General features: G+C 37.2%; 8 protein-coding genes and 1 pseudogene across 12 annotated transcripts; 5 read left to right on the forward strand and 4 right to left on the reverse strand.

The window, feature by feature from the left end:
- Window positions 1-12,949: 12,949 nt before the first annotated feature.
- LOC127660042 (E3 ubiquitin-protein transferase MAEA) lies at window positions 12,950-24,324 on the forward strand. Of its 2 annotated transcripts, none has more exons than XM_052150096.1 (9): window positions 12,950-13,058; window positions 18,066-18,248; window positions 18,413-18,616; window positions 18,702-18,824; window positions 19,070-19,146; window positions 19,340-19,448; window positions 19,590-19,723; window positions 20,001-20,196; window positions 20,331-24,324. In XM_052150096.1, exons 1-9 carry the CDS (start codon window positions 12,990-12,992, stop codon window positions 20,424-20,426), a joined length of 1,191 nt encoding a protein of 396 aa, XP_052006056.1. In that variant the 5' UTR covers window positions 12,950-12,989; the 3' UTR covers window positions 20,427-24,324. The 2 variants fall into 2 exon arrangements, with proteins under 2 accessions (XP_052006056.1, XP_052006057.1); XM_052150097.1 differs by lacking the exon at window positions 12,950-13,058 and adding an exon at window positions 13,139-13,670.
- Window positions 24,325-26,184: 1,860 nt separating this feature from the next.
- On the reverse strand, window positions 26,185-31,109 carry LOC127659938 (fructose-bisphosphate aldolase B). The gene is made up of 9 exons (XM_052149939.1): window positions 30,965-31,109; window positions 30,143-30,255; window positions 28,005-28,216; window positions 27,711-27,765; window positions 27,467-27,627; window positions 27,242-27,325; window positions 26,982-27,156; window positions 26,701-26,900; window positions 26,185-26,532 (listed from the first exon to the last, which is right to left on the reverse strand). Exons 2-9 carry the CDS (start codon window positions 30,252-30,254, stop codon window positions 26,437-26,439), a joined length of 1,095 nt encoding a protein of 364 aa, XP_052005899.1. The 5' UTR covers window position 30,255; window positions 30,965-31,109; the 3' UTR covers window positions 26,185-26,436.
- A 3,936-nt stretch (window positions 31,110-35,045) lies between these two features.
- On the forward strand, window positions 35,046-52,381 carry rnf20 (ring finger protein 20, E3 ubiquitin protein ligase). Of its 2 annotated transcripts, none has more exons than XM_052149823.1 (22): window positions 35,046-35,139; window positions 36,259-36,443; window positions 38,973-39,041; window positions 39,117-39,215; window positions 39,339-39,486; window positions 39,717-39,902; window positions 42,631-42,746; window positions 42,820-42,966; window positions 43,081-43,155; window positions 43,289-43,408; window positions 43,688-43,867; window positions 45,700-45,835; window positions 45,936-46,078; window positions 46,175-46,331; window positions 47,572-47,854; window positions 47,942-48,059; window positions 48,261-48,410; window positions 48,504-48,716; window positions 50,493-50,618; window positions 50,892-51,032; window positions 51,234-51,338; window positions 51,653-52,381. In XM_052149823.1, exons 2-22 carry the CDS (start codon window positions 36,282-36,284, stop codon window positions 51,827-51,829), a joined length of 3,051 nt encoding a protein of 1,016 aa, XP_052005783.1. In that variant the 5' UTR covers window positions 35,046-35,139; window positions 36,259-36,281; the 3' UTR covers window positions 51,830-52,381. The 2 variants fall into 2 exon arrangements, with proteins under 2 accessions (XP_052005783.1, XP_052005784.1); XM_052149824.1 differs by having other exon boundaries at window positions 45,957-46,078.
- A 1,360-nt stretch (window positions 52,382-53,741) lies between these two features.
- si:dkey-74k8.3 (transmembrane protein 109) lies at window positions 53,742-60,875 on the forward strand. Of its 2 annotated transcripts, XM_052150350.1 has the most exons (4): window positions 53,742-54,753; window positions 55,567-55,626; window positions 56,891-56,993; window positions 59,671-60,875. In XM_052150350.1, exons 1-4 carry the CDS (start codon window positions 54,544-54,546, stop codon window positions 60,027-60,029), a joined length of 732 nt encoding a protein of 243 aa, XP_052006310.1. In that variant the 5' UTR covers window positions 53,742-54,543; the 3' UTR covers window positions 60,030-60,875. The 2 variants fall into 2 exon arrangements, with proteins under 2 accessions (XP_052006310.1, XP_052006311.1); XM_052150351.1 differs by lacking the exon at window positions 55,567-55,626 and having other exon boundaries at window positions 53,746-54,753.
- An 8,497-nt stretch (window positions 60,876-69,372) lies between these two features.
- On the reverse strand, window positions 69,373-105,612 carry LOC127659807 (capping protein-inhibiting regulator of actin dynamics-like). The gene is given in 16 exon segments (XM_052149758.1): window positions 69,373-70,477; window positions 74,025-74,109; window positions 74,520-74,644; window positions 76,061-76,547; window positions 76,549-77,055; window positions 77,123-77,422; window positions 77,511-77,878; window positions 78,218-78,317; window positions 80,143-80,301; window positions 83,860-83,925; window positions 85,876-86,025; window positions 87,532-87,661; window positions 90,939-91,107; window positions 95,438-95,517; window positions 102,399-102,449; window positions 105,378-105,612. Coding segments are annotated over 15 exon segments (2,934 nt in total). The 5' UTR covers window positions 102,443-102,449; window positions 105,378-105,612; the 3' UTR covers window positions 69,373-70,313.
- LOC127659971 (piggyBac transposable element-derived protein 2-like) lies at window positions 70,843-73,626 on the forward strand. Its single transcript, XM_052149988.1, has 2 exons — window positions 70,843-70,972; window positions 71,628-73,626. The coding sequence occupies exon 2, from the start codon at window positions 71,894-71,896 to the stop codon at window positions 73,202-73,204; it is 1,311 nt and encodes a 436-aa protein (XP_052005948.1). The 5' UTR covers window positions 70,843-70,972; window positions 71,628-71,893; the 3' UTR covers window positions 73,205-73,626.
- A 6,578-nt stretch (window positions 105,613-112,190) lies between the features above and the next one.
- Window positions 112,191-114,179, reverse strand: LOC127659934 (lysozyme g-like). 2 transcript variants are annotated; one of them, XM_052149934.1, is made up of 5 exons: window positions 114,094-114,179; window positions 113,855-113,938; window positions 113,558-113,760; window positions 112,849-112,987; window positions 112,191-112,651 (listed from the first exon to the last, which is right to left on the reverse strand). In XM_052149934.1, the coding sequence occupies exons 1-5, from the start codon at window positions 114,095-114,097 to the stop codon at window positions 112,518-112,520; spliced, it is 564 nt and encodes a 187-aa protein (XP_052005894.1). In that variant the 5' UTR covers window positions 114,098-114,179; the 3' UTR covers window positions 112,191-112,517. The 2 variants fall into 2 exon arrangements, with proteins under 2 accessions (XP_052005894.1, XP_052005893.1); XM_052149933.1 differs by lacking the exon at window positions 114,094-114,179 and having other exon boundaries at window positions 113,855-113,963.
- Window positions 114,180-114,827: 648 nt separating this feature from the next.
- Window positions 114,828-116,105, reverse strand: LOC127660108 (lysozyme g-like; annotated as a pseudogene).
- An 820-nt stretch (window positions 116,106-116,925) lies between these two features.
- On the forward strand, window positions 116,926-131,172 carry ids (iduronate 2-sulfatase). The gene is made up of 8 exons (XM_052150341.1): window positions 116,926-117,246; window positions 117,356-117,533; window positions 124,087-124,175; window positions 124,710-124,910; window positions 124,990-125,160; window positions 126,604-126,730; window positions 127,341-127,514; window positions 129,260-131,172. Exons 1-8 carry the CDS (start codon window positions 117,031-117,033, stop codon window positions 129,781-129,783), a joined length of 1,680 nt encoding a protein of 559 aa, XP_052006301.1. The 5' UTR covers window positions 116,926-117,030; the 3' UTR covers window positions 129,784-131,172.
- The last annotated feature ends 13,007 nt before the right edge of the window (window positions 131,173-144,179 follow it).

A 144,179-nucleotide genomic window follows, 5' to 3' on the forward strand; every position in this document is an offset into this window, starting at 1 on the left:
AAACAAGACTACTGCAAGAATCGAAAAGTGGTTTTTCTGGCCCGATTTTGTAAAAGCTGTCCTGTTTGTCAGAAGGTGTCCCTCAGACGTCCGTCAAGAGCACCACTACAACCACTTCCTATTATTGGTACTCCGTTTGAGAGGCTTGGAATGGATGTCGTTGGACCAGTGGAGAGGAGTCGTGCAGGGAACCGTTTCATGCTGGTAATAACGGACTATTCCACCAGATACCCAGAGGTATTTCCGTTAAGATCTGTGAAGGCGAAACCTGTGGCTACTTCCTTGGTCCAGTTATTTTCCAGGGTCGGATTTCCAGCAGAAATTCTAACCGACCAGGGCACCAATTTCATGTCTACCTTGTTGAAGCAGGTCTACCAGCTCTTAGGAATTAAGAGCCTGCGTACTACTCCCTACCATCCCCAAACAGATGGGTTGACTGAGCGGTTTAACCAGACTTTGAAACAGATGTTAAGAAAGTTTGTGAGCGAGACTGGCCAAGACTGGGATCAATGGTTGCCCTATCTGCTTTTTGCTTATCGGGAACTATCTCAGGCTTCCACAGGTTTTTCCCCTTTCGAGCTGTTGTATGGCCGTGATGTCAGGGGCCCGTTGGCTCTGCTCCAGGAGATGTGGGAAGGGAGTCCTGAAAAGAAAGAGCCTACCAGTGTTGTCTCTTATGTTCTACAAATGAGGGAACGTTTGCAGGAGATGACCGTTTTGGCTCAGAATCATTTGGCGGAAGCCAGAGAAAAGCAGAAGACTTGGTATGACCCTCTGGCTCGAGAAAGAGATCTGGAGGTCGGTAAGAAAGTACTTGTCATGTTGCCCAGTCGAGAGAGTAAACTGCTAGCAAAATGGCAGGGTCCTTATGACATCAAGAAACGTCTGGGTCCTACGACTTATGAAATCAGTATGCCGGGTCAAGATCGATCTAGTCGGGTATTGCACGTTAACCTGTTGAAGGAGTGGGTTCCCCGTCCTGAAAAGACACAGTCACTGATGATTCGTAGTATGGAAGAGGAAGAATCCGATGAGCAGTATCTGCCACAGCCCGTTCCGGGGGACATCGGGTTAGATCATCTAACAGATTCCCAGCGGTCACAGATACAAGTTCTCTTCACTTCAAAGGTATTTTCTGAATATCCTGGGTTTACCAACTTGATTGAGCACGGTGTAGTACTGAAACCTGATGCTGCCGTGAAACGCCAGAGTTATAGGATACCTGAGAAATTCCAGGTGACATTGCAGGAAGAGGTGGATCTTATGCTTCGTTTGGGCATCATTGAGCCTTCGAAAAGTGAGTGGTGTCACCCCATCGTCCTTGTGCCAAAGAAGGACGGGAGTATAAGGTTCTGTATTGATTTCCGATATCTGAACTCAGTATCGCAGTTTGATTCCTACCCTACCCCTCGCATAAGTGACCTAATTGATCGTTTGGGCCAATCCAAATATCTGACAACAATGGACCTTTCTAAAGGCTATTGGCAAATTCCACTGACTCCCGCCTCGAGGCCCTTGACTGCATTCAGAACGTCAAGGGGCCTTTTCCATTTCAAGGTGTTACCTTTTGGCCTTCATGGGGCCGTGGCAACCTTTCAGAGGTTAATAGACCAAGTATTACGTGGTTTATCTTTTGCTGCTGCATATCTTGACGATATTGTAATTTACAGTAACACCTGGGAGGAACATGTGCAGCATCTACGAGAAATCTTGCTGCGCCTTCAGAATGCCGGACTGACTGTCAACCCCACCAAGTGTGCTGTAGCTAAGCAAGAGACTGAATACCTGGGCTATGTCATTGGCCAGGGTGTTGTGCGACCGCAGGTGAAGAAAGTTCAAGCCTTGGAGAAGTGTGTGGTGCCCCAGATACGTAAGGCCCTACGATCTTTCTTGGGTATGGCTGGTTTTTACCATCGTTTTGTCCCCAACTTTTCCAGCAGGGCTGCTCTACTGACAGATATTGTGGGGGCACGTTGTCCGAACCAACTACAGTGGACCGAGGAGAGAGGGAGCTTTGACGACTAGGGCTGTACTACACAATCCTGACTATGGTCAACCTTTCATTGTACAGACTGATGCCTCTGAGAGGGGAGTAGGAGCCGTACTATTGCAAGGGCCACCAGAGAACCGACAGCCAGTGGCTTATATTAGTCGCAAACTGTTTCCAAGAGAAGTACGTTATTCAATGGTGGAAAAGGAGTGTTTAGCCATAAAGTGGGCGTTGGATTCCCTACGATACTATCTACTAGGCCATGAGTTTACCCTGGAGACTGATCACAAAGCATTGCAATGGTTGGAGAAAATGAAGGATTCTAATGGAAGGATTACAAGATGGTATCTCGCCATGCAGCCCTTCAGATTCAGGATACAACATGTGTCTGGTAAAGTCAACTGTACTGCTGACTATCTCTCTCGCTCTACGGGCGAGATTTCTGAAGAGGGGGGAAATGTGACGGCCCAGGTGGAGTCCGCACAAGAGCGGTAATGTTGTGTCATCGCTCCCACGCACACACATTCATTTACACAGACATTAATTTATTCATTTAAGAATCCTTAAGTTTCTTTCCTTTGTCATTCACATTTATTTGTTTAGTATAATGGGACAATAACTACACAGAACAAACAACATCCATTAATTCTTTATTGTTAAGTTTACATTTACAACACATTTTTATTTACTTTGTTACTGATTTGAAGTGCACGCAAATTAGTTACATTGTATCTGTCACTTATATTTGTCTCTATTTTGAGTTTAAGTTTACAGGGGACCTTCAGGTCCACTGCAGCCGTATCCTGGCGTGGGGAAAGCGACGGCCGTATCCTGGCGCGATGAGAATTAGAGTCCGGGCAGGAACGGAGATTTAAGGGTTATTGGTTCCGCCCGGACATACCATTGCTGGGAGTGGTCCGGGGGAGGAAGGAATGTTAATATCTTTTATTAATTGATTTCTTTAGTTGTACGTTTGTGGTATTTGACTGCATTTTGCTTGCTTAATTTTATTTATTATATATTTCTATTTTTGTCCTGATTTTGATTTATGTAAGGTTGTATGTTGAATGAGTAGTTAAAATGTTTTCCCTCTTAATTTGTAATGGGCCCATCCTTTCCTTTATAAGCTGTTGCTTTGTTCATTTCAGAGGTCAGCTTTAGTTTGTTTGGTTGTTTGTTTAATTGTTTCCTGATTTCATTTTCTGTTTGTTTATTTTATTTATTTTTGTTGTAAGAAGTTTATGAGTTGTAAAGTTGTCTTTCCTTTTTGGGTTCAAATAAACCCCATTTTTTTCATTACAAAGCTGGTGTTCCTTGTTCCTGACTTGTCGGTCCCTCACAGCTTATATGCGGCAACAATAGGCCTATACTCTTGAATTACTTTTATTTATTAAAAAAAAAAACAATAGCTTCAAGTTGATAAAACTATTGTTACTGTTCACACAAAGTCTGTTGGTCTAGGGGCAGTGTGTACAGACCTGGGTTCAATTCCCTGTGAGTACCTGCATTATAATTCAAATTGTTATAATAGCATCTTTTACTTTTCAAAAGGTTCTGTGCATGACAATGTCATATGTTTATGACTATCCATGACACTGCTGAAAGATGATTTTCAGAACAGTGCAATAGTTTTGGTGGAGAGCAAGTACTAAGGCCAAATTGACCAATGGGTAAGAATAAATGGTACTCTGAGAAAGCATGAGAAAGTTCTTCAGAAACATAAAGATTTTGTTTGTAAGGGGGGCCTGGGTTGCTCAGAAATTATTGACGCTGACTACCTCCCCTGGAGTCAGTCCCAAGTTTGAATCCAGGGTGTGCTGAGTGACTCCAGCCAGGTCTCCTAAGCAACCAAATTGTGCCGGTTGCTAGGGAGGGTAGTCACATGGGGTAACCTCCTCATGGTCGAGATTAATTGGTTCTCGCTCTCAGTGGGGTCCGTGGTAAGTTGTGCATGGACGCAGAGAGTAGCATGAGCCTCCACATGCTGCGAGTCTCCGTTGTGTCATGCACAACGAGCCATGTGATAAGATGTGCGTATTGATGGTCTCGGAAGCGGAGGCAACTGAAACATGTCCTCCGCCACCCAGATTGAGATGAGTAACCGCGCCACCACGAGTTAGGGATGCACTGAAATTTCGGCCGAAAATTGCATTTTTTGTTTTGGCCGAGAGAGAAAAAGGCCGAAAATATATGCCACGCCGCCCCTCAATTGCTCAGGTTTCACTCTCAATCGATCTAGCCATTATCACGGCGCTACCAAGCAAAGGCCGATGTCAGCTGTGTGGAAATATTTCAAAGTAGTACCGCCGCTCCCTATACACATACTACGCAGTCTGCGTAGGGCACCAACTCCCTAGGGGGGGCACCATCTTACCCTAGGAGGGTTCCAGAAAGTCCACAGGGTGCCCTCCCTAAAGCAGTTGCGGAACACAGACGATCGCTTCACGGTCATATCACGCGAACGCGACATCCTCTTGACTACTGGTACATGAACAAAGATCGCTTTCCATTGCTTGCGTGGATTGCATGCAGGTATTTATCTGCCCAAGCACCAGCACAGAGAGTGAGAGACTATTCAGTGCAGCATCTCATGTTCTTGATGAGAAAAGTGTCTCTCCTGCCAGAAAGCTGAGCAACTTTTGTTCTTGAAGAGAAACCTGACACTTTTACTTAAATAGAAAGCAGTCCAATTTGCTATGTGTATAGCAATTACATTAAAATTTGTTTAGCCCTGCAAAACTTTGTTCTTCACTTGAGGCTACATCTGTCGTTTATAGTTGAGGTTGGTTTTAGTTCTTTTACTGCTGTTTTGCACAATACTTATATATTAAAGTGGAAATACGTTTACATTAACAGAATAGAGGCCCTCTGCCGTTCTTTGTTTTACCTGTTTACCAGTGTGGCATATTTAAACTTTTTGTATTTGCAAGATGCTAGCCTAGAGCTGCTAAGTTCATTACTTGATTGCTGTTTTGCATATCATTATAGTTTCCTAGAACGTTACAATATTTGGATAATTGGTAAAAAAAAGAACTGAATAAAGAATAATATATTTAATATTGTTTTAATATATTTTCTGTCCAATTTTGGTGCGTTACTTTCAATAAAAGTGTGATCATTTTATTGGTTTGTAGTTTTTCAATTCAGATTCATTAAATTAATTAAAAAGTATAATATTAATACATTACATAGTATATATATAAAAAAAAAAGTCATTTTTGGTTTTTGGCCAAGTGCATCCCTGTTTCGGCCCAGAATTTTCATTTCGGTGCATCACTACGAGTACCTAGTAAGTAATGGGAATTGGGCATTCCAAAATGGGGAGAAAAGGGGATACAAAATTATATTAATAATACTAATTACAAATAATAAAAATGTTCAATCTAAAATCTTACAATTTCTTGACAATTTAAAAAAGCCTGTAAACTTTAGAAAATGTAGTTCACGTTTTTTTCTTCTTCTCAGTAATTCAACCATTCTATTATACTGTAATTACTGGCGGTTAGATTCAGTTGCAATTGTTTATTGATTTATTTAAAACAATATAATAAATTGTGTCTGTTACAACATTGTTTTCAATAGACCTGTTAAAAATTCATCATAATCTGCAGCAAAGCTTCAAATTTGTTCTGATTGATCAGGATTTGAACCCGTCACTATGTTAACTGCCAATGTCCCATCTATAATAGACCTTTTTCACACTGAAGTAAACATTTGCAGGGAAAACTTGAACAGCGGTGAATGGGAGTGAATGGGAAATCACAGCAAATATTATTTTCACTTTCCCATTTGCTCCAAGACCAAAAGAAAAAAATCCACTCTTACGTTTGAATGACTTTCCAGAAGAGGAAAAATAGAGAGTGGTGGATTAAGTTTACTGTCACTCTTTCAGCGGCAGTAATAGAAATCCCCTCACATCTGTGGTAATTCATTTTTTAAAACTAATTCCAGGGTAATATAACACAAGGCATTAGGGTTGCAACAGTACGATAACTGGCTCAGAAAATATCAAGGTTTCATGGTATAAAACAATTACTATTATCAGTCCTTAAAAAGTCCCTACTCATGTAAAATCATGAAACAGTTTTGTAAAAGTGATGATGCATAGTGAATAAATAGAGTGGTGGTGGTGTAGTGGCTAAAGCACAGGGCTGTTTATCAGAAGGATGCTGGTTCAAACCCCACCGTCACCACCATTGTGTCCTTGAGCAAGGCACTTAACTCCAGGTTGTTCTGGGGGATTGTCAAGGCACTTAACTCTAGGTTGTTCTGGGGGATTGTCCCTGTAATAAGTGCACTGTAAGTCGCTTTGGATAAAAGTGTGTGCCAAATGCATAAATATAAATGTAATGGAAAAAAAATAGCACAGTGTTGCTCTTTTCCTCTGCCTGCTGTTTGATGGAGATTCTACATCCGATTACATTTCTTTCTCAGTGGTCTGCACTTATATAGTACCTTTTTTAACCTTAGAGGTTACCAAAGCGCTTTACACTGTGTCACATTCACATTTGTCCCATTCATACGTTTTGAGAGGTTTGACTTGACTTCCTCCGTACTGCTTTAAACTGAAAAGTCTCACTAGAATTGAAATTGGTCGCATCAGTTTTGAGGTCTGCAGTCCACAATATCGAGGGAAGCCCGGTTGTTGGAAAGGAGATGCGCACGCACAGGTGAGATTCTTCATCCAGTTGCATTTTTCCCTCAATGGTCTGCACTTATATAGCACCTTTTTTAACCTTAGAGGTTACCAAAGCGCTTTACACTGTGAGCAACTTGGGGTTCAGCGTCCCAATGACACTTCGGCATGTAGAATTATGCATGCTGGTAATCAAACCGCCAACCCTGCGATTAGTGGCCGACCAACTCTACCACCTGAGCTAAAGCCACTCCACAACACCTACAAAGCATAATGTTATAAATTTACTTAATAAGGCCGAAATACGTCATCACACTCTGTGGAAAAGTCCATTATTAATTCACTCAGAGAAAGTTACTCAATTCATTATTCATTTTAAAGAAAAGCAATTGAAAGTATATTATTGACACATATCAGCATATGATGCTTTAGTGTTGCAAATAAAACAATTCAACAAGCGATTTACTGCTCTGACAAACTGTAATCGCCAATTCCCATTCAAACCAATGTCCCACGTTAACACAGGCAAACATGTTACCCTGTGAAACCATGTTAAAACCGCTCTTGTACTGTGTTAAATTCATTAAAACAGATATCGATGGGAAAACTCGGTTTAATAATGGTTCCAACATTTTTATAATGTGCAAAACATCTTTTCACATTAAACGAATCGGCTGAAAAGGCAAGTAAAAATATTCACGTGCACGCGCACGCGCACATCCCCAGTTAACACGATACCCAGATGATCATAACACCGCCACTGCCAAGCAAGCACACACCCAGTGCAAATAGAAAAGACAAACAATCACAAACCTTGCATCACCCCTCTTTGAAAGCTGGCAGAAGTCCACGAAAGTGCCCGCCTGCCCGGGATTTGTGTAAAACATGTAACGAAATGGCGACCAATCAGAGCCGTGTGACCTCTGAGGCAGCCAATGAAGTAAGGCTACGTTTGGATGAGAGCCAATCATATCACGGCTCACTGCTCGAGCGCACACAGAGGGGTGGGGGAGGGTCTGCTCGCTTGCTCGTGCAGGAAAAAGTAATGTGAATGCGAGGTAGGGTGAGACTGAGGGTGAAGTGGAGGGTTGAATGGGTGAGGGGGGATGGTTGATTATATAAACTTTATTTATAATAAACTACCAGTTCATAATTTGAAAAATCTGTAATTACAATGGTGACAAATGTATGTGTTTGTTCTCACACACCCACATAAAAAAACTGCTTAGAAGTAAAGTTTTTGGCCGTCTGTTTTCAGGCTTCCAAATTCTAGCTGATGCATTTTTACAAAGATCTAAACTCCAAAGTGATTCTGTTACAGAGTTTGAATGTGGTAAATTAACTATAATTTTTGGGATTTGCATAAAATTTGCGTAGTTAACAGGCTAATCCAAATGATACAATCTGTACAAAAGTAGTTTTTTTTATATTCATATTAAATGTACATTTTCTAAAAGATATATTTATATTATACAAATTATATATAAATGTATTGTTACATTTTGAATTCAAATTGAATTGATTAATTTGATCAAAGTAAACCCTATTATAATAACATGCCTCTTCTTCTGCTGTTTTGGTTGTTCATCTTTATTTCATCAACTGTATTGTGTCTATACAGTAACAGAGTAATAAATCAATTATTAAGTAAAAAAACAAAAACATGTATTCATTAAAGGAATGTTCCGGGTTCAGTACAAGTTCAGCCCAATCAGCAGCATTTGTGGCAAAAATTTATTTCGACTTGTTCCTTCTTTTCTTAAAAAAAAAGAAAAGATAAAATCGAGGTTACAGTAAGGCACTTACAATGAAATTGAATGGGGACAATTATTGGAGGGTTTAAAAACAGAAATGGGAAGCTTATAATTTTATATTGCATGCATTAAATCTTCTGTTAAAACTTGAATATTATTTGAGCTGTTAAGTTGTTTAAATTGTTATTTTTACAATCATTTTAGGGTTTGTTGGCATTACATCATCATGGTAAGTTGTAAAATTGGCTGTAACTTCACAGAAAAGGTTTGTAAGTGATTTTATCACACTAAAATCATGTTTACACGCATATCCTTTGTCTTGTGGCTATAGTATTTTAATGTTCAAAAATTGTCCCCATTATTGTAAGTGCCTCACTGTAACCTCGATTTTTGCTTTTTTTAAAGAAAAGGAGGGAGGAGTCGAAATACTTTTTTTTTGGTAATCAACATTATGACACAAATGCTGTCGATTGAGCTTAACTTTTATTGAACCCAGAATATATATTTAAAGGAACAATTCTCCCAAAAATGAACATTTGCTGATAATTTACTCACCCTCAGGCCATCCAAAATGTATCTGAGTTTCATTCTTCATCAAAAGAGAATTAACGATTTTTTAGGATTTAATTTCAGGCCTCCTCCTCTAAACAATGCAAGTGAATGTACTCCATTTTTTGACGGTCCAAAATGCATATTTAGGGTGCATCAAAATAATCTACATGACTCCAGTCGACAAATTAAGTTCTTCTGAACGCAAACAATTTATTATATTGAGAAACAAGACAATATTTCTATACTTTTTAACTACAAATGTTCTCTTCCGTACATCTCTGTGATGTGTACTCATGAGAGGGATGACGTAATCTCATTGGTAAGATCACGTGTCACATGGAGGAGGAGTCAGGAAGCGTGTCATTGTTTACAATGTTTTTTTTATTATCTGGAAATTATTTTTTATTTTATTTTATATTATATTGTTTTGAAATAGTTTTGGACTGTTTTGGTTTGTGAACAGTGCTTGGTCTGTGCTCTGTGCAAGTTTCTCTTGTAAACAATCGTTTCCTGCCACCTCTTCTCTGCCTGAGGGTGAGTAAATTATCAGCATATTTTCATGTTTTGGATGAACTATTCTTTTAAGTAAATTTTTTTTAAAGTGAAAGGAATATTCACACTAACATGGTGATAATTATTTTTATTTATTTTTTAAATCAGAAAACCATAGTATTTTTTATTATTATTACATAGATATATAAACACTAAGGTTTTTTTTCTGCTGGATAAGCCCGGCCAGAAGATTTTTACTTGCCCTGCAGGGGCGGACTGGCCTTCTGGAGAACTGGGACTTTTCCCGAAGGGCTGGCAGCGAAACGGGGCTGAATGGGCCGTGGTGGCCAAAAATTGCCGCCGCGATATGCCGAAGGAGGCAGCCTATGCCGAAATCAAGTCCTCCCCTGTTGCCCTGCCAACATTTTCCAATAAAAAGATACATTTTATTTTTAGCAATGTATTTTTGAATGTATATGTGAAGGAATAATATTTCTATTTTGCATTAAATTTTATGTTTTCTTAACATTAAACTAGTTTTGCTGGAAAACGATGTCATATGATGCAAAACATTACTGATTAATTTTTAATTTTCAACTCTTTCTTACTGATGTCTCCAAAACTATCACAAATACATTTTCCATTTTGACAAAACCTTCTCTAGCTCCAGCTAGATTTTGTTACCTTGGTGACCAGTTTAAATCAGTAGAACTTGCAACAAAAATGTTCAATACATCACAAATTCCAAACGTTTAAGTTTGCGAGGCATAAAAACACATTTAAGCGATCAATGAAAGTAACATTTAGTGATAACAAAGCATTGGCTCGAATAGGTAAGTGGAAATTCCATCAACTGGACTGAAACTATTTTATACTTGTTGTTGAGCAGTGTTGGATGTAATCTGACTACAAAGTAATTTGTTACTATAATATAATTGCTTTTGTAGTCAAAATTCAAAATGGTTGTAATAAGACTACAGTTAATGAGCGGAAAAGCAAAAACTATTCTGTGTTTTCAAAAGAAACTTAAAGTAATTTGTAATGTGATTACTTTGTCCATTAAGTAATCTAATTACCCTTACATTTTGGAGAATAAGTAATTTGTAGTGGATTACTATTTTTTTGTAAATTACCTAACACTGCTGTTGAGCTCTGCTAGGCCTTGAAGCAGAATGTAGGTAGTACCATAGTACATAAGTACGGTAATGATTCAGTACCATGTTATTACTGTCTAATAGTGTTATATCACTGTGCCACAGTACTTTTTGTAAGGGCAGTCTATTCATTAGGCAAAATGCTAAAAAAAAGACCAGGTATCTTAGAGTTGCACCCATTCAGTATTTTCCAGGATTGTTCCAGATTTTAGCCATCTGTACAGGAAAACAATATTCCATTTCAGGATGCAAAACGTCCCATATTTGTTATATTTTCTTGACACGTTCACACACATATGAGCCCTTGTTTATAAGCACACTATGCAAGGAGGAGAAACAAACATTCTTATTTGAATCATAAGAAAGATCAAATTTAGTGAACTGGTTTAATCAGATGATTGCATGTTTTGTTTTGTACTTTATACATAAACTCAGGAAAACTGCTTAGGAACAGAATAAGTAAATAATATGTTAAACCTGTACACACACACTATTTGTTTTTTTTACACATTTCATTTTCTTTAACAAAATAAAAGAAAAAGCTAAATATTTTAAGTTTTAATGAATTTTGTTCAAAAATTAAACAATTCATTTTGATGTAATTTTGTTATGAATTTGAACTGTCTCTTAAAAATAGGCTAAAATATATATTATTTGTAAAATTGTACATTTATTTGATTTCTTTTGGTTTAAATGTATAAATGATTTTTTTTTAACTTTATACAAAACATTATAGGCTACTTTCTGTATACATATTTATACATGTTCAGTGTGAACCATAAACTCAAAAAAACTGTTGACAGCATAAGTAAATAATACATTAAACTTTTACACACACACACACACACACACACACACACACACACACACACACACAATCAAACACAAACTTGTTTTTGTATATTTGTGGAGACTCTCCAGAGACATCCATGCATTTTATTGCATTTTTAAATTTTCCACAAAAAAAAAAAAAAAAAAAAACATAGTTTAGTATGTTTAATAAGTCATTTCCCTTGTGGGAAAAGCTGGCTGGGCCCCACAGGGTAGGTGATCACAGGATTTACTATCCTTGTGGGGACATTTTGTCCCCACAATGTAGTATAAACATGTACACACACACACACACACACACACACACACACACACACACACACACACAAAACACTAAATGTTTTTTTACACATTTTATTTTCTTTAACAAATAAAAGAAAAAAGCTAAATATTTTAAGTTTTATTTAATTTTGTTAAAAAAATATTTTTTATGTAATTATGTTATAAAAATTAAATTAGTCTCTTAACAATAGGCTGAAATACTGTATTGAGTGTATTGATGTTATTGTTTTATTGAATGATATGTTATATGGTAATCAGGGTTGGGAGGGTTACTTTTGAAATGTATTCCACTACAGATTACGGAATACACGCTGTAAAATGTAATTTGTAACGTATTCCGTTAGATTACTCAAGGCCAGTAACATATTCGAAATACTTGGATTACTTCTTCAGCACTGGTAGATTTTGGACTTTTTTTGACTATACAATCTCTGCCAGTACAGCAAGATAAAATACACATGTTAAAATTACATTCTCTGAAAAACCTAAATAACTTATGTAGTGTTGTTTTTAAAACAATACAAAGCAAATTGATCTTGTTTTAAGGATTTAAAAAATATTTTTACAGGAAAACAATAAAAATATTTTTTTTAATAAGAATATGATTTTTGCCCTAATATCAAAGGTCTTACTAGAGAAAAAGAAATTATGATCCAACGTGAATTTTCTTGATAAAAAATATGATCGTCCCTGGTAACGTGTGCGTATAAAATGGCTAGAAATAGCATTTTAGCTTAGAGTAAAGCTGAAAATTTACACAAGCCTTATTTCTATTTCTTCTGCTCCAAACTTACTTCAAACGTACTTCTCTGTCTGCTCGTATGAATGTAACGCATTATAAGAAAGTGTTTCACCGCTGTTCAAATGCACTTTGGATCGCATCATTTATATGTATAAATGTTTTCCATCTGAAAGGACTAAATATTAAATTAAACAAATGACAAATGATGAGTAATCAAAATACTTTTTATTCTAAATACCAATTATTTAAATTGTAACTAGTGGAATACAGTTACTTATATTTTGTATTTTACATACGAAATCTGTTACATGTATTCAGTTACTCCCCAACACTGGTGGTAATTTCCATATAAAACAAGGAGTAAACAATCATAAATATTTTTTATTTATTTTCGGCCATTGATCGATCAGGTGTCCAGGAATTTTACGGCACATTTCAAACGATTTTAGTCCCACCACACTAGGGGGCCGTAATGAGCAGTCTGATTACTTCAGCACACTGAAGGCCACTAACGAGAAGAAGATGAACTTGCGCTCCACAGTTTCCCCAATGCAAGATGGCGGTGCAGGAGACAGCGGCACAACTCTCTATGGCCCTAAAGGTGCAAGAATATCCAACTTTAAAGGTCTGTCAAGCTTTGCTATACATACTCTAAGCGTGCAACTGATCACATTTATTCTGAGCTATATGAACTTGATCATAGATGATCCAACTAACGAAAATGACCGATCAGATGGGAAGTATGTGGCTGTATTTAGACAGTTAACTGGTTAGCTCTATGGCTAGATAACTTAGCAAAACAAGTCCCAGACAAACAGATCCCACTGAAGTGAGCGCCAGCCGTCGAGCGATTCCTCGTTAACGACATCGCCTGTACAGGTATTCGGCGACAGGAGGGATATGTTGTGTAATGCCAGTCTAACCGAAGTCATCCTCGCAATTCGGGACATTCTTTAATTGATTAGAAACTATCATATTATTATACAGGGGTTCCCTTGTGTAACCAACGAGTAATGCAGTTTAAGGCAGATTAAGGGTTCATTAGCGAGGCGGATAGTGACACGAATCGGATCGGAATATATTGCTACTTCATTACCTCACCATCTATTAGATAACACTACTGCTTAGTTATATATACACTGGATTTGAACGCTGTCATCTGAAAATATGATGTCGTTAGATACTAATCGAATACCTGCTGGAGGAAATCATACATACGAGTGGTGATCATAGATCGGTAATCATGCGATTTATCCATTATACCAGGATCAGAATTCATTATGTTTTGTGGATCAGCTGTAATTTGTAGCTCAGGTGTATTCTCTCGGCTAGAGGGTTATTATTTAATGGATGGCACCTTTGTTCTCTGCGTCACAGATTTCCCCCTAATAAACACGATTGATGGCGTCGATTTGGATATATCCCTTCGTTTACCGATTGCTTTGATTATCTGATGATGAGTTGAGTGCTTTGTAATGTCATTAGTTAATGGATCTCCAGTGAAATGACGCTTGTTCATGTACACGCGTACAGAATGTCAATAATACATGGAGGTTCATTATTGTCAAGGGCATGTTGCATGTGTGCTTGCCTTGCAGCTTTGAGCATGATTTCCAGCAGCTTCGCTGGTTCTCTTGAGAGTGTGGCTTCTGGTGCTAAACCTCTAAACTTGTCATTGTCTCTTCTGTGCTAAATCATTGTTGTAGTGGTCGAGGAATAACAAAGAAAATGGATTGACCAGCTCTACTTTGAAAGCACTGATTGCGGTATTATTTAGAAGGGCCAAGGCACCTTTATTTGTACAAGCCAAAAATGTCATACTAGTGTAGTGGGAATAAATGTAATACAGTGTTAAAGCAATATATTTAATGGATTATTATTTTCAATGTTTGTAATACTGTTTGTAATTAATTCTGGCTATAGATATAAACTAGGGGTGGGTGATTTGACCAAAATCTTATATGACTATGTGAGTGAATTGTTATCACGATAACGATATATAATCACAATATAGTATGTTTTCTTCTTGAAAATCAACACAAAATATATAGTATGTTAAATATCTATGTTATAATGCTTATTTTTGGAAAATCCATTCAGTAAATGAAATAATTTATATATGAACACTCCTTACTCTTATATAATTTTCTCTATATTTTAAACTTTTTTTTTTTTCTTATTTTTTCTTTTTCTCTCCAATTTGGAATTCCTACTGCGCTTTAAGTCCTCGTGGTGGCATGGTGATTCGCCTCAATTCGGGTGGTGGAGGACGAATCTCATTTGCCTAAGCATCTGAGACCGTCAATCCAATCATGTTACCACGGAGACTTAGTGCGTGTGGAGGCTTCATGCTATTCTCCGCTCCATCCATGCACAACTCACCATACTCCACCGAGAGCGTGAACCACATTATGGCGACCACGAGGAGGTTAACCCAACTCTACCCACCCTAGCAACCAGGCCAATTGGTTGCTTAGGAAGCCTGACTGGATTCACTCAGCACACCCTGGATTTGAACTTGCGACTGCTGGTGTGGTAGTCAGCATCTTTACTTGCTGAGCTACCCAGGCCCCTCTATATTTGAAACTTGGTTTTAAATCAAGCTTACCATAATGCTTAATTTCAAGTTGTTGACCAATACTATAATTATTATAAACTTTCCTAATGAAACACAAGATTTTCTCACAGCAATGCAACAAAGAAAATAATACATGAGTTAAAAAAATACCCAACTAACAAATAACACTGCAGGTTGTTAAAAAATGTAAAAATATGTACACTTCTTGCAGAAAATGAATAGCAAATAAATAAAAACAGCGTGACAGCATGTGCAAAGCCCTTCCCACTGATAGATAGATATGTACATATAGCGATATACACAATATAGCAAAATCTCTATCGACTGACACTTTATCGTCGCCACAATATTGTCATATCGGCCAGCCCTAGTATGAACAAAAGTTTTAAGTTTTAATTTTAATAATGATCAAGGATATTGTTAGATTTAAATGTATTAAGACTGACTGATTAATCTAAATAAATTGAAATTCATGCGAGTTGCGCTCCGGAGACTGCTCAAATTTCTGCCGTGCCACGGAGTCGTAGCGGTGTGCATAACTTCATTGAAATCAAAGTTTAGAATGTACCATGCCGTCTACCAGACGCATCCGGTGTATGACCCACTTCAGTCTATCACTCAAAGCCTCATTTTCATTCTCGTCAAAAATCAAAGATGCCGCTACTGTGAATAAGGTCTATTGGTTGGCCAAACAGATTGTATCATCCCAAACTCGTGCCACTGGTTGAGCTTATTTTATAATGTTGGGATGGTCAAACAAAAAGAGCAATGTTTGGAGACTGTCACAGTGTTAATACTGTTTGAGGGAATCAAACTACGAAAATCTGTAATAACATCTTTGATTTATTTAGGATTTGTATCCATTATAAAACATCTGTATAGTGCATTGAAAATGTAGATGGTAATCAAGACTAGAATACTTGCTCTAGTTCTACGGTGGCTGATTGACTGAACAAAATGGACTTTCAGAGAAAAGATTGAAGGTGTATTTATCTCTGCTTTTTCCACAGCTGCAGTACAGCCACTCCTTCTGGCCTAATGATCATGTCCACTTCTCTGACCTTTTTTGCAAATGGATGCCTCTAATGAACACAGTGCTCTGTTGTTAGACTTAGAAAAATGCCTTACTTATGCCAATTGGAGGACAGGGATTAGGGTTAGGACAAACTAATTGGGAAATCTTTCAAAGGCAGGGAGTATAGAATCTATATATAAGAAATATAAGGCAGTAAAGGGTCAGTAGCACTAAGGTTGAATGTGGTGCATTGTAATAAATACAAGTAGGCAATTCCATAGTAGACCGTGACCATACAGTAAAGTGACAGTTTGTGCTATTTAAGAGTAAATCAATAGTAAAAAAAAAATAGAATAGAAACAAGCAACAACATAGCAGAAAAAGTGTGTATAAAGGATTGTAGCTACATCCACATAAAACATAAATAAATATGGTCAGATTTGTTCATTAAAGTAGATCAGTCTTTTGTCACTGTGTGCTTAATCCTAAAGAGAAGGATTTGTTTTAGTCTTTACTGTAGCCTCATAAAACGCTTTTATCATTTATATACTGTACTTTTCAGTAGAGATGTTCGGATACAGATACTGGAATCTAAATCTGGTCCGATACTGCATTCATGTACTTGTACTCGTACTCTTAAAAATGCTCAGATACCAAAAACCGATACCATCTGACATACGAATGCCATTACGTAAACATTCAGAACACAAATTAAAATCACGTTATGTCCTAGTGTGTTAATTTATCTGCAAAGGCTGTGATTTAGCCTAATGAGATAAATACATAGTTTCCATGTGCAGCATGCTTTAAAGTAAATCGATTTTAAGAATGTATGACTGTAAATGTGAAGCCTTGTTTGTAGCAGACGACAGCGAGCTGAGTGCTTATTCTATATATAGCGCGCAGCGCGTACAGACTTCATACTGTATTAATTTGAATGAAATCGGTTTAATAAATGCACTGGTTCACCTAGTGACTTGCTTTTATGGAGGTGAGAAGCTACTGTCAAAAATACACAAACGGATTCACTCCAAATTAAAAGCTTCTGCCAAAAAAAGAGAGCTCCATTTAAATGGAAAAAACAAAAATCAGTACTGTATATAGTTAAATAATATTCACTGTTATGCGACTACTACTACTATTAATAAGAAATCAATAATTATTATCATCTGCCATGCTCTTTTGTGCAGCACATTATTTGATAAAAATAATAAAAATAAGACCAATTTATGTTGAAAATGAAATGTTCTATTTTCATTGGATTACAGATTTTTATTTTATATAATAATAATAAAAAAATAACATGTATCCCCTTTTCTCCCAATTTGGAATGCAATTCTCACAATTCCCACTACTTAGTAGGTCCTTGTGGTGGCGCAGTTACTCAGCTCAATCCGGATGGCAGAGGATAAGTTTTATCACATCTTATCACGTGGCTCGTTGTGCATGACACTGCAGAGACTACCAGAATGTAGAGGCACATGCTACTCTCCACGAGACACGCGCCCCATTGAGAGCGAGAACCACTCATCGCGACCACGAGGAGGCTACCCCATCTGACTCTACCCTCCCTAGCAACCGGGCCAGTTTGGTTGCTTAGTAGACATGTCTGGATTCATTTACCAGGGGTGGTAGTCAGCATCAATACACGCTGGATTACAGCTGGATTACAGTTTTAATTAATTAATTTAAACTCAGTTTTTTATGATAAAATTAAATGTTTATGGCATTCAGAAAAAATAAAGCAAAAAACTAAAAAACGGGATTGTATCAGCTAATACTAAAAATGAAGTATCGATACTCGTACTCGCTTTCCAAAAAATGGAAACAGGACATCCCTACTTTTCATATGCATAACATTGAATGACGCTCTGGGGTAGGAATGATCAATATGATGGATGAGATGGTTTGTATTGTGGTAATCCCATGCTGTTAATAAGATGTTTCAAACCATCACAACAGAAAGTCTTTGTGTCGGCTACCGGAAATTGTGTTACCCAAGTAATGAAATACAAAATATTGTTTATGCACTTTTATAGGTTCCTTATGAAACCTTAAACAAGCGCTTTAGAGCGGCTCAGAAGAACATCGACCGGGAGACCAGTCACGTGACGATGGTTGTGGCAGAACTGGAGAAAACCCTCAGTAGTTTTCCAGTGGTAGATACTGTGGTCTCTCTTCTGGATGGAGTTGTTGAGAAGCTCAGCGCCCTTAAGAGAAAAGTATGCAGATAACATCACTTTTGCAATGTAGTCTCTCCGGATTTGTATGGTATAAATTATGACATTTCTATAATCGCCCCCAATTGCTATGTTTGTTGAATTCATTAAGTTTAACAATATTTCCGCTGTTTACACCAGACATTGATGGAGTTTTTATCTAATAGGCAGCAGAGTCTATACAAGCAGAGGATGAGAGCGCTAAGCTATGTAAGCGACGCATAGAGCACCTGAAGGAACATAGCAGTGACCAGCCAGCTATCGTCAATGTCTGGAAGAAGAAGCGCATGGATCGCATGATGGTGGAACACTTACTACGCTGTGGCTATTACAACACTGCAGTCAAGCTAGCCAGACAAAGTGGTATTGAGGTGCGTCTCCACTTTTCCTTTGCTGTGTGTATGTGGAAACATCAGGCTTGGGCTATTTTTCATGTGCCGTGTTTTGTTGTCCTAGGATTTGGTCAACATAGAAATGTTTCTTACTGCAAAAGAAGTTGAGGAATCACTGGAACGACAGGAAACGGCTACCTGTCTCGCTTGGTGCCATGACAACAAGTCTCGCCTACGAAAAATGAAAGTAAGACATTTGGTTCCGCAAAGTGCCCAAGTCCATTTTTTACCAACTGCTGCGTTTAAATATTTACTTGAATTTGATTTACAATTATGGAGCCAAAATAAGTAAGTATTTATATTCCTTGCCGTCTACGGAATGTTTTCATTTGTTTAACATTGCAGAGATGTTTTCTCAAATAGGCTGAAGACAAATATAATTTGAAAAGTCAAGTTTTTTTCAATTTTGTTAAAATATGTTCCTGTTCTCAGAGCTGTTTGGAGTTCAGTTTAAGGATCCAGGAATTTATTGAACTCATTCGACAAAACAAACGCATGGATGCAGTAAGGTAAGAGAATTTGCATGGGTATTTGTGTACGTTATAGATATGTGTCTGTGTTTGAAACCTGTTTTTTTGCTTTGTCGCTATAAAACAAAAAAGTTTATTTTCCCATTCCAAGTCTGCCTGAATTATTGCAATTTATGGTTCAGCATGTATATAAATCATGGCTAATGGCAAATAACATTTATTCCTTTTTCAGACATGCACGCAAACACTTCAGCCAAGCTGAAGGAGGACAGTTGGACGAGGTACGGCAGGTGATGGGTATGCTGGCTTTTCCCTCTGACACGCACATCTCACCGTATAAGGTAAATACAATATTCGTTCTGTAATATCTGAAATGTATCTTCTACTTTAAGGAATTGTTTTGAAATTAATTTATATTTATAAAGGCTGTCCAGGCTAGTAAAGTTCAATGGTCCATAACACTTTTTTAACTTCTCCCCCAGGATCTTTTGGATCCAGCTCGTTGGAAAATGCTGATCCAGCAGTTCAGATTTGACAACTACAGATTACACCAGCTGGGGAACAACTCTGTGTTTACCATTACCCTGCAGGCAGGGCTGTCTGCCATCAAAACCCCGTATCTTCTTTGCAGTAATGTTGACTACCCTTTGGGTTTTCAGGTTATGTGTCCAGCAGATCATTTATTGTACTCATGGATTTTGTATTATGCATTATGCTACGATATGCATAACATTAACTGTTTCAATATCGGTACTGGTGTAATTTTTGCAGGATGAAAATTGACACCAGGGTCATGATTTTAAATGACTATACTTTGTCCTTCAATCAAATTAAAATCTTGTTGATTTAATAATATTGCTGAAAAGTTGTGCACCTTAATTCCAAGTTTACAGGCAGTGTTATAAAGAGGATGGTACTTCCAAAAACCCAGACTGCCCTGTCTGTAGCAAGTCACTGAACAAATTGGCTCAACCTCTTCCCATGGCCCACTGTGCAAACTCACGGCTGGTGTGCAAAATATCTGGGGAAGTCATGAATGAGAATAACCCACCCATGATGCTGCCTAATGGCTATGTGTATGGTTACAGTGTGAGTAGCTGCATTCATGTTAGAGTTAGCTATGATTCTTTGAGTCTTTGTTTTAAGTGTTCAGTGCAGTTTAGAATGCATTGTTTGTGTATATATTGTCATTAACATTTCTTTCCTTTCACTCTGATCTTCAGTCTCTATTGTCCATTCGTCAAGATGACAAGGTGGTATGCCCCAGAACCAAAGAGGTTTTCAACTTTTCCCAGGCCGAGAAGGTTTATATTATGTGATGGGAGCTCCACATAAGTTTTGGAACGTAAAATTGTGGCGCCATCGAAGGTGGGGTGAATCTCAAGCTGACGCCATTTGTCCAAGGGCTTCAGTCCTCCTGCCCTTTGTTCCATGCGAACAAATCTAATTTGACAAAATGCCCTCATCCTCAACTGGCCTACAAGACCTACACTGAATGGATGGTTCAGAATGGAGTTGCCCTGCGCTAATCCGGACAGTTATGACAAGCAAAGATTGTTGTTTGTTTTTAAAAGGATTGATATTTTGGCATTTATTTACCTGGATTCTTGAGAGTAGTGTAAAACAGTGAACACGGCTCCATATCACCTTATCTCCAAATGCTTCTGCCTTGTAGTGTGTAAACAATATGAATTGTTCATTGTTGTTGTTTTTTTTTAACAAGGGCACCCATTTAGGTCATTGTTTTTTAGAAAGATTGTGAGTGGGTAGTTGTAGAGAACACACTCTGATGCGTTTGCACCTGTGAAATCTGTGACCACATACATTTATGTTGAAGTGATATTAATGTGTTTGATGGACATCCTCACATTCTGAGGTAACCTGTAAGAAAATGTTGTAGCATCAATAGCAATACTTCTCTTTATCACAACTCAGTAGATGTTTGGACTAGAAAGACATTACAGTGTTTGTTTTTGTTTTTTATTAAAGACTTACATTAGTTTACATTTTACAGTGCATACCATATGGAATTGTTATGAATACCATCATCATCCATCGTAAAATAAAATTAATTTTTTTTGTATGACCAAAGTCTGTTTAGGACAAGTGTGCAAGATTGAATTTTTTAAGATATTCCTAGTTCTCTTTTTTTTTTTTCTGACCGTGGATTGGTATTAGAAAGCTGTATAACAATGTTGTTAATGACTTCATGCTGCATTTAGTGATGTTTTGTGACTACAGGTTCAATAGTAAATTTAAATAAAGCAGTTTGGTTGGTTTTTGAATCTATAGGTAGATTCAAATCTTGCAGCTTGATTTTACAAGGACTTAAGGTCTTTACCCCCCCACACAAATCAGTTATGTATCTTTTAGAGATATAAACTTGTATTGAGCACAATTTTCAGAGCATTTTCCTGAACCCGAAAAGTCTCTGGTTTCACAGGATCAACAGCAGGTAATCATTGAGGGGGACCTACTGTACACGAGGCTCTTTTAGTTTAAACTTTAAGTACACCGACATGATCCTCCTTTTTGGTAATGACTCCCTAGATGTGTGTTTAATTGTAATTGTGGAAACTTAATTAGAAACTGTCCATGCATGTCTATGTTGGTAGGGTAGGTGGGTTCTTCATGTCCAATTGCCAATAAAGATGGATTTGATTATGGATTGCGTTGTCTTCAATAAAAGCACAGAATTGTTTAACTCCAAATGTCAAAAACAGAACATTTCTTCCAAGTTCACAATAAAGTAAAAAAAGAACAGTTAATACTTATTACGTAACTTAGTTTTTTTTTTTTTGTGGTATTGAATGTATCTTGTAGTTCTCATGACTTGTTTAAATAAAATGAATTCCATATTGAATAAGATATGCAGTGTTATTTGACCGGATGCTCCGCGTCATGACTGAGTGACACCTCGCGCAGCAAGAGCGGGAATTTTTAGATGTTCTTCCAACGGTAATTTTGCCTCAGCTCAGGTTAGCCTAATAACTACTACATCTTGGAAAATATGGAACATAAATACAGAATTTACACTGTATCGCCGTCTTGCTTACAAACTATAATGACTAATTAAACAGCATAACTTGTCTGTCATAATTAAATAATTTCTGAGTAGAAGTCTCTAGTACCGAGCTAATGAGTTGAATCAAGTGTTATTGATTAGGGAGATATCTGAAATGTGTAGTGTTGGGGCGCCTTCTGGAACAGGATATAAAGGGAACCACTAGCTGAAGCTCTTGAGTTGAATCCATTTGAGAAAGCTATTCTCTTGCAAATTAAAAATCATCTAATGCATATCCAATTAACATACTTTGATGTATAACATTATGCTTACTTTTATAGATGAGGTTGAAGTGGAACAATATGACCCGTTTCTTTATCCCCCTCACGAATGTGGGTGCTCAGATGCGAAACTGTCAGTTGTTCTACAACGTGGGCAAAGTTCTCAAGCTCAGCTGGCTTAAAAACAAGACAAACGAAGTGAGCCATTTATCTTTGTTATCTTTAATGTTATATTCTTTTATTTGAGGTTCAAGTGATATAACATCTGATGGATCTTTAAACAGGATGTTAAAGCAATATTTGCCTTGCTTTTGCCCATGCATAGAGAACAACGACTTTGTTACTCTACAGGAAATACTAGTGAGGGTAGTGATGAAAAGGCCTGTTAGCTAAAATGCCCTCTGATATAAATTTGAGAGGATTATGTTACTTTTTCATAAAACCTGTTGTTAGATGGATGCAAATGTTGGTGACTATGATGGCTATACTGCCATGCACAGAACTTGTGAAAAGAGTAAGAGCAATATGGTAAATGATTTACTGTCTAGTGGAGCAACAAGCCAACTGGAAAACCGCTTTGGTTGCACACCCTTGCACCTTGCCATAAAAAAACAAGTACGTATTTTTTAATCCCTCAAATAGTGTTTCCACAGGTTTTAAGTAATAAATCAATAAATCAACAATAAATCATGTTAATTTTTGAGTGTAAATAACTTGTATTTCATGTGCCAGGTACTTTGACCTGATTACGATTTTAAGATTAAAAAGGTGCCACTGTAGCTCTTAAGCCTATGCGAATCGGCATGGATCTTATCAAGTAAGTCTTTCAAACTTAAAATAAATGTGTACATCCATTGTAGACATTTGCACGAGGCTCTCCGTTATAATTTAGGGCAGTCCGGCCTACAGACTATCAGCTTTTGCATGCATGGTTTAGCTGGAGTGATCATGAACCAGGGTGATTATAATGGACAGACTGCTTTACATGTGGCAGTGAAGAAGTGGCATAAGAACATGGTGGCCAAATTCTTGAGTATGGAGATTCCCCACGGGTATAATAAATGTAGATGCAATTATGTATATTTTACATTTCTGTCAACATATTTTTCAAAATTAATAAAATTCTTCAGATACTGTCTGTAACATGTATAATTTGTCTTTTCCCAATCTGAAGAGGGATGTGTGGGAAAGGACAAGAGGTCGACCGATTAATCGGCCGGCCGATTAATCGGCCGATTTTTTGCATTTTTTACATAATCGGCATCGGCCAATATCCACGCATATCAAGCCGATTATTAGGCAGGCGCATCTGTGGGCAGCCTAGTGTTGTTGTGGAACACGTGTTCGACGCACACTGCCCCTAGAGTCATTTTCCAGCAGAGTGAGCAGACCTCATCCAGTGCCTAAGGAAGGAGCTAAGTTCCTTGGAGAAAACAGTAAGGGTTAAATTTGTATAACTTCTTTAGATTTAATTAAAAACTTTTGATACGTTACTGCCAACTTCAAGAAAAAACGTGACAAACGCGATAGTTGACATGACGTTCGGCTACTTTGGATATTGATAGCGTAGTTGAAGTTGCATTATCACATCAGAAGGGTTGCTATCATGTCACAATAAGCAAGCAAGAATTTTGCAATTACAGACAGTGAATCTGAGACTTTTATTTGTTCTGTTTGTGTGTCTTATATTTGAGAGGGTTGTCACTCAATGCAGATAAATAAGTAATAAAAATATACCAACGCAGTATTGAAGGACCGGCTTTGGTAAGCTCGGACGTTACCGGTTCTGCTGTCGGTACTGGAGAAATTAAGAAAATACATTCTTTATTGCTATAAAGAGAAAGTTATTTTATATCGCCAGCCATTTCTATGTATAATAATATGAAACCATTTGTCTGTGATGCAATTTAGCTATTCGCAGTCAGAGAGAGAGAGAGAGAGACTCAGCTCACGCGGTGCCACAGCGAGCACAAAAGCGAGCCCAACACGAGCCCAGCATAATGAGTAACAGAACTAAACATTCAAACATAGCCTGGTTTAGATATGTGATTATTAGTCTGATTTTATTTTAGATTTCGCCTTCCAAAGATTATAAAAAGAATATTTATACATAAGCCGCATTCTGTCTAGCACAACTTCCTTCCCTTCACAGCGGTGCACTGACATTTCTCCCTAAAACTCAAACTTAACGTCAGAATCAGCACGATCGCTGATTGTTGTAAAATGCAGTCTAGCTACTGTTGCTAAATTGCGGGACGCGTTTAATAATAAAAATCTGAACTCGGTCTTAAAGGGTAACTAAACACCTGCTCAGAGTCTGACTCCACCCACTAGAAATATTTGAAAATGCTGGAAAAGTGGGCAGACCCCGGCGGGGATAGAGGGAACGAACCGAGTGCGGGGCTGAGCGGGAGGGCACCTGAGGCGTGGTGGCGGATAATTGACAGCCTGTCAGACTCTATGTTATTATTATTCCTCACACGGTCGTAAGACGACATGTACATGAATCTGGCGTGGTGAGCTGGAACCTGCTTACGTCAGCTGTCACCGCTTACGTCACGAAGTACCGCAACAGCCAATAGGAAAATTCAACTGCAGTAGCCACCATTCAACCTGAAGAGGGCAGTACTCAGACGTTTTTACACCATATATTGTAGAATTAAAACACTTTATACACAAATGTCAAAAAAATTACTTGAATCAATGACCAGTACTAATAAAGCCCCATGCTTACAGATCATTAACTAAAAAAAGTTGGTTTAGGGTTTAGTTACCCTTTAAAGGGGAAGCTGTCTATTAAACGTGTGACGATTGAGCCACTGCGAATCAAACAACAAAAGGCAAAGAGAAAATCACTTACAGCTCTTGAATGAATTAACTTCTGCATTAATAAGGATTAATCTATCTATGATAAACTATGCAGTGTTATTTTACAATTGATTACTTTATTAGATTTCGTTTTAGACCACACCTGAACAGTAATGTTAGTAGACCTTCCTGAAATAAAATTTTATATATATATATATATATATATATATATATATATATATATATATATATATACAAAAGAACCGTTAAGAATACCGTTAAAGTACCGAATCGATAAGCAGTATCGGTAAGATAGTAATACCATTAAAACCTTAACGATAACCACCCCTAGTTATGCCTGTGCTTCTCTTGGATGCTCTGAATATAGGATTACGTGTCTGGATTGCCCCTTAATTAAAGCTGCATTTGGATCTCAACCTTCGTGTCTCGGAGCAGTTCGTAACACCTGTTTTGTTTATTTAATATATTTGTTATACATTATTTATACAATATGTTTTTACATTATACATTTGTAATTTAAGTGTACAAGTGCAGATTGGTCAAGTGTTCAATAAATGTATTTGTTGAGAAATGTTGTCTATCTTAAGTAATTATGTGTGTTACATTTTATCTTACAAACCTTTCAAATAAAAGGTTCAAATAAGAGGTTAAAAACAAGCACATATCGGCCACAATAAATCGGCAGCATTAATCGGCAATCGGCCGACCCGGATTTCAAAAGATCGGCATCGACCTGAAAAAAAACAATATCGGTCGACCTCTAGAAAGGACAGCAGCAGATGAAGCAAGGAAGTATAACCTGCATGACATTTTGGTCCTTTTCAATCCAGGTTGCCATATGCAACTCATCATTCAACAGCTCATTTCCAGCTGACGTCAAATACATAATCACAGACCATTTTGATTTTATCTTACACCAACTTACAAGTTGATCCTTAGTAAGGTGAAAAAACAAAAACAGTATAAAGAGGACATTTTATAATTTATTCCAAAATGAAAGCCATCATCCCATGAATAAAGGCTCATTCCACACTGGTGTTAGTTAAATCCGGCTGAGATACGATGATTGACATGTTTGGTCACATTAAAGTAGAAAATGAATGTACATTTTTCATTTGGATATTACACAAGTGTACACTTCAACGTAGTGTTAGGTCCTCTTCAGTATAGTTGGTATCTTTGCATGCAATTCAGCTATATGATGGGCTGTTTTGTTTAGTAGACATAGCTTGCGGTAAAGAGGGACTGTGTGGATGCTTTATCAGCCTGGCCTGAGGGTTTGTATTCACCTTTTGAAGCCAGACCATTGATCTGAAGGGAAACCATAACAAAAATCAATATATGCGGTTCCTGACTTCATTAAATATGGCTGAAACTAACACAACACAGTGATGCACAATATAATTTAAAATGTATAAGAAATGTTTGACTATGATAATTGAAATTGCCCACATGCTCCGTATATTCTAAGTTGGTTACCTTGGCACGTGTGACAAAGGCATCCTGTGCAGCCTTCTTGTTCGCTGCCTGTCCCTTCCACGCAGCAAGAGCTGAGGCCTGGAGAGCACGACCATAAGAGAAGGTCAGCTTCCAGGGTTTGTGCAAGGGAGCCTGGTTAATGGCGTTCAAATTCAGAGAGGCTTCTTCTTCACTCTGGCCACCAGAGAGGAAGCATATGCCTGAGGAGCAAAAGAGAGATGTTAGAAAAATGAGATAAATCTAAAGAGCATTTAAATGGAGACCTTCCACTGAGGACCAACCTGGTACAGCAGCTGGCACAGTGCGTCTAAGAGCAGTAACTGTTGCCATGGCAACCTCCTGTGGGGTGTACTTCTTGGTGCAGGAGTGTCCAGCAGTGACCATGTTTGGTTTGAGCAGAGTGCCCTCCAGATACACATGGTGGTCAGAGAGAGCCTTGTATACAGCCGCCAGGACCTTGGATGTGATTTTTCAGGAATTAAATTCATTGGGTAACTTGTTTTTGCTCTGCTTTTAGTATTTATTCCTGAAGAAAACATACCTTCTCAGAAACATACTGGCACCGTTGCAGATCATGATCTCCATCTGGGAGGATCTCAGGCTCTACAATAGGCACCAGGCCATTCTGAAAAAAAGATTGATCTAGTAGACTTGTATTTTTTAAACCAGAATAAAAAATAAATATCTATAGTCATGTGAAAGGTTGTTTTTGAATTATGGAAAATTAATAAGATTCCATAAACAAAGCACATTCTGTTGGATATACCTGTTGGCAAATGCTGGCATATCTGGCAAGAACATTTGCATTTTCAGCAATTGCAAGAACAGAGGGGCTGCTGTCGGAGATCTTAAGTACACAACGCCACTTGGCAAAATCACATCCATCCTTCTTGTACTGGGCACAGCGTTCAGACAGACCATCCAATCCTAGAGAATAGCAAAAAAAATGGTTTAGTATTAAAAGTTAGGCTAGATATTTCATGTTATTTAAGAAAAAAAACAAGTTTTACCCTGTGTTGTTGTCTCTCCATCCGTTCCATTCAGTCCTGCTGTGCCTTTGTCAACCTTAAGCCACAAAAGCACAATTAATCCTTTGATTCATTATCTGCGAAAACTTTTCTAGCGAGAGGACTTTGTGCTTGTATTCAGAGAGATAAGGCAACCAGGAGAACTCTGTGATTAGTTTGGTTACCAAACCATCTGTACATTTACAGCAAGCATAGAAATGTATAATCACATGAGTTTATAGCAAACACAAACGAGTTCACAACACGATTTTGTCCTCAAAACATCTGAAAACTCACCTTGATACCAACTACAATGCCCATATCCTTGATGACTTTAGGAAACAGAACCCCCTTGTCTGATTTCTGGTACAGTGTTTCATGGAAAAAGATGACACCCCCCACACTTTGAGAGATGGAAGCATCGACCGAGAAGAGAAGGTCACGAAAGCTTCGGCGGTTTTCTTCAATGTTCTCCACATTGATCTTCTGAAAACGCTTTTCCATTGTCCCTAAAATACGAAACAAACATTTAGGGATCTCTGGAAAGCAAGCTTGATATGACGTCTTAAAAAATATTTCATTATTGCTCTAGCTGTCAAGGTGACAGGGAAAATACAATAAATCCTTTAAGATAACAAAGTGACCGATTTAAAAATGTGTATGGTACTATCCAACTGTGGTTGGTATTTGTATGACATATTGCATTAATGTATTCTGATATAAACTCCGAAACTATGGAGTTATTACGTGTACCACAATTTTGCATGCACAAAATAATATTTTGAGAGCACAACAAATTTTCTGCATGCGCAAGATGATATTTTGTGTAGGGATTAACCGATACCACTTCTTCTCTTCCGATCCGATTCCAATATCAGAAATCTCAGTATTGGCAGACACCGATCCGATACCAGTGTTATTTGTTTTGCATAATCAGTTTAGAATATATTTACATTATTGTGTGGAACTAATTTGTAAACAAATGATAATACTATATTATAATAGTAATATATATTTATATATTTCAATCGTGCACCTTTTGTCACAGATCCACCAGTCTCTCTCTCTTTCTTCCTCACTGCTGTCAGCGCTCACTCTCCCCTGAGTTCTGATTACACGCACCTGCATATATACCTATATACACTTTGTCTGTTCTCATCGATAGTATCTTTGAGACTCCACACCTTTCTACTATGTCAAACATACCTGTGTCTTCATTATTGCCTGCAAGTGTCATAAGACTGTTGTGAGTTATCTGTTTTTGTGTCTACACCCAGTCTGGATATTACTCACCTGCTGTTTGCCACTGCTCAACTGGATTTACTCACAATGTTTACATTATTGTTTCAATCATTTGTTCAATAAACCCGGCAACTGAGTTCATATCTCTGCATCCATGAGTCTCTCCATTACACTTTTAACTTTGAAAAATGCTCACACTTTTATTTTGACATTCTGAACTCTCTAGGAAGTCCTGTATGTGTCTGTTTGTAGGAAAGTTCACAGTAGTTTAATTCACTTCTTATTCAAATTCTGGTAAAAATGTACCTCTGGTGCTGTTGTAAATGCCTATAAGTGAAATAAACTATTGAGCATCTACATCTAAGATGTTGTTCGCGAGTAGCGCTCAAATACAGCGCACCGCGTGATGTCTAAAAATAGCCACAGCTGTGTGTAAACAGGGCAGTGCCATTCAATAACGCACTGGAGCTGCGTGTGCATTTTATATATTATTAAACACAGCTTTTTGTGATTCACCGAGCTATTGCACCTCTTCATGTGGCTTTGAATAAAATGCACGAGTCGTGTGAACTACTTTAATTGTGTTTTTATTGTTCTTTTATGTCATTTTTTTGGGCTTGACAGTAACGAACATGACTAACACACAGTATTGGATTTGGATCGGGCTCGTCGGACCGATACCTGATTAAAAACGTCAGTATCGGAGCTGATACCGATCCAGGTATCGGTGCATCTCTCAATTTGAGCATGCAAAAAGATTTTCTGCATGCAGAGTGGGTAGGAGAATGCAAAGTGTTAGAATTCTGAACAAATTCACATTCAAATAAACTTTATCCAAGTGCAAAATTTAATTTATCTTTGCAAGAAGATGCATTGCTTTACAAAACTTTCACGTTTTCAAGCAAAATGCAAAATAATCATCTTGTGCTCAAAATATGATCTTGTGAGTGCAGAAAATTTTTTGTGCGCTCAAAATGTCATCTTGTGCATGCAAAATAACTTATTTTGTGCTCACTTTCATCTTCCACGTGCAGAAACGTTTTTGTGCACTCAAAATATCCTCTTGCGCGTGCAGAATTTTTGTTTTGGACAAAATGTCATTTTGCATGCGCAGAACATTTTGTGCGCTCAATAAATTATTTTGCGCGTGCAGAATTGTGGCACATATATAACTCCATATGAAACCACATTACCTGTGGATTCATCTGCAGCCAGGATGCCTTTTCCAGGAGCTACAATGCGCTGGGCAATTGTGGCAAGCTCCTGCTTCTGCTTCGGAGAGAGAGATGGATACTGGTGAGTCATCCTAGGAAAAAGAGGGGGGAAGAAGTAAAATAATTTAATAAGCGACAAATACCAAAAACTTTAAATTCTGTTATTTAGTTCTCTGGGTTCTTCAACAGTATCTGTAAATATTTGGCCAAACAGCTGAACTTTAGTCCTGAGAAAGATAGTCTGGCTCCTCCCACTGAACAAACAAGACCAGGGTTCAGTTCGAGCTGTAGATTTTGTGCCAGCAAGTCTCATGCAACAAGTTTCGCGCAATAACATTAAAAACTGTACAGCCGTGCTCATATCTGCATGTTTTAATATTATTATTATCATGTTAATTGCCTCCCTTTTTCCACAGTAAACGAAAATACAAGTTGCATGCATAAACTTCTGCATTCATCAAGCACGTGATATGCAAAATCCATTGTCTGCGATGAAATTAATTGTTTTATCTGACCAATATATAACCAAGATAGTTCTAAAAAATAATTTGCATTGTGTTACAGTAAATGTGCATTCATTAATCCAAAGCAGACTGCAGCTGCGCACGCGACATCATGCATGACACACCTCTGCTGCACAATTTCGAAGTACAAATGCACATTCACATATAAAGAGATTTATCAGTAAACAATTTCCAACAACTTCATTGACTTCTACAGTATGATATTAACAATAACTTAGTATATTAGTATATTGTGCAAGACAAATAATAAGACTAATATATAAATAACCATCCTTACTTGTTTGATCTGAAGGTGAGTAGCGCTGTATAATAAGAATAGATGAAGTTGCTTCTCCTCACTTAGGCCGCAATTTCAAAGGGTCAGGACGGAACTAATCGAACAACGTGGTATTTATTTGAGCCGAGAGGAGAGGCTGGACAAAGTACGCAGCCTCCAGTAACGCCATTGGCTGGGATATTTAAGGGGTGTGTGAGAATGTCTGCATATGTGGATTTTGACAGAAGCCTTTTAACCCCAAATGTTCCAAAATACAGATGTATCCCTAATTAGAACATCAGAACTTTCATAGTCATAGCCTACAGTTTTTTAATTACTTCACAAACGCTCAAGTAAACAATGCATTATTTAATCAATCAAGTTAAGCCCAAGGTTGCCACACATGAAATTTGAGATAACATAGAATTGCTTTTCAGGTTTCTTTAGTTTCCTAATTGTCCTGCTCAAAGTCTAGGTGCACATTGCAACCTTTATGTGTAACACACACTCTTTGTTCCCTATCTCGATATTGTAGTGTAATACACATAAGACTAGAAATGTAGTTCTTAGCAATAATCCAACCATTTAATTGAAACTGTAGGTTATTATAGATCCTGAAGATCACATCATAAAAGGTCAATTGTTATTATAAAGGCTTGTTGGCACAAGGTGTTCTATTAAAGGACAATTCCTGGTTCAATAATGTTGATTACCACACAAAATAATTTCAACTCGTCCCTCATTTTCTTTCTAAAAATAAAAAACTGAGGTGGCACTAATGCACTTACGATGGAAGTGAATGGGCCTATTTTTGAAAAGGGGTTAAAGGCAGAAATTATTAACTTTTTATTTGATAAAAGAACTTACATTAATCCCTCTGTTGAAACATATTGTAAAGTTGCTGTAAATCATTATTAACTGGGATAACAAGGGTTAAAATGTTCCGTCGTCATGTCAACAAAGTTATAAAATTGGATGTACTTTACACAGGAAACGTTAGTAAGCAATTTTATCACATTAACATCATGTTAACACACATATTGTTTACAGATTGTGTCTATACTTTTGATACGGTGACTATTTTTACTTTTACTAATCTGACCCATTAACTTCTACTGTAAGTGTCTCGCTGTAATCCAGATTTTATTTGATTTTTTAAGTAAAGGAGGGACAAATATATTTTGTAGTAATCAACATTATGCCATAAAAGCTGCAAGAGCTTAACTTGTATTGAACCCACACTGTTAAAGACTTTCTCGTCAAAAAACATTAAAGAACTGGAAGCAGGGTTGCCAGAATTTTACTGTAAAATTAACAGCGTCTTGCTGTTGCTGAAATGAACAGCTAGATACTGTTTTTACAGCTACAGTATACAATTGTAATTTAGAAGCATATAGCTGTCAAATGACATACTATCTACTGTTGTTGAAATAAACAGCTGTGTTCCCAGCATGCACTGCGGCATGAAGAAATTACTTCGGTTTTTACTATTTACTGGTTTATTTTGATGTTGTTTTTGTTGTAGTCTAAGTTACTTGTATTTTAATGTTCAGCTTTTACTTTTTTACATAAAAGCATGTTTGTTAATTGTCACCATTGCTGCGTTTTGTAGGCCGAAAGTTGATTTCTGTGTATGTCAATGGATCAATTTGGAATTATGTTGTAAGTTCATCAAACAATTTGCTGGTAATGTTTTGCTGAATTAACCTTTAGTATGTTTTATGTGTAATGCATCACTATTGCCACATCTAGTAACATTTGCAAGGTAGGATCAGATGTTCAATCTGACCTTAGATTTTGTCATCCAAGCAGCACAGTGCAACACCTCGAATTTTATTTAATGGACTGATAATAATAAAGAATAAAGAATAATAAAGATTTGATAATGATGATTAAGAAGGTCCAAGGTGCCAGTTTAAGAGAACACTAATCACCATAATGGTGACTTAAAACAAAACACAACTATTGATAACAAATCAACAACACTAAATAAACAAAGACTTCTATTAAGCCTGAATAAAAACTTTTGTATGTGCTATTTATTTATTTATTTTACATTTTTTGTGGCCCCAATGTATTGCCAAAGCATTGCATTGGGCATTATGAGTATTTCACCATTATAACCCACAATATAGCTTTCACCAGGATGATATCATTATTTTGAATGTTCATTTTCCCCTAATGCCTTGCATAGAACAGATATTTACCGTAAAACTAGTCACTTCACAGTGAGCCTGTTCTTGATCTCCCAGATTGCAACATTTGAACAGCAAACTACTGTATTTAAGAATCTATTCATTCAATTAAGAATTGCTGTAATTGTTTACAGTGCAGAATATTCCATTAACTGTGTTTGGATGTGTGACCATTAGAAGAAGGGCTTTAATTTAAGCTCAGAGGACCCTAGCCTGCAGTGAGGACTGAAAAATAGCATTCCATTTATGCTTGAAGAGTAAACTACCAATTAAATGAAATAAATATTATGACCCATAATTTTAAAACATTTCTAGTGAATTAAGAGTAACATCCTCAGTTGGCATGAAATTATGCAATTAAAATAAAACAGAGAGTTGAAAATTAGATTAAAATTCTCTAGGAATAATTCTTCTAAAACCCTGTATACCTCTCTGTGTAGGTTTGCGTGTGTCAACAAACAAACTTGTTTTACTTGAGCTGTTAAGACACCAATCACAAAATAAAGGAAGGTGGTAATCTTAAAGGGGAAATTTCACCAACAGCAGTTGATTAAATCAGTTTGGCAGACAGACAGGACAGGTTCTGAGTCAATGCATTTGGGACAGGGGAGTCAGGCCATTGATAAACACACTGCATGATGATGTAAAGAAAGACAAAGACGTGCACTGACGCACAGGCCTTTGCACAGCAAGAGAAAAAAACAGGGAGTTTCACAACATGAACTCTGTATTCAAGGCAATGGTCTGAAATTTAGTCAGGGACAGAGTCCAAATAGCACAATCTCATGCACATAACTTTAAAGTAAACCTAGCACAGACATAAAGAAAAAGCCAATATACCAGATACAAAAAGCAAGACTTATGAGTATTTCACCATTATAACATTGAAATTGTTAAACACACATCACACAACATACACAATAACTATTGTACACAAACATCTTGACATGGGTTATTTTTAAGAACTGACCTGTCCACTACTCTAGGCCTACTTTGATACTTTGCTGTGCATGTTGTGGATTATTTAAATTTTCACATTAATAGATATAATTATTCTTTAGCCATTTTTACCCTAATCATTGTATATTACTGTTTTTCCATTGTACATTAAGTGGTATATCTTATTGCACTATAGCTTTCAAAATATGTTTTTTTTTTCTTGTTCATAATCTTTTTTTATGCTAAATAGTGCCATCTGATTCATTGTGAATGCCCAAATGTTCATATTTTATATGAATAATGAATAATTAATCATATTAATGAACGAAGTTGCAATGCATTGTATTGTAACTTCGCTCAGTCACAACCTCATCTCCTGTTTATTATTATTATAAGTATATTATTAAATGATGAATAATATTAATAGTAAGTAAAAAATAATAATTAAATTACACTTGATTAATATGATTTTTTTTATTAATATTTATTTATAACGTATTTTATAGTATGGAGGCCCATTTACTCCACAAATATAAACAAATAATCATGCTTTGGTAAATGAAATGAGATAAATATCATAATTATGAGATAAAATGTCATAATTAAGAGATACAAAATCATAATAATGAGATGCTTAGTCATAATTTTGAGGTACTAAATCATAATTTTGAGATTACTTTTTATCTCATAATTATGATTTAGCATCTCATAATTTTGATTCTCATAATTAAATTTTTAATCTCATAATTATTACTTTTTAACAAATTATTTAGAATTTTTACTTTTTACATAATTGTGAATTTTCATAAAAGAATTATGACTTTGTATCTCATAATTTTGACTAACAAAAGCAGGATTTTTTTATGTGTCAAAATGGCCTTCCATAGGTATCGCACCCCTGCTATTGGTCCTACAACCGCGCGGTGGCGCTGCAGCACTGGCAGCGTATTCGGATCGGTGTGCAGAGAAGGAGTTCTGTTTCCGGGAGGTTGCTCGGCCGCTGGATGAAGCGCAACAGCAACATCCACACATTCATTTCAGAAACATAAACATCACACTTCGGTGAGAAATTAATATCAGAGCGCAAATGCTTACTTTATTATTGTGGTTTTTAAATATTACATTGATATATCAAAGACCTCTTATTGCACTGTGTAGTCACATACCAATGTTATGCTCGCAATTTCACCGGCTCGTCGTAGATTTACAGTAAATACATTTGTTTAGATTTATGTATAAGAGTATATATTCATGTGTATCTGTATAAAATGTGAATGTATTAGTTAGAGTTATGAGGGTATGCTAAAGTGCCCATTAACAAAAAGGTACTTTGAAGTATCTTGGGGTATCATGCAAATACCATAGTAGGTATGAAAATGATACAGTCAGTTGTGTAGAGTTTAGCAGATAAAACCAGGTAACCTGGCACAACAATAAGAACAGCAACAAAAAATAATTACAATGTTATTACTATTGACTCTTCTTTTGAAACGTAATGGAAACAATATAAATAATAAGCTAAATCATCCGACAAAGAAACATGCACTTCTGTCAATGTCAGGCATGTTCATATTTGGACATTGTCATAATTTAAGGGTGGATGAACTACTACATGTCCTTAATTTACACTGGTGGCCAAATGTTTGGAATAATGTACAGATTTAGCTTTTTTTAGAAGGAAATTGTTACTTTATTTCACCAAAGTGGCATTCAACTGATCACAAAATATAGTCAAGACATTACTGATGTAAAACAGCACAATTACTGTTTAAAAAAAGCAATTTAGGTAAAATCTAGACAGGCCTCATTTCCAGCAGCCATCACTCCAACACCGTATCCTTGAGCAATCATGCTAAATTGCTAATTTGATACTAGAAAATCAGCAAAGCTGTCATTGCTGCACGTGGAGGTTTTTTTGATGAGAACAAAAATTTGGAATTTCTTTCCATAAGAACAAAATATGTACATTATTCCAAACCTTTTGGAGTTCACCTGGAGTTTTTGGAATTTCCCTTCTCTACTTCTGCTACTTACAGAAAATTCCTCAAATAACATAACAAATAAGATTATGCAGTTGTTTTGCTGCTGTTTCATTGTGGCACTTCATAATCTTGGGTAGCATTGCTGTAGTTTGTAATGATGTACTGTGATGTACTGTTTGTGATAATGTGTCACCCACAGTGAAGTTCTATCGACGGTACGGGATGTCAGGTCAGAAGCGCCCGGGTGAACCCAGTGGTTCTGTGGCACTCGGTGCCCCTCCAGAGAAGAAGAAGGGAGGTGAGGACGGAGAGGGTATGAGCACTGGATCAGGGGGAAGCACTGCTGTAGAAACAGTCATCAAACTGGGAGGAGGATCCAACTTGGTGAGATTTATATGATCATATGTGCTGCCTCCTTTTTGTTTGATTTGAACATTCTGTTGTTGTTTTATTTTCATTCTGTGCTCCTGTCCTTTTTTAAATATAATTTTATATTTGTTTGATGTTACTAATATATGTCTTACCTTTTAGTACATGTTTGTTGTACATATGTTACATAGGGGTAGGAAACTCTTAGGTATCTTGTGATTCGACTTTGATTCAGTCAATTCCAAAATTATTCTTAATGCATCTAAATTTTTCAAACCAAAGGTGTGCATCACTGATTCTGCATAAGCGCCATACTACAATATGTCTGCTCTGACTGCAAATTGAACAAGTGTCTAATAACCTAGAGTGCACCACAATCAGCTCCCTAGTTCAGTAGTCAGGGCACTGATCAGTGAGCCGGCCATTTCTAGGGCTGTCACATTTGCAAAAGCATTCGTGTGATCTGAAACCTTTGCTCCCCAAAGGTTCCCAGATGAAGAGTAAAAACCAGGGAGCATTGTTGCTTACTATTGTTCCCTTACCAGAAGCTGTGTCATGTCTTCTGAAGATTATCAAGTCGTTAGGAGTCGAGCAGAAGTGTAAAACTATGAAGTCAAAGCCTTATTTTCTCTTACAGTTTTTCTCAATTGATTTTATAAATATTTCCAAACTATAGTCAACACTCTCTAAACAATTCACACAGCCGACAAAAGACACTAAATTTTGCAGTACAATTCAATTTCACAGCATAATGAAGCAATGTATTGTCTTCTGATCATGCATTTATTAAACTAAATACTTCAAATCTATAGATGTGTTCTCTATTGAATTCATAAAGCGAGCTGTAGACACACAAGTCTACTATTGAAATAACTAATTTACCATAAAACAAAACACACAATAAAGACACTTTTCCATGTGTGTTCATAAAATTTCGCAACATTTCTAGTTGTCCCTGCTCTTCCTCTGGAAAGAGGATTTGGAAGTTTACTGTAAAATAATAATAACATTTTTAAAATTAATAATACAATTCTTGCTATATTGTATGGACCTAAGAAAGCTATTGGAGCTTTTTCACTGCACTGCACGGTACGACTCGACTCTGCTCACTTTTTGGGGGTTTTCCACTTTGGATAGTACCTAGTACTTTTTTTTAGTACCACCTTGTGTGGACAGTGGAAAAGTGGAAGTGGTTCGACCAAATGGACGCTATCTAGGCCGGTGAGCAAAGGGAGGGAGAGTGTCCGGTACCAGCTACTGGAAAGCTTGCTTCTAAAACAACCAGGCCAATTTAACTGTTACACTTGTGTGAAATCACCATGCAACAACTGCTTTTTGCAGCATAATGAGCTAGTAGCTAACAGCTAGCGGTCGTGTTATTGTTTTCTGTTGCGTTTATGATGATGTCACGGCAGTAGAGGCGGTGCAACTATGATGATCAGCCTATAATCCCACCCACGTTGAGGTGGCACTAAACAGCAGTTGAAAAGCAAGCTCAGAAAAGTAAAGCGTGTAGAGTCGAGTCAAACCGTAACGTGCAGTGGAAAAGAGGGGATCACAGATGGTACAGTTATTGTGGATATTGATTGTGGAATGCAGACCAATGGCTTTCCCCTCTATTCTTTTTGTTCAGATTGAAGTCACTGTAGATCTGTTTACATTAGGCTGAACGCTTTGTTCATTTCAGAGAGACCGTGATTCATAACATGATCAATTAGAGGTACTCTCGGATTCAGTTGAGCCTCTTCTTTGCCTTATTTACACTACTCTTCAACCCTGCTGTCCTCTTTCTCTCTGCTCACCATCATTACAGCATCTCCATTTGGTCTTTCCTCAACTCTTTCAATGCTCACCCCTGAAAGAGTTGAGAAAACTTTCCACTTTTCTCATCACTTCTTCCTCCTATTTCCTCTTCCTTTCCCACTCTACCTCTACTCAGTTTGAACCTCTTCTTCATCTTGTTCTTCCTCTTCCTCATTGTTTGCTCTGAATTTTCATATTTGACCCTTTTTATAGATATAGCAAAATCATGATAGTTGTGTGAAAAATGTAGTAAATAGAATTTTCTTTGCTGTGTGCATTACTAACACAGCAGATACAAATATATAGGGATTTTACATGGTCACATGTGCGTTTGAGAACATGACTTTCATTTAGTTGTCTATGTTAACAGTTTTAAAAGCATGAATCTTGGATCAGAGAAAATTGTATGTAGTGTTTCGAGGAAATTATGAAAATCAAGACAAATGTACAATCCGTTTAGGACAATTACAAAGTGTTCTGATGGCTGTGAAAGTAGTGACCTGAGTTTGGAGAAGTTTGTAAAATCGACAGAGAAAAACTGTCAAAGAGATCTTTCATGTATAATGACCCAACCCCCCCCACCCACCACTCTTTGTTTAATTGCTTAGTATTAATGTCGTAGTCTTCAACCTGTCATGTGAATGTATGTCCACTCATTGTTCTAGAAAAATGAATTCTGAATCTGTTCAGAAGTTCAATGCCGATCAGTTTCCACTGACAGTGTTGATTTCATGCTTGCAGGAGGAGCAGGATATCAAAGCTCTGCAGATCAAAAACAGAAAGCTGGGAGAGTCACTAGACCAAAGACAGGTACTTACTGAGTTTTCACATAAGCATGCAAACACACTATACACATGTAAACATTCACTCATCTTGTTGATGTAGGTGATTGAAGATGAACTGAGAGAGAGAGTTGAGAGGTTGGAGACTCGTCAGGCGACAGATGATGCCAGTTTGTTGATTCTTAACAGATACTGGAACCAGGTAATTGTTTGCTTTTTTTAGTCCACACAGTTTGCAAAACGAACACATCTAAATAAATGAAAATTGCACTTATTTTTAATGCAACCATTTTTATATCCTGATTGTTGTTCCCATTTTTTCCAGTTTGACGAAAACGTGCGATTATTTGCACGCCGCTATGACCAATCAGGTAGTGAGCCAGTTGAAAGCCAATCTGCTGAAGGGTGGAGCTTAAAACCAGGAACACCAGAACCAGATGGAGACTCAAACCAGGAGAGGGCAAAAGACAGAGGTATAAAAAAACCCTGGTGAATTTGGATGATGAAGTGTTTTTTGTTTTTTAATGAAAGGATACTTACAGTATCATTACAATGTTAAAGTAGTAGAGTTATACTTACAATGATTGGCTTACTGGAACTACACCAATCTGTTAGATGCTTTCTTATTATTTTTTGAAGAGCTGTTTAAATATGTTAGTAAATCAGGTACCAAAAGTTTATGCAAATGTATGTTTTCCTTCAGGTCAACAGGGAGAGGGAGTAAGTTCATTTCTGGCCACACTGGCCAGTAGCAGCAGTGAGGAGATGGAGGCAGAGCTGCAGGAGAGAGTGGAGTCCAGCTGCAAACAGGCCAGCCGTGTGGTAGAAATCTATGAGAACTTAAAGAACACCGTAGATCAACTGAAGAAGGACTTGGAGTCTGGCACAGGTGAGATAAACTCTGAACAGCTCAACCTACACTCTGAACACTCCAACAACTCTATATTAAAACTGTTTGTTTAATGCCTTTGTATTGATATTTATATAAACTTGATCACAGATATTTGTCTCGTTCGTAGCCCTAGGCTCTGTATATAGCAAAAGAAACTGAGCACAGGCCAAACGTTTTTAAAGGCGGTTCAGTTATTAAGGTCAGTTATTTTGCGCAAATTAGTTTGCTGACATCGGGTATGCTGATAAGTCTTTGTGGGGCACGGATTTTGAGTGTATTTTAAGGCATGAAGGTCTAAGTCAGTGGCTAAATCTGACTGAAGTTGTTAAAAGGGCGCCTCTAGCACAAGTATTAGTGATCTTTTGACGGTTCCAAAATCTACAGACAGTTTTGTTTATGGATAATGCACATTTTCTGTCTTCAGATCATTTTCAGTTGAATTTTGAGTGAATGTTGTTTCAAATGTTTAAATTTCAGAAAGTTTATGTACATAATTTTGAGACCCAAGCTTGACTGCTGTGTGCATTTTCCATTTCCCTTTTTGATTTGTAACTAGTAGCACCTAATAATCAAGCAAAAAACAAAACAATTCTAGAGCAAATAGTTTTCCTAAAATTGTATGGCAACACATGTGTACAGCGGACTCTCTTTCCTAGCGTTAGGTACAGGGTCCGCTTCATGATAGTCCACATATATATTTTATTTGGTGCAACCCCCTTCCTGACGCAACCCCCAGTGGCTGGGGGACTCTCACTCACACACATACGGGGCAATCTAGAGTCTCCAATTCACTTAACCTGCATGTTTTTTGGACTTGTGGAGGAAAACGGAGCACCCGGAGGAAACCCACGCAAACACAGGAAGAACATGCAAACTCCACACAGAAAGGCACTAGTCGAACCCAGGACAACTTTAAATGCTCCATAAAGGTTTAAATGCTCCATAGAGTATTCTTCTATTCTGAATATTCCTCCTTATGTAATACAAAGAAACTGAAACATGCTCAGATTCTTTTTTTCTTTTTCTATTTCTTTAAACTGTGCTAAACTTGAGAATTGTAAGTGTTCTTGAGCTCCAGAAAGGCGCTATATAAATTATTATTATTATTATTTAACTAAATAATGGTGTCCTATTGTAAAATTCCTGATAAACTTACAGGACTTTCACCTGTTTGTAGGCTATTTTCAGTTCTTTTAGTGTTTGATATTGTATTTATTATTCACTGCAAAATGTGTGCTTGACATTTCACATTTTGCTTGACACTTTTTGCCTCCAGAATAATGTTGTTATAAATGCACAGACAAAAGAAAATTCTGGGTGGCGGAGGACGAATCTCAGTTGCCTCCGTGTCTGAGACCGTCAGCCCGCACATCTTATCACATGGCTTGTTGAACGTGTTACCGTGGAGACGTGTGGAGGCTTCGCGCTATTCTCTGCGGCATCCACGCACAAGTCACGCCATGTGACTCTACCCTCCCTAGCAACCAGGCTAATGTGGTTGCTTAGTTGACTCCTGGCTGGAGTCACTCAGCACACCCTGGGATTTGAACTTGTGAACTCCAGTGGTGGTAGTCAGCATCTTTTCTCAATGAGCTGCCCAGACCCCATGTTTCATTTAGTTTTGATGCACTTCTAGTTTGAATCCCACCCACACCCAGTTCTATCCGAATACAGAGACAGATACAGATAATTTTGTCATATGAACAAATACAGATAGAGATAATCGCTGCACACTCCTAAAAATGATACATAATCAATTCTGAATCTACAGTATGTACTAATTACCATTGTCACATGTCTGTCAAACATGTTGAGTGGTCCAAACATCATCTGCAGCCTGAAACTGAACTGTTGGTCGGATTTTTTGATTGAATGCACTTAGCTGCATAGAGAAATATATGATGCTCCCTTGGTTCCTATTTAGTGAATTACTTAACCTCCAGTGTGCCGTCTGTCTGCACTGGTCTCAGAACAGTTAGAAATGCACCTTATTTTCACCCTAGCTCAATAAAAAGCATCTGAAAGCAAAATATTTAGCTTTTGGATGAACCCATTGATTCTCAATGTGATAATGCACAGTGAATATAGGATCTCTAAGAAAAAAATGAGCTAAAGTGTACATTAGGGTACATTGTGTTTACCAGTTTGGCGTTTTGCAATAAATCGCTCAAATTTAAAAAACGGCATATTGGATGAAACTAGAGACTCTAATCTATTGACTCAAACAGGTTTTAATGTAAAAACGTAATTAGATGTCTTACCAGATGTAGTTTTTTTTGTCATTTCTCCCAAAGACAAAGTCTGCTGTGGTTTTGTCACATGACTCTGTATGTCAAAAGTTTAACACTTTACTGACAGCCCAGAGTCTCCAGAACTGAGATCAGTTGGTTTAAATTCATTTAAATTATGCTTTGCGTATAGCAAAGCCAAAATACAACGTCCATGCATGTGTGCGGGGTCACACGAGCTTAAACACTCAATTTATATCAGCATTAAATTGGTCATTCATCATCCTGCTATCCAGTTATTGACATTGGCATCAGCTGTTGAAAAACCTCCATAATCAGTTGATAACTAATTTAAGTATGCACAGTATGTCTTGTTTTCTATGATCAATATCATGAAGTCCAATCTAACCCATCCTGTGTTTGAGGTAAAGAGAACAGAGATCTGCATTATGTTTATTCAGTATTATTAATGTGGATGGTCGTGTGATTTTCTTCAGGTGGCAGTCTCTGGGATGTCGCTGTCCGCCTCAACACACTTCTGACCAATGAGAACGAACGTCTCCGTCAGCTGACCGATTGCCTCCAACAGAAACATAGTCTCATGACCAGTGAGGTTGGTATTGATTTGATGGCATGTTTCTTGGTAACCTGATAATATTGAGTGCTCAAATTGTATGCGTGTTTAGTCTCGTTCGTTAGGCCGTGCAGCAAATCGTGCAGATAACAGAATCAGTGAGCTGCAGGTTCTTATTGAGGAACTCCAGTGGGATATGGAGAAGATCAGACGGAGAGAAAATCGACTTAATACACACCTTGTGGAGGTGTTGGAACGGGTAAGTGTCGTTTTTTTTCTCTGCATGCACAGATATGTATAAAACGATATAAAATATTTGTTTTGCTGTCTGACAGAACTGATTTTAATGTATGTGCTCTTTCATCATAACCAGGTGAACAGTAAAGGTTATAAGGTTTGTGGGGAGGCCAGCAGTGTATGTGGAACCATCACTATCAACAAAAGAAAGGTAAAAGACTATCTGTAAACATTTGCGCTTAATATTATTTGTGGTTGGTAAACATGAAAGCATCACGCAATCAATTTTCTTTGCTGTTTAATTATGCTATATTGGGGATTCCATAAATTTTGTCTTTTGTTAGTTTGAGGAGATGAACAGTGAGTTGGAGGAGAACAGAGAGCTGGCGGAGAATCGACTGAGTGAACTCCAAAAACTCCAGCAGGACCTGCAGACTGTGTACCAGGAGAACAATAACATGAAGGTAAACATACACCTTAAACTTACTAGATTCAGCTTATTTTTGGTTGCAAGATCTCTTTGACAGGCAATACCAGATTTCATCTGATATTCAGAGTCAGTCAACTCTTGAAAGAAAGTTGTATTTACACATGCACACAGAAAGAGGTTGCTTTTTAATCACTGGATTTTCATACCTGATATAAATGAAGTTGCTAGAATCTTTCAGATTCTTCTTAAATGTGCATTTCCACACTGAATGGTTATTTAAAGTATCTGTTATTTCTCTTTCTCTCTGTCTCAGGTGGAGTTGTTGTCCAGGGCTGAGCAGGTGGCCAGAGAGAGTGCTGAGTATCGCTGTCTGCAGTCTCAGTTCTCAGTGCTCTATAATGAATCGCTGGTGTTGAAATCTCAGCTGGATGAAACCAAAGCAAGACTCAACACGACCAGGACAGCCCGTCTACGCCAGCTAGACCACATGGAGGTACTGACTAAAGCTGTTAAATTAAAAATAGAAAATCTAATTTCTTTCAATTAAAGAAAAACCAATTCACATTCGAATGCTAAAACTGCATTAAAATTTTGGATGTGTTCAAGCACTGACGATGACTTCAGAGCGATCATATTCTCACGCTAAAAAAGGCCAGATGCAATGCAACAAATACAGAACACAGGTGTCTTGAGACACGTGTTTAAAGATCGATGTTCTTTTTAAACCCAGCATCTAAAAAAAAGGAAAAGATTATAATTTGGAAATGTGTGTCAATTAAATGGAATGCTGTTTTTAGCCAGGAATGTTCTTTGCAATAATATAAAACGGTGCTACATGGTTTCTGTGTATTCATTGCACCCTTTTTTGGACTAAGGAAACAATGTCAATTTAAAAATCGACTGACTTTAAAATTTTTATATAATTCAATGCTACCCATTATTTATAGACCATTCATTCATCAGGCAGCTCGCCAATGCGTTTGTTGACTTTTGTATTGGAAAAAAATATGAATTTAATTAACATTTTGGAAATTAAACATTTAAAATGTTGTTTCTCAGCCCTAGTACTGACCATATCTGTGTGTGTTGGTAGAGTGAAAATGTCAATGAAATATAAATTATAATGAATGTTAGATGAAAAAAACTAATGTGTTTAAATTATTCAGGAAAAGCTGATGTAAAAATGTCTCGATGTTAAAATAGTCAAGTCATTTTTATTTTTAGAGCACTTTTCACAACACTGTTTCAAAGCAGCTGTACAGAACATTTCAAATATTCTCATATCCAAGCTTAATATGCTGAGAGAATTATAAATAAACTATTCAATAAGCTTTTTAAAAAGGACAAATAAATCCAAATCACACTGTTAAATGCTACCCATTATTTATAGACAATTTATTCATTATGCAGCTCGCCAATGTCTCTGTTGACGTTACTTTTGTATAGGAAAACAGTCTGTGGCTCACTAAAATATTGCTAAGAATCACACTTAACTAGATCTTAACTGTTAAAATCACCTGACGAGTGCCTTAAATGTATATATTTTCTAGATTCTTTTGAAATTTGCTTCTTCCACAAGAACTTCCTCATGCCATCCCAAATGTGTATGACTATTTCTTCTGCAGATTTTTAGAAGTACATTTCAGCTCTGTAGGTGCTTTCATTGCAAGTTACCTTTGAAGCTCCAAAAATCTCAAAAGACAACATAAATAATCCATAAGACTCCAGCGGTTAAATCTTTGTCATCAGAAGCGATATAATGGATGCGGGTGAGAAACAGATCAATATTTTAATCCATTTTCTTTTTAATGATAAATCTCCACTTTCAATGGAGATTTATAGTTAAAAATTATTTAAATATTGATGTGTTTCTCACCCAAAGTGATTGCATAGACATATATTAGACATATATTAAACTGCTGGAGTTGTATTGATTACTTTTATGCTGCCTTTTTGAGATTTTTGGAGTTTTCAAATGTTTGGCCACCTTTCATTTTCACTTGCATTGAAAGGACCTACAGAGCTGAGGGATTCTTCTAAAAATCTTTGTTTGTGTTCTGCAGAAGAAAGAAAGTCATACACATCTGGGATGACATGAGGGTGAGTAAATGATGAGAGAATTGACATTTTTCTGTGAACTATCCCTTTAATACACACATATAGATAGATAGCAGGTAGGTGAACAGATGTTTCATTTAATTGCTGTTACAATATTGTGTATTTTAGCATGGCTGGATTGCGGTATTGACTAATTAGCATCCAGGACTAAACACACTATGTGTTTGTATTTCACAGATTAGTTGTAATGATTCATGTTTGTTTCAGAATGATGAAGTATCATTGCAACGTAAAGTCCGAACTGAAGTGATTCAGCTAGAGGACACGTTAGCACAAGTGCGCAAAGAATACGAGATGCTCAGGATCGAATTTGAGCAGACACTAGCTGCAAATGAACAAGCAGGTAAGCTTCTTCCAATCTACTCATAGTTATAATTATATGGTTTTGGTTTTCTACTCATTCAGTTTGGCATTTGAACAACCTGAACTTTCTTGGTCTCTAGTTCTCTCTCAATCTTTCTTAGGCCCTATAAATCGTGAGATGCGGCATTTGATCAGTACGCTGCAGACTCATAACCAGCAGATGAAGGGAGAGGTGGTTAAATATAAACTCAGACTGAGAGAGTCTCAGCAAGAGCTCAACCAGGTGAGAGCAAAGGCTTTGCATAAGAAGTCGAATAGGATTTTTCAGTAAGAATATTGTGTATGAGGCAATAGCATAATAAGCCACTGTCTCTGATAGCTCCGTGCTGCCAAAGGCAATGCTGCTGTCCAATCTCAGTCGAGCACAGAGCTGGATGTGAAGGAAGAAACCACCTCCCCACTTACACCAGCCCCAACGAGTGACATTACTGTGAAGACCGAGCCAGAGAGCGGCTCAGCCACACCCAGCACCACTGGTACAGACTAGCTTTAATATTTCCCTATATTTATATATATATATATATATATATATATATATATATATATATATATATATATATATATATATATATATATATATATATATATATTTTTTTCCCTATCCCTTCTCTCCCAATTTGGAATGGCCAATTCCCACTACTTAGTAGGTCCTCGTGGTGGCATGGTTACTGACCTCAATCCCGAGTTGCCTCTGCTTCTGAAACAGTCAATCTGCGCATATTATCATGTGGCTCGTTGTGCATAACACTACGGAGACTCCGCATTTGGAGGCTCATGCTATTCTCCGTGATTGACGCACAACTTACCACACGCCCCACTGAGAGCTAGAACCACTAATCGCGACCACGAGGAGGTTACCCTATGTGAATCTACAGTGTGTAATCCCTATGTGTGTGTATATATATATATATATATATATATATATATATATATATATATATATATATATATATATAAATAATAATGTGAGTTTTTTTCGAAAATCTAGTGAACCATAGTCATCTTCTAAGGTAGCATCCAAACTCATAAGTGAAATCTCATAAGTGGATGATTGGAAAGCTCTAAATTTACAGTAGCTCTCCATTTGCATAATTATGGAGCCCCTTTGATGACAGAGCAGATTTTTTTTTTCCAGAAATGCATGCCCTTGCAATAAATTTTGCGTTCCCTCTCAGTAGTTTACTTTCCCTCGCAATAAGTTTTGCCTGCCCTCGCAAAAGTTTACATTCCCTCGCAATAGTTTTTAGTTCCCTTGCAAAATATGTACCATGGTTTTACTACAGTAACCATATTTTAACCATGATATTTGTAGTGAAATCATAGTGATAATACAGGAAAATGAAAACCATGGTAATAAAAATCATAATTTTGTGGTTATTATGGTTTTACTATACAAATACTGTAGACTGTAGTTTTTGGTGGAAATATTTTTTTTTATAGTAATATTGTAGTAACCATGAAATGTTAAGTAACATTGTTTTTTTGGTGGAAACCATGGTTTCAATACAGTATACTGTATCCTTATAGTAACCATGGTTTTACTATAGATTAACCATGGTAATTGTTGTGGGTACTTTGGTTTTTACTATGAATACTATGGTATATGTAGTAAAACCATAATAACCAAGGAATTATGATTTTTATAACCATAGTTTCATTTTCCTGTATGATTTCATGTGTTATGATTTGTATTAATTTACATTTCTTTCTCATTAGGTGTAACGATTAAGACAGAACCTGGAACAGAGACCGAGACTGTCGTGAAAGAGGAGGAAAAGGAGAAAGATAAGGAAAAAGATAAGGAGAAAGAAAAAGAAAAGGAACAGAGAGAAAGGATGACCCGTGGAAGTACCGGAGGAGGAGCAGTGAAGGAAGAGAGGGAGAAAGCCAGTACAAGCAGCAGCCAATCTGAAGACCTCGCAGCTGAACGCTGCGTTGTGATTGGAGCACCTAAACGGAAGGAGATGGAGCAGCTGAAAATAGTGAGAGTGGACCTAAAGTAAGTCATCCTGCATGAAATGATGTTCATAATGGTTATCATCAGTGATGGTTAAGTTTATAATAATGTTGTGATGTTATGATTCAGGAAAGCACAAGAGTCCCAGAGGGAGATGAAGCTTTTGTTGGACATGTATCGTTCAGCGCCAAAAGAGCAGAGAGACAAAGTGCAGCTGATGGCAGCGGAGAAAAAGGCAAAGTCAGAGGTACAAATTCAATAACATAATTACCCACCATGACCAGTCACAGCACCAAAAATATCATGTTTGTATGCAAGTTCAGCTATTCGTATACCTGAATGCCATTTATTTCATAAAGAATTGCATGGCTATCATTATCCTTGTGTAGATAAATAATAAAAGAAGGAAACGGATACATGTTTGCATTTTCGTAATGTGTTTGTGCAGGCCGAGGAGCTCCGTCAGCGTGTGCGAGATCTGGAAGAGAAGGAGAGGAGAGAAGGAAAGAAGATGGCAGATGAAGAAGCCCTGAGGAAGATCCGCTCAGTTGAGGAACAGATTGATATACTCAATAAGAAACTCTCCCTTGCTAAGCAGGTAGAGCTCTGATTTTACACTGAACTCCGAGACTTGGACTGAGCCTATTTTTATGCTTTTAGTGATGCCTTGGAAATTCTGAATCTGTTCCAGGAGGAGGATGCTTTGCTGAGTGAGATGGATGTTACCGGTCAGGCGTTTGAGGACATGCAGGAACAGAACATTCGTCTGATGCAGCAGCTCAGAGAGAAAGATGATGCCAACTTCAAACTCATGAGTGAACGCATCAAATCCAACCAGATCCACAAACTTCTCAAGGAGGAGAAAGAGGAACTAGCTGACCAACTGCTTACACTAAAAACACAGGTTTGGGGCTTTGAGAGTTTTTATGGTTCTTACCTTTTAACATTCAGGGGAAATCTATTTTTAGCAAATCAGCTGAATCGATACAAAGCCCCATAGAGGACAGGGTGGTAACTTTTTTCTGAAATAGATTTTCGTGTCCTCGCAATATGTTTGCATGCCCTCACAGTACATTTACCGTGGTATTACTGTAGTAATTTTAACTTTGATATTCGTAGTGAAACCACAGTAATAATACAGGAAAATGAAAACTATAATAATAAAAATCGTCATTTTGTGGTTACTATGGTTTCACTACAAATATCATGGTATTTTTAGTAAAACCATAGTAACCACAAAAATTACAATGGTTAATCTTTAGTAAAACCATGGTTACTGTGTTGATACAGTATACCAGGGGTCGGCAACCTATGGCACGCATTTCAGCATTGGCACTCGGAGGGGTAATCACTGGCACAACAGCAACGGCGAGAGAGTAGACAATTTTATTTATATAAATTCCGCTCCTGCATTCCAATCTACATCTTGATGTAATTCTTCCTCATGATCAAGCAGCATGTTTTCATGAGCTGAATGGGAGACTAAACAAAAAGTAAATATGTGGCGAGACTGCAGTATACCCAACGGACTCGTGCAGCGCGTACTAGCCATTTGTGCGTCACGGGCCCGCAGCGCTTCACTTTTGGTTAATCACGTGAGTAAACATGCCCACTTTGCTTCGGTCAGGTTGCACGGATGACAGCCTAGATTCCGTGTTTCATTTGCTTCTTTTTGCTTTCAGAACAACACGTAATATAATAAGGATAACACCATTATTCATTCTTGAGATTTTGCTACAGGTATACCCTCCTTAAACCATGGTCACATTCAAAATTGCATTAAACGATTAAAAGAGAAAACATAAACCCACATCATGGGGTTAAAAAATATTTTCAGAGTCTTTTCAAATGATAAATTAAACCTGGAAATAAAGTTTTAGGATTTTCCAGGTGCGATTCACGTGGCTTGCACACACTGAGTGATCATGAGGAAGGATTACATCAATATGTAGATTGGAATGCAGGTGCAAAAAACTTCATATAAGTAAAATAGCCTTCTTCTCTCTCACTGTTGCTTACTTGCTAGTAATTACCCCTCTGTGTGATTTAGAAAAATGTATGACATATAAGAAATATTTAAGATTCCACAAAGTTTGGTGATCAGTAATCAAATAAGCAAATCTGTGACGTTAACTGTGTTAACTCATTTTGTACAAAAGGACAGGTTTTCTTTCATTAATGCACTTTCACTTGCAGGATCATGATTTTATCATAATCATCTGGTTTTGCTAAAACATTTCACTCAGACTGTTATGCCGATGATAATATAATTTGTAATGAAAAATAATCGATTATATTAGAAAAAATTTTGGACTCAAACTTTGGAAAATCCATGCGCTTTAATGGGGAGTGACACAGCCATTGACCAGGAAAATAACAAATGGCACTCCATGTCAAAAAGGTTGCCGACCCCTGCAGTATACAGTATTAAACCAATGTTTTCCACCAAAATATCATGATGACTTACGTTTCTTAGTTAATGCAATATCACAATAGTAAAACCAAAAAACATGGTGAGCCTACAACTGTCATGGTTACTACAGTACTACTAGGAAAACCATGATGTCTGCCAAAACTATGGTTACTACATTCTACAATATTACTATAGTAAATCCATAGTTTTTACACTGCAAAATCTCTTTTGTGACTCTCTCCTAACATTTTTCTGTGTTTGTCTTAGGTGGATGCTCAACTGCAGGTTGTACGAAAACTAGAGGAGAAAGAGCGCCTCCTGCAGGGTACTATCAGCGCTGCAGAGAGGGAGCTGTCTCTTCGCACACAGGCATTGGAGATGAACAAGCGCAAGGTATGCTAAAATGTACTTGGATATATGCTAAAATGTACTTGGATGTATGCATTTACTGTACTTGTAATTGTGCAATTTCACAAGCAGAATTATGATAGAAAAACAGTAGTTCAAAAATTGAAAGTATATCTGATGTGATTTGTCACCACTATAATCACTATTTTCAAACAGATTCCAGAAAACTAATTCAATGGCACAGAACACACATCCCTCACATTATGGGATAAGAGATGCTGGAGAACTAACTTCATCATTTGTTTCTCTGTGTTTTAGGCACAGGAGTCAGTTGTGCTGTCTGAGGAGTTGCGTACTCAGCTAGAGGGTGTGCAGCAGAGGTTGGTTGCGGTCAGAGAAGAGGTGGTTGAGAACAGCATCTCCAGAGAGAAAGAGTCCTTCAATGCTCGTCGTGCACAGGTGCATACACTCTGATAAACAGCTGATTAGCTCAGAGCAAGCTGTGGCGTGCACATCTTTACATGGCATGCATAATATACGATTTAATGATGTTAAATTTAATCGATGTTATTTCTACTGTTGGTCATGTCTGGATAGAAAACGATATACGTAGTGAAAAAGGTAATTGACCATTTTGTGCAATTTTTATTTTTACATTAGGAGGACATATCCAAGCTGCGCAGGAAGATAGAAAAGGCCAAGAAACCTGCAGAGAACATTCGCAATGGGGATGAGATACTGAATGAGGAAATTAATGAATACAAGGTAATTTATGTTTCAAGGTTTAAGACATCTTGTGCATAGCTCACCATTAGCATTGCCATTAATTTTAACAGCATCTCAAGAGTCAATTTCATGCTTTTAAGAGCTCTTCAATCTCTTAAAATGAATCATCTACTGTTATATAATGAAATATGTATTATTTATTTGTTGCCTGCAAAAATTTTTAGCTACTTTTGACTGGGCGTCAATGGAGAAAAATACTTTTTTCCCCCAGAATGGTGTAGTTACAGCATCTGTCAGTAGGGGCTAACTAAGGGTAATCAAAAATAATAGTGTTTGTTTTTGTTTTTTTACAGGCTCGGCTGACGTGTCCGTGCTGCAATTCACGCGTGAAGGATGCTGTTTTGACAAAGTGCTTCCACGTTTTCTGTTTTGAGTGTGTGAAGACGCGTTATGACACTCGCCAAAGAAAGTGTCCAAAGTGCAATGCCGCTTTTGGTGCCAACGATTTCCACCGCATCTACATCGGATAAGCATACGATCCACATCTGATCCACATCATGATTTATCCAGTTTCTCAACATTGTTCTTTGGGTGGAGGTTGTCCTTTATTGTTGGGCAGACATCAGCTCAGTGCTACATTCCGTTCATAACACAACCAAAGTGGTAGATTTTTGTCAGTGCTCGTTTAACAGAACTAACCTGTCCACATGCCACAAGCCTGTCTTATTCAGCATTATTCACTCACAAAACTGTTGCTTGCTTCCAGGTGTGTCGTGAATGTTTGCAGACTGTCTTTAATCTCAAACTGCTTAGACAAGATATCCCATTCCACCTCAACTTTAAATTGACTACCCTATGATTTCTGAGCCAACGTGCACTCATCAACATAAGCGATAGTCTTTATAGGCTTGTCATTGAAAACAAGGTGCCTAGTAGAATGGGGAACCGTTCATTTGCATTGAGTTTGCATCCGGCAGATTTCCTGAACAGCTGGTATTGTCATTTTTGTACTGTTTACTTTTTCATTTTTGACTGCCTACTTGTGATTGTTGTGCAACTGCTTCATTCATTAAAATATAGACATGAACTTAATTTATTTGTGCTTCCTTATTGAAATGACCATTAATTAGTAATTCAGTTGATGCGTTTATCCAGTGTGATTTACAGTACACACTCAAGAGCAAAATGGTGAATGTTCCTGAATCAACCCTAGTGGGGTTTCAAAGTTACCAGCCCAGATCTCTAGTTTTGATTCTGCACTGTTTTTTCAGATAGCAGCAAATTTGGTTGAATCAATAGAAATGGTCATCAGCAAGATGCCCTATTTTTTGTAGCTAATTTGCATTTAAATCAATTTAATCAAATTACTTGACACTTAAAGGAACAGTCCACCCAAAAATTTTATTCTCTTATCATTTATTCACCCTTATGCAATCCTGAATGTGTATGACTTTATTTCTTTGGCAGTCCACAAATTAAGATTTTGAGAAGAATATCTCTAGTGGGCAGAACATTGAAGGTCCAAAAAGCTTATAAAGGCAACATAAAAGTAATCCATATGGCTAAAGTGGTTAAATCCATGTCTTCTTAAGTGATCTAATCACTCAGCAAAAAAAGAAACATCCTCTCACTTTTAACTGCTTTTATTTTCAGCAAATTAACGTGTAAATATTTGTATGAACATAAGACTCAACAACTAATACTGCCTGCAATGACAACAAGCTCAGTCTGATGATGCTGTGACACACCACTCCAGACCATGACAGACCCTCAACCTCCAAATCGATCCTGCTCCAGAGTACAGACCTTGGTATAATGCATATGGCACCAACAATCATCCATGCGATTATCTAATCAGCCAATCATGTGGCAGCAGTGCTGTGCATAAAATCATTCAGATACGGGTCAGGAGCTTCAGTTCATATTCACATCAACCATCACCATGGGGAAAAATGTGATCTCAGTGATTTGGACCGTGGCATGATTGTTGGTGTCAGATGGGCTGGTTTGAGTATTTCTGTAACTGCTGATCTCCTGGGATTTTCACGCATAACAGCCTCTAAAATGTACTCAGAATGGTGCCGAAAGCAAAAAAACATGCAGTGAGCGGCAGTTCTGTGGACGGAAATGGTGAAAGAGGTCAACAGAGAATGGCCAGACTGGTTTTGGGTGCGCTATTCCTGGGTGACTTAAAAATAATTAATGGAACAAATGTCCCCGGACCCCCTGTGACAGCCTCTCTCTTTTAACTCCTTTTGAATTTGCAAGACAGTATTGTTATTACTATTATATTTTACAATTCAGTTTCACCCACATTTCCTAATGTATTTTTTCTCTCCATAACCCTGTTAATTCACTACTCCATTTAACCAGTTCATGTTAAAAACACATGTCCCAGCGTGTAAACACACGTGCATTACCTTCGGTAATATTGACTGCTAGACTGTCACGTCGCTCAATTGATTGCAGTGTAGTGAAAGGGTCTCATGTGTTCTATTCTGCACAGGAATGCAAGGGGCGGACACACAACTATACTAACTGTTTTTAGTCGAACAACCGTATTTAAACGTAAGTTCTTCGTGTAGGACTACAGTATAGACGGTTCTTAAACAGACCTTTTTAAACGCATTTAACACCCGCACAGACTGGATTTAAATATCGGAAACTCTCTACAGAAACAACAAAACGACTCTCTGGAAAACTATCTATTTTTACGCGTTTCTTTAAAATGACAATCAACTCCATACTATTTTAAACTAGAACTTTTAACTAGAGTTTTTCGAAATTACTTATCTTAATCTTAGTATCTTAATTTACCCTTTGTTGTATGATACCATATACAGTCATCGACGTGCTATTTTTAAGTGCCCTTGGCAAGCGCGCGCTGGACTACTGGAGGATTGATACTCTTAACTTTGATAGTATTACTTCATTTTAAGTAAATATTAAAGTACGAATAGATATTAATCAGCTGCGTTTGCTAACTTTTTCGCATTGTTCGGTTATTGAGTTGTTTGCCCATTGTTTTCTGACACGCCTCGACTTTTAATCTGCATAGACATGAACTAGATTTAGTTCTGTCAGAAAAAAAAACTATATTTAAATCATATCTAGGTCATATCTAGTAGACAAAGCTGAAGTGCGATATTTATTCACCACGATTCCTCGATAGTTTTTTTTTATTATTATTTGCATCGTTTTCGTAACACTATTTTGTGTCGCGAGTTGATCTGTGTATTTAAGGATGTTTTTCCACAACGGTGCCACCAGTTCGAAAAAGCTGCTGGTTTGGTTTTTTTTGCTTCTGGTTCGTTCAGTTTTATGTCATGGTTTTCTTGAAGCGTCCAACTCTAGCTCTTTTAATTTGGGGTCTGTTATTCTGGAGCCTCTGGATGGACTGAGAAGATATGTGGAGTCCATTGTTGGCACCCACGTGATTGGGATTTGTGCTGAGGTAAAAAAAAAAAAAACCTGCTTTGTTATTTTGAATTATTTTATGATTTATTCAGCCTAAAAAATATTCAGCACTTCCCAAAGTAAATTTTTAGTACTCAAAGATTGCTTCTTTTTTTACTTTACCTACTTAATGGAGATCTCAGTTGTTTCATTGAAGTATCAACTTGGTCTCAGATGTTTCTCCTAAAATCAGAAGTAAAAAAATAATACAATTGCTGAATTGAGAGTACAGAGCTATACAATTCATGTGTGTAGCGCAGATAATATGGAATTGGAACAAGATTGGAACACACCTGAGCACAATTTGAAACTCTCTCTCTTTCTCTCTCTCATATATATATTTGCATACATCTCATTTGTGATTTTTCTTTATTTCTAGTTATTAACTGCAAACATTTTCTTTAATGCAACCATATTAAATTGTAAAGGAGTATTCCATGTTCAATGCATTTTAATATTTACAGGTGGGTCCCATTCACTTCCAAAGTGCCTCACTGTAACCCATTTTTAATGTTTTATTTGTTATTTTTCGTAATCAACATTATGCCACAAATGCGGTCGATTAAGCTTTACTTGTATTGAACCCAGCATATTCCTTGAACTTCTAATGGAGACCTTTCCTGCCTCTTATTCTCTATTTGTATGCATAAACTTTTAGGTGTTTGGTATTAATGGCTCTCTGTCTTTCCGCTTTTATCCCTCTTCTTGCTAATCCTCCTTTAACCCCCTCCTCTCCTCCACTCATCCTTTGCCCTAATTTCATCTGCTTATGTTCCCCTCACTCAACTCTCCCCACCTCTCTTTGACCTAGAATGCTGCGTTGTACCTTGAGTCAGTTGTTGGCCCAGAGAACCTCTATTCTTTTGCTATGGTAAGAAATAGTAAAAGGTTGAATCCTGTGTTAGAGATCATGTCATACAGATTGATTCAGACATTTGTCTTGAAAAAGAAAGCGACAACTGGTACTTTAAAAGAGTCAGAACATGTGCGCAAGTGTTTACGAAGTCTGTGGCTTATACCCAGAAGGGCAAACAATGCTGCATTTGTTCAGTGATCTGTACATATGCTCCCTTCATGAAGTCATGCACACTTTTCCTGTGTGACAAAAAGATTGTTTGCCTGCTACACACTGTTTCATTTACTAAATGTGGTGACCTTGTGTATTGTTGATCACAAGTAATGTGTGATGAGTGTGCATGTATGAGAGTGTTAAGGTTAAGGGGGATCCCCAGCTGTCACTCTGGCAGCTTGCTATTTGGTCCTCAATTGGTCGATGAAAAGGCTCCATCCTGCAAAGCTGATCTGTCAACTGTTATTTGAGAAGGTTGGAACCAGCTTGATGGAGAATATTGTTTTTCATTAGTGAAGTCCATTCCTCAAAGAATTCAGGCCATCATACATTTTTGATGATTCCATAATTATTTCCAAAAAATATGCCATTAATTAAAATAATGTAATTTAATTTGTTTGAGGGATATTTCCTAAAGCCAAAATGTTCAGCTATTAAACAAAAATTGTTTTGTGTCATATCTGTGATTTGTTTATTTGCTACGAAGTAAAAATCTGGCTGAACATCCTCCAAGTATGGTGATTCCATAATGTTTTGCCAGGGGTTTTATGTTTAATTTGACACTTAAACTAAATTATTCAATGTAGAAAATACTTAATATAGTCTGCTATATATAGTTGACCACAAAATCATTTGTTTCAGTTCACACTATTCTCATGTTTACTTGAATAATGTGTAGGTCTTGTGGCTACACCTTTGAAACTGTGTGTATTTTAATGTTTATCCTGGTGCATTTTCTTGCCCCAAAGACCTGCATTGAAAGTGCATTACTGTAAACATGCAATTTTCCTGTTAATAGACAGCATGTCACGGATGCTTTTTATAGAGCTTAAATACATGATTGAGCCCAGAACATTCCTTTATCTGTAATTACATCACACATGCATTGTGTCAAACAGTTTTGGTTAATGATTAGCAGTCGGTAGTGATCTATGAGTTCTCCAGTTCACACTGCCTTGTATAGGAAACACATGTCAACAATGCAGACCATATAGACCATATAGACGCGTCATTGAGTCTAACTGCTTTCTTTCTCCACCCTCTCTCCCATTCGTTTTTCATTCAGTTTGTTGAAATGTTGCTGAAGTTTGTCGCTGAAGGAGCTGCCAGTGGACTGAATGTCATCGCTGTCTATGTATCTGAGATTCTCCGAGCTACGGGAGTGAATGGTGAGTAAAGGTCATTTCTCAGGGTTTAGACTGTGTATATTGAAATATATGTGGTTTAACTTGCATGTGCTTGTATATTCTCAAAAATAAATGTAAATGTAAATTGTAGAATTTACTGATAGTTAAAATGTTGGCCAAATTTAAGCTCTGTTGAGCAATAACTGAGAAAGCATGCTATTGTTGCCCCTGGGGGTTGCCTCATAAATAACTTAGGTGTGAATTAGTGTGTATGGAATGCCCAAATGACAAATATTATGAGATTTTAGGGAGAAAGAAAGGTTGTATTTCATCTCAGATAAAAATGGGGCTATACAGAGAACAAGCAAGTTTACAATGCTCATGGCAAGCATCACTATTACATTCTCAGTTGTTTCATTGAAGGATCAAATTGGTCTCTTATGTTTGTCCTAATCACTCTTACTATTGTTTGTTCTGTACATAGGTTTAGTGATATGAACAAACCCCTAAACCTGAGTATTAAATTTGACATGTAACCTATTCCACACAGTTTTTGTAACAGAAATAAACAATACCTCAAATTATGCGTTTTTTGAGAAGAGGTGTCCAAGTATATTTCTAAGTGATCTGACTTACAACGTGAAAAATCCCATAGACTTACATTGATGGTGAAGTAACACCCTAGTGACCATCCAGAACAGACTAGTAACGGGCTTACAACTACTCAGAACGTTAAAGCAACCACATAGCAATTTTATAGCAACCACCCAGACCATCGTAACAACAACCCAGCAACTCCTTAGGAAGCGCATAGCAATATCCTAGCTACTGCCTAAAAACACCCTTACAACCACGCAAAAATGCCCTTGCAACCAACAAGAACACACTAGCTTCACCCTAGCAACCACAAAGAACAACTGAAGCCAAGCTTACACTACACGACTTGCAGTTGGCACCCTGTGACTTACAGTCCTGTTTTTTGTCTCACTGGTGCGAACACTTCAGCACTGAAGTGTATCAACTACATGACTCTTTGCCCCCGACTGAGGCCATGTGTACACTGGTATTATGTTTTGGGTGATCAGATCACAAATGTACAAGCAAGACATCACCGTAACACCTGGTCATCTGTTTTGACCACTTGTGTTCAGATTTCGAGGAGAGAGTCTCAGATTTCATGAGGACATGCATCAATCATTACGTCTGTGCATTACTGCATGATAATAAAGCACACAAAAGTAAAAGACGAGAAAGAAAAGTGCAAAACCGGCACACAATTTCTCTTAATATTCCCAAATATTACGTTTAGAGCTGAATTAATTATGGAAGAGTTATTTTAGTGCAGTACCTGGAACTGAGCTTCTAATGTGCTGGCTGCTCATTTCTGTGGCCCTATTGTTCATGTTCATGCATTTGTTGTTTTTTTAATTTCTGATCAAATTTACCTTTAAATCGGCATGGACCCGGCAAAAACTGGCCATTACAACTGTCTTATTTCAAACAGATTGCCAAAAAATGCATCTTAAAATTAAGATAATGAAATTCATTCACAAACTCACACAGTTTATTCTAGATAAAATGTCAACAAACATGAACAGCCTCGCCCATTTTCATGCTTTATTGACACCATTTGCAAAGGAAAAAATATTAGTAGAGTAGGGAGATATGGATGATTTTTTTATTTCAGTTTCTAATTATTTTTGTCTCTTTCAACAAACATGAAAGAATGGCTCGTGACCATTTTGCTATTTGCAAAAGGAAAACAATTATAAAAATTGAGAGCTGGTTTAACTTTACACTAGCAAATGCCTATCAACTCTCAAACAACCACATACAGTAGCAATATCCTAGTAACCACCCAGAACACCCTAACAACCACCTAAAAATGCCCTAGCAACCACTAAGAACAACTTAGCAACTACATCGAAATGGTTTAGCAACCACCCTGATCACCCAAGTGTAACGGTATCCAGCTGGTAGGTAGATGTGCAGTGTGAAAACCTCACTCCCTGGCCTCAAGAGGCGCACTAGCAACTGACGCTAGAGGCTGTAGCCTTTAGCCTCCTTGTAGCGTGCCGGACTCCCATGCCGGAGACCCTGGTTTGAATCCCACTCAGAGTGGGTCGAGCAAGACTTGCTACACTAGCAACTGCCGTAAAATGGCTTGAGCATTGACCCAGAACACCCTAACAACCACCTAGAACATTTCAAACTATTCCCTAGCAACCACACAGGATATCTCAGCAACCACAGAGCTACAGCCTAGCAACCATGAAGAACACCCTAGCAACTACTAAGAATGTTGTAGAATCCAGATAGCAACTGCCTAGCAGCAGCAACCCAGAACACCCTATCAACCAACCAGTAACTAACCGGCAACCACCCAGAACACTCTAGCAACCACCTAACAAATGCCTAACAACTCCAAACCAACCACTCAGAATATCTCAGCAACCACATAGCAACATTCTAGCAAGCAACTACCATGAACACCCTAGCAACACCATAACAACTACTTAGAACACCTAGCAACCACATAGCACCAGCCTAGCTATAACTCAGAACACCTGAGCAATGACTGAGAAAGTTGATGACATATGCAAAACAATGGAGAAAATTGTCAGGCCTACTCCAAAATTTTGAACAAGCAAGCACTATTCCCATTTTCTTCAGAAAAGTGTACAAATATAATTACCAACTGTTCTCTCTTTCTTCATAGAGACAATATCTATCCCTCATTTCACTGCTGAGGGCGTGTCTGCTGTCACCAAATGGGCAATGCTGGCTCTGACGGGTTACTGGATCTTGTGTGTCTTGCTGCGGGTCACCGTGGCATTTGTAAGGCGAGTCTTTTGGTTACTTAAAATGGTCGTAGTCATGTGGCTCTTCGCACGGATCGTCAATGACCCCAGTGCGTCAACAGATACCACCACAGTGAGACTGACACTACTTGTGCTTATCTGTGCTGTGTTTGAAGTCGCCACAAGCAACAATGTTGGGAAAGCAGCCAGTCTCGAGAGCCGAATCAGCAGCCTGGAGGGACAAGTCAAAGGGATGGAAAAAAGGAAAGTAGAGTGATAAGCAACTCAAAAAAGGAGTAATGCAGTAGAGGTGGAGCAATGATAGAAACTCATGAAAAAAGGGAGATAATGAATCAGGCCACATACATACTGCAGATAAATATGGTTGTCCCTCCACTTCTGAGTGCTTAATCAATTATATTCTGTACATGCAAAGTTTGGTTTCTTATGGGAATGACAACTACATTCTACAACTGAATTCACTGCTGAAAATTTCAGGTTATTACAACCATATTTACAATAAATCTACTTAGTGTTTACATAGCTAAACTGGACAATTAGTTCTCAATTACGTAATTAATAGCACATCTGAGACTAATAACACATCACACTTTATGGTCCAGAAAATCACAGGGTTTAAAAGCAGCAGCTCAATGAGCATAAACAAAACACTAACATAAAACACTATTTTTTTTTATTTAAATTGCGAATTAATAATGCGTCTTCAGCCGTGAATATTAGTGTTGTCAAAAATAGCTATAACCAAACAAGTTAAACTGCTGGCATACATGTTTCTTGATTACTGTGTTGTTAGATTCCAAACAATTGCTCTGGTTATAATTGTTATGAGTGATTACATATTCTATACACATGGAACAATAATTAGGGGATTCACTCTTGAAATTAAATGTCACTCTCAGAACTGCTTTAGGATTATTTTTGTCTGACTATTGCTTTATCTCTCTGTATTTCATGATAAATTATTTGGGCCAGTGAGACTAATCCTTATTTATGGTGGTATTTCACACTAGGTAGTAAAACATGTTTTCATGTTATCTATTTTTTCAAGAATGTAAAGAAAGAACAAGACAAAATCCCATCAGATAAAATAAAGTTATCTATGAATGTGTTCTGCTTCCTCAGATTCTTTCAGTGAATGTCATTGCATGCACAGTTGCACACAATGAATTATCTTAAACAGCAGTCACACCCACAACAATATGGAACAGCATTAGCAGTAAGGACTCAAAAATGAATCACAGATAAACAGACTTTGATACAGGGAACGTCTTCAAATATAATTTAAATATAATTTAATTGAAAATAAACACAACGTTTTTGAATTTTGAAAAATGTAAAACAAATAAAAATTATGACAAAGCAGCTTTGCTACTGTAGCTAAACTGGTAGAGCATGGCACTTGCAATGCCAAGGTCATGGGTTTGATTTCCAGGGAACACACTGATACAATGTATATATACATTGTAATATAGCCTACACTGTAAGTCACCTTTGGCAGATGCTTCTTACACATGCATTCAAATGAAATGTAAATGTTGTAGCATTGACCATGTTACCTACTTTGTACAAAAGGTCAGATGTCTTTGCTCTTTAGGACATTCTCAATTAGGCTGGAAAACAGGAAACATTTTTGTTAAAAATTATGGAGTATATACCAGAATTGTTTAGTTAAGTGAACAAAAAAAACATTGAAAAAGTGCAGTGCACCACTAGAGTATAATGTACCAGAACTGAGGCGCTAAAAAAGCCCACAAGAGACAGTTTAAAATTAAATTGTGTTTTGGCTACGATGCTGAGTGCTGACAAGCTAAAAGTTAAATTAAGAGTGTAAGAATGGGGTGAGTTGCAATCCTAATAATGATGTGTAGTTTAACCAGCAGATGGCGCTGCTCTCTTATGAAGAGTTGCCACTACATTCAAATACAAACACCACAGGTTATCTAGAACCACTAGATTCTAGTCTTTCATTTTCAATACATTTCCGTCCATTTATACAATTCAGACTTATTGTGTTATAAGTACGCTAAAAGTAAATTCACTTGCTTCAAAACAAAATGACTGTTTATGGTCAGTAAATTCAGAGCCAATTCACACACCATTGAACACAATCACAGCAGCGCCATCTTTGATTTTTGGCGGGAAATCGGGAATGATGACGAGGCTGTGAAGGATAGACATATGGCCTCGTCAATAGGCTGTATTGCAGTTTAAAGTGTTTTTGGGTCATTGCCTGGACAAAATATTGAAAACAAATTTTCTAAGGACGTTCAATAGACAAAAACTCCTTGCAACATGAGTTTAAATTAGATGGGATCTAGGAGCTTTTTGATGGCTTTGGGTGCCATTTGAAGAGATGGTAAGTCTATTGCTCACAGCCTCATTTTCATGGTGCAACTGTGAAAAAGATCTACTCTATACTGCCTTGACTTGGCAAGTAGGGTACCTTGCCTCATCTTTCCACTCCCTACTTGTGTGATCCGTCACTTCACTTTCTAAACATGATTAACCATTAAATGCGTAGGTGTTTCACCAAACATTTTTCAGTATAAAATGAATCTTCAAAATGCTCAGATATTGTTCGATTTCAAAACTTTTTCAAGACCATTAGAAAATAATAGAATGTTATAGAATATATATTTTGATGTTTTATTTTTTATATATCAAAGTGCAACAAATATACAAAAGGATTCATTACTTAAGCTGAAATTTTATGAGATGCAAACACCTTGAGCTACACTTAACACAATACACAAACTACACGTATGTATTTTCTCAGGCACTTTTTGAGTCTGCATAATTTACATAATTTCAGTAGTGCACACAAAGGACAGTTCTTTGTCAAATAGCAATGTCAAATGTAAATCAAGTCAATCACTGACACATCAGCGCCACCTTGAGAAGGTAATTGCATAATGTGTATGTGCACACCTTTATGGAATACTGATAATTGACCACTGTCACACATAAACCTATGGAATGATATTCCGGACATTATTCAAAAGGAATTGCAAATTGTATTTGCAATTGCGTTTTCAATTTGTGGACGCATAAAATGTGACATAATTCAAACGCAATTGCAAATCGGTCATTACGGTTTGCATTTTCGTTTAAGCGAACGCACAGTGACTGCCAGATTTCAAATGGAAAAGCAAAGTCCGTTTGCAACTGTGTTTCCCATATCTTGCGAGTTTTGGCCCTGCCATATTTAAATAGCAATTTCAATTACCATGTCTGCTTTTTCACTTTCTCAGCGTCGCGTATGTAGCCAGCCATATGCTATGGGGCGTGTTTGTCTTGGGAAGTGACATCACTCACAGTCTATCAGGATCAATAATTAGCACTGCACTTTATTCATCTATAATCTCACACTGGACTGTCAACATATTCTCCTCAATATACTACTTCATATATATATATATATATATATATATATATATATATATATATATATATATATATATATATTTTTTTTTATTTCATATACTCCTACTTATTGTATTGTATATTGTGTGTATTGTCTACTGTACATTGTATATAATTATTGTGTTGTGTAAGTATGTGTACATTTGATATGTAAATTGTGTTGTGTAAGTATGTTGTTTACTGTAATTGGTATATGTCTCGTCACTGTCATGACTGCTATGTTGCTCGGAACTGCACACAAGAATTTCACCTACTGTTGCACTTGTGTACATGGTAGTGTGACAATAAAGTGATTTGATTTGATTTGATAAACCGGCGTCTGTTCAGGGCATCACCTCTTGACCGTCGACTGTGAGTGACGTCACTTCCCAAGACAAACACGCCCCATAGCATAATCCCACCCTTGACCCTGATTGACAGGTTTCTGTGTAAGGCATCGGAAATGGAAATACTAAGGGAATTAGTATTCCATTTGAGTATTAGAAAATCAGTTATTTTGAATTCTTATAATAAAGGTGGCTTCAATTTCATTGATTTTGATTCTCTTAACAATACCTTAAAAATTAATTGGCTTAAACGTTTCCTTCACAATCAATCTTCTATTTGGAGTATAATCCCAAGATATATTTTTTCTCAATTAGGAGGTATACATTTTCTTTTAATGTGCAATTATTCAATTAGTAAACTTCCTGTCAAACTTTCCAATTATCATCAGCAGATGCTTATGGCTTGGAAACTTATTTACAAGCATAATTTCTCGCCACACAATTTTTTAATTTGGAACAACTGTAATATTCTTCATAAGAGGAAATCTTTATTTCTTGAAAACTGGTTCAATAATGGGGTGATATTAGTAAACCAGCTATTTGATAGTGAAGGTAATTTATTTAATTATTCGATTTTGTTTCAGGATACCAATTCCCAGTATCTAGTAAAGAATTTAATATAGTTTTCAAGGCCATCTCTTTGGAAATCTGTATGCTGTTTAGAAACAATAATAGTGCTACAGTGACTTCTGTTTCTCCCCTAGCCCTGAATCTACTGTGGTTGGTTCTATTTGTTTTTCAATACATAAATCCAATTATAAAATTAGGTCATTATTTTTGGACCCTGTTACTTCAATTCCTTCCTCCATTTCTTATTGGAATAACCTTTTGATGATATTAAATGGTCATATGTTTGGTCACTTCCTCAGAAATTCTTTCTAACTAATAAAGTTTAAGAAATATCCTATAAAATTATTCATAGATTTTATCCAGTTAAATACTTTTTTAAAGAAATTTAGAAATGATATTGATACTTCCTGCTCTTTTTGTGAAGCCTCCTCTGAAACTGTTGATCATTTGTTTTGGGAATGTCTTTTTACTCGGTCTTTCTGGAACAATATTGATGCTCTGATTGTCCAAAATGTTTTTTTATGTAACTTTTCTTTATCATATAGACACATTCTTTTTGGATTTTATGTTAAAGACAAGAATCTAATTAATGCATGTTTTTGTATAAACCTTCTTTTATATATTGGAAAGTTTCATATCCATAAATGTAAATATATGAAAAGTAAACCCCACTTTAGCTTTTTCAAAGAAGAACTGAAGATGTATTTAAATACAATTTCAACTTCTGTTAACAAGAAAGCAATGAAAACATCCAGAATTAGTGCCATGTTTAATATTCTCTATTAATGTTTTTTCTTTTGTGCCCTCGTCTTCTTTTTTTTTTTCTTTCTTCTCTTACTCTCTTTTCTTTTTAGACTATTGTTGAATATATTTAAATTTCTTTCACATTTCCTTTCTTAATGTATTCTGAACCATAATTTCTCTTTTGTTTTGAAAGATTGTTTATATTTCTTGTATGTATCATCTTGTTCTGTTTGTTAATATTGCAATAAAAAAAAAAAAAAAAAAAAATAGTATTCCATTTGAGTTTTGGCTGGCTACATACGCGACGCTGAGAAAGTGAAAAAGCAGACATGGTAATTGAAATTGCTATTTAAATATGACAGGGCCAAAACTCGTAAGATATGGGAAACACAGTTGCAAACGGACTTTGCTTTTCCATTTGAAATCTGGCAGTCACTGTGCGTTCGCTTAAACGAAAATGCAAACCGTAATGCGCGATTTGCAATTGCGTTTGGATTATGTCACATTTTATGCGTCCACAAATTGAAAACGCAATTGCAAATACAATTTGCAATTCCTTTTGAATAATGTCCGGAATATCATTCCATACAAACCAACGTGATGTAGTAGACATTTATATAAATATAGTACTTATTTGTCTTGTAATAAACAATTAAATATATATGATAGTTAACTTATTATTAAAGGTATTATATTAAAAAAAAATGGTTTGTGGAAGCACAAAAACAAACAAACAAACCAGACACTATTACAACTATTATCTAGATCTTTAATAACTTGTACACTTTAGGTAATAAAGCAGTTATATATATATATATATATATATATATATATATATATATATATGCAATAATTTTTTTTTTTTTTTACATGTTCTTAAAGGGATAGTTCACCCCAAAATTTAAATTCAGATATTGTTTACTCAACCCTGTTGTTCTCAACCCTATATTACTTTTTCTTTTTCTTAACACAGAGAGAGAAATTGTGAAAAAAAAATTGTTCTCAGTGATGCAATAAAATGTTACTTTATGGTGACTACCTCTTCAAGCTTCACAAGAAGGCAAAAGTATAATTCATAAGTCTCATAAATTAGTCCATGAGACTCATGATTGTTATGAAAGCATACGATAAGGTTTGGTGAGAAAGAAGCCAAAATCTAAAGATTTATTTAGTGACAATTTTCAGTGACAGTTGATTTCCTGTGGGTGTTCATGATAGGGCACGAGAGCAACAGTTGATGCAGCCTCCTTGTGACATTGGGGCGTTCAAGATATTTTTTATCTTCTAAAAACAGGTCCTCCACAGCAATAGTGACAACAGAACCTGAGGTCTGCAACCCAACCTGGGCTTGAATGGACCCGAGATCACGACAGGTTTCAGGCCGGGTTCGGATCAGTTTTTTAAGTAAGACTTGGAGTTGGGTTTGTATTTAATGAAAATAAATAAATAAATAAATAGACCAAAATAACTTTTCACGCACACACACTCACAGACGTGGGAGTTAGTGGCCATTCACACTAAATGTTTTTTTGCGGGCATCTGTTCTGTTTTCCCATTGACTTCCTATGTAAAAACATGCTGGATGAATGTCTTTGACTGTTGCACCCTGTCTCGCTGTTTCTTCGGCGTCTTGCGCAAGACTGGCTCTGTTTAAACATTGTGTCAAGGTAAAAAAGAACTTAAAATTTTCAAAACGCATGTCGAGACACCTGTGCTCTGTTTCATTCATTGAACTGCCTCTAGATTTTTTTAAGTGCAGGTGTCTCAACATGCATTTTATTTTTAAATTTGAAGTTCTTTTTAACTTAACATGGTGTTTAAACAGTGCTGGTCCTGCAGGAGATGCTGAAGAAACAGCGAGACACGGCCCAACAGTCAAATACATTTATCCAGCAAGATTCAACGTTCTAAACAAGTTCAGGCTGTAAAGAGGGGACTGCTGCATTGCTTCATATTATTCCAGATTGTTCTGCACCAAGCAAAGTTTCAGCGCATAAACAGTAAGTCAATGCTTTTTTCTTGTTCTACTCTAGTGCACCGAGGGGCTGCCGTGCATTGTTAAAACTGTATTTTTACTGTTTCAATACTGTTACGAATGTTGCCTATATGCTTACATAAAATATAGCCCATTGCAACAGTACTTGCTAGGAGAACAAATTCTAAAGATAGTGAGCGATTTCAGGCCGTCTTCAGGCTTTTAATCTGACGGTATCGTTTGTGCCGGGTAGGGTTGGTTTTCATTTTAAGGCCAGTGCAGACCTCTAAACAGAACACAATACAGCTGCACACTAAACAGAGTCAGAACTTACTAAACATGTCTGAAGAGTTTGTAGTCAAAGAATTGATGCATTTCTATGCCCAGCCTTATTTTTTTAAAGTGTTTGGACCGGAGCCAGTTCACAGTGGACAGTTACCCGCACAATGCCGAAAATTGAAAACATGATTGATAGAATGTACTGTTGCTTGTCACTGCTGGTTAGGACAGAAATATACCTTTTATCATGTGCCATTTGCTGTCAGGTTAGGAAATGGTGTGGCTGTGGCTGCCTGTAGTTTGATATCAGAGCACTCCATTAAAAAAAATAAGGCTGGGCACAGAAATGGATGAACTTTTTGACTATAAACTCTTCAGGCATGTTTAGTAAGTTCTGTTCTCCATTTGTGTGCAGCTGTGTTGTGTTTTGTTGTCGCTATCGCTATCGCTATCGCTGTGGAGAACTTGTGGAGTTTTTGCTTGAATGCCCCATGTCGTGAGGGGGCTGTGTGAACTGTTGCTCTTGTGCCCTATCATGAACACACAGGAGATCAATGGCCAGTGGACATTTGAACTAAATAGCACATTAGGTTTCGGTTTCTTTCTCACCAAACCTTATAGTAAGTAAACGCACCAATCAAAAAAGACGTCTGTGTGATGTGTGTGTGCTATCAGGGATGGTACGCACTGTGAGTACAGCTGGTATCAATGGAACCATATAGTTTATTTTCATGAATAACACTTCCCTTTTATACTAGCCTTACTAAAGCAGATGCTCCATAACTAAACGCAGCATCCGTTTTCAATTTATTAAATAAATCCTTTGCATCAGAGACTTTGTTTTAGGGAAAATATTTAATAAGGATGTCAGTTAGAAGACCAGCTCCCTATTCATGTCCATGATTTTGAATAAAATGTTCAACAAGTACATAGGGGGGTAAAGTCAGAGGCAAACCAACATTGAGTGGGGGCCCCAGGCAAAATTAATCATTGAGGCCCCTCTAAAATATTTTTTTGTAAATATATCTTTGTTACCTAGAGATATAATTATACAACATACAAAAAGTAGTCAAAACACATCTAACAGAACATAAATTGTTTATTGTTTACAACATTAAAGTACTTAAATGATATGTTGGCTTTAATTAACTTTTTTATGTCAACAGGTTCCATAAATTAACTTATAATTTTTTTGAGTGTACATAAATCTTCATATTAATAATGTATTGTCACCTTAAAAACGCTGCTTACTGAGCCTTAGCTACGGCAAATGCTGTCACTATGTCCTCCATATCCAAAGACCTTCGTGTGTTCCGTTCAATGGAAATTAGTGCCAGTGCTGAGAGCCTCTTTTGGTTCATTGTTGACCTGAGGTATGATTTAATCAGCTTTAAAGCTGAAAACTTCCGTCTAACACTTTACATGCTGTTGCTAAGTGCAACCCCCTAGCTAAACAGTTTTTCAGTAACATATTAACGTTACTTGTAATTAATCTTAAGTGAAACTAAACTGAAATTAACAACGTGGATTGTGTGATTTGTTTTGTACATTTCTTAAAATAGCTACCATTACTTAACAGTCACCTCTGATAACAGATCACTCGAGATAACTTACATGTATTTTATGTAAAGGTGCTTTAAAACGATATGTAACGTTACTACTGTGAAAAATAAATGTGAATTGAACGACGAAACGATTTGTTTGTCATTAATTATCCTTAACGTAAATGTTAAGTCAATTAAGTTAATCATCATCATCTCATTCTCCATCACTTACCGCAGTCATGTTTTCTCTTTTCCCCATCATCTTGTTTTTTTTCCGCTTCTGGCTGCCAGATGGATATGTCCTCTTCATTTTTAATACACGAATTCATGCATTTTCGGGTACAGACAGTAAAAGAAAGACAGAAACGCGAGTAAGCGCTGCGGCAGTTTGAAAAAGGCGCCAGAAGCAGCAAAAGCATACGCAGCCTTGCGAGAGAGGGGGGCCCACTAAGGGGGATGCGGAGGTGTTGCGGCGTCACTGCGTGTTATATTAATATGAACATTTCTGATTGTTTAAATGATCGGCCCTCGGGGGCCTCCTCAAAATGCGGGGCCCCAGGCAATTGCCTGCCTTGCCTGCCCTATTGCAGCGCCTCTGGGTAAAGTGTTTGTGTGTCCACATACTTTTGGTCATGTGTCTGTCTGATAGCAAAAAATGAAGCTTTTTTACTATGCATAAGAAATGGAAAATGAATGGAATGGTATCAATGAGAAGAAAAAGTGACATTTGTGTTGGTGGATGGATAAAATAAACATGGCTCCATTTTATTATAATTTTTTTGGTACTTCACATTTTATGTACAAGTCACAAAACATGCACATAAATATAAAAATAGATCAAAAATACATAAAACATACAAGAGTGAGATAAATAAATAATAACGGCACAGTTATCATGAATGGAGCCTGAAGGTGTCTTTTTAAGTTTATAGGCTATAATATAACATACCAAAGTTACTTAGTAAAGAGCCTGAATACAAATACAGCTTAGATCGTGGTTTAATAACTTTCACTTGTAGTTTTCAGATTGACCAAAAGGAGTACAGTTTTTGGTAACAACTTTTTTTCCCTCAGTTTGAAGCACTCCAATTGAATCATGAAAACATACCTGTATGACACCATAGCCTATTTATGTGTAGCCTATAATGTTTCCATTGTAAACCAAATCATGTTACAGAAAGAATGCTTTATCCATAAGCCCCAGTCCATTTCCATTTTCTTCATGATGTCGGAACAGTTCACTCATAAAATTTAAATTGTCATTTATTCACTGTCATGTTGTTCCAAACTAAAATTACATTCTTCTGTGGAACACAAAAGGAAATAGGCAGAATGTTAGCTTCAGTCACCATTGACCATCATTGCATGGAAAGAGATGCAATGAAAATGAATAGTGATGGACGTTATCATTTCGCCTAGCATGTCCTTTTGTGTTTCACAACAGACAGAAAGTCATATGGGTTTGGAACAACATGAGAGTGAGTAAATTATCACAATTTTAATTTTGGGGTGAACTATTCCTTTAATTACACCAGGGAAGGTCTGATTAAGCAAAATTAGGCTGGATAAGTTTCCTATAACTGCTTACATCCATAACTGAAGTGTAACAAAGATATAGATGAGAAAGCCACTGAAGTGTATTGGAAAAGGTTATGAAGCCCATATACCAGTTGGGCCTTTTACTGAACAATCTGGGGCATTTCACTCCAAGCTTTGGCCTTCTTCTTGGCTAAGGCCAGCCAAGGGGGCTCATCTTGTGCTAAAGGTGCAGCGGACGGGCTAGGATCTCTCTTACTCTCCTTCTCCACCATGGATGTGTTGGATATCTCAAGGGAGCAGGACACTGTTCATGCAATAATAATATTAAAAAAGTTTTAATCTTCACATATTGTAAAATATTGTGCAACCTTTAATCTTCATATATTCAACTTAAAACGTATGATGTTGCTATTTTAATTATGCATACATAAAGCATATCAGACATATAATTAATTTATGTTGATATATATATATATATATATATATATATATATATATATATATATATATATATCCCTCTATGGTACGGTGTTGCCTCCAGGCAACATAGTTTATTTTAGTTTTTTTTATAAAAACATAATAAAATGTAATTGGTCAATGCTCTCTAAGGAGGGGAACTCAAATACTAACCAATGAAAATGCAAAAGAGTGTTCATATGACCCAGAGGGGTCCATTTTGTTCCTTCTTTCAGCACACAGCACATGTCACATTGCTCCATATTTTCTCCACTGAAAAGGGCATTTTTCACTAATTTCTGTCCAGATAATCAGCTACAAAAAATCTGAGTCACCTTCATTGGTAAGTAAAGAAGTATTTTCAAAAAACTTTACATTATGTATTATCAAATATATCATAGGAAATTACATAAAACTGCATGTTGCCTCGAGGCAACATTGTACCATAATGGAATCACATAAGGCCATACCAGGCATACTAGGTTTAAATGGAAGTATATTTTATTTGTATGGAAAAGAGTTTGAATTATCTAAATGTATTTGCATTTTTGCATGATTTTGAAATGCATTTATAAGAAAAGTAATTAACATACTATATATGCACAATTATGATTGTGCAGGAGATGAATCCGCACGTTTTCTATGGCACTTCAAAAAGGTATAAAGCACTGGTAGCACTGCCAGTTGATGAGAGTGAGGATGAGGTGACATGTAGTGATGAGGAAGATGAGGTCATAGTGACAGTTCGTCAGGGAGAGAGTGAGAGCGAGAGTGAGGATGGAGATGAGGATGAGGATAAAGACGGAACTACCATAATGGTAGAAAATCAACAGGAAGAAGTTCAGAGTGAGAATGAGGAACCTGGTGATGGTGAAAATGGAGGTACAGTAGGAGGCTTGATTAGAGTAGGATGATTGGTAAATTTGGTAAAAAACATAAACATAAACAATTTGCATGTCATTTTTTTTATTTTATTTTTTTTATTATTATTTTTACAGAGGCTTGCCAGCAGCAATACACACGAGCTAAGAATTTAGAGTGGAGAAAATGCAGGACAATCCTTCCAGTACCACAATGGAGAGGCAGATTACCAAAGGCAACATATGTGAAATATCCTGCTGAATACTTTAGAGGCCTCCTCACTAGCAGCTGTATTGACAGTATAGTAGAACAAACCAACCTTTATGCCATACAGCGTGATCCTAGCAAACCACTCAAAGTCACAGCTGAGGAGATTGAGCAATTCATTGGCATTTGTTTCTTTATGTCAATCTTTGGACTTCCAGGATGCCGAATGTACTGGCAGTCAGCAACAAGGATCGACTGTGTTGCAAACACCATGGCCTTGCATCGCTGGGAGGCGATCAAACGCAATCTACACTTTGCTGACAACTTAAAGCAAGCTCCTATTGGAGAACCAACTTATGACAAGCTGTATAAGGTGCGCCCACTGCTGACATCCCTCTTGGAGCAGTTCCAAGCAATCCCAATTGATGAAAATCTTTGTGTGGATGAACAAATTGTCCCATTCAAGGGAAAACACCCCATGAAACAGTACAATCCCAAGAAGCCAAAACGCTGGGGATATAAAGTTTTTGTTCTTGCTGATAGTGGTGGCATGGTCTACAACTTTGAGGTGTACACTGGGTGTATCTCTCCTTGCAATGGGCAGCCTGACATAGGCGCTAGTGGTAACATAGTGCTTACCCTTTCAAGCATCATTCCAGACAACAGCTCCCACAAGTTGTACTTCGACAACTGGTTCTCCAGTGTTGACCTGCAGATGCTGTTGGAAAAGAGGAAGATCCACTGCATTGGCACAGTTAGAACCAATCGTCTGGCTGGATGCTGTCTCCCAACAGATCAAGACATGAAAAGGAAAGGAAGGGGGGCCTTTGAGGAAAAGGAGACCATTTATAATGGGGTTACTCTTAGGGCTGTGAAGTGGCATGATAATCGAGCAGTCACTCTCCTCTCCACCTTTGCCTCAGCAAATCCAGCAACCACTGTGACAAGATGGGACAAAAAAAGGAAGACAACAGTCCAGGTGAAATGCCCAAGCATTGTCACCAATTACAACAAAAGGATGGGAGGGGTTGATCTACTAGACTCCCTCATTGCCCTCTACAGAACAAAGATTCGATCCAAAAAGTGGTATCACCGAGTGGTCTTTCACATGTTTGATCTTGCCGTTGTTGAGGCCTGGCTCCTCTACCGGAGAGACAGCAGAGACTGTGGCATCCCCCCAAATGATGTGAGCAGCCTTGCAAAATTCAAAGCTGAAGTTGCAGGGTGTCTCTGTATGGAGAGGAAGGCCTTGAAGAGAAGAGGGAGACCATCACAGCACATTGAGGAAGAACAGCCTGAGAAGCGTCCAAAAACCCCTGTAGAACCACGACCATCAACGCTGGTTCGCTTTGATCAGACCGGTCATTGGCCTGTTTGGGTTGAAAGAAAGGGGAGATGCAAATACCCAGGTTGTTCAGGCATTGTAAAAGTGCAGTGCACAAAATGTGTTACCTACCTGTGTTTTTCTGTTGAGAGGAATTGCTTCCTCAACTTTCACAAGCAGTGAAGTGCAATTGGTGAGGAAGGAGATTTTGTGCGTATGTGCTTGTGTACATGCAGGTTCTTGTGTGTGTGTGTGTATATACATGCTTGTTAGGATAAGGTTCATTTTAGGATAAGGTCATGGTGATTGTTAATGTTTTACCTTGAAACAACACCGATTGTAATGTTTTGATATCATAACTTAAATGATGGTTTGTAGTAGCTACTTGTGTTCCACAATGGTACAATGTTGCCTGAGGGCAACAGCTGGATAATAAATGTTACTTTTTATTAAATATGAAATGTGTAATTCATTAAAAACTTGATACATCTGTTTGTTCAAGTGTTTAGTTAAAGAAACTGATGTTTTCAATAAATATATTAATTTTTTCTTCATGAAAATGTCAAATGTTTCATTTTGTCCATTGTGGTACAATGTTGCCTTGAGGAAACAAACTTTTAATTAATAAATTAATTAAAAAATAATGATAATGTTTATTGATATTGTTATAGTGTCCAATGTTAAGCAGGAAAAACATAACAAATAATTTTTTCCTCACTGATATCATATTGCGTACCATAGAGGGTTAAATATATATATATATGTCCTTTCAAAGGTTTCCAGGTAGACAGTGACAACGAATATTCACTAGGGGGCAGACATGTGTTGATTTAATTGTCCTTTTAGCTCAATGCATGAAAACTTTACCTCATGCTATTCAGTTATTAAAAACACATTTTGTGAATTTGCATGTCAATGCACTTGTCAACAGCACAAATCGAATCCATTTAACTATGCTATGTAAGGACATGGCCATGTTTGATACTAAAGAATAGATTATTACCCTTTATATTTGAACATGGCTGTGCAAGTTGCTCTTTGGCGACTGAATTAGACAAGCTGGGCAGTGAACTTCTTTTGACTTCCTCCTGGAAACAAATGGATGCAATATTAAAGCTAATGGTGAAATGTATTCAACATTTAAGACAAACATAACATTTCTATTTAGGAAAATGTATATCTAACTTTAAGGGCCAAAAGTACAAATATAGCAATGCAAGTAGCCAATATTAGAAACTACAATATTAGTAAACGTTAAGAGTACTTAACACAGTATTTAAACATGTGCAGAATCTTTACAAACAGATCACACATAGCCTTTTATGAGAGTACAATGACAACACATGCAACAACTTGATACTCCAAGCACTCCAAAATATTGGGTGAAATGTTGCATAATTAGACAGCACTATTTCCCATCAATACTTTTCAATACTGAATAAAAACAACTCCCTACAACTTTTGCACAGTAATGCATTTGTTCAAAAGCAGCACAAACCTGTAAAGGAAGTTTCTCTGGAGAGGCCTCTGGGGAGTTCTCAATGAAGTTTCTATGTTTCTGCCTGGCCATAGAGATCCAGCTTGGAGAATCTGTTTCACCAATAGATATTCTACCTACTGTTTCTGAAAATGACATAGAAAATTGAAAATAAATCAATCATTGAAATGTTTTTCAATGACTTCAAGACATGATGCAACTGAATTATTTACTTTCTTAATAAAAGTCCCTGTTCGTGTTGTGAAAAAAAATTAAATGCATTTTCTGATGATGTAACCCAGGACAAGTTGGAGGGGAAAAATAATATTAAAGGGGTCATGACATGAGAAACCAAATTTGCCTTGATCTTTTGGTATATAAGAGGTCTTTGTATCATTAAAACGTCCTGCAAGTTTAATATTTTAAGACGTCCTCCCCATTCTAAACGAATCATTTATTTAATCAAGCTCAAAATACAGCTCGTTCTGGATTCATGGTTAGAAGTGACGTCGGTTAAGTGACGTACCAGCGTTTGCATATGACCGCCTCCAGCACAAGATAACTACGCTTTAAGCGCAAGACAACTACGCTCATTTCAGTATCGCCGTGCGCCTCACAAGTGTTCAGTCGATGGACAGCGAGCTCTGACAGAGACTACTTGTGCACAGGAAAATTACGATGCCACACAGATGTGCTGTTCCTGGCTGTGGTCAAACAAAACCTCTGAATAAGCTGCCGAAAGATCCAGACGTCAGGGAAAAATGGATGCAGTTTATTTTTTGCGGACGTCCCAGTCACGGCAGTGTTAACTTAAGCGTTTGTTCTGTACATTTTAAGGATGACTGTTTTGAGAACAAATCTCAATATGATGCTGGCTTTGCCAGAAAACTGTTGCTCAAAGATAAGTCCGTGCCGACTATTCTGGGAACAACGGCGACGCAAACTGTAAGTAATCTATTTTAAACTTTAAACTACTTTTTAAAGCGCAATTTCATTCATTATGAATAATCACAGTGTTTTTACTTAGTTTACTTGCATATTGTTCTGGCTGGGGCATCAATAATTGATACATAGGCACTGACGTTAGCCAATCATAACAGTGGGCGTTAACACTGAAGTCTTAAATGGAAAACGCCCCCAAAACAGACTGTTTGAATTAGAGGATGAGAAACAGGGTGGGAAAAGGTCATAAATCACTAGATTTTAAAAGTTTTTCTTAAAAAAATATATATTAATACTATAATTGCACCTAAGAGAACATAATAATACAATAAAAAAACCCATGTCATGACCCCTTTAACCAATAACATCATAGCCTATTTTTCATGTCAAATTTCCAATCAAATCCTTATGGGTAAAATCAAAACTTATGAATCATGAATATTCTGTTTAACCTAGAATGTGTTGCAAATTCCATTTAATGTTGTCTTTTAAGCATGAAATACTGATTCTCTCAATTTATGCCCCTACATACCCTAAAAAAATACTTTCTGAATGTACTAAAAATCAGTATTATGAATGTTGCAATTGTCCTTTTTTTTTTTTTTTTAAACTGGAGATACCTGGAATTTTCTTAGCTGACATCACAGTTTCAACTAGCAGCTCTGGTTTCTTTGGCAAGATGGGCTTCTTGCTGTGCTGGTCAATGTCTGGGGTCGCCTGCGCCTCCGAAGACTCTGTTTGTGTGGGTGTCCAAGGCAATTCTCCATCTATACCATAACGCTGCAGAGCTGCAGTCTTTCTCAACCGCACTCCAAAAGGGTTCTCTGGTGTTGTCTCTTCTTGAACGTGAGACATCTCTTTCTGCTTGGGAAGAACTGGTGAACTCTGAGTTTCAGCTGGTTTGGAGGGTGGTTGTTCTTTTACAGGTGTATGGAGCTCAGATTTTTGGGGCGATTCATTTATACTTGATGAAATAGATGCTTTAGTCTCTGGTACCAAGTGCAAGATGATCTGGGGCTGCTCTTTGGCAATGCCAGTAGCCAATGACCGTTGCCATGCAGGAGCAATGGTGAACCGAGGTCGACCCTCAGGGGTGCTTTGCTGTTGTTTATTAGGCTGACTCTGGAAGTTCTTGCTGATTGGAAACAACCTCCAGCTTTTCTGAAGATACTTCTTGAGGCCTACTAGACACAACTTGCAGTTTGTTGGGCTCAGAATCTTCTTCCTTCTCTGGAGGGTACATTGACGTATTGGAGAATCGAGAAGGAAGAATTGGACTCTCCAGGACGTGAGACACAGAAGAGGAAAGGACCTCAACAGGCAGCTCTTCAGGCTCATCAGGAGTCTCTTTTGAGTTCAATGCATTGGCTCTGATTGTCTGTTCAGATGCAGCAAAGTTCTCAACATTAATTGTTTTTGAGTCTCTTTTGTCTCCAAAAGTCTTTTCTTTCTCTGACTCTAAAGGACCCGTCTGACCTCTAATGCCTTTAAATTCTCCATCCTTATCTTGTCTTTCCATTTCCACCATAATCAAGTCATTGTCTTTCTCATCTTCATCTCCACTAACTTTGGTTGCACTCTCCAATTCTGCTGTTTCCTCGACAACATCTTCATCCTTTTCTTTCACATTCACTGCAAACGCTCTTGACAAATCAGCCTTCTCGATCCACTCCTTTTTAGACTTTCCTTCTTCCTGTTTGGCATGCTGCGGCTTTGCCTGCTTCTTTCTCAATGTTGGCTTTAGGCACTTGTCGACCTACATCAGTAGACACTTTTTGTGAAAACTCTGGCACCTCTAATAGCGCATCTAATAGCTCCAAGGCCTCTTCAGTGATCTCTGAATCTGTAGTGGATTCTGAAGGCGTGTTGGGTAGAGGAACCGGTTCCTTTGCGGTCACCATAGGCTCTGAGCGATCAAGAAGATGCTTGTTGGCTTCCTCTTCAAGCTGAGCAACTATGCTCCCACTATTTATGTCTGCCACCTATAGGAATATAGCACAAGAATTACAACTTATCTATGAGACAATTGCAATTTTCATCTTCTTGAACATTTAACTGTATGTGCTGTACCTCACTCTGAAGAACCAAGTTCTCATGCTCTAGCGCTAGTCCTGACGCAAGAGGGCCATTCAGGGAGCTCAGAACTTCCTCCAGCAATGACCCCTGATTCTCAAGAGAGACCTCACATCCAGCATCCAGCAGGAAGTCATCGGCTTGAAGCTCAAGTTTTGCTGGATTCTCCCAAGGGGACTCTGGGTCCTCAGACTTGGGAATGTGATCTTTGTCAGGAACATTCTTCTCTCCTTCAGAGATGTCTCCAGCTGAGATGGAGGATGTTGGAGATGGTTTTTGACCATCCTCGTGTTCGGAAGCAAAGGAGGAAGTCTTCAAGTTGTGAATTTCATGGTCTGACCCATTACTCTGCTCCTCGGGCAAATCTAGACCAAAATGAACCACACAATCATGAAATTTACAGTCATACTATGGTTTCGAAAGTTTTAGAGATGTAATAGCAATACAACACTTACAAAAAATTATTGTGGAGGTACCATGGCATACTGAAGATATCACATGGCAATAATATAGTACAGCACAATTACTTTATTCATAGACCATGGTTTTTTGCATGGTACACCAATGCACCTCAAAGAATACCATGATTTTCCTTGGTATATGTCGTAAATCATAGGAATAACATTGTACATTTGTTAGTGTGATGGCAAAAGTAGAATACTTAAGTTTCATTAAAAGTTTCTCAATAAGCAGGGTAGACTTACAATCATTTTCCTCCTCTGTGATTCTCTTAACCAACCGTAGTTTATCTCTGAGCAGCACTTGTTCTCTGAGGTCTCTTCTCTTGTTGTCCAACATTTGCCTCTAAACATGAAGTAGCACACAATTCAGTTGAACCGCTAACTCTGCTAATCCTCTTTTTGCAAGGCATGTGTTTCCAGCTTCAAATACCATGTTAAAGAACTTTGCAAATTTTGTGTGCGTCCTACAACTGTCCATATGAAATGCCACAGTGGACATTAAGTAATTGTTGTTAACCCTTCCATACTGTTAACATTAAAGAAGCAGCATGGCTGTTACAAAAACAAATTGACAATACAATTCACAGCTAAAGTCACAATTTGCAAAAAAAATTAAAAATGTATTCTCCAACAACTGATCTTCCTCAGTAACCAAACTTTTGATATAATTTTTTAACTGTAACAAAATTCAATTTTGGTAGTTCCGATTTTAGGAAGTTTTAGGCATCTGATCGACACCAAGGTTACTATCGTTAATGAACATTATCACCAAGACAAAAAATAGCAGTGAAAAAATATGTTTGTGAACTAAAAAACAAAAGTAAAAAAACTCTGAAAACTAAATATGAACAATAATACGAACAACAATTAATCATAGAGAAAATTACTTCAGTTTTAGTATTTTAATTGTTTAAATTAATGCTTGATGATCTGATATAAATTATGTCTCATTTCTGATTAATGACGTCTGACTATAAAAATAACATGTTAAAATATTTATGCAAATAATCATGTCCACGGACAGTAATAAGGAACATTTCTAGCATCCTAGAAATTCTAGCTTGAAGTACCACCTGTGTTTTTCTATGGGGCAGTAAGTGAAAATTCAGCTGTATAGGCAATGTGCAGTTTATACAGAGAACAAACCACACTTAGAGACAGTATTTAGCACAACGCAAGGATGCATTCTTGCATTCAAACACTTGATGGAGTGCAAATTGAAATGCAGGGATCTCAAACATGTTTTTCAAAGTTTCAAACTACTTTTAACTTGACACTGCACCTTAAAAAACTGTATGTTTATGATGCGATGCAACCAATGTGAGACACTCCAAAAGCGTCCATCTGACGCGTGTACATTGACGCGTCCTTAGAAAAAACTCGGACTGATTGATGAATTCAACTGCAAAATGGATTGCTGTGGACTGTAGGCCAATGATTGGCTTATGTTCAATAATATGCAAATAAACAATACATTGGATTCCAAAGCCTTACTCGTTTGCCACAATAATTTAATGCATTTTAATTAATATTTATATTTAAATAATTACAAATATATTTTTTACTATATATATATATATATATATATATATATATATATATATATTAGTAAAAAAATATATTTGTAATTATTTAAATATAAATATTTAGAATCATTTCATCATTATGTATTTAATTATTGTTATTTGAGGAGCTTTCTCAGCATATATGCATACAATTTATGTAATTTGATACATTTTTATTGATAGATAGCCCTAAAAATGATTAAATAATTATAATCATTTATTTCCATATTATTGAACGTAAGCCTATCATTGGCCTACAGTCCACAGCAATCTATTTTGCAATTTAATTTGTTAATCGGTCCAAGATAGACTTATTATAAGGACGTGTATATGTACATGCATCAGACAGATGCTTCTGAAGCATCTCACTTTCAAAGTGTCACGTCATAAACAGTGTTTTTATGATGCTGTGTCAAGTTAAACATATTTTAAAACTTAGGAAATCAAATCTAGTCTCTAATATTTTTGACGCATACTTTAAAAAAATATATAATTAATTGCACAAGTTAAATCGACAGCCCTAATTATAATGGAGGGAAACTAAAATTCTATTGAAACTACATAGAAACAAAAAGTGTGAATGGTTAATGTGAAGAATCTTACGCTGACAGGCTTTCTCTTGGCACAGGCCTTGGCATTGACAGCGATGCGGTGACGGGCAGCTGAGCTGTCCAAGCAGGAGTAGGAGCTGACTGGCAGATTGAAGTCCACAGGGACGGACCCCTGAGGGGTGGTGGGCCTCGATGAAGCTTCATAAGACATCTTTATATGATTGAGGGAGACATGAAGTGCAGACATTAGTAGGTTTAAATTGTGCAGCATTCCATGACTAAATCAACTGAGCTATGAGCACAATGCAATTGTGTAACTTGTTTATTTAAAATTAGGCATTTCATATAAAATAGCAGTATTAACATTCTTGCAAAACCACTTCCCACCCAACCCCCCATTTGTGGTTTACAACTCCAAATAGATGGTTTTATTCAAAGCATAATTCCCTTCCGTTCCTTAAACACCAGAAAACAAGAGTGGCATCATGTTAGCAGAACCAATTTTTATTTAAAGGGACAATTCACCAAAAAATTAAAATTCTGTCATCCAAACCTGGTTTAGAACAAAAAGTGAGAAAATGATGACAGAATTTTAATTTGTGGGTAAACTATCCCTTTAAGGTCACTCATGAATACAGTGCAAGTGCATCTTGTGCACTAAACCACAAAATTCTAAGGCAAAAAACAAAAAGGGAGATATCGACCCACCTTCACCGCAACTGACAGTGCTATTTACTTTCAGAATTAAAGAAAAACAAAGATCTCCCTGTCTGAATAAACAGTAGGGTATGGTTATACACCATTACCAGTGCACAGTCCTTTAAAATCTTAGGAGGTATGTTTTTCATGATATTAATGCCAAATCTCAATATTTAATGCTGCCAATTGAAAACAACTTTTAAGTACTGTAATAGATCTCAGTATTTTCAGTAAGTATTTTTCCATTCCACTGACCCACCAAATTGAAGGTTTCATGCATTTCTTCATTTTTATGTTCAAAGCAATTCTGTGGCAACATAAGACCAGCACCCTTGTTTGTCCATTCCAACTGGTATACGTGCCTATTACAGCATTTATTTAACTTAAATGCTCTTCATAATACTTAATAGAAAACGGTATAAACTTCCAAGTTAACACTTTTTATTTGCAAGTGGAAACACATAAATGAACGTGCCTTTAAAAGGCGCAGTAGGTACCAAACGCATGTGAATTAGTTATACGTGAGATAGCAGTGTGTGTGTGCTGTGTCCAGGTTCGTCTTGGCAGCCGTTTTGAAATATCCCATTTCCAGCAGACAGCCAGGCTACTGGGGTGAACCACTGGAATGCTTTTCAGACCACACTGCTTTTTCACTCGTAACCCCTGCAGTTGACAAATCTCACAGAATCAGACAGTCCCGAGATAGACTTATTATAAGGGCTTTTTGAAAGGACGCGTATGTGCATGCATCAGACAGACACTTTTGAAGCATCTCACTTTCGATAACGCAACATAAACAGTGTTCTTATGAGGTTGTGTCAAGATAAACACATTTTGAAACTTAGGAAAACAAATCTCTTACATTGGCGTGAGAGCTTGGTATTGGTCGACCTCTATATTGTTTCAATGACTAAAATTTATTTCTAAAGAACATCATATAAGATGGATGGATGGATGGCTATGTGTGTCAATCAGCCAAACGTGCACGGTTATTGGCGAATGAACAAATATCGGTCAATTAATCAACCTGGACAATATATAGGTCTATCACTAGTTTCTTACAGCATATTGTCCACCATGGGTAGTTATAGAAACAGACTGATCTCACTGTGAATTTGTTGACAGTAGGGGTGCTTTTCATTTCTTAAATTGTGCATTCCTCATTTCCTTGCTCCTCCAGCCCGTGACCTGGAAACCGATCAAAGTTCACCATCAAGGAGGACATATCAACTGTCTAAACGCACCATGAGGAGGCGAGGATCAAGGATGGAGAAAACTTGAAGTATTCATTCTCATCCCCCTTCACATCTGACACAACAGTTTTAATTCATGTTTCACCTTTGCGGTTTAAATAAACCATAATAGTCACACAACAGTGCATTTTGAATTATTACGTTTTAATATGAAAATATAAATTAATCAAGTTTCAACAACATAATGGCAAGCGCTCTGAAGTGACGTGCGAGTGAGCAGGAAATTCAAATTTACAAAAGCATCTAGCTTTGATTCCTTCATCTTCGTTTCCTTTCCTTGAATCCTTTCCTCATATCCTAAGAGGGAGGAGCTAGGAAACAAGGAAAGGAACAAAGGAAACGAGAAGGCACAATTTCAGGAACTAAATGCACCATACTGTAGGTCGAAAGTTCTGCTGCTGAATTCGGTCTGTGCTTACCAAAATTCGAATCACTGCCCCCAGTGGCGGAAGCTGGAAGTGCTGTTGAGCATATGGGCACGTGTGAGCTGCAGTTTCCAAGTGAAATGTCCACAGAGTGGCGCCAAAAGCAAGTTGTATTTTTAGTTGTAAATTATATAATACATTCAACAATAATGTGTATTTGATTAACCCCAATCATAAACCTAACCATCAGTGGAGTAAATGTTAACTTAGAGGTAAAATGCAACCTCTGAATTACCATTGATTACTTGAATGTGGTTACTTCCTGGCTTCTATGGGACCAGAACACGTGTCTCTGAGGCACGTGTTCAGTAGCGCCACAAGAAAAGTTAAACACATTTGAATTGATGCAAAGATGTCTGATGGGCGGTGGCGCTTGTCAGTAATTTGGCAGAATGTTGTCGATTTCATGGTACCGTAACATTTGGTAGCAATATGTCAATTTCCTGTGGGATCATCTTAGAAATTAGAAATGAACTGTGTAGTCTACTACGGGATATAGTTCATCTTATAATTGGCAGAAAAGTACCAACACAAAACACATCAGAGTGCATGTTTTGCAGTGGTTTGATCATTTGGTCAAAATGTTTTGGGTAGAAGCTGGTGTCGTGCGTGAGATGTGTGTGTGTGTGTACACAGAGTCTTAGAAATGTCCTTTCTACATACACACGCATGCACACAAATGGACTTTGAAATTCAAATGTAACCCTTACTACTGGATACAGCCAGTATCCTGCTCTCTGAAGTCTGTGTGTTTGAAACAAGAAAGATGGATCTTTTTTGGCCTTAGACTGTAAAAGTACTTGTTCTGAATACACTGATATTCATCATGAATACATCCGATAGCACAACGTTTAGCTGACCCAATTCTATACTATTTGTAATATATACAGCCCAAAGCAACAGCAGACAAGGACATTCTCAGGGTAAACATACATCTCTAAAGCGCTTGACTTTAAACATTCCAAACGTTTTTAGACCAGAGTACAAACCCAAACCAGACCCAGGGATGCTCAAATGACCTGCAGTAACCCCAACATGTATTTGGACATGTAAACCACACTTAAAAAATTATAAAAGTCAATGCATTAGATTACAAAATATCAAACAAACTATGCTAGAAATGTTCTTAGAACTATCTAAGCATTACTTTAGCACAACTTTGCATTTTTGCAATTACATATAACTAACTGAGTATCAAGGTGATTTTTAGTGGACGTTTGAAGTAATTTCCCTCAAGTTAACACAGGTGTACTTGTAGAGTTACCACATGCATAGTTTATCACATTAGCTATGGATATGTTCCACTAACCACTATTTTTCACACACCATCCAAGCATTTCTGATATGTGGACTGGGAGGAGGTAAAAGAGGCATTTGTGATGCAATAGTAACCTGATCATCTTCGCTGTCTGATGCCTCCATGCTCAAGGTACTGCCCCTCTGGCTCAATTCTGCTGACTGCAGTGATAAAGGTACATATTACAATCTTAATACAATTCCCTGTTTAAATGTTTGTCAAAACGCATGTTTCTTATAAAGGGATAGTTCACCCAAAAATAAAAAAGCACTGTCATAATTTACTCACACTAAAGTTGTTCCAAACCCACATTCCTTACTTTCGTCCATAAAACACAAAAGCTGATGTTAGGCAGAATGTTAGTCACCATTCACTTATATTGTATGTAAAAAAAAATAGGCAATGACAGTGAATGGTGACTAAGACTAAATGAATGGTAACTTTGTGTTACACAGAAGACAAAAAATCCTACGGGTTTGGAATAAAATGAGGGTAAGTAAATGATGACATATTTTCATTTTTGGGTGAACTATCCCTTTAATAAATAATGCAATACCCAAACAAAACCTTTGATATTATATTATTTAGATTGTCTGGTTTAATCGTCTGGACTATTATTTTGGCAACTGATGAATTGCTTCTGCTCCTACAAGAAATGTTCTGGATTAATAAAAGGTTTTATTCTCTATTCTGCATGTGATAAGTTTAGGGCAGGTGAGGACACCGGGCTCTGCACATCTCTGAAGAGATTTCACGGGAGACAGATTTAGCAGGCATCAGAGAAGACAGGCAACACACCTAATACTGTTAGAGAACTCAGCGGGGAGCTTTCTATCTTTTCAATCATGCCCTGTGATGTCTCAGGCTCTTACACGCCATTAACAATCACTTTCTGATGCATACTTGTTCATTACAGTGTGACTGATTATTTGACTGTGTATGGTACTTGGTGGTGAAACACACATTTATATTCTTTTAAATGTTTTAGTTAAGGAGTGACAAGTGCTAGCTCCATGTTTTGCTTAAAGCAAATTAATGGTTTAAAGGTATAGTGCACCAAAAAATGTAAATTCGATCATGCCATGCCAGATAAGTATGACTTTCATTCTTCTGCTGAACACAACGATTTTAAGAAATATATCTCAGCTCTGTAAGTCTATTCTGTAAGCATATTCTGATATATGTTTCCTGTAAATCTCCACTTTCACTTTTCTTTTATTTTTGGTGATTTACATTCTACATGCATATCGCCACATACTGGACAGGCAGGAGAATTTATAGTAAAAAAGGACTTAAATATTTATATGTTTCTCACCCACACATATATCGATTTTGAAGATATAGATTTAACCACTGGATTCTTATGGATTACTTTTATGCTGCCTTTATATGCTTTTTGGACCTTCACATTTCTGGTCACCATTCGTTTGCATTGTATGGACCTACAGAGCTTCTTTGTTTGTGTTCAGCAGAAGAAATAAAGTTATACACATCTGGAATGGCACAAGGGTGAGTACAATTTGAGAGAATTTTCATTATTGGGTGAAATATCTCTTTAAATAGGGTCGACTCAACGCACTACCAAAGGTAATCCATATTTAATGTACAGTAGTCTCTGTCACATTTGTCTTTTAATTTGAGTTGAAGAAAATTTTACTAACTTCTACGATGTGACAGAGGAATTTGTACCAAAAAACCATGGATGCACGACCTTTAATATCAACAGTACAAGATATATACATATGTATAAGGCTTTTCTCTTCCTTTTTAAAAGTTGATAAGCATTTTCTGCTACTGTTACTTTACACGATTATATGGTTAAATGCATTTTCACTATTTGCATTTAGCACCACAAACCTTTTTTAGCCAGCAACACACCAGTTTAGAACCACTGGCTTAAATTATTATTTAAAATTTTAGCAGGCAAGAAAACTGAGAAAGCTGAATTTAGAATTTCTGAGTTTGTAATAATAGACTAAAGGAGAATTTAACAGCAGAATGTTTCCTATAAATCAAAGCTTTAAAAGGTATCAGTGCAAAAGTATTCTTATGAAATAATAATAAACGCATATATAAACTGATGTGAAATTACACGTTTATTATGGGAGTACCTGAGGAGGGGTGGCCAGCACAGTGTGCAGACTGGAGTATTCTGGGGGGCTGTAGGGACAACCATCATCTTCAGAGAGATTCCCAGCATCCTCACCATTTCTCCCATAGAGGAGTCCTGATGGCGAGCCCAGACCGATCGCCTGCTTCAGCTGCAGACAGAAAAGAAACATAGTGAACTGTAGTAAAACCTACTGTATTTTTAATTATTCCTAATTATGTTAAATGTTGATGGACAGTGTTAAAAGTTAACTGCATTAAGTGTAAAGTGACAACGAACATTATGACCTTTCTGGTTATTATAACAAGAGTTATAATTGACTAAATTCTAAAAAATTAGCTTGTTTGCTTGTTATTAATGTGATGCCAGCCTATATAGGTATTCTCATTGCAATATCCAGGTTGAAATATTCAGTGATAAAAGGTAATAAAACAACTAAAAACCTATATAAAATGTTTAAGATCCTGACTTTGTAAGTGGTAAATGTTCTGCACTTATATAGCGCCTTTTTAACCTTAGTGGTATATTATTTACACTGCGTCTCATTCACCCATTCACACACCAATGATGGCAGAGCTGCCATTGGGAGCAACTTGGGGTTCAGTGTCTTGCCCAAGGACACTTCAGCATGTGGAGTCGTGTGGGCCGAGATTTGTACCGCCAACCCTGCTATTACTGGACAACCCCCTCTACTTTGTATTATTCTAAGTAAGACCATTTTTTTTATATGAAATGAATCAGTTCATTCAAACTTTATATGTAAAATTCAGACTTTTGTCTGAACTTGGCTTAGAAACAGCTATTCTAAGATCTGTTTCTTTCCAACTGTGGATGAAATGCTTGTTCCTCTATTAATGGACCAACTATCATTGTTGAGCTGCTCTCATCTCTAGCCCAATGACAAAGTGCCTACCTGGAATGTTGTATGGTAATACGTTAACTACAGTAAGTAGCATTTAATCAATGCCAAGGCTGATGACACAGATGCATTCATGGGAATAGGCCATCAACTTGAGAAGATACACAGCTCATACTCATAATCATACTGTTAATGTAAATACACATGGTGTACAGCCTTTAAACGGTAGTCTTATTAAATCTATTCCAGCATGTATATCTGATTCAAAAAACAGCCAAATGTGACATTTAAAGGGAAGCACTTTAGCTCAAATTTGACTCTGTCTTGTTTTTATTCTATTCCTGATAAGTGACATTGAAATTGATCTCAGCTGTCTAGATCGGGCTGGTGGCAAAATGTCAATAGTGAAAATCTCAAACCCTCTATTTTGAGGATTAGGCAGGCTAATTTTATACCAAAGCCTAGTGAGTTGCCATCACTAATACTGATTAAAGAAAGAGGACAGGCAAAGAAACACACTGAAACACTACATCATTACAGTATGCCTTACCTGCTTTAATTATATATGTTTACACTCTTACATACATAAAGTTACACATGTCAAATTATAGTTTGATTGCACAATCTTTACATTAAATAATCTAATATATCAGTCAGATATTTTGCAAACCTAAAACAGCAATCAGAGTACTTAAAAAGTAATTTTACTGTGAAATATTCTAAATGTTATTATGTATAAAAACAAACATGATATTTCATGTATGAATAAATCAATAAATATTGATTCCTATGGAATACCTGTACAGATTTAACTTTTCCATCAATGCTGTCCTGTGATGCCTCCAAAGCCTTGTTATTCTCTGATGAGGGCGAATCAGAGACGAAGACACTGTCGTGTGACACGGCATGTGACATGTTGAGCTTGGACCTTTGAATGAAAGATACAGTGGCATAATAGTTCGAAAACAATGTTACAGTGTCTGTACAATTTTTCAGCAATAAATTAATTCAACAAAACCATGCAGATCTTATCCAAACTTATGTAATAGTATGATCTCAGAAAAAAAGAAGGCAGGCAGGCATACTCAAACCAAACCCCAATGACATCTTTTAACAAGGGCATGGACTGCTCACGCTATACACCTAAAGCAGGAAACTCATTTCAAACCCATCTTCAAGCTCAGAGTTTACACTTTGGCTCAGACAAACCCAGACAGAAAGTCAATATATTATGGTTAAGATTACGCAGAGTTTTAGCTGTTAGCTTAGGACTGTACAAATATGTGCCTTACATGGCACTACAAGCTGATATTGCTAAGTGGAATGTCTGAGAATATAAATTAGACTATTCCCTTTTGGGTGAACTATTCCTTTAAAATCTAGAAAATAGCACATTTTCTTTTTTTGGTTATATTTTAGAAATGTTTCGCCTTAGGTAAACGAATCAGAGACAGGAAATGACTGAGAGAAAAGGGGATCAGGATCAGGAAAGGACCTCAAGCTGTGACTCTAACTCAGGTTGCCTGTGATACTACTGCACCACATTTCAGAGAACTTGCCCATGAGGCTACCTACATTCATTAGAACAATATCACAATTTTAACATGTGGGATCCCCATTGTTTCCATTTATAACACTTTGCCTCACTACTCATTTATATGTAGTCTTTAAAAAGAAAGACAGCAGATTTTCAAAGAAAGTCACATCACGTGCTCTTGCTCTTGAAACTGGGTAAAAGGCTAACTACAAGGCCTGCTTGCCCTGCTTTTAATTTAATTTGCATTGGCAACCTTATTTACTCTTTTACAAACTACAGTGAGAAACTATATGTTCACAAACAAGTAGCAAAGAGAGTTGGTTTCATTATCGATATATATATATATATACATTTTTAACAACAATTTGCAATTTGTGTTCAGATTCATTTACAATTTTATGAAATACAAAACTGGTCAGTTGATATCATGTGGAATGTGAGAAAAATGGAATAGAGGTGTAATATACAAGTAAAAAAAATAATATAGTAATATATAAATATTAGGGCTGTGAATCGATCATTTTTTTTTTTAAAGGAATTAATTGACAGTTTTTATGCGATTAATCATAGTACATGGTAAATATTTCTTTTTTTTGAGAGGGGGATTTTGGGATGCCCAATTCCCAATGCACTCCAAGTCCTCGTGGTGGCGTAGTGACTCGCCTCAATCCGAGTGGTGGAGGACGAATCTCAGTTGCCTCCGCGTTTGAGACCATCAATCCATGCATCTTATCACGTGACTTGCTATAGTGCGTTACCGTGGAGACCTAACACATGTGGAGGCTTCACGCTATTCTCCGCAGCATCCACATTATAGCGACCATGAGGAGGTTAACCCAACATGACACTACCCACTCTAGCAACCGGGCCAATTGGTTGCTGAGGAAGCCTGGCTGGAGTCACTCAGCACGCCCTGGATTCGAACTTGCGACTCTAGTTGTGGTAGTCAGCATCTTTACTTGCTGAGCTACCCAGGCCCCCATAGCACATGGTATATTAAAACAAACACTAAAATATAATCATAAATATATTTACGTTATACTTTTGTGTCAAAGAAATTGGTTTGCCATAACTTAAATTATTTAAATATGTAATTTAATTAATTAATTAGACACATTTCTACAGGTCTAATCTTTGATTGGAGTGTGTTTACTTGCCATAAAATCAATGGACATGCTGTAAGTAAAAGATCTTCTGCAGAAAATCTTCTGCTGTTTTCCAGTGGACTTTATTAATAACAGGATCAAATGGGCAGTTTCAATTCATATTAAGCTTTAGTGGCAAGATAAACTTAAGTGTACATTGCCAATGCATTTTTAGACACTAAACATACAGATATAAAACAAACTGAATGCTAAAGCTTAATTTGCTGAACTTTAAAATCTCAAAACTATTATTTTCTCTTGACTGCAATTCAGTCTCTTTCTCTCGTGGGGTTTCGACTTTTAACACTGGTTTAGATGACAGTAAGGGGGCTTTCACACTGACTGTTTAGTCCAAAACAGAGCATGGTTCACATGAAAAGTTGGTAATGTGAAAGCTGTTTTGCGGACTGGGGAGCGGACCACAATACTGAACCCTGTTGTGCTACCTGTTGGAGGTGGTCTGAGCTCGATTGCAATGGAACTGTGGCATGGTTCGCATGAGTGAGAAAGCAACCTGTACTTGGGTCTGCACTTGTTCAGGAAGTAAATTGACTTGCACATGCGTTTTTGTCAATTTAAGCATGATGTCATCATCATCAGTTGCACAAAAACAAACACACGTGCATCATGAGTGTCAGGGAAATGTTGTGGGACACAGAACCGGTGAGCTGTGTTTTATATATGTGCGTGATTAAGAGTGCAACCAGCTGTGTCCTCAAAAGAGATCAGATATAGTTGCCTTCTGGAGATGTACAACAGCTGAATTACCGCATGTGACGCACAAAGACGCAAGTGTCGTTCACTCTAGTACACATCATGACACAAAATTTATAATAAACAAGCAAATATAGTGACCTGCGTCATGTTTTCCATCATGTGCACGTTTGTGATGACACAAGTTGATGACGCAAAAGCACCAGGGTTCGACCAAATCATACACAAGTCTGAAACCAGACCAATGTCAAGGGGTTCGCCGGAAACAATCATGCTCAGATTCGGACTGCAGCAAACGTGCCCAGTGTGAAAACCACCTAAGAGAGCGGTTTTCAGGTAATGCGAAGAGATACAGCAGCTTCTCCATATCTCTCCCACACCTGGTTCCCTACTAGCAGGTGAAGTCTCCATTCTCCGTACAGTAAATCTGCTCCCGTGTTTATTATGCCCGAGACATGCGTCACATGTAATGAATAAGCATGAACTGCTGCACACAATCAGTTTCTGTGCTATACTGTATATGCAGTTAAGTTGTGCACGTTCCTCCTAGAAATTTATTTATGCCAATTTTAGCCACAGAAAGTGGGGAAAAACATCAGTGAAGTTTCAGGTAGTGCAAACATCGGGTACTGCATTAATTGCGTTAATTGTTTTAAAAACTTTAAACAGTAAAATATTATTCACAGAAATTAACACGTTAAATTTCCCAGCCCTTATAATTATATATAATATAATATCTATAATAAATATTCATATATATATATAGTATAGTGATAAAAATTAAATAAATATTTATTTAATTCCCTTACCTCAGTTCATTGTTTATGATAGTGGGGGTTATAGGTGGCTCTGCGTTGTTGACGTCATAACTTGATCGACTGGCCTTTAAAACACTTTCTTCCGATGGTGGGGGACTTTCCTTTCTTTTTTTCTTTACAAAAAAATCCTTGAATGTCTGGAATTTAGACTTCTTTTTCCCTGGATCGAAAACAACACAGAAATGTACTTAAATGAGAGCCACTTGTAGAGGAATCTCAGTTGAAAATCTTGCTTGCATATGGCAAACATTGAAACATATGCATACAATTAGTCAATGTTCAGTTAACGCAATTAGTTCAACTGACAGACCATCATGTCTCTTCTCTTTAGAAGAGTCCCTCAAGTCTTGGAATTTATGTAAAAAGCATGTTTAAACAATCATGTTGTAGCTTATGAAACAAATACCATATGTTTTGGGCTCAATAAAATAAATTGATGAGTCCTACTGACCTGTGGTAATTTTCATTTCATAACAAAATAGAGTAAATTATATGCAAATGGGTGATATTTGTTTTTTTATAATGGCTGACGTTCTGGACATCAAGCACTGCAGAATGTCTGATGAATTTACATGTTGGCTGTATATCCTTTTTGGTTCTACACATCCTTAAAAAGTACTTATATAATACCCACTTCACAAACTTCTGTCATCATTATAGACTCTTGAATATTCCCACTTGGGTGCTTACATAAAGCTAATGTATCTTTAATTGCTAATGAAGGACTGATTGCATTATGAAAATGACTGTAAACTACATCCACGTGTTATTTCGGTTTTAAAAACTTGCTTAGTCTAACAAGGTTTATACTGATTCAGTTACCAAGCATTACTGCCAAGCACACAACTGAGCCCTATATCTAATGTAGCATTTGCTGATAAATCGAGTGCTCTTGACTTATTGTATGAAATAATTTTCTTGACTATGTAAGGTTTCTTATTTTCATACCATCTATCCAGCGTGACCGTGACATCACCTGCAAGCGTAGTTTCTGCATTTCGATGCCGTGTTAGTTATTTCAGCCACTTTTAACCATTAGACTACAAAAAAATTTTATCCGAAAGGTTAGTACCCAGGCCAAAACAAACAGTGAAAGGTCAGACTCGTTCTACTAGAAAAAGCCAGTGCTCTTTAACCTAGTGGTACAGCAGGATTAACAATGCTGGGACGATAACTTTTCTAGCAGGACCATTCTTTGATTTTAGCCTAAACACGATTCTCCTTGATGGCTTGTCTTGTTGTGGTTGGGGTTCTTTCTTTTAAACAACCCGTTTGACTCTGAACATCAAATACCTTATTATGCTCCCATCCATAATATAAGTTTGTCGAATGGGGCATCTACTGTCTTAAAAGCAATTTGGTATTCTTTTGCAATGTTTTCCAATTGTGTTTCTATGACATACACTAGACAGACGTCTTTGACACTTTGCTTCATCTTGCTGAGTTTTCAGCGGCTCGTACAAGAGCACCATGTTTTCTAAATGCTGTGTCAATTTAAACAGAGCCTATTTGACCGATTCATTAGAAGAATTGGGTCAAAAGAGTAATTCGTTCATGTATCAGAATCGTGGTCTCACTGAACTGTATGTTTGTTTTTGCGTGTAGCAAATGTGTTCCAAATACACTTTGGTCGCTAGTGGATTAGCAGCTCATTCCCTCTCCGATGACTCCAGATAATCAAAACGTTTCTCAACATCCGCAACTCTTGTAACATCTTCGTCAGCATTGTCGACACATTCATCAATTCAAGCCGGATTTCTTTCAGTTCACCATCCGAATTGAGTCCGGGGCTTTCGGCCTGCAGCTGAGGGGAATCAGTCTGAGCATGTAAGTGTCCCAAACATTTTGGCCACCCATTTTTATTGTGGTCCACTCAAAAGTTATTTTCTGGCTACACCACTGGCGTGTAGAAGATGCTGGCAACAGCGCTCAACACAACAACGTAACAGGAAGATGTGCTATCTATTTATTTATTTTTGGTACAAGACTTTATATCTTATCACAATCAATTCAGACTGCAAATTCACAACTCGTAATTAAATATTAAACTTTTTTTTCGATGGCATTGTTTTTATCGATACCTTTAGGTCATGTATGGCATACAGTATATGTATATGACTCCTGACAAGCCTCCCCATACTGTGCAGTCTATAAGGAGTCACGATAATGGCTTTGTGTGTTGGTGTTTTCGGCTTGCTTGCTGTCTCTCTCATTCTCGTCTTATGGAGAGTCACATGAAGGAGCTCTACTGGCAAAGCCTGCAGTCTCCAGCTGTGGCTTGTCTAAAGGGAGTAAACAACACGCAGAGAAAGAGCTCTTGGTGTCTCTTATAAACCACTCAATGCTCAGTTATTTGATTACACAATGAGGGATGCTAAATATTGCCTTCTAAGAACAGAGACTCAGTATGTTTAAATGTGACCACATTAAAGGGTAACTAAACCCTAAACCAACTTTTTTTAGTTAATGATCTGTAAGCATGGGGCTTTATTAGTACTGGTCATTGATTCAAGTAATTTTTTTGACATTTGTGTATAAAGTGTTTTAATTCTACAATATATGGTGTAAAAACGTCTGAGTGCTGCCCTCTTCAGGTTGAACGGTGGCTCCTGCAGTTGAATTTTCCTATTGGCTGTTGCGGTACTTCGTGACGTAAGCGGTGACAGCTGACGTAAGCAGGTTCCAGCTCACCACGCCAGATTCATGTACATGTCATCTTGCGACCGTGTGAGGAATAATAATAACATACGAATAACTATGAGTCTCAGGTGCCCCCCCCCCCCCCGCTCAGCCCCGCACTCGGTTCGTTCCCTCTATCCCCACCGGGGTCTGCCCACTTTTCCTGCATTTTCAAATATTTCTAGTGGGTGGAGTCAGACTCTGAGCAGGTGTTTAGTTACCCTTTAAATGCTCAGTGCTATGAGAGAGAAGTCTGTATTGTTTGTCCGTTTTTTTTAAGGATGCACAACACAATGGTTTATGTTAGTATACCACAGTAAAGGTTCAAATAAATCAGTACTTTGTCAATGCAGTGTAGCCCTAAAAATTAAATTTTAAAATGACTTTATTGCATTGAAGACATGTAATGTAAAACCTTTTTTACAGGGTCTGTGCTGGGCAACAACTACATTACTTAGCCTTGCTTTGGTCATAAATTACTCTATTTTGAAACACATCTTGTAAGTTATCGATACAATCCAATTCACTTCAATTCGCTGACTCTATTATACACTGACTGAGCACTTTATTAGGAACACCTGTGCACCTATTTGTTCATGCGATTATCTAAACAGCCAATCATGTGGCAGCAGTGCAATGCATAAAATCATGCAGATATGGGTCAGGAGCTTCAGCTAATGTTCACATCAAACATCAGAATGGGGAAAAAACGTGATCGCAGTGGTTTCGACCGTGACATGATTGTTGGTGCCAGACAGGCTGTTTGAGTATTTCTGTAACTGCTGATCTCCTGGGATTAACATGCACAACAGTCTCTAGAGTTTACTCAGAATGGTGCCAAAAACAAAAACATCCAGTGAGTGGCAGTTCTGTGGATGGAAACACCAGGTTGATGAGAGAGGTCAACTGAGAATGGCCAGACTGGTTCGAGCGGACAGAAGGGCTACAGTAACTCAGATAACCCCTCTGTACAATTGTAGTGAGCAGAGTAGCATCTCAGAATGCACAACACGTCAAACCTTGATGCGGATGGGTTACAACAGCAGGAGACCATGTAATGCACATTATTAGGACCTTAAGTGTTCCTAATAAAGTACTCAGTTGTTTGAATGAACTGATTCAAAAGATTTGAATTACTGGGAAGAATCAAAGTTCCTACTACTAGCACCTATTCGTGAATCAGCATTTAGTTGTGTTTTCTCACAATACTCCATTTGGATCGTCTCACTCATTATGTGTAAAGTGACGGCCATCAATGTAATTATAGTGACCCCGGTCATAGATCATAGATAAATTAAACATCCTGTGATAAATCTAGACATACACAAGCTTACCACACTGGCACACCTCAAAACGCACTCCAGCCATTGACCAACTCTTAATCCTAATGGATTTGGATAGACTCACAATCCGATAAGAGATTATCCTCCCTCTCCTAGTGTCTTATTTTGCAAAAATGGCTAATCCACATCACCACATACTGTAGGCCTGCCGTCTGGCCTTGTAGGATCTGACACAAGTAGTCTGGAGCTTCCTACTTCCCACACTGAACCGAAATGAAAGGTCAAATGTTGGACAGTGGAAAGCAAGCATGTATGGGAGAGAGACAAATATTGTCTTTGTCTCTGTGCTACATGATTTCCTGTTAGCGAGAACATGCATCTTGTATCTCGAGAGAGTACAGCGTGTCCTAATTATTCACATCTGATTTAATGTGGGAAAATTTTATTATTTATGGAAGTTTTTTATAGGGTACCTACTAGTAATTCATTTCACTTATGTTTAAACACTAGTTTGGACTAGAACTTTACCTGAACACTCCTCTCCTGCTTCTGATGGCTCACTAGCAGACGTAGCATCTGGGGATCCTGAGGCCATGATGTCACAATCACTGTTAAAAAAAACAGAGTTAACCTGGAGATCAAAATCCACCTGCGTAGAATGGAATTCTCATTAAATTCAATACAAATCTTCTAAACTATACAACACTTTTTAAAGAATTGTTCTCCCAATAGATCACCATCACGTTGTTCCAAACCTGTCTGTTTCTCTTTCTTCTATGGAACACAATATTAGAATCGCATTCTAATGAATGGGGAATGAGGCTATTAAACTCCAAAAAAAAAAAAAAAGAAAGAAAAAGACTCCACTAGGACTCTTGAGATGGCTATATGGTCCTTTGGTTCTTGAGATTAGTTTGGTTATTGGTCCTTGGTCAATCAGATTGGTTTCTGGGTTCTTTAACCAGCACCCAAATGAAGAAGAGAATAAACTGTTATTTATGGAATTCTAATAAATGGATCTCCTAAGGCATTGGACTGTAAAACCCTTTTTTGGTTCTATCTGGAACATTTATTTTAAGATTTAAAAAACAAATCTACTTTCTACGTTGGTTCCATGAGCTTTTGTCGCTATTCTTCTCCGTTTTATCTCAAATTACCCTTTTTTTAATTAGAGAATGATATCCTCGATAAATTTCAATCAAGCCGGTCACAGCACAGTGAGCGCTCTATTAAAAGTTGTAAATGATTTATTAGTAGCTGTTGACTCTGGGCTCTCTGTAATTTGAATCATGTTAGATCTCAGCGCAGCATTCGACACTGTTGAGCACTCAATACTTTTAGAATGTTTAGAGTGTGATGTTGGCATTCGAGGGACCGCACTAAAATGGTTTGATTCTTATCTACATGATAGAACTCTCTCAGTGAAAATTAGAAACTATTCCTCCTCTTCAGTTACCCTAAAATATGTCCCCCCTCAAGGTTCTATTTTGGGTCCTATTCAGTTTTCACTATATATGCAACCTTTAAGGTCTATTTGGTGGTGGCAGTGGCGTAGTGGCTAAAGCACAGGGCTGTGAATCAGAAAGGTCGCTGGTTCGAACACCATGGCCACCACCATTGTGCCCTTGAGCAAGGCACTTAACTCCAGGTTGCTCAGGGGGGATTGTCCCTGTAATAAGTGCACTGTAAGTCGCATCTGCCAAATGCATAAATGTAAATGTAAATGTATTTGCTACCGTCATGCCATTTCTTATCACATATATGGGGATGACACACAGTTATATCTACCTTTGATATTTGGGAATAATCGGTCTCTGAAGTCCCTTATGGACTGTTAGGAATATATTAAAAGTTGGTTATCTAACAATTTTCAACAATTTAATGATATTGAGTCAGAAGTTATTATATGTGGTTCACCAAACTATACAGAGAAGAAAACCAGTACGAGAAAACACAGTGCGAGAAATCTAGGTGCTATCATTTATTCAACCCTTAGCTTTGATAAACAGATACATTCTGTTGTACAAGGCAGCTTATAGAATGATTTCTAGGCTAAAACCCATCTTTAGTTTCAAAGATTTAGAGACAGTAGTTAATGTTTTTTATACTTCCAGGCTGGACTATAGCAACTTTCTTTATGTGGGACACTGTATGCGGCAACTGTCCTGCCAGCAGCTTGTACAGAATGTTGCAACCATGCTACTGACATTAAATAAGGGAGCTTATTACCCTTGTGTTTTCAACTCTTCATTGGCTGCCAGTTCAGTACAGAATTGAGTTCAAGATTTGTTTTTATTTTTATTTTTTTAAAAGCACTACACAATTGGTCTCCACAGTATTACATTGCAGATCTCCTAAGCCATTATACTTCTAGGCCACTGATATCTACAAACCAGAATCAAAGGGTAATCGAGCATTCTTCCCCTTTATATTAGTTCAGCCTGTCTATAGAGAGTTTTAAGTCTCAGCTAAAAACACATCATTTTACATTGGCATTTGAATCGGGGGAATCCTGAGTATTGGAGATACCTGCTCTGACATTGATCTCATCTTGTATATGCAGCTTTATATTAGAGTTTATAATGATTTAAAATATAGTGTGTATGTGTGTTGATGATGTTTGTTAATTTACCATTTTTAAATTTCTAAATTGTGAAGCACTTGTTTTTAAATGTTCTATATAAATAAAATTTAATTGAGTGGACTTCTAAGATTCATTGTACAGTATATACACAAGAAAAAAGGCCTTGCAGGCTATAGTCTTATATCTTGACGACAAATGTTGCGCACGATGACTTCACATCAAAACATTCTCTGAACAAAAACAAATGCTCTCATCCATTATATCTGTTAATCAAATACTAAATAGTTAATAATACTTCATTCTTAATAATCCACAATTAAATGAAGACTATTTAGGCCTGTCTTTATTTGCTTGACTACTGTAATGTCTACACTTAAAATAGAGGCTTTGTAACACCCAAGGACACACAGGAGGTGTCACTGATAAGCTGATGCTGACTTATATAGATTACGCCACTGAAGTCAACTCACTCCAACGGACCCACCGTATCTGAATTTCCAGACGTGTTTATACTAGCAGCTCAAACCAGTTTCCTGATCAGCTGAGTGTTCAGGGTTTGTCCTGACATTAATGGTCATGAGTAACTGTAGTCTTATCCTGGATCAGACTCTCCTCTGGAACACAGCCAGCTCAGGGGGAAACTCTTAAACAGTATTTGTGACAGGTGGCTGCAGCTCCAGACTGAAAAAATTAGGATGTGGAGGCAATTTGCAGTCTAGTTTGACATGCACAGGCAGTCAAGCACTCGACAGGGATTATTCCAATTTAAGAAAGGCAGGATGTATGATTGCATGAGCAGTTTGTTTTTCATTTGATAACCAGAGGAACAGATGTGCTAGTTGTCTAAGAACTGACTAGTCGATTAGTGGGGTTGACTACTAACATTCATATCTTTAGTGGTGGTGGTTTTAATGGGAAACGCAATTCTCAAATTAATTAAAGAGACGCAACTTCTTAGAGAGTTTTTTTGTGTGATGATAGCTTGCTGTGCTTAACAATTAATCACAGTCAGCACAGTAAAACCTCTGTTGGTCCATACAATGCAAGTGAATGGTGACCAGACTTTCCAAGCTACAAGGCAGCATAAAAGTAATCCATATGACTCCAGTGGTTAAATATATGTCTTGTGAAGTTTTAGAATTGGTGTGGGTGAGAAATAGATCAATATTTAAGTCATTGTTTACTATAAATCTCCACTTTCACTTTCAGAATTTGAAAGTGGAGATTTATAGTAAAAAAGGATTGAAATATTGATCTGTTTCTCACCCAAAGTTATATTTTTACTTTCATTTGAGTACATCAACGTGATTGGCTAGGGAGAGAATAACGTGATTGGCTAGGGAGTTGCCTCCGCATCTGAGACTGTCAACCCGTGCATTTTATCACGTGGCTTGTTCAACGCATTACCGCGATGACATAGCATGTGTGGAGGCTTCATGCTATTCTACACGGCATCCACGCACAAACGACCATGTGCCTCACCGAGAGCGAACCACATTATGGTAACCACGAGGAGGTTACCCCATGTGATTCTACCCTCCCTAGCAACCAGGCCAATTTGGTTGCTTAGGAGATCTGGCTAGTCACTCAGCATGTCAGCATCTTTACTCACTGAGCTACCCAGGCCCTCTGAATGAGGAAAATTTTTAAACATTTACACCCCAAAGTGAAAATTCTGTCATCACTTACTCACCCTCATGTTGTTCCAAACCTGTATGACTTTCTTTCTTCCATGGAACACAAAAGTAGTCTCAGCCACCATTCACGGTCACTGTATGAAAAAAAAAATAAATAATTTGGAATGAAAGTGAATGGTAACTGAGACAAACCTTCAACCAAACATCTCTGTGTTTCACAGAAGAAACATATGTCATGAGGGTGTATAAATTATGACTAAACTAGCCCTTTAACAGAGACACGATTTGCGATTTCTTAAACACTGGTAATGGTTAAAATGGTTTAGATGGGTTTAGATTTCTTCTAATGGTTAGAGAGGCTGGTGTAACATCAGAGCACATGGATGACCTCTTCTCAAGTCATCAGACAACAGTCATTCATTTCCTTTGTCTACCTCAGGGGAAGTGCATATGAAGTCTGCTCCACAGATTCACAGAGGACTGATTCACTGATAGCTAATATTGCCTTGTGAAAGAACAAGACAATAAAAACGTCAGATAAAAAGAACCGCATTGACTAAAACATAAAACAGTACTTAAGCCACTGATGAATTGGATGTCTAGTGAAATAGAGAAAACTAAAAATATACTCATACACACTGTCATTGTCTTGCATCTGTCTAGTTATTGTGCTACATCTGGAAAGCTCATTTGATAAAGCTGTGGTTTGAATAAAGCAATAAGCCATTCAAGTTCATACATTACACTGATTTTAGCACAGTTAAGGGGTGTTCTAAAGTACAACCTTGGTAAAATGACTATTAACACACAATCTCAAATGGTTTATTGCTTTTTAATGCTTTTTTTAGAGACAAAAGCATTTATTTTTTAAGCACAGAAACCCTTTAACCCCCTTGATGTGAGCTTTGTGTGACCTGTAACAAACCCTAGATGGAAGACCACATGGCATTGTACACTCAGCTGCCCTTGTGTCCACACCTCTCCCGAAACTGACAAAATGGGGTCACAAAGAAAACAAACTTACTAAAAGTACTGTGGTGTAAAAAAAAAGTACATGGTTCTTTGATATTCCCCATGGTACTGAATAATTAACATAGTCATGTATTAAGGTATTTACTCCAAGGTAACTTCATAAAATATAATAGTACAAAAAACTACAGTATGGGATTAGTGTAACTGGTGTACTTTTTTATTAGTACTTTGTTAGTAATTTTAAAGCACTAAACATGTCACATTTTGCCCAAGAGTTTGCGTTAGCAGGGAAGTACAATTTTCTGACCATCAAAATGTTCTAATGTCCAACAAATAAAAAAACATTGTCAGACACAATGTCTGGTGAAAATATTAACACGAAGCTTCAGCAACCCCTTTAGTTGATGTCACAAATGTACAGAGTGATGTCATCCCAAGGATGACAGCGCTTTGCTGCCACGAAAGTTTAAACTTTTTCAACACCTTGCGAAGTCTTAATCAGCAATTAAAGTGGGTTGTCTCCCGCACACTCGCAAAAGCAGTCTGCCTTATTTCAGTCTCACATGCCTGCAGTGAGAAGCTTCTCACTTCAGAATTGCACTAAACCATCCTTGCGTTGCCGACTCCTGGCTAAGGACACCAGGCTTATATGCATCTTAAGCTTTAGAGAAACGCTAAACACATTTGACTTAACGTCGAATTAAGGGGTGGGATATACTAGGCAGCAAGTGAACAGTCAGTTCTTGAATTTCATGAGTTGGAAGCAGGAAAAATGGGCAAGCGGAAGTATCTGAGAGACTTTGACAAGGGCCAAATTGTGATGGCTAGACAATTGGGTCAGAGCATCTCCAAAATGGCTGGTCTTGTGGGGTGTTCCCGGTATGCAGTGGTTAGTACCTACCAAAAGTGGTCCAAGGATGGACAACCGGTGACAAGGTCATGGATGCCCAAGGCTCATTGATGCGCATGGGGAGCGAAGGCTAGACAAACTGGACCAATCCCACCGAAGAGCTGCTGTAGCACAAATTGCTGAAAGACTTAATGCCGGCCATGATAGAAAGGTGTCAGAACACACAGTGCATCGCAGCTTGCTGCGTATGGGACTGCATAGCTGCAGACCGGTCAAAGTCCCCATGCTGGCTTGTCAACCGCCAAAAGTATCTACAATGGGCATGTGAGAACTGGATCTTGGAGCAATGGAAGAAGGTGGCTTGGTCTGAAGAATCAAGTTTCCTTTTAGATCATGTGGATTGCTGGGTGCGTGTGCGTCATTTACCTGGGGAAGAGATGACAGCAGGATGCACTATGGGAAGAAGGCAGGCTGGCAGAGACAGTGTGATGCTCTGGGCAATGTTCTGCTGGGAAACCTTGGGTCCTGGCATTCATGTGGATGTTACTTTGACAGGTACCACCTACATAAAGATTGTTGCAGACCACGTGCACCCCTTCAGGGCAAAGGTATTCCCTGACGGCAGTGGGCTCTTTTAGCAGGATAATCCGCCCTGCCACAATGCAAACCTTTTTCAGGAATGTTTGAGGAACATGACAAGGAGTTCAAGGTGTTGACTTGGCCTCAAAAAATTCCTCAGATCTCAATCCCATTGAGCATCTATGGGATGTGCTGGACCAACAAGTCTGATCCATGGAGGCCCCACCTCGCACTTAAAGGACTAAAAGTATCTGCTGCTAACGTCTTGGTGCCAGATACCACAGGACACCTTCAGAGGTTGTTTCTTATCGGAAACTCTGTTTTGACCCTGGTTCAATTTTTTGCAACAAAACAGACACATAGACACACACATTAAATAATATTTTAATTTTAAAAGGGATAATTGACCCAAGAATTAAAATGTTGCCATCTTTTACTCATCTGCACAAGAATGGATTTGATAACTATGGTCGAGATTTGATCTGTTACTCACACAAAGCTATTGTATGGCTTCAGAGGATTTGGAATATAGAGCACAATTTGTATGGATATTTATGGTGCTTTTTTGTCCTTTTTTGGCAACAATGTGAATCACTGGACAGAACTGCTTGGATTTGACAGCTTGGACATTTTTACAAAATTTGTGTTCCACAGAAGAAAGACATGTCGGTTTGGACCAGCATGAGGGTGGGTAAATAATGACAGAATTATCATTTAATTTTGTTTTCAAGTCGAACCAAAGTACATGACCTTTTTCTCAAGTGCCTCTGATGTATAAAAACCCCCTCCTTATCATCACCCAGTGCGTGACTATGATAGCAGAGAGCTCTGAAACCTTTGCTGCTCTACAGAGACTAATGGACTGACCTTGGACTGCCTCCAGAGTTCTGTGATGACGTCCGACGTTTCATGTCTTAACTTTTGGACACGAGGAAGGGAGGAATAAGAAAGAGTGAGAGTTAGTGAGGACAGGATGCATTCAAGCAGAAGATATAAGCAAGCACGCTAGCTGTGTTAGCTTCAAACATTGTGTTTTTAGAAAAACAAGTGATAAAAGACAAAGGTAGCTCATAAACAAGTGATTGTTATATATTCCTATGCATATTGCACACATCATGCCTTTGTTACACCATGTCCTAACCAGGTGTGAGGATCTCCATAAGTAAGCAATTTATCTGTTGGCAGAGACTTCAGAGTGAAAGGGAAAACATTAAAACTACCACGGTACTACCATAAAATTCTTGAATTACATTAGAGTACCATGTAAAAACAACGGTACATGACTTTCAGGACCATGGTATATATCAAAGCACTATGGTATTACCAACTAATACCATAACTGTGCCATAGTACCACCACAGAACTTTTTTGTAAGGGAATGTTGTGTGACCTATCACAATAACAGCCAATCAGAAGATATGTGATATATGAGATCAATAGACCAATGAGATTTCAAAGTGGGCAACAAATTGATCATGCTGCTTGTCAGCGCGCCTGATTAGGACAAACGATAGATTAACATAGAGGGAGTTCTCTTTAATCACGTTGGATTTGTACACAATGGGAGTTAGAAGTTAGGCACTTGTGAGAACACTTCTAAATCATAATGACAAATGGGACATTCTACAATCTTGTGGACTTTACAGACAAGCACAATTAAAGGCACTGTTTGGGACAGGGATGACAGTTGTGTACCAGGGTTTCAATTAAAACCCATTTCCAGTGGACAAAAAAATTAGGAAAATATCTGTTGTGAAACTGTTGTGTCCAAGGAATATTCCGGGTTCAATACAAATATATAGCACTTATATAGAGCTTTTTTTAACCTTAATGGTTTTCAAAGCTCATTCACCCATTCACACACATATTCACACACTAATGACGGCAGAGCTGCCATGCAAGGCGCTAGCATGCCATTGGGAGCCACTTGGGGTTCAGTATCTTCCCCAAGGACACTTCGGCACGTGGAATCATGTGGGCCGGGAATTGAACCGCCAAACCCTGCGATTAGTGGCCAACCCGCTCTACCATCTGAGCCACAGCCACCCCATAGTTATGCTAAATAGACAGCATTTGAGGCATAGGCTAATCCGTGAATGTTAAAATACTCACTGTTTCAAACATGTTAACATGTTTTTAGTTTGATAAAAATCACTTACTAACCTTTTCGGTGGTAACAACTTTTTTTGGTGGTTACATTTTCTCCCAAACAGATGAGGTTAAAGTTAACACTCTATTGAGTTTTAATTCAACAAAACAATAACTTCCCTATTCTAAACCTTAAACAATTGTGTCACAAAAAGCAAATGTGACATGAAAAATGCAATTGCTGCAGCAACCACTTAGTGACACTCTCCCATGTTCTTCGGGAATAGTATCCCGGTCCTTTGCAATGCTCTATCAGTTAAGCTACTGCGCAACTTATTTGCCTAGGAATATGCTTTTAAATGTAGATAATTATGTACTGCAAACATTAAAATGTATCGCCTTAAAAGTCATGCACTTTAGTAAAATGTTTTGATGTCATATGATAGCATTGTGTGAGGAATAGTGCAGAAAGTACATTTTTATGAACTGATAATCTGCCTCTAGTGTTCATTTCACTAGGAAACTGCCTTGATGCAACAAGCCACGTTGTTCTAAACTTCAACCAATTAGAAACAAATTTGACTATGGATGAGCTAATAGAATAAGGACAGTATACTGGCTTTCTGATACAAGATGATTAATTATTGGAGAATCCATAAGTAAACTACAGTTGAACAGCATGCTTAAAACATTTTATAGAGCAAGTTCATTAACTTAATTTAATAAGTGACTCATTTGCCAGTTAATGGCCAACAAAGGCTCTCACTAATTTAAGACATCTTCTTTGATTGTGTGAGTCTAAAAGATAGCAGTAGTCTGCTAAAAACAACAGTTCCTGCACAAGATAATGAGAAACTATGAAGAGTTTAGCCTGTTGACACCAAAACACGAAGTTCAGAAAATGCACTGGGATCAAAAGTGAGAGGGGTCAGAACATTAACATTTGGACTCGTATTTCATGAGAAGATCCTGGCCAAAGTAGATACACTTATAAAAACATGTGAATCACTGTAGATACAAACTGAGCTATAACCACAAAGACTATAAATGGTGTGAAAGTGGAGGTAAGTCAAAATGTAAGAATGAGCGTTAGCTCCCATCAACACTTCGAAGGTTTAAAAAACCTGTAGGGCATGTTTCTATGCAAAGTCACTTTTTACATTTATGCTCTGCATATGTAGCAAAAACTCTCTAATATTACATTCTTCTCTTGGGAAGACTAAACTATCAGTATGAGCAATGATAAATGGAAAACTCTGAAAATAAATAATACACAAAACATTCTCTCTTCTAAGCTCATGATGAATCTGGATGAGCACCAATGGTAAACAACATGATCTTGGAATTCCAGCCAGTGATGATAAGTAGGGACTTGTTGGACATGTCATGAGACCACTAGATAGAAGAGCTTTTAAAAAGACCCTAATTGAACAATTTAATCCAAGAAGCTATTGTAGAACAGTTCTAATGGAGTTAGAACTGGAACAATCATGTTATAGTAAAAAAGACAGGTTTGGCCACATCATCATCATCAAGTGGAGCATTTATTCATATTAAAAGAATAATTTTCAGTGCTCCACTAATAAATAATCTCCAATGTACTTAGTAAACATTTTTTGTCTTCCACCATGTCAACTGAAACTGAGGGCAAGCATGTTAACAAGAGATAAGCGTTATCAAATTGCCAAAACCTTTTCTACGCGACACTTTGGACATTTAAATTACCAAAAGTTCCATGAACAAAAGGCTCCAACTTACGTCTTTTCCCCAAAGCAGTTGCAAATTCGAGCCATGGTGTCAAAGTTCACCCAAAAAAGCAATGTTTCCTCAGTGCATCATTTGTAAGAATATCTTCAAGGCCAAAACTGAATCTTCAAAACTCAAATCATCAATATCTCCTTTCTCATCATGCAGATGTGTTCATAAAAGACAAGAAGCTTGTGAGAATGTGTATCCTTCATAGAGAAGATTAATGTGTGCTGCTCCAGTACACTGTCTCTTTTGGACTGAGCACGCTCTCTGCCTCCTTTTGCCTCAGAATCTCCACCTCCCTTCCCTCTCCAACCCCCATCACCTAATCCACAGATTCAAATATTGTCTCACCCAAGCAGCTTTACTTTCATCACAGGCAGGTGTTTTTTGATAATTAGACGGGGTAGTTCCCTGAGGAGATAGCAATGTCTGGGGGGCACATTCTGTGCCATGAAGGGAGTTGAAAATACTGGTTGAATTAATCAATGGTGACATTTTGATCGAATATGTTGCAATAAATTATGAGATACTCAGTAATCAGAGTAGCTGAAAATGACAGTTTGTCAATTTCTGTTCATAATGATTTGGAATTAAATAATTTCGCTTAGCTAGAAGTGAACATTGGTGCTGGACCAAAGTGTTGGCTCATGCGTGTAAATACAAATATTTTTTTTATTTTAAGATGAGGATGGCTCTTGAAGAGTCAAGCTTCAGGTTCCAGGCTACAAAACGACGGATCTCGCAAATCTGGATCCAACTCTAACGGAAGTGACTGGAACTTCTACTGCCTGGACCTTCTTCATTTGCCCTATTTTCTTTAGAAAATATGTTGTGCACACAACCACAAACCATAAGTCTCTACTACACACAAACTTTTTGCCTCCCTGCCAGTTTTGAATATTTTCCTTCACCCTCAGGCAAATCGTGTAGGAGTATCCGGCAAAAGTGTAAACAAAGCTCTGCGCCTGCCAATTCTTTTTCTTGAACAAAAACAATGGGAAAGTCTGATTTTGAAAAAAAAAAAGAAAATAGGATCTCTCTCTCTCTCTCTCTCTGAGCAATAGGACATTTTTAAAGGGGGTGGACGATTCTTCCTTCATATTAAATTGGTTAGACTAATATAGGAAGACATAAGCAACAGACATGAACTTAACACTTTCAAATCTCATTACGTTTACCCCAGACAGAGAGCATACCTGAATTTCAGTGCACATACTACAGGCCTCTTTCTGAAAGCTTGGAGGAATGTATGAAAAAAGACAGGTTGGTATTTCCTGAGACTTTTTGCTCTACCCTTGAAGAAACACATATGTATTTTGTTTCACGCATAGAGTTTTTTTAAAAGTGAACCCAAGTCACCATTACACCATAACACTTTACAATAAGGTTCTATTTGTTATCATTAGTAAATGCAATAGGTATGATAAACAATATAGTTTTACAGTATTTCTAAATCTTTCTTAATATTAATTAAAAAAGATACAATTGTTTATCATTAGTTCCTAAGACATTAACTAATTTTAACGTGTACAACTTTTAATTTTAAAAGGTATATATTGCATTTAACATTAACCAAGATTAATAAGTACTGAAAAAGTGTTGTTCGTTGTTAGTTCATGTCAACTAATGAAGTTAACCAATGTTAACAAATACAACCTAATTGTAAACGGTTACCACAATCATTTAGCATTGTTGGTAGATTCAAAGTGATTGTGTGTGGTTGTTTGATATTCAGAAAACAATATTCCTTCAAACATGACTTCAATCGAAACGACTTCCTTCATATCTGGGTAGTTGACATGAACATTTTTTCAAAGTTAACATGTTTGGTCTTGGGTATCTCAGCGAGTATTGACACCGACTACCACCGCTGGAGTCGTGAATTCGAATCCAGGGCGTGCTGAGTGATTCCATCCAGGTCTCCTAAGCAACCAAATTGGCCCGGTTGCTAGAGAGGGTAGAGTGACATGGGGTAACCTCCTTGTGGTCATGATTAGTGGTTCTTCCTCTCAGTGGGGTGCATGGTAAGTTGTGCGTGGATCGCGGAGAATAGCATGAGCCTCCACATACTGTGAAGTACATTTGTGGTGTCATGCACAGCATGCACGTTATAAGATGCGCATATCTCAGAAGCGGAGGCAACTGAGACTTGTCCTCCACCACCCGGATTGAAGTGAGTAACCGTGCCACCACGAGGACCTAGTAAGTATAGGAATTGGGCATGCCAAATTGGGAGAAACAAAAATTCAAATGTCTTGCTGTGTGATGTGATGTGATGTGATACTCCATCCTAAACTATTTGATATATTTATAGGATGCTCCCTTTCTCCCTATTTATTGAATAACTTAACCACCAGTGTGCTGTCTGTCTGCAGTGGTTTAAGAAAGTTTGAAATGCACCATATTTTCATTTTTACTCCATATCAACATATGAAAAGCAAAAATGTTCAGTTTTTGGAGGAACCCATTGATTCTCAATGTGATAATTCACAGTAAATATAGGATTTCTAAGGAAAAAATTTGCTAAAGTACACATTGGTGTACATAGTGTTTAGCAGCATGGCGTTTCATGATAAATTGCTCACATTTAAAAAATGGCAAATCGGATGAAACTAGAGGCACTCATCTTTTGGCTCAAACGGGTTTCAATGTAAAAGCTTATGTAGTTTTGTTGCCGATTCTCCCAAAGACAAACTCCACTGTGATCGGCGCCATGTTGATTGATCACATGAATCTGTGCGTCAAAAGTTAAACCCTTTACTGACAGCCCAGAGTCTTCTGAACTGATATAATTCAGTTTATATTAATTTAAAATATGCGTTGCGTATAGTGAAGCCAAACTACAACTAAAATACAAATGTGTCAGTGTGTAAAGTTATATCCAATTTTACAACTTCGTTGACATGATAATGTAAAAATGTATGAATTTTAAACACCTTTACAGCTCAAATTATACACAAGATTTAAGTAGATCTATGTTGTTCAATAATCTACAAGCACAAAATCACCTAGAACAAATTTGACTACATTGTTCTACAGACACAGTCATGAATATTTATACCTGGAATGTGTAAAGACCCCTCTCCCCCAATTAAATTCTGTCAATTCCCTATAACAGTTCCCTATGACTCAAGTTTCTTTGCTATCCCCTGCAGAGTACAGATTATTTTCTTAACAACGCTCTCAGAATTCCAGCCCACATCTGGAACAGATCTACTGAGGCAGCGCTTTAACCCACACTCTAATTAAGGCCATGTATGCCAAACTGTAGATAACCCCAAAAATGATAACTTTGCCTGAAAAGTGGGAGAACATCTACTGAAATAAAAAACATTTTTATAGGGGTACTTGATGCAAAATATGTCCAGGGACTTTTTTTTTTATTAATCAACATCAAGATTTTAGGTAACATTAATACAAATATGTCAGGGAAAGTGTACATCTTAGATCCTGTAACTGGTCACAATTTAGTTTGCAAAATCTTTAATCAAACTAGTTAATTTTCAAAAGCTCTGCTGTGTGAAATTATTTTTGGAAGAATAAATAATCCATGTAGTTTCTCAATTAATATGAGGTCATAAAAGCTACTATGTTTAATTAAAAAAGAAATATTAAACGGCTTTTTAAAGTAGTTTTAGAAGTACTCTGCATGACACTTCACAGGATATGTCAACTTTCCAAAAGTATTTCATCTCAACTAGCTGAAACCATATACTGTATACTGTAAGACATACTGAATGCAAAGTCTATCTTCATGCAAACTCTATCTTCACATGAGAAAGGTCTGCTAAGACAAAGCCCAAAGTAGCCCAGAGTATTCCTTCACTCTTACAATAAAAAGGGATCCAGCTGGGTCCACACTGTTTGACCAATGAACAGCCCCCTTCAGCTGCTCTTTTCCTCTGTCTGTGACCAGTTAACTTTGTATCCCCCCATTTTCCATGCTTTTTAAAACTCTGTGTGTGGCAACTCTGGAGGGAGGCTTCCAAATGGAGCATCTTCAACAGTTTAATGAGATGACAATAGCTAAATAATTGCTCCCTGGGTTTTACAATGCTTTTCTTTCTAAAGTTCCTTGGAAAACACAACAGGACTATTAAGGTGACTCATCGTGAAAAAATACTTTAAGGGACCACAGGCTTTTTGAACACATGGTCAAAGGTGTTTTATGAACTGTTAAAACTACAGTTCTACTATTGCATAAAGTTATTGATAGTGCTATCTATTGTCTTTAACAAGGTATAATGACATTTTGTATCATTCCTTTTTATTTGATTATGTAGACTTTCAATGACAAATAGTCTATGTTCTGTTCATGTTTACGGAGAGCACACTTCTGACTTTTAAATACATACTGACTGCACAAAGTAAGTACTTCACAGGAGAGAGACACAATTCTCCATCCAAACTGCTAAATATTGCCTCAATCTGTGCATATAGAGAAACTAAGTGATCATGAGGCTGTACAGAATAACATCTTCACAGTAAACAGTCTACACAAGAGGGGTATCATCATTTGTTTGAGCAGGTATTGCGATGGCTATAAAAAACTTTATCGCCTTAAATACATTTCCCCAACTTTAGAAAAGCCATTTTACCTATGGTGTCCCAAAAACATTCCAATAAGTTCATTTATTAACATACATTTTCTTTTAATTTTACTTTCCTTGTAGCTTATCAGTTTTATTTATAAATCCAAGAAACTTACAAAAGTTTTACAATGTCCAAAAGAAATTATAGATATTTTAAAAGGGACTAGAATAGGTTTGCCAAGCAGGACTTTGGCCAATGTGCATGAAAAGTATAATATCTATTAAAAATATATATTCTGCCAAATCCCATTTAAAGAATAAAATCTAAGCATTTTATCAGGAAACTGGGTGTATTTACATGACCACCCAACTTTATACTGATCTATATACATCTTAGCAATAACATACTGCTGATCCAAGTCATGATTGAATGCATTTGATATCTTAATGGTTTTCCATCTTACATCTATCATGGCTTTTTTCTTTTGGTTATTTAACCCCAAGAGACTCAAGCATAGAGTCTGATGATGCATTTTCTTTTTATCATCTTGTCTATGTTTATACTGTAGGAAGACAATAATGATAAAAATCTTGATTTTTAAGCATATTTAGTTTGATGGGGAAGTTTGCGTGACTTAAGCAAAGAATGGCAGTCTATGGGAAATTCTTTATTTTAAAGCACATTTTGCTTTAAGGTGGCTATTGTGTGATTTTAGCAAGCTGTTTCATTCAAATGTCACACATTTTACCCACAAAACTGCTTTTGTGGTAGGAATTGTTTATTTGCTGTAAACTTTGCAATTTGTCTAAGCTGGTCTCTGAGGGTTAGACATGACTTGGCAATAAAAACAACGATTATAGGTGATTCTGACGAAGAAATAAACTAATAAAACGTTTAAATAACCAAATACATTTCGAATTGTACATATTAAGAGAATCCCGATGTTGTGCGTGTTCTTGAACTTACGTCATAATGCTGAGACATTCCGATCAAATGTGTCTGGATCACTGATATATATATAGATCAGTGGTCTGGATGGGTGTTATGACTGCACGCTGCACGAAATATTTATATTTTCATAGTACCATTAAAATATTCTTATGAAACATTGTTCTACATTAGTTATAAAACAGATTATTCCAATGGCGGTAAAAAATGTAAACAGACATAAATCTCTAACTTACTAAAGAAACACTCAAAAGAAATTAAGTGTTACAATTTACCCAAATAGTCCACATAACATTATTCACTCGGTGCCACTTATATGAAAGAGATGAAGATATTTGCTTCACAAACTTAACAAAAACCATATGCTTCGTCCAATGCTCAAAACTGACGGAGAAAATCAATAAAACCAAAGAGGTTTCGGAACGCTTTAACAAAGACATGTACTTACAAATTCAACGAAATCCTATCGTTATTTTCTCATCCTTAAGCCTGCAAAACATCAGGGATTTCACTAATTTCATTCTAAAGTCTCATGTGTGAAGAATCTGATTAAACATCGCCCTCTATCGTGGAGAAGAATTGACTGTTTCAACAAGTCGTTGAAGCCACTTAGAGGAACAATCAAGAGTATGATGTCATTCTAAAGATTGTTCATAAACACTTTGAATCAAGAGTATGATGTCATTCTAAAGACTGTTCATAAACACTTTGAATCAAGAGTATGATGTCATTCTAAAGATTGTTCATAAACACTTTGAATCAAGAGTGTGATGTCATTCTAAAGATTGTTCATAAACACTTTGAATCAAGAGTGTGATGTCATTCTAAAGACTGTTCATAAAAACTTTGAATCAAGAGTATGATGTCATTCTAAAGACTGTTCATAAACACTTTGAATCAAGAGTGTGATGTCATTCTAAAGATTGTTCATAAACACTTTGAATCAAGAGTGTGATGTCATTCTAAAGACTGTTCATAAAAACTTTGAATCAAGAGTGTGATGTCATTCTAAAGATTGTTCATAAACACTTTGAATCAAGAGTGTGATGTCATTCTAAAGACTGTTCATAAAAACTTTGAATCAAGAGTGTGATGTCATTCTAAAGACTGTTCATAAAAACTTTGAATCAAGAGTGTGATGTCATTCTAAAGATTGTTCATAAACACTTTGAATCAAGAGTATGATGTCATTCTAAAGACTGTTCATAAAAACTTTGAATCAAGAGTATGATGTCATTCTAAAGATGGTTCATAAACACTTTGAATCAAGAGTATGATGTCATTCTAAAGATTGTTCATAAAAACCTTGTATTACTTGATAGACACATGATTTGAGTGAATAATTGTGTTTTATTTCATCTCATCATCATCATCATCATCATCATCATCATAGATAGGCTAATGCATAATTTAGCATTAACTAATAGTTGCTGGATACAGAAGATAGAGAAGCAAAAGCTAAAGAACAAACTATTTTTAAAACATCCCAACATTTTAAAATGGAAAGATTGTATCAGTAATCTATAAACCTAAATCCATATCTTAATCTATATTGAAATATTCTTCCCAATATTGTAATTTCCTTCAAACCGTGTTGTTTTTTCTTCTACCAGTTGATTAGTTTCACATAGGTTAATGTAAGAGTTACACAATAAATGCTGTTCTTTAGTAACCTTTGCTTTTGAACCACTGGGCTCTGGCAACAACATCATTGGCATAGTCATCTCCTGTTGTACCAACGTCCATACGCTCATATGACTGGACATTCCCCACACCTGCATTGTAGGCTGAGATTCCCCCTGGAACAGATGATATAACACAACCACAGATATTAAGTTCATGTTCTGTAGACTTATATTTGTAAAACCTTTGTAAAATGACAAAGGCCTCATGTACTTTTTTAGTTTTCCAGTGATACTGTTCATCTGTTCTCACCCAAGGTTTATTAAGGTCAACCGGGGCATTTTTTGGGTCTCCCAGTGTAATCATAGCTTACCTTTAAAACACTGTTCTTCAGACCACTGGGGAAATTTAGCTTGTATTCTTTTAATAAAGTCAATCAGTATGTCAGTTCCTTGTTCAACATGCTTCTCACTGTCCCATGCACCTACTAAAGCGTGGAAGCGTTTGTCAACCTAAAAGAAACATCAGTAATGAAGAGAACAATTGAATATGTGCAAAACAATTTCATATACTCAGCTTTATGTGGATCATTTATATGTGTATATTTGTCAGAAGCTCATAAGGAACTACAGTATGCTACTATTCTGGGGAAAAGGGAAGTTAAAAGGGAAGGGAAAAGGCAAGTTAGCGGAAAAAAAAGTTGTAAAATCTATAACTGTTAATAATAAATTAACTGTTTATTTCCAAGATAACAAGAATAACAATACACAATTTGCTGAATTAAACATGCATTGTAATTAGGTCATGTAACAAATGATGCAAGGTCATTTAAATGTTTAAAGTGGAACAATTAATACAGTTTCACTTATAATTGGCAGTATATAGTGTACAGCTAGTATTTCATTGAAAACACAGCCATTGAGTAAAACAATATACTGTACAACAATAGTATTCCATTTGAATCTAGGAGACAGATTTAGTCTAAAAATCTTGAATTTTACCTAATGATTCATATAACCTCACTTTAAGTCTGTGTCCAGCCTTATGATTTCAAATAGAATAGACCTATTTCTCTTACCAACCTGCATGAGGCCAAAGCCATTGCCATGATCACCCCACCCATTTTTTAGAATGGATCCAGCTCTCGACTCTCTGGATATGATGGCAGCAATCACGGCTGGGTTCATTTTCTTTGCTCTGCCAACTTTGGTGATTATACTCTTGTATTTGTCCATACGGGCCAGATCGTGCTCAGCCAGTTTTTTGGAGGCTTCAACCCCTTTGACTAGAGTAAGTAATTGTTTATATTAACTGTAATATAGTGCAAATACTGTATATTTTAATGGACAAATATGAACACACTTTGTAAGCAGTCATACCCTTAACATGTAAACTGTCCTGTCTTGCTGTCACATCTGATGCCCCAGTGGTGTCTATTTTCATAATGTCTCCAAAAGCGCATGCTAGGAACAATATGGAAAAGATCATCTAAAAGTTATTGAACTTCACAAATAACTTAATTATACAGTACATGTTGCACTGCTAGCCTCAAACTCACTGTTTGGACAGTATCAAATGAAATAAGGCCTTATTCAGCACCTAATAGTATCATACTTACCCATGATGTTTAATCAGAACTGCTGTGAAAAGAGAAATCACCTGATTCGCCTGAATGGTGTGATTGTAGTGGGACTGGTTTCTCTTCTCTTGTTCTAGGAAATGCTTGTGTTAGGGCGGGGCAAAATAATTACTAAACTTTCATAATTGTAGATGATCCATCTACAACAACTAACTACCAACATGACTTCCACTGTTTTTGTACTTTCTATTTTATATATATAGAAAAAATAAAATTAATAATAAAAAATAAAAATAAAAATAAAAAATATATATACAGTATATATATATATATACTGTATATATTAATTAAAATAGGAAGTAACATGTTGGTAGTTAGTTACACACAACATTATCCCACAAATGTACCTTTGATTTAAGGAAACTTTTGGAAAACACACTGACATCAATAAAATAGTCTCAGATTTACTAAGTAACCAGCAAGTAAGTTTGGAACAACATCAGTTTGAGTAAATTATGACAGAATTTTTATTTTTTAATGAAGTATCCTTTTGGAAAATATTTACAAACAATGGTTAGAAAGACTCAACAAATAAGAATATTATAATTCATAAACTTTCTTTTATTTAGTATTTCATTCATTCAATTAAAATAACTTTAATCATGAGGAATAATCACATTATATTATTATTTTCTCAAAATCGAGGATTAATTTCACATGAAAGTTCAATTTAACAGATTAACAACCTGTTCTTCATAACCCTTATATTTCAACTACTGGGCTCTGGCAATAACATCATTCCCATAGTCATCTCCTGTGGTGACAAAGTCCATATGCTCATATGAACGGACATTCTTCACACCTGCATTGTAGGCTGAGATTCTTCCTGGAACATGACACATGTGAATGATGCATACATATGTACCATTAACATTTATTTAAAATACTGAAATATTTTATGAATCACACTTGACAAACAATCTAAATGTAGAGTTCACATGGGCAATGTTTTAGTAATAAACTAGAACAATAAATCAATGAAACGATCAATTAAGATGCAGCGACTGTAATCCATGCTATTGTCACATCATGCTTGGATTATTGCAATTCTGTTTTAACAGGATTTCCAGCAAAAGTACTCTCACGACTACAGTATGTTCAGAACTCTGCTGTGTGCCTCCTCACCCATACTAGAAGTCATTACTCCCATACTCAAGCAACTCCACTGGCTACCTGCTGAATACCGCATATGGTGAGAGATTCTAATCATCACCTACAAGGCTCTTCATAATCTTGCCCCCCAATATTTATCAGATCTTCTAAAGCGTTACTCCCCTGCTCGCTCATTAAGATTTCCAAGGCTGTTTTTGGTTGCTCCTAGGTCTAGATTGTCTTACAATTGCTTGAATATAGTCAATGAGTATATCTGTTGCTTGTGTTACATGCATCTCATTGTCCCATGCACCTACTAGAGTGTGGTAGCATTTGCTGAATGAAACATCAGCAAAGAAGAGAACAATTGAAAATGTTCAGAAGTATCAGCAAAATAAGCTGCAACTGTTCCCTGTTGGTGTAAAAATGTTTTTCATGGAATGCCGACACATAGTTTCTCCATTTAATCTAAAAGTCAGCCTTGATTCTTTTCTTATGTGCAAGCCTAAGTGCATGTCCTGATTTTCAAAAAAGAACAGACCTGCTCCTCTTACCAACCTTCATAAGGCCAAAGCCATTGCCATGATCTCCCCACCTATCTTTAAGTATGGCTCGGCTCCAGCTCTCGACTCTCTGGATATGATGGCATGCAATCACGGCTGGGTCCATCTTCTTTGCTTTGCCAACTTTGGTGATCATACACCTGTATTTCTTTATCTAGGCCAGATCGTGGTCAGCCAGTTTTTTGGAGGCTTCAACACCTTCAACAAGAATAAATATTTGTTAACATATATAGCGCAAAGACTATATATTTTGAAAATGTGTTAACTGGAACAAATGTGACAAGTGAGTTAAGCAATCATACACTTTATGGATAGTTTGTCCTGCTATGCTGTCATTTCTGATTTTCATGATGTCTCCAAATATGTCACCTGAAGCCTTCATGAATAATTTATATATATATATATAAGGAATACAATTTGATGCACTGCTATACTTATTCAAAATGCTCTTCACTATTTGAACAGTATTATATTAAGTTATTCAGCATAAAATAAAAACTTACCCATACTGTTGCCTTAGAACTGCTGTGACAGATAAATCTCTTGTGAGGAACCTTGTTACTGGTTCAGACACCTTAATGGTTTGATTTTGGTTTAAATAATGGGAGAGATACACAAGCTGAAATAAAGAGGTGAAAATATTTTTTTTTCCATTTATTAATCTTTGTTAATTTTAGTTAATAAAATTGCAATTGTTCATTGCTAGTTCATGTTAGTTCATAATGCATTACATTAATGCACAAACTTAACTTTTGATTTTAAAAATGTATTAGCCTACTATATGTTGACCCAAGATTAATAAATGCTGTAAAAATACTGTTCATTGTTAGTTCAAATTAACTAATGTTGTTAACTATTGTTAACTAATGTAACTTTATTGTAGTGTTACCGAAAAGGTTTGCAAGCAGAGCAGCTTATGTATTCTTTAGTCAGAGAATACATAAGTACTCTGAAATGTTTTTAGTTTAGATTTTAATGATTAACTGATGACTATTTGATTCAATTAAACAGACTGAATATCAACAAACAATGTTATTAACAAACAACTTGCCTACAGTGCTGTATAGACCGAGATGAAAACGTGTACTGTGACTTTAAGAGCAGACCCAAGAGATAATGTGATAAGGGGCGTGTCTTGAAACCCAGGAAACAAAACACTAAAAGTAATCGAACATGACGTAGAACACAAAATCAAAATGCTGATGCGATAGTATTGAATATTCGCAGTATCTTCACGTCATTCCCGCAGGATATTCACATAATGTTTGAAAATACGCAAATGTGGTTGCCTGTTGTGATTTTATACCTTTTGGAACAGAATGTTTTTGCAATAGATAATAAACGCCTTAACATCTTGTACTTAATTGCGGATGATTTAAGACCAAGTTTAGGCTGCTACTCTGATCCAGTGGTCAAGTCACCGAACATTGATCAACTTGCATCTATGAGCACAGTGTTTTATAACGCATATGCACAGGTATGTCTTATTATTGGGCATCAAATACATAAACATGCGCGAGAATGATTGTATATCAAGATTTATTTGTAAGTTACTGATGCACACCTGCCATTATGTTCTCTTGAAGCAAGCTGTCTGTGGACCAAGTAGGGTGTCTTTCCTAACAAGCAGAAGGCCAGACACCACAAAGCTGTATGATTTCAATTCCTACTGGAGAGTTCATGCAGGAAACTACACTACACTTCCCCAATACTTCAAGTCTAATGGATACACCACTTTATCAGTGGGCAAAGTTTTCCATCCAGGTAACTAGAATAAGTGCATTGGACCAGTTTAGATTTATTGTGTTTGACTCATTGATTGTATTTAAGTTGCTTTCTATGATAACTATTTTTACTAACATTTCTAGTTTTTGTATAATTATTATTCATTCATATATATATAGGCCCCTTCTGTCTCGAAAGACAATGGCTGCGCCTTCTTTATCTTTTTCAGTCAATTTTGTTGTTGGCAACATCTGGAGTGGCTCAGTAGTCCTATCCTTGCATGGCAGTCTCTGCCGCAATTTAGGCAGACAAAGCTGGATGGCGGGTTGGAGTCATGGCTCAGTTTCCCCTCCTTCCTGTGACTTCTTTTGTCCTTCAACTGCTGGAGTCTCTTCACTTCTCCCCTTTGGATTCCATCACTTACTGTGGTTCTCCATGCGCTGCGATTTTCTGCAAGAGACTCCCAGGTATCTGGGGATATACCAGTGGTTTTCAAATCACGCTTGAGAACATCCTTGTAACGCAGTGCTGGTCGGCCTACAGGACGGTGCCCTGTAGCTAGTTCACCATACAGTATATCCTTGGGAATACGGCCATCCTTCATACGGCGCACATGACCTATCCAGCGCAGCCTACGTTGAGTTAGCAAAAGGTGCATGCTGTGGGAATTTGTCTGTTCCAGGACAGATGTGTTGGGGATCTTATCTTCCCAGTTTATACCAAGGATTCAACGCAGGCAGCGAAGATGGAAACTGTTCAAGCGGTTTTCCTGTCTGGCATATGTCGTCCAGGTTTCGCTGCTATACAGCAAGGTGTTGAGAACGCATATATATTTGTACTTTGAAATATTGATATATATATCAAATGTTCACTCGCTACATATAAAAACTGTTGGCCCATGGATTCGAGTCCAGCCTGTGTCATGTCCTGAGCCCATTCCTCCTCTCTTACCCCTACTTTCCTGTCTACTCTATACTGTCCTACAAATAGAGAGTGAATTTTTTTTTTGTGAAAAGGTGGAGTATCCACCTAAAACGTATGCTTTTTTTTATCTTAAAAAAAAAAAAAACATACATAATATATAAATAACGTTGAAGTCAGAAGTTTACATACACATAGGTGGAAGTCATTAAAAAAAAATGTTAACCACTCCAAAGATTTCATATTAGCAAACTGTAGTTTTGGCAAGTTGCTTAGGATATCTACGTTGTGCATGACTTGAGAAATATTTTCCAGCAATTGTTTAGACCGATTGTTTCACTTTTAATTGACAATATCACAATTCCAGTGGGTCAGAAGTTTACATACACTAAGTTAACTGTACCTTTAAGCAGCTTGGAAAATTCCAGAAAATTATGTCAAGCCTTTAGACAATTAGCCTATTAGCTTCTGACATGAGGTGTACTGAATTGGAGGTGTACCTGTGGATGTATTTTAAGGTCTACCTTCAAACTCAGAGCCTCTTTGCTTGACATCATGGGAAAATCTTAATAAATCAGCCATCATACCGCTCAGGAGAGACGCATTCTGTCTCCTAGAGATGAATGTAGTTTGGTGCGAAAAGTGAAAATCAATCCCAGAACAACAGGAAAGGACCTTGTGAAGATGCTGGAGGATCCACAGTAAAACAAATCCTATATCGACATAACCTGAAAGGCTGCTCAGCAAGGAAGAAGCCACTGCTCCAAAACTGCCATAAAAAAAGCCAGACTACAGTTTGCAAGAGCTCATGGGGACAAAGATCTCACTTTTTGGAGGAATTGTTTTGGCCATAATGACCGTCGTTATGTTTGGAGGAAAAAGGGTGAGGCTTGCAATCCTAAGAACACCATCCCAACCACGAGGCATGGGGGTGGCAGCATCATGTTGTGGGGGTGATTTGCTGCAGGAGGGACTGGTGCATTTCACAAAATATATGGCATCATGAGAAAGGAAAAATATGTGGATATATTGAAGCAACATCTCAAGACATCAGCCAGGAAGTTAAATCTCAGTCACAAATGGGTCACGAGAGAGAGACCCAGCGTGTGCGCGATAGAGATTGAACAGCAGCAAGAGAAAGAGTTTTGAGATTAAACTTCAACAAATTAAACTTTAAATTAAACAACATTCAATTTGTTTTGTATCTGTATGTTTAGTTTCTAATAATGCATTGGCAATGTACACTTAAGTTTATCTTGCCAACAAAGCTTGATATGAATTGATTCTGCCCGTTTGATCCTATCATTAAAAAAAGTCCACTGTAAAATGGCAGAAGATTTTGCTGATTTTTAATTACAGCATGTCAACTGATTAAATACATGTCAACTGATTTTATGGCATGTATACAAATAATTAAATCAAAATACTTTAATTATTTTTTAATTATTTTAAAAAACTAAATTTTAACATGTTTATATTTAAATAAAGTAAATTATGACTTAACAATTACTTGCAAGTTCTTTGATGCAGGATATGAAGAAAATATATTTATGATTACATTTTAATTAGGGCTGTCAATTGATAGAACATTTTAATCGAATGAATTACATGGTGTCCCGATTAATTAATTGCGATTAATCGCATATACAAATATTTGCTGAGAAAGCCCCTCATATAACAATAACTCAATATATAATGATTATACATATTTATAACTATATATAATTATACATAGTTATCTTTAAATATTTAAAAATTATATATTTACATACATATATATATATATACATACACACACACACACACACACACACACACACATATATATATATATATATATGTGTATATATTCAGATAATTAAAAAGCATTACATTCTTGTGGCAAAAGAGTTAATCATTGATAAGACAATATACAAAAAGCGGCTTTAGAATACAATGTATTGTTTACTACCATATTATTGATCATAAGTCAATCATTGGCATACAGTTCACATCAGTCCATTTCACAAGTGAATTTGTCAATCATTTGGAGATTTATTGTTAGGGCTTGTTTAAGGACCCGTCAATTTACACCTACGTTAGACGTCTCGGGTGTGTTGCGTCATAAACATAAAATGTTTAGGTCACTGTGTCAAGTTAAATATAGTTTAATACTCAATCTTTAAACACATCTTGGCCCAGTTTTTCAAAAGGTTTAATCAGGATAAAATTGATCCGGATTTAGTAATCCTTTTTTTTGCGATCCGTGATCACGTAATCTAGATTACTTTTGAGCCAGTTTTTCAAAGCAACATCGGATTGGATCAATCTGATCTGGATAGGAACTTTTCAGGATCACCAAATCTGGATAACCAGTGCTCAAACAGGATAGGAAATCACAGTGTAGAACTATAGATATGTAAAGAGCAACAAGTAGAATAGCCAGTGTGGGGTCAATATAAGTTTATTTTTATTTGAAATGAAAACACACACATTTAAAAAAAAACTAAAAACAAGAAAAACCTCACCCCATCCTCTTCCAGCAGTCCGCTCATCTGAGACCTACAACACAAACACTGTACATTGAGGATATTTATAACAAGTTTCAAATATAGATGTATTGAATTAAAAAAAAGACTTAATGTCAAATACTCCACAATAATTTCAGACTTCCTCATCTGATGTGGAGAGACCAGCTTGTCTGAGCGTAGCCTTTAGGAGGCGGATCTCAAGTCTGGCCTTGGTTTGCTGCAGTTTGGTCAGAGTCAGTTGTTCCTCTGCCAGACGAAGCTGTGCTTCTGCCCTTTTAGTCTCTTTTTGCAGAAGTGCCTTGTAATCATCATCTTTGTTTGATGAAGGGCGCTTTCCTCTGAGATCCTGTGGCAACTACCACTGGCTCAACCAATGAGGATCCAGCTTCTTCCACAGGAACAGAGCTGAGATTCAATATAAATACGCTCTCTGGATCAGCCTCAGGAGGAACTGGCAGATTCTCCTCCTCCTCCTCAATCCAAGGCTCGCCATCCCCTACAACACCTTGAATACCATGGAGAGCTTGCGACTTCTCACCTCCAATGATGTCGAGGACCACATCTGTGTAATCTCCCCTCTTAAATGGCTCGTTGCCTGTTTGTGGGTTTTTGGCTTCAGCATGGTCCTTTGTTGCCCTGGCCTGAAGATTCTTCCGCCGCAATTTGATTCGGTCTGTGGTCCTCCTCTGGCCAGACCCTATGGCATTCACATTTTCTGTGATTAAAATCCAAACGTCATTTTTCTTTTTGTTGGTATCCTTAGCAGAATTAAAACTTCCCACTATTGTTCCATAATGGCACCGAACACCCTCTAGTAGTGCATTGGTTTCAGCAGCAGTGAAGTTACAGCTTCTTGAGTCCATGGTTCCGTTGCTTTACTATAGTGAACATTGTTCATCAATTATAGGCCTTGGGTCCAATTGCCTCAATTGAACACCAGCCAAAACTGATCAGTTGTAATAGGTGTGTTTGAAAAGACCAACTACACAGCCATATAAATCAGCCTTTCTCAGAGGATTCACAGAGAGACAGTGAAATGGCAGGTGTTGTCCACCGCCACCACCACTTTGCCAGGAGAGGATATCGTCAAAGGGTGTATGTTGAACGTACCAAGCCACTGGAGCAATACACCACTGAGCAGCAGTATGTCCGGTTTCGCTTTGGGAAGGCTGATATAGAGTACCTTGTGAACCTTCTCAGGCCAAAACTTCAACACAGAACCCAAAGGAGTCACGGTCTGTCTGTGGAAGACCAGATCCTCACTGCTCTCCGATTTTATGCATATGGGACTTTCTATCAAGTTGTTGGTGACTGTATGGGAGTGGTGAAATCAGCTGTGTGTGATGTGGTGAGAGATGTGTCAATCGCACTGGCCAGCCTGGTCAATGAATTTGTTTCTTTTCCAAAGGACAACCAGATTGCCCAGGCCAAGCGCAGCTTTTTTCTTTTGGGGAATATGCCCAATACTATTGGAGCAATCGACTGCACACATGTGCATATACAAGCACCTCGTGAGAATGAATGGGAGTTTATAAACAGAAAGGGAGGCACAGCATCAATGTCCAACTTGTGTGTGATGCTGACCTCATCATCACCAACTGCGTTGTCAAGTGGCCTGGGTCTGTCCATGATGCACGCATCCTGAGGAGAGCGCTCTATATAGAGACCTCCAAACCAACCGACCGGATGGCATAATATTAGGAGACAGTGCCTACCCACTCCTACCATGGCTGATGACTCCTTTTCTAACAGCAAATACACCGGCGCAGGCACGCTTCAACACTGCTCATTGCAGAGCAAGATGTGCAATTGAGCGTTTAAATGGAGTTCTTAAGAGGCTTTGCATGCCTTAACTACCTGAGAGCGGAACCACAGAAAGCATGCAACATAACCCTTGCCTGTATTGTCCTGCACAACATCGCTACTAAGCGCAATGTCCCTCTCTGTGCTGACAATGATGCACCTGAGCCCCTTGGAGACCCTAACCAACCTCCTGCATTCTGCCAGAACGAGCAAACAGGACGTGCAACAAGGGACCTAATAGTTAGACACTATTTCTGATTTGGATTTGTTTTGGATTTCAAAAATCAGTGATTGCCATTCTTTGCATTTTTTGGTTATTGTGTAATCATTGCATGCATCACTAATAAATATTCTAAAAACAAAAATATTTTCGATTGTGATGAATATATATATCAATTAGTGACAGAATAAAATTTATTGTTTTTGGTCAATTTTGACAGCTGTTTGGGGGATTATTTTATGAGGCCAAACTCTTTCTATTTTGCTGTAGGCCTATACTGGAAGGCTGAATATGTTAATGCCTACCTAATCACTGTAGCCTGACGGATGAACAAATAAAATTAAAACCTTATGAATAAATAGGATATCTTGTAAGATACTGCATGATCCAAATATAGTATTATTTGATACATTTTTGAAGTTTTCATTACATTTTGTGCATGAAATCCACGCTGAATCCACCCTTCTGATGGGATCAGTTTAATCCAGATCCAAATCCTACAAAAAAGTTCTGAAAAACCCAAACTAAAGGTTTGATCCAGATCAAAACCAAGATTGGATTACGTGATCTAATCCGATTATGTAATCCGTTTTTTCTTTTGAAAAACCCATTTTCAAGATTTGATCCAATCCGTTATCCAAAATCCTAGTGGATTACTTTTGAAAAACCGGGCCCTTGAGATCCCTTAGATCGCATTTGCGCTCCTTCGAGTGTTTTGAACGCAAGAACGTAACGCATGTTTGAGTTGTTCTGCCTACTGAAGTTTTTTCTTCACTGTATAAACTCTGCGTTGCTCATAGAGCTGAAATTTCACTTACTGCCCTCTGGAGTAAACAGGTGGTACTACAAGCTTGCATTTCTCAGGACTCTTCCTTATTATGGTCCGTGGGCATGTGATTAATTGCGTTAATTTTTGTAAAATCGCCAGCCCTAATTTTAATGTTTGTTTTAATGTTCCACGTACCATGGAAATTGTGCGATTTCTTTTTTTATTTTTTTTTATCGATTCACTGCGTATGTATGTATGTATTGAAAATATTTTTTATTTGTCACCTGTTCAGATGTGTCCTTTCCCATGTTAACTGTCTTGTATGATGTTAAACTAATAATGTTTCTCTTTTATGTGCTTGTCCTAAAGGCATTGCCTCCAACCACACGGATGATTACCCGTACAGCTGGTCTGTACCGCCATATCATCCACCCTCTTTTAAATATGAAAAGAGGAAGGTCAGTGTGTGTGTGTGTGTGTGTATAGGTGCTCACACTTCTACCCCAATGTATGTGCTTTCAAACACATGCAGTATTGGAAATATAATGCAGAGAAACTTAAATAACTTGGTAAAGTGATGGTAGTCGCAACGTCAATAATATCAAGCAGATGAAAGTGTATGTATAAGGTTGGTTTTATTGCTGGGTCTCATTTTGAAGTCATACTAGTGACTCACTTTTAAGTTCAGACCATTCTGACCTCTTGGTACGTCCTTGGGATCTTCCCCTTAAGTTTGAAAGAAGTCTGACATATGCCCCTTAACTTGTTACTCAATTGAGGTCTTGTTAAACTGTTTTTAAGGATCTGATTTGAATGGCTTTATAAAGTTTGGTATCCTCAAATTTGCATTTACAAAAAATAATAAAAAATGCATAGTTTAACATAATAATGCTTAAAGTAGTTTATGTATGAAATCTTGCTGCATACCGCTTAGGAGTATGTTTCTGCATGTTTCTGATGTTTATTTTCAGTATTTCATGTTTATCTGTTAGGTTTGTAAAAACAAAGATGGCACATTGCACAGTAATTTGCTGTGTCCAGTGGATGTGTCAGAGATGCCTTTAGGAACTCTTCCTGATATGGAGAATACAGCAGAGGCCATACGACTGCTGGAGTCTATGAAAGGCTCTACAAATCCATTCTTCCTGGCAGTAGGCTTCTATAAGCCACATATTCCTTTCAGAATCCCACGGGTATGTACTTTACACAATAAAAAAATGACTTACTATATGGGAGCCTGTCTGTAATCTGAAATGTATTACTTTGTTATAGGAGTATCTAAAGCTCTATCCTGTTGAAAGCATGACACTGGCTCCAGACCCTGATGTTCCTAAGAAGCTTCCCAATGTGGCATACAACCCTTGGACTGACATCCGCAAAAGGGAAGATGTCAAGGCGTTAAATCTGAGCTTTCCGTATGGCCCCATTCCTAAAGATTTTCAGGTACAGCACACAAAAAACAGGAGTTGGACTACTCTGAAGCCTTATCAAGAATATTTCACCCAAAAATCAAAGTAAAGAAATACATTTAGCTAAATAAAATACAGTAAGCCTGTTTTCAGGACCAACACAATTTTTTTGCATTATGACATTATTTTCATGACAATTAAGAACATTCCCCTCTAATTATCATGAATGTAATTCTGTAAAAAAAAAAAATTATATATATATATATTATTGAGATTGCAAAGTATTGATACATTATGTTAGTATTGTTGTACTGCCGTTAAATTATGTGGATTAAAAAAATAGAGATTGTTACCGGTCAGGATGATTCTCATTAGTAATCTCTATATCTAATGATAATAGTAATGAGAATTGGGGTAAAATGTGCTTAATTGTCATGAAAGTTATATCACAATGCAAAAAAAAACAATCATTATGATCCTAAAATAGGCTTAATTTTGTTAATGCAAAATGTGGTGAAATATGAGCCAGACAGATTTTTGTGAGATTCCCCCATACAATAATCATTTCAATTTATTTTGAGCCCTTCTTTTTTAATTGAGAATTCATTTTGAATTGAATAGTGATTTTACATAAAGGAATATTCAGAGTTTAATACAAGTTTAGCTCAATCGACAGCATTTGTGGCATAATGTTGATTATTCCACAAAGGTTAACACACAAATGTATTTTGACTCGTCTCTCGTTTTCTTTAAAGATAGCAAAAATCAAGGTTCAAGGCACTTACAATGGAAGTGAACGGGGTCAATGTTTTAAGGGGTTTAAAGGCAGAAATGTGAAGCTTCTAATTTGATTAAAAACACTTATATTACTTCATCTGTTAAAACATTTTAGCTGTATTATTTGAGCTGTAAAATTTTAATTTCTATGGTCGTTTATCAACAAAGCTGTACAATTGGATATAACTTTACATAGAAAAGGTTAGCAAGCGATTTTATCACACTAATATTATGTTAACGTTATTCACATATTTTGGCTATAATTTTAAAACAGTTAATATTTTAATGTTTATGGATTGGCCCCATTCACCTCCATTGTAGGTGCCTCACTGTAACCCAGATTATATATTTTTTTTTAAGAAAAGGAGGGACAATTGAAATACATTTTTGTGGTAATCAACATTATGCCACAAATGCTGTTGATTGAGCTTAACTTGTTGTGAACCTGGAATATTCCTTTAAGGGAAACTGATTTGGATTCTTTATGGAGTTATTATATGAAGTTATTGCTCAGTGACTAGTTCAGTTTTCTTTCATTTTTACTGAAGAATGTTTTCAAGTAAAGCTCTGCTATTGCAAAGTGTTACATGGTAGTCTAGTGCTTGGCTTAGGGCCCTAGGCCTCTAAAGGCCCTAGATTCAAATCTCAAACACAATTTCTTTTCAAATGCAAAATGATCCTTTTAACATCATGTTTTTAGTTGCAGATTCGACAACACTACTTTGCCTCTGTGTCATACATGGATGCTCAAGTTGGAAACATTTTGCATGCCCTTGATGATCTCGGCCTTACCAATGACACCATCATAGTGTTCAGCTCAGATCACGGTTTGTTCAGTGAAGTTCTATTAATTCACCCTGTTGTTTTCAAGTTACTTCCACTAGATGGCAGCAATTGAAGCATTTGATTTGTATTAAATCTCTAGCATTTAACCTGTCCCACACCATTTGTGCTACAGAAGGGAATTATACCTCAAATTGTGGGATCTGTTACGGAGAGGTGTGCTATTACTTTAAGTAATCAGGCAGAGAATATGGCTGAAAAATAAAAATCCAATAATTTTTGGGGACTGGAATATTATAGAGATTGGGGACCGGTAAGCTTGACTTGGCCTCTTAGCAACCACCCAGAACAGCCTAGCAACCAAATACTCAGAACAGGTACTATTATGGTACTGACCTTTGCACGGGCAAGCAAATTTGCAAAAATTCAAGTCACTTTTTTTTTTAGGATAACTTTGTGAATTATTATGAATTAATTTTTTTGGCAAATTGATGCTGCAAACATGTGTGCAATCCATTAAATAGCTCTAATACTAGTTTGTTGGATTAATTCATCAGGTCACATTTATGTAATGCCCTAATGTAGAGAAACCGTCTTGTGCCAAGACCGTTTGGAATGATCATTGGGATTTTCTCATGTTTAAATCTTTCTTAGGTTGGTCATTAGGGGAACATGGTGAGTGGGCCAAATACAGCAACTTTGATGTGGCCACCCGAGTGCCATTGATCGTGTATAAGCCAGGTGTGACCTCATCTTTCCCTCGGCCTGGGGAGAAGATATTCCCCTTCATCGATGTGTTTCAGAGCACACAGGGGCATTTTGGCAAAGGTAACGTTACTCAAAACAGCTGTCAACATGTGAAGACAGCGGGATCCTTCTTGAGAATCTGAAGCTCCAACTGAAGTCACTCAAGCATTTCATATCAACTCTCTGGAAAATATGTTATGGCTGAAGTATCGGTCCATTTAGAGCTTTGAAATGTGTTTAGTTTTGAAATTTTTTTGTGCAATACCAAGGTTTGGCTGATAGTGTAGTGCACACATATACTTGCAGTCAAAAGTTTGGATGCACTTGATTCAATTTGTTTCTCATTTATAAATCCCTTATCTAAAGGCTTGTGCTTAAATGCTTGATTTTAGTGTCGTACACAAATATAATTTTTATACATTAGACTACATAATTTTCTCCTAGAGAGATATTTATATAGCAATAAATATGTTTGGAGACAGAGCTAACGTGAGCTCTTGAGATTAAGTGATAATATGCTTCGAAACCACAAATCAGCATGATTTCAACTTAATTGTTTTCTTTAAATTGTGTTGATGCTAAATTCTGAAAAACTACATTACCCATAATCCTAAACAGAAAACCACCAATCAGAGAACTCACTCTTCCACACCATCAAAACGGGAATGGAGTGCAACAGTGCTCGCCTACTTTTTCAACCGTCTTGGTTCTGGAAGTATTTTTCCCTTAATTTCTTTCCATAGGGATTTCTTAAAATCCTTCATAAAATCATCTTAAGCCATGTACCAAAACAACCAGCTCTCAGGTGATCACAACATTACAAACTTTGATTTGAAGCATAAAAGTATTTGAAAATTGGTTAAAAAGACGAACGTTCAAGACTGTATACTTATGCATTCAATGAGGGAATGAACTACGATCCCATGAAGCATTGCGAATGAAGTAATCAAATTTAAAAAATATGGAAATATAAACCTAAATTCAGATATTTGCAAATATATAAATCATTTGAGAGTGCAGGGAGGCCAACTCAATTCACTCATTTACAGTGTGTCATTAAAGTGGGCGGTCACTGCTGAGCTTGTTTGGTATGCTTTGTTGTCCGCACTTCTCTGATTGGTGGATCTTTCTCTTCAGGATCATGGATAGTGTAGTTTTTCACCAGGAATTCCGCTACTACACATGATTTCCCAAAAATTACGTTGAAATAACATGGACTGATGGCTTTAATAGAAGCAAATAGAATTGTTTAACAACCTCAGAGTTCACGGCAGGTCTGTCTTTAAAACGTTATAAGTTATAGTAAAAAATTAAACATCAATGGAAAAATTAAAGGGATTTTTACTTTCAGAACCCAACTGTTGCCCTCTGTAACAGCAACTGCCCACTCTCATATAACATAGCGAATGACATCGAGTCACTCTCCCTAAACTCTCAAAAAATGTATACATTCGTATATATTTACATTTTTTGGAAAAAACTTTCGAGAAGCCCTGTTCACACCAAACTTGATATGTTTAACGTTAAAGTTAAACAATTAATAAAAATTTAAAATGAGCCGATGCTTCTATTTTATGATCCTCTTAAAGAGTTCAGATACCAAAATTGTTTGCAATCCGTACAGTTCGATATTTTGGAGTCATTGTAAAGAAGTTAATTGAGATGCTGTTTCATTTATTGAAAATCTCGTTGTGCATTCTTTTGGTTCCAAAAATTCTGACTTGCTGTAAACATGATATATCTTATTGCCTTGCAGTCTGTACACAGCCATCTGTATCTCACAATCACAAATGCATTCAGATAATGTTTTTTTGCATGTGTTTTAGGTCATGTGGTCGAGAGTGTGGTGGAACTTGTCGATATATTCCCCACGCTGTCAAACCTGGCAGGGCTGCGTCCAGTCCGCCACTGTCCCTCTCAATCCTTTAAGATCGAGCTGTGCACGGAGGGCTCCAACCTGGCCTATCTAATCTGTTACCGACATGGAGAGCTCAACAGAGAGGCCTACTCATTCAGCCAGTACCCTCGACCATCTGACTCTATCCAAGAGAACTCTGACCTGCCTGACCTAGCCGACATCCGCATCATGGGATACTCCATTCGCTCCACTGACTATCGGTTCACCTTATGGGTGGGCTTCGACCCCCTCCACTGTCAACCTAACATGACAGACTTCCATGCAGGTGAGCTATACCTCTTGGCTGAAGACCCAGGACAGGACAATAATTTGTTTGACGAAATTGACAATGCAAAGGTATTGTATAAGCTTGGAATGCTTCCGTCATGGTCAGAGAGCTTAAAGCAACATATATTGTATCTCAACAATGGTTTAAAAGGATTCTTTGATTAGTTTGTCATAATATGGCCGTCAAGGGAAAGTTCTGTTGTATTTCAAGGAATGTTAAATAGCCTTTAAGGTCAGTGTAGGTCACTAAGGTAAATTATAGAAGCCTGATTTGTACTTAGAGATGAATTTGTCCTATTTTAATTATTACGGTTCCTTTAAAAAGTACCTTCAAACGTTGTAATTTCACTCTCGAATTGTTACAACAACAGAAAGATGTTTGGACTGTTTTGACCCATTTTTCTTCTAAAGCTGTCCAACATCTTGATGGAATAAAAAGTGAATTTTCTCACTTGATTCTGATTGGTCAATCATGGCATTTTGCAGTCAAATACTTTTGTTTAATGACTGCTGAACTGTGTAATTGACAATTGTCCCAGAAAGCAATTTCTTGGCTAGTTTTATGTTGTTTGAACATTTTTGTGTTTTCATTCTTCTCGCATAATAAAATAATTACTATTTTATGTCCATTTATGTATTCAATTTACACTTTGCATCCACGTCCTGATCCCCCTGATCATTATTTTGAGATAATTACCAACTTGACCAACTGTATATAAATATCATCTGTATTTACAGTACATACATATGATAATATTATATAGGTAATGAGAAACAAAATTCTCTGGTCTGATGAAACAAATATTGAAATCTTTGGCCTGAATGGCAAGCATCAAGTCTGGAGGAAACCAGGCACCGCTCATCACCTGGCCAATACCATTCCTACAGTGAAGCATGGTTGTGGCAGCATCATGCCGTGGGGATGTTTTTCAGCGGCAGGAACTGGGAGACTAGTCAGGATCGAGGGAAAGATGAATGCAGCAATGTACAGAAATATCAATGATGAAAACCTGCTCCAGAGCGCTCTGGACCTCAGACTGGAGTGAAGGTTCATCTTCCAACAGGACACGACCCTAAGAACACAGCCAACATAACAAAGGAGTGGCTACAGGACAACTCTGTGAATGTCCTTGAATGGCCAGATCCCAGACTTGAACCTGATTGAACATCTCTGGAGAGATCTGAAAATGGCTGTGCACCGACGCTCCCCATTCAACCTGATGGAGATTGAGAGGTCCTACAAAGAAGAATGGTAGAAACTGCCCAAAAATAGGTGTGCCAAGCTTGTAGCATCATACACAAAAAGACTTGATGCTGTAATTGTGCCAAAGGTGCTTCAACAAAGTATTGAGCAAAGGCTGTGAATACTTATGTAAACGTGATTTTCTTTTATTTTTTTTATTTGTAATACATTTGCAAAGATTTCAAACAAACTTCTTTCACGTTGTCATTAAGGGGTGTTGTTTTTAGAATTTTTAGGAAAATAATGAGTTTAATCCATTTTGGAATAAGGCTGTAACATAACAAAATGTGGAAAAAGTGAAGTGCTGTGAATACTTTCTGGATGCACTGTATATATATATATATATATATATATATATATATATATATATATATATATATATATATATATATATATATATATATATTAGGGCTGTCGATTTAATGCGTTAATTCAGTGCGATTAATTTTACAAAAATTAACGCATTTAATCGCATGCCCACAGACCATAATAAGGTCTGTGGGCATTCCCTGAGAAATGCAAGCTTGTAGTACCACCTGTTTACTCCAGATGGCAGTAAGTGAAATTTCAGTTGTATGAGCAATGCGCCGTTTATACAGTGAAGAAAAAACTTCAGTAGACAACACAGAAATGGGTTTTAAACGCAAGAAAGTAACCCTTGAAGGAGCGCAAACGTGAACTAATGGATCTCAAGATGTGTTTAAAGATTGAGTATTAAACTATATTTAACTTGACACAGTGACCTAAATATTTGATATTTATGATGCAATGCACCCGAGACACTACACAAGCATGTCTGACGCAGGGTGTGGCTGGACTTCCAAAATTTGGAAGTTACCCATGAATATTTAATCACGAATAATATAAAATAAATGTCCTTCAAACTTATTTAAGTACTACCCCACTAATTATTTTCTTGTAGAGAGATTTAATTGTGATGTCGATATATACTGTACATTTTGACGTCTGCAGGCGGAAATATTTCATTTATCATTTATTTTGGAGTTGTCCCTACTTGACTTGTTTTTGGTCTGATTTCTGCAAAATTGTTAGAAATCCTATTATTCCCAGCTTTAAACTTTGTTTTGAAAATGTTTTATTTGTTTTTTTTAGCCATGACATGTCTCTTCACAAGGAATATTATTTGATTAATGTTCTGCTTTTGTTGACAAAGTTTAGTATTTATAAATGTAAGTATGGTGGTTATAAACCATTAGTTTTAATTTTTAATTCAGAGGTTCAGCAATACCTAAGAACAATTTCCAATTTGAGTAACAAGAAAGCTGTAAAGTGTATTGAAATATGTAAACAATTTGGTATTTTGATTAAACTGTTTATTTATTTTCCTTTTTGCTGTTGTTTGTTTTAATATACCTCTTAGATGTAAAAGTTTTGTAAGCATTAATAAAAAAAAAAAATGTCTGACGTAGATGTAAATTGACGGGTCCTTAAACAAGCCCACATAATAATTCTCAGACTGATTGACAAATTCACTTGTGAAATGGATTGGTGTGAACTGTATGCCAATGATTGACTTATGATCAATAATATGTTAGTAAACAAATACATTGTATTCTAAAGCCGCTTTTTGTATCGTCTTATTAATGATTATCTCTTCTGCCACAAGAATGTAATGCTTTTTAATTATCTGAATATTTGTATTTATATATATATATATATATATATATATATATATATATATATATATATATATATATATATAAATACAAATATATTATAATATAATATATTATAAAAATCCCTGTACGTCCAAAGCTGAGGGCTGTGTCCGGGTCCTCGGCACAAAGTCGAGTTCATTCCATGTGGGGTTGGTCTCCGCCAAGGCTGCGCTTTGTCACCAATCCTGTTTGTGATATTCATGGACAGGATATCGAGGTGAGTCGAGGTGGGGAAGGTGTGCTGGTTCAGTGGGCTGGGGATCTCATCGCTGCTTTTTGCAGATGATGTTGTCTTCATGTCATCATCGGTCCGTGACCTTCAGCTCTCACTGGATAAGCTTGGCAGTCGAGTGTGAAGCAGCTGGGATGAGGATTAGCACCTCTAAATCTGAGGCCATGGTTCTCAGCAGGAAACCGATGGAGTGCGTACTCCAGGTAGGGAATGAAGTTTTGCCCCAAGTGAAGGAGTTCAAGTACCTCGGGGTCTTGTTCACGAGTGAGGGACAATGGAGCGGAAGGTTGGCGGAGAGTCGGGGCAGCAGGGGCGGTATTGCACTCGCTCTATCGCACCGTTGTCCACGAAAAGAGAGCTGAGCCGAAGGCAAAGCTCTCGATCTACCGGTCAATTTTTGTTCCTACCCTCACCTATGGTCATGAAGGTTGGGTCATGACCCGAAAGAACTAGGTCGCGAGTACAAGCGGCCGAAATGGGCTTCCTCAGAAGGGTGGCGGGCTTCTCCCTTAGAGATAGGGTGAGGAGCTCAGTCATCCGTGAGGAGCTCAGAGTAGAGCCGCTGCTCGCTTTGCGTTGAAAGGAGTCAGTTGAGGTGGTTTGGGCAACTGGTAAGGATGCCCCTGGCCGCCTCCCTAGGGAGGTGTTTCAGGCACGTCCAGCTGGGAGGAGGCCTCGGGAAGACCCAGGACTAGGTGGAGAGATTACATCTCCACACTGGCCTGGGAACGCCTCGGGTCAGCCCAGTCAGAGCTGGTTAATGTGGCTCGGGATAGGGAAGTTTGGGGCCCCCTGCTGGAGCAGCTGCCCCCGCGACCCGACTTCGGATAAGCGGTTGAAGATGGATGGATGGATGGATGGATATTATAAAAAATATTATTATAATATATTTATTTTATGTCAGTGTCTGACATAGTTTTTGCAAGTTCACACACCTCTTTAACATTATCTCTAGTGATTTCTGACTGGAGAAGCCAGACATCATTAGTGCCGACATGAATAACAATTTTAGAAAATCTACATTAAGCATTAGCCAGCACTTGCAAATTTGATCTGATGTCAAACGCTCTGGTACCTGAAATGCATTTAACAATAGTGGCTGGAGTCTCTATTTCCATGTTCCTTACAATAGAATCACCAATTATTAGGGCTCTTTCAACATAATTCTCAGTGGGTGCATCATTGACTGGGGAGAATCAATTGGAAACCCTAATAGGAATGGGAAAGTGGTGTCGCTTTGCTGAGCGAGTATGCTTCCGAGACGTCATCCAAATGCCCTGCTGCGGGGGCTCTAGAGTCGAAACCAAAGGGTGTGTATGTTGCTCGCTGTTCTACCTACATCCGAAACAATATCTACCGGCTTCTCTTTCTCACTGACCTCCACTAGCATTCAGATGTGTGTCTCTAACTTATTAACCTTCTCCGTCAGCCTGACTAATTCCTTACATTTATCACATGTGAATCCCTCACTGCTGATGGAAGAAGCAATTGTAAACAAGGAATGAGCAGATACCATGACTTAATGCAATTGATTGTTGTTGTGGTTGGTTGTTCCTGAGCGGTGAGGGTTTGAGATTGATGTGAATCCCTCACACAATTGATTATGGGAAAGACTTTTATTTTGAAATTAACCAGGGCAAGTGGTCTAATGTCATGATCAAGGATGGGATCAAGAGCCTCATGCACAGACTTTACTCATACTTTAGCTGTGGGAACATTTCTGTTCATTAGTAAACATTAGCTGGGTTTCCACTATCGGGCCAAAAGAGGGCGTGCTAGTGCGAGCCAGGGCCAGTTGCATTCCCACTGTCTCTTCCGGGGCTTCATCATGCCTCCTCGGGGCTTTCTTTGGGCCAATGGCCTTTTGCCGGCCAATTAACCTTGTGCCAAACAAGCCCAACAGTGGACAACATCAAATGTAAAATGTCAAAGGCAGAATTTCGCCAAACTTGTCAGAATCTGCATCCATCGCACAATGGTACAGGTTCAGGAAAAATAAATAATAAAATGCGGGTACAGAACAAATACATTGAAATGGACAAAGCGGTGCCCAAAGAAATGAATTTCCATGGTTCGGTGAACTTTCAAAGATGTTGAGCTGGGTCATCGTCTCGCTGTTAGAGGAGAGACCACTCAAGACATCATGGCAGTTACAGTCGATGAGTTGTTATCGCTAATTTATCTTGCTAGCTAGCTAATGTTTACATTCAATATAAAATCTATATTCTAGATAATGATACAAAATTATACCTAAGCTTGAGCTCCCCTTTTGCTTGTGAAATGGGCAAAGTCTGTGACGTTGGCATCAGCTATTGGCCCTGGCTGGCCAGTTGATAGCCATGGGTCACATTGGCCCGATAGTGGAATATTAGTGGATAGCGGCTATTGATCTACTTTGTGACAGCATGAATATTCCAAAACACATTGTCAGAATATTTTGTCTGAAAGTTTGTTGAAAGAAACGTAATGAAAGAAAGATTCTATTATAGAAGAGTCACTGTGGGGCAAAGAAAGTTCAGGTGTGTGTGTGTGTCTGTGATAATGTTGTATGTATGTTGGATAAAGTCCAGGGTAGGATAGAAATCCTAAAAAGAAAGCATGTCCTAAGTGTGTGTGAATGTATGTTTGTGTTTGTGTGTGTGTGTGATAATGTTGGATGGATGCTGGATACAGTTCAATGAAGGATAAAGTTTATCTCCGTGAAAAAGAAAGCATGTAATACTCAGAGTTTGTGCGTGTATGTGCGCATGCACAGGTCCGAGGTCTTTATGTTTGCTAGCACACATGCACATATGTGCTCATCTAATGGATGAATATGCTCCTGAAAACAAAATGTTTCTTATTTTTGATCTCCCCATTCATTTTCAATGGTTGGTTAGTTTTGGCCGGGAAGACCACAAGTGTGACTGTGCCATATTGTAAAAAAATAAAAGCATTTAAAAAACAAATTCCTGGTTAAACATAATAGTACAGAATGTTTTCACATTTTATTTAATATTGCAAAAATTATCCACAATTAATGCTTTTTTCACTCAAAAATTAGGTGCATGGCACAAGTATGAGGCCTACAATCAGTAAGTTCCAACTAGAAATACAAAACCTATGCTAACTTAAATAAAACAAGTTGACAAAAAGACCTAATCCAATATTTGGTAATAATATAGCATAATGAGAGATTTATAAGTAATTTTGAATAGGCCGGACATTTTTGACTGGGAAGACCACATGTGTAACAAAGTGAGAAAAAAAACCAAACACATTTTGATACCCTGTGTGAAAAAAGTCAAAGTTTTAGTCCAATATGATAACATTAACTAGCATTTTCAGTCAAAAGAAATTCCTCTTTAGATCAAAATGACCGGAAGCAACATGGCTTAAATATAAAAACTTGCAAATGATGTTGCTATTCACCTCAGAGAATAGTTTTAACAATGATGAATGTTTTGGCTAATGCTAAAAAAGGGGGAGACAATGAAGTTTGACTTAAGCAAACTTCTGTTAAATTACCAATGCTTACATTCTATGTTGTCATAGAATGCATGGCATGATGTAATAGACCGTTTTCTTCCCTGACATATTCAGTACCAAAAGTCAAAATTTTAAAGAAGCATCCATTCCTTAATTAACATTGTTAGATTATTTTGTCATAGAGTGCATTATATGATGTCATAGAGAGCTTTCTCCCCATTTGTTCTAATACCAAGAGTCTGAATTTGAAAGGCACCTCCATTTATTCCATTAATGTTATATTATGATGCTATAGTGCTTTGTATAATATTATAGAGCTTTAATTCCTAGATTAATTGAATACCAAACACTCTGTTCCTTTAATTTTATAAAATGATGTTGTCATAGAGTGCATTGTGTGATGTCATAGAGCATTTCTACCCAGATTTAAATACACCGGAATTACTTTGGTTAAATTATGACATCATAAAGACCACCTACACACTGTAGCAAAATTTGGTTGTCAGTTCACCTTTTAGTGCTTGATCCTGTTTTGTACACACACAGGTCGATAAAATACGGGAGTGACCAGGGGCGAACTGTCCACCCCTGGTTATAACACGATATGATTAATATTGTTGTTACTTTCAGCACCATCAGTCACCGCTCAGATCAGGTAATGGGATATTCCAAGGTTTTACACAACTATGCAAGTTCGTGGAGGTAACAGGCAGGGAAATCTCGAGTGCTCCAACTTTAGTGCATGGATATGGATGCGCTTTCGGGGTTGAGGTAAAGTTACCTCTGAGCTGCGCACTGGTCACACTGCCATGCTCTAGATCTGCGAACCACAATTTTATGTATGAGTGGCAGAAACTGAGAGGTGATCACTTAAATTGTGAGGTATTATTATTTTTTACCCTGGAAGTCTGTAAATATCTAGATGCTTTACTTCTAGAGGAAGAGTTTAAGTAGTGGTGAGCTTGTGACTGGGAAACACTTGATTCAGCATGTTTCTGAGATTAAGAGACACTAGTGGGATGAGTTCCTCTAATACCCTATTCAGGTTAATGGTCTATTTATAAAGCACCACAATGAATATGTTAATAAAATCATTTATTTAAAATCAAAATATTCATGTTTTTTAATTACAAATCAGGAATAAGAAACTAGGCCTACATATTTTGTGGTGTGTTTGAGTTTTAGAAATTGCAATCATTTATCTTATCATGAATATTAATAGTTATAAAATATGTAATTATATAAAAATGTGTTATGGATAGGGGTTTAATTAAAATGCAACTTATTATTTATTATGCTCTCCTGTAAAAGTTGGCAGAAAATCCATTCTAATTGGCTGAATGCTATAGGCAACTCTTGTGAGACAGACTCATCTGGTTGTTCGGTTCATCTGGTAACAAAGTTTTGTTTAAAATTTACCAGGCTGCTACAATGAGCCCCTCTGAGAAAGACCTAGTCTATAACTTATTTATTAGGTTTGCCAAAGCTTGCAAGGTTTATGGCATTTAAATAAATTAAAGATTGTCATTGAAGCAACTTGTGTGATTAAGTGATTATTTGAATGAACTACCACTTTTTTCATGGCATACCACAGTAAATAATAATAAAAATTATAACTATGAAAAGGGCCCCATTCCTGTACTTTGCCTAGGGCCCCCCAAATTACTAAATCCGCTACTGGGAGTGACAAACACATTCTACAACCAAAATAACTTCCAAAAAATTCAGGTAGTGACCACTGCATTTTCAAAAATTCCAAACAGTGTGTACGGAACCGAACTGAACTGAACAACTAGTTGTTAATGACGTGATTAATGGCACGTGTGAGATGTGCCCATCTTCAAATAGAGGAATGTGTCTTCACTCACTCATATTTCCAGTCGATCTCTCTCCTCTGTGGTTTCTCTCATCAGAACTCAGGGTCTCAGGGTAACCCGAGTTCAGAGTGGATGTGCTGTTTAACAAAAGCTGCTTAGACGCACATAAACAAAACACTGATTCTGTCGACTGCAGCTAACGAAACATTGTGGGATGTTAATATATCTGTGGTGGATAATCTCTGCTCAAAAACAGTGAACACAAAACAGGTTAAAATGGTGGCATTCATGTTTCAAAGGCATGAGACACTGCAGCGTTGCTGAGGTTATCACTTTTCAATCATCTCAATTGCGGGAGTAAAATTTAGGGGACTCACTCATGCATTTAAATGTGGTTGTCACTCCCGAAACTTTGTAGTGTGTATGTGGCCAGAGTGCATCAAGCTTTTCTTTCTTCATGTCATGAATTTAAATGTTAAAGATACCTCCATTCCATTGGTTAAATTTAGTTCAAATGTGAGTGCAGTCATGATATAAAATCATATAAAGTGCTTTCTCCCCAGACTCATTTAATACCGAATGTCTGAAATGTAAATACACATCCATTCTTTCAGTTAACTTGTTAAATTAAATTACGTTGTCATAAAGTGCCTTGAATGATGTCATAGAGCAACCCCCCCCCCCCCTCTCCAGACTCATTTAATACCAAGAGTCTTACATTTATAGACACATCAATCACTTCATTTACATTGTTAGATTATGTTGTCATAGAGCGCATTATATGATGTTATAGAGTTCTTTCTCCCCAGATTTAATTAATACAAAGTGTTTGAATTTCTAAGACACCTTCATTCTTTTCGTTACATAATTTTAAATTATGTTGTAATACAGAGCATTGTGTGATGTCATACAGTGCTTTCTCCCAATATTAATTTCATAATTTTAAATGCCATCTCTGTTCCTATGGTTACATCATGTTAATTTATTATGTCTTATAATGCATTGTATAATGCCATAGAGCTCTTTCTATATTCATTTCATTTCAATGTTTGAATTTGAATGTTAAGGACATTTTCATTCCTTTGGTTAAATAATGTTAAATCATGGGCGTTACTTTGATTAAAAAAGTGGTGGGGACATTATAGCACACACAGACAAAATACAAACTCCTGCTCAAGAACTGGCAATATTTCTTCTGTATTAGACACTTACCTGACAAAAGCCATTTAAAAAAGTGGTAGGGATTAGGGATGCACCGATCCGATACCTGGATCGGTATCGGCTCCGATACTGAAGCTTTTAGATGGATCAGGTATCGGTCCGATGAGCCCGATACAAATCCGATACTGTTTGTTAGTCATGTTTGTTACTGTCAAGCTCAAAACATGATACAAAAGAACCATAAAAACACAATTAAAGTAGTTCATATTACTCGTGCATTTTATTCAAAGCTACTTGAAGACGTGCGATAGCTCTGTGAGTCACAAAGTCTGTGTTTATATCTAAGTAAATATATAAAATGCACGCGCAGCTCCAGCGCGTCAGTGAGTGGCGCTGCTCTGTTTATACACAATATTTGAGCGCTACTCACGAACAATATCTCAGATGTAGATGCTCAAAAGTTCGGTTCACTTCTAATATGCATTTAGAATGGCACTGGAGGTGCATTTGACCAGAATTTGAATAAGAAGCTAATTAAGATACTGTGCCTTCAAACAGACACACATGACTTCCTGGAGAGTTCAGAATGTCAAAATAAAAGCATGAGGGTTTAAAAGTTAAAGGTGCACGATTGAGATAAATTACTATTATAATATATTATTATTTGTTAACATATATGATAAAGTTGAATCTTTAAAGTCCAGATACAAGTTAAAAGAATTTTGCCAACAATTTTCTACTGATGACATATACTGGAATTACTGTTAATTTTGCTGCTACATTATCCAGTATACTAGTTAATAATAAAGTGTTTCTTAATAAGCTATACATTTATATTAAAATAATGTGTAGTTATAGTTTTGTGTTTCTTTACATATTAAAGAGTACACCCAATTAGTTTCACACAATAATGTAAAGATATTCTAAACTGATTATGCAAAAAAACAACAACACTGTATCGGATCAGGATCGCTATCGGCCGAAAATGAGATTCCTGATATCAGAATCGGATCGGAAGAGAAAATGTGGTATCTGTGCATCCCTAGTAGGGACAAATTTGGCCAAGGCAAAAAGTGGTAGGGACATGTCCCACCTGTCCTATACACAAATGGCACCTAAGTGTAAAATTATGACATTATATAATGCTTTTTATAATATCTTTCTGCTCTTTCTCCCTAAATTAATTAAATATTAAGACTCTGAATTTTGAAGACCCCTCCATTCTTTTGGTTTAATTAAATTATGTTGTCATAGAGAGCATTGTATGATGTCAGTGCGATTTCTCACCAGATTCATTTAATACCCAACTATCTGAATTTAAAAGACATCTCCGTTCGTTCTGTGAATTTATGGTGTCAAAGAAATAAATTCATATCAAAAGTATGAATTTTAAAGACATTTACACTCCTTTGGTATTTAAATAATGATGTAATTGAGTGCTTTCTCCCTATCTAATTAAATTCCAGGAGTCTGTATTTTATAGTCTCCTACCGCCATTGTCTTTTCAGGTTTATTTTGGATTCCTCGCATACTTTCGATCTTGTGTTAGATGCCACATTGTTTACTCCAGTAAAGTATAAATAATTTTTGAAGGAATATATTCAATATTTATGTGGAAACATAAATTTATTTTTCTCTCTGTCTCTCGAAGGCAAAAAACAAAAACAACAAAACAAAGCAAGTGCATTATTTGTGTCTCTGTGTGTCTGTCCCTTTTTCAAGTGTGTTCTTATAAGTGTGCAGCAGGAGTGTTATACTGAGTGGGATCCTTTGGGACCGCCAATGTATTCAGCTTCAGCAGACAGGCCTCATTGCCAGCTGGTCCGGAAAATTCCACTGCTGTCTCTTTTTTTTTTCTCTCTCCCTTCATCGACTAAAAGCAATGTCAGGGCAGTTGGAGAAAGGTCCACAGACTGATTGACGCTGATATTTGTATTGCTCTCAACAAAGTAGCTTTGCATTTTTGTGCACCAGCTGATTCTGTGTTGTTGTATTTTTACAATCTTTCCAAAATGACCATCTATTTGAAATCAGAATGTTCCCTCTTAAATGTGTCCATGTATGTTCATTCATTTTTTGTTTCGAAGTTAAAAAACAAACAAATCAATTATGCTTTGAGTTTTGGGTTTTCTTTTCAAAAGCAATGAGCAAAAATTTAATGAATTTTTTTTTAATGTTTTGTTTAAAGAAATTTTTTTTTTCCATGTTTATTTCTAATGGTTTTAAAATGAATATACTGGTTGAATATTTGATTTGCACATGTGGGTGTGTCTGAAATGTAATTGGTCGACCTGCGCTGTCATTTGTCCTGCCTCAATCAAACCCATCAGAATTGACAAGTTACTGTTTACAAACAAATGCTCCACCCCGCTACTTCTGGGTTCTTTTGGTAGACCAGAAAATAACTGCTGTATAGCGGCTTCACTCAAATTGCGCTAAAACTGCCCAAAAGTGCTGTTTGTGAGGTTGAACACCCGTTTCCCACAGATTATTGGAGATATGGACTTCTTTAAATTTCAACCAGATCATTGCATCAGGAAAACTCAGATTTTACATAAATGATGATAATTCATGGCTCACCGTCATTGTTATTGCGTCTGCTCTATTAGACCCAATTGAACCGCAGCAGCTATAGATGGATATGAACTCCAATCATGCAATCTCTGATCACAAACGGCTTTTTTTTTATTTTCAAAGTGCTGTCACTGTAACAGATGTGAGGTCAAATATGATCTAACTATGATCTTATATGATCAAGACCACCAATATACAATATAACAGGAGGAACACTACACTGTCGCCACCACTGCAGCGCATGGACTACTATTTGTGAAAGAATAAGTGAATAAAAATATTGTCATATACTGCTAAAATTAAGTCTTTTATTCTGTAAAAGACTCAATAATATTGTTCAATTGAAACAGCTGTTATTAAGTTTTGATATGGAATATGATCATATTGAAGTAAAATATTATTTATTTTATGTGGGTTCATAATTTTACATTTACATTAATGCATTTGGCAGACGCTTTTATCCAAAGCAACTTACAGTGCACTTATTACAGGGACAATCCCCCCAGAACAACCTGGAGTTAAGTGCCTTGCTTAAGGACACAATGGTGGTGGCTGTGGGGCTCGAACCAGCGACCTTCTGATTAACAGTTATGTGCTTTAACCCACTATGCCACCACCATTTTTAATGAACGTTACATTTATATAGTGCTTTTCTGACACTACACTCAAAGCACTTTACACAGTGAACATGGGGGACTCTCCTCAACCACCACCAGTGTGCAGCATCCACCTGGATGATGCGACAGCAGCCATAGTGCACCACTACACTCACCAGCTATTGGTGGAGAGGAGAGTGATAGAGCCAATTAATGGATTGGGATTATTAGGGGGGGATTTGGCCAGGACACCAGGGTTACACCCCTTCTCTTTTCGAGAAGTGTCCTGGCATTTTTAACGACCACAAAGAGTCAGGACCTCAGTATAACATCTCATCTGAAAGATGGTGCCTTTCTACAGTATAGTGTCCCCTCACTATACTGGGGCATTAGGGCCTACACAGTCCACAGAGTGAGCACCCCCTGCTGGACTCCCTAATACCTCTTTCAGCAGTAACCTGAGTTTTCCAAGGAGGTCGCCCATCCAGGTACTGACCAGGCTCAAACCTACTTAGCTTCAGTAGGCAACAAGTCTCAAGCTACAGTGTGATATGGTATTTACGCACATTGTTAAGCTTTAGAAGTGTGTTAAACGTGTGAGGAAGTGTATTCATCAGCCTGTTACATGTCCGACATTATCATACAGGCTCGATATTTCAGAAAAGAACCCACATATTTCTTGATTGAAAACCATAGATATTACTTTATAAGAAACTTTTATTAACATTAAAAGATATTACATTCTATAAAGCTGAAAAGATTATTACAACTGCAGTGCTGACTATTTCCACCATTGAAATCTACTGCTTGAAAGAACCTGGAAGCGCGGTTTTCTGCGGTGTGACGTTAGAGTTATTTCATCTAGAAGAGTTCAACACGATACAGCTCTACAGATGGATTAATCTAATTTTTAATTCAGAACATTACCATTCTTCCAAATGTTTGACAGTTGCATATTTATTATGTCTATGCTCTCTCGCACAAAGCAGACAAACAATGGATTTATCCGACAGCCCATTGCAGCAACATATATAATGCCGCTGTATTACAGTTCTTAGAAAGCATGCTTGGAGCTAAACATTTTGTAGCTATTGCTGATTTGGCTCAATATCACATGCTATAACTTTTTATGATTTCGCTGGTTATTTGAAGGGGGCGTAACTTCTAGTGGCCGTGTCTTGTAGTAGCCTTGCAGGACAGAGACAGACCCTTCTCCTGTATTACGTGGCTTCCTTGCATACTTGATTCTAATTGGCCACACTTTGCAGTGAAAATTTAGTATAATGACTGTTAAACTATATATTTGACTGTTGTCTGAGGCAACCAAATTTGGACGTACAGTTGCTGTGTTAGATTCATGTCTCTTGTATCACTCTGTGTTCTGTTTCATAGCAAAAAAAATTCAACTCAGATCTATATTTTACATACATTTATTTGTTTATGTGGCAAATAGACATGTAATAAGTAGATTAATGTACATGCAGTCAGACATTATCTCAAAATAAACCCCTTCAGGGTGAAACAAGATTCTCATATACCCTATTATTTTTATTTTTATAAACGACCAGCTATATTATAGTAACTATTAACTTCATATTATTTTTACATGGGTTCCCTAATACAATACTGAACTCAAATAGGCAAAAATCTAAAAAGAGAATTAGACTTGGTGATGATAAATTAACTCTATTATCTTCAGTGTTATTTCTAACACCAAATCAATGCAGACATGGTTAGGGATCACTGCTCTGGATAATAAAAATTGATTTCCATAAGCTCAGTGTGAATGTG

Source organism: Xyrauchen texanus, chromosome 19, assembly GCF_025860055.1.
Source record: "Xyrauchen texanus isolate HMW12.3.18 chromosome 19, RBS_HiC_50CHRs, whole genome shotgun sequence".
Lineage (NCBI taxonomy): Eukaryota > Metazoa > Chordata > Actinopteri > Cypriniformes > Catostomidae > Xyrauchen > Xyrauchen texanus.

Bases quoted from the DNA above. Each gene is read 5' to 3' on its own strand.
- LOC127659938 (XM_052149939.1), bottom strand. From the start codon at position 30,254: ATGACTCACCAGTATCCATCTCTCTCTCCGAAGCAGAAGCAGGAGCTT. The intron at 27,628-27,710 runs GTAAAACTTGTT...GCTATTCTCTAG, and splicing joins TGGAGAGACAACAACACAGG to GATTGGATGGTCTGTCTGAA. The intron at 27,326-27,466 runs GTATATCCAACA...TCTTTTTTTCAG, and splicing joins ATGCCAGCATTTGCCAACAG to AATGGCCTGGTGCCTATTGT.
- si:dkey-74k8.3 (XM_052150350.1), top strand. From the start codon at position 54,544: ATGTTTTTCCACAACGGTGCCACCAGTTCGAAAAAGCTGCTGGTTTGG. The intron at 54,754-55,566 runs GTAAAAAAAAAA...TCTTTGACCTAG, and splicing joins TGATTGGGATTTGTGCTGAG to AATGCTGCGTTGTACCTTGA. The intron at 56,994-59,670 runs GTGAGTAAAGGT...CTTTCTTCATAG, and splicing joins CCGAGCTACGGGAGTGAATG to AGACAATATCTATCCCTCAT.
- LOC127660042 (XM_052150096.1), top strand. From the start codon at position 12,990: ATGGCGGTGCAGGAGACAGCGGCACAACTCTCTATGGCCCTAAAGGTG. The intron at 18,617-18,701 runs GTGCGTCTCCAC...TTGTTGTCCTAG, and splicing joins CCAGACAAAGTGGTATTGAG to GATTTGGTCAACATAGAAAT. The intron at 19,449-19,589 runs GTAAATACAATA...CTTCTCCCCCAG, and splicing joins CGCACATCTCACCGTATAAG to GATCTTTTGGATCCAGCTCG.
- LOC127659971 (XM_052149988.1), top strand. From the start codon at position 71,894: ATGTCAATCTTTGGACTTCCAGGATGCCGAATGTACTGGCAGTCAGCA.
- ids (XM_052150341.1), top strand. From the start codon at position 117,031: ATGTTTGAAAATACGCAAATGTGGTTGCCTGTTGTGATTTTATACCTT. The intron at 126,731-127,340 runs GTTTGTTCAGTG...AATCTTTCTTAG, and splicing joins AGTGTTCAGCTCAGATCACG to GTTGGTCATTAGGGGAACAT. The intron at 127,515-129,259 runs GTAACGTTACTC...CATGTGTTTTAG, and splicing joins ACAGGGGCATTTTGGCAAAG to GTCATGTGGTCGAGAGTGTG.
- rnf20 (XM_052149823.1), top strand. From the start codon at position 36,282: ATGTCAGGTCAGAAGCGCCCGGGTGAACCCAGTGGTTCTGTGGCACTC. The intron at 48,411-48,503 runs GTAGAGCTCTGA...AATCTGTTCCAG, and splicing joins AACTCTCCCTTGCTAAGCAG to GAGGAGGATGCTTTGCTGAG. The intron at 50,619-50,891 runs GTATGCTAAAAT...TCTGTGTTTTAG, and splicing joins TGGAGATGAACAAGCGCAAG to GCACAGGAGTCAGTTGTGCT.
- LOC127659934 (XM_052149933.1), bottom strand. From the start codon at position 113,963: ATGATCTTTTCCATATTGTTCCTAGCATGCGCTTTTGGAGACATTATG. The intron at 113,761-113,854 runs GTATGACTGCTT...TACTTACTCTAG, and splicing joins GGACAGTTTACATGTTAAGG to TCAAAGGGGTTGAAGCCTCC. The intron at 112,988-113,557 runs GTTGGTAAGAGA...TGTTTCTTTTAG, and splicing joins ATGGCTTTGGCCTCATGCAG to GTTGACAAACGCTTCCACGC.